Source organism: Melanotaenia boesemani, chromosome 16 (assembly GCF_017639745.1).
Source record: "Melanotaenia boesemani isolate fMelBoe1 chromosome 16, fMelBoe1.pri, whole genome shotgun sequence".
NCBI lineage: Eukaryota > Metazoa > Chordata > Actinopteri > Atheriniformes > Melanotaeniidae > Melanotaenia > Melanotaenia boesemani.
The window spans coordinates 10,440,146-10,583,888 of NC_055697.1; the positions used below are offsets into that span (position 1 = coordinate 10,440,146).

The following is a 143,743-nucleotide window of genomic DNA, read 5'->3' on the forward strand; positions in this document are numbered from 1 at the left end:
GAGATGTTCACTGTTGAAAATCACTGAGTACAAAACACACTTGTTCTTCTTTAGGGGATCATTTTTTCTTCTTCCTCAAGGCTGCTGCAGTTAATCATGAATGGCAGGGATATATTATTGTAACTCTGCTATGCCAAATCTAAGAGAGATCCTTCAGTTTTTTTCTCTCCCAATGTATCATTGACGCTGCATAATTAAAACATCAAATGTGGGTGAGTCATTTCCTGTGCAAAATATGAAACAAATGTGTAGTGCTTAGCATGATAGGGGATGGGGGGATGGTAAAGAGAAGTAAGAGGTAAAGGCTAGCCTGAGGGTCTAATTTGAACCATGTATGCAATGTAAGGGGATCCTAACAGAAAGTCTGGATGGAAAGGTTGGGTGTTTGGTTGGAAAAAGCAAAAGAAATCAGTAGCAGGAGTGCAAAAAATGTGACTAAAAATGGCAGAGCATTTTTAGAGAAGACTCTTATTCTCCTCATGTGTGCACTCCAGGACATTTTTTCCATGTTGGAGGTGAGCTTCCATTGCTTAACTCTCCCACTCTGACATGAGACTTCACATAGAAGCCCTCTTAAGTCAGCATGTCCTCCTCCCCACTGTCACTGATACTGTAATAACCTCGTCTGGGCACCCAGGCCTCCGCTGTCCTCTCCTCCCCCTCAGCAGGTAACAGAAAGCAGGAATAGAGGGTGTGGATGGAGAGGGAGTGGAGGGTCAATCATCCAGATTCCTCTCATGTTTCCACCTCAGTGCTCCAGAGTGTTTGAAATAGCTGGGATGCCTGCAGATTGTGCTTGCAGTAGAGCTCAACTATAAGAAGAACATATGGAGAGGAGGGTAGATGGTGTTTCCAGCTTGAAACTGGGAGTTGGGTAGTTTTATCTTCCTCCAACTGCAATGAGAAACAGCAAGCAGTAACACATGAGACAGAAACATGGTGGGTTCAGCCTGATCTAGCAGCTTTGCTTCTGATCAGATTGTATGCTTTCCCTCCCACCTGACTGGCACCATTACTTCTAATAAAAATAACACAGCTCTTTTTCCAGGGAGAAGCACGGAGTAATGGTGAGTGAAACTGACAACTTTATACCTCTATATAAAATGTGGAATGAATAAAGGTTTATCCCTGCTTTTCAGTCATTATAAGAATTGTCTTTAGTTATTCACACTGACTTTGTCTACAAGCCTCGGTTTTATTTCACCCTCCCTCTCTCACTTATATCTATGCCTCAATAGTCGCACAGCACATGAACATTAGCATTGTGCTCACACACACATAAATACAAACACATTACACAGCTCATTTACTTCACAGGACTGGTCACTTTTGTTATTCTGGGTATGACTCATGCATTGTGAGTGAGGACTTAAATCTGTGCGAACACTGTTGAAGCATAGTTTGTTGTTCACCTCAAGCTGACAGTCCTTTAAGAGTTAACAGCTGCCATTTATTTCTACAAATAGGTGATGACTCCACCATGTTGCATTGCCATGTTTCCACAGTAGCTCAGATCAGACAACCTAAACATGGACTCTAGCAATCAAGCTTAAGCTAGTTTTTCCAACATGCTTGTACGAGAAGAGGGGAGTAGTATTTATCGGAATTTTTAACCCGTTATTGGAAACTCATTAAAATACTTGAATTTTCATTTTCAACCATAGAAAAGAATGTTAATATAATATTGGAGGATATTACAAGACTATGCTTTTTATACTGAAAACTGATTTCAGTGAAGTTGCTGGGATGTAGCCTGATCTTTGATTACTGGTGTGGAAAACTTACGAAGGTTCTATGATTTCATGAACTAGCATGCAGAGGCATTTTTTTTTTATGTCCAATGAAGTGTGCCAAAGTGTCATTTGCCCAATGAAGGGTTAAATTAGTGTTTTAAAGCAATTCATTTTTTGCAGCATTAATTTAAATATAATTCAACCCCTGATAAATTGGCAAATTGTTATTGTTGCACCGTGTGTAAACTTTGAATGAGCATTAGGGTTTCCAGTAGGCACATTTTGTAACAACTGGACAGACACGCAGATGAGCTGTTTGCCTACAGCCTTTCTGTTAACTGAGGGATTTCTGGATGTCTGGTATTAGTGCTGACTGCAGTGATCGCTGCAGTTCTGCTGCCCAGCGCAGCAGGAAGTCAGGTTAAACATTACAAAGTTGACAGGGCCAAACTATTTCCCCGAACCAGGAGCAGCTCCGAGTGACAACTCACAGGATGTGCGCTTTGTAGTGCTTATAATCTGTTCTTACCAGCTGCTCCATCCGTGTCTATGCACGGGGCTGATGCTATCTTTGAAGATGTCCTAAAAGACTCTCTTCTGAGGCAGCACAGCTTCTGAAAGACTTTCACTGCATGTTGGAAGCAGGTGTTTTCTATTGTGAGTCTTCACACCATTCACAGATGAGCACAGCCCCTATAACTGATTTTTAGTAAACTTCATTGACACACACAGTGATAAGATAAGCACTAAAGTGGGCTGAAGAAACAAACTAAAACAATTTAGGGTCTCTCTGGTCTGCCTACCTCGGAGAGAGTTGTGCATTCCCAGCATAGACATAGCTTTCATTGTGTTTATAGATTGAGGGAGGCCCAGGGAATAAATCACGGGGTCATTGAATGGGTTGTCTGACCTTTAACCCTAAGGCTGAGAAAAGACTCTGCATTATGTCCTGATGTCATCAGCAAGTCATTACCGCCAAGGCTCTCAACACCTCTACCATCCCACCCTTATGCACTCTGCTGAGTTGCTATTGGCCTCTCCTCCTGGCCGTGGCACCTAAATCACTCTGTAGGGTGGCAGTTATAGACTTGACCTTGGCTTAGTGCTGTTTTCCATCCCCTGCTCCCACATTCATCCATGTTTATTGTTTCTCCGTGTTGCCTCTAGCTGCTCTGTTCGATGACAGGGACATGAGATATTCTCAGTTAAGAGAACAGTAAACCATATTGCTCCTGTGTGTTTTATGTGGACTGGCTGTTCAGTTATTGCAGTGTTAGAGGAGTTCCTGATGACTCTGAATATATGTTTACTGGTAGTTTTGGCTCTGATCTGTGAGATAACATGAGCATTTAAAAGTAACAGATTATGCAGTAGATGTTTGGACATGTGTCAGTGGTCTTTCATGATGAAGCATGTTCACTTTTGTGTGGGTAACTGAGCTTTTTAGAGCAATACCAAGGCACTGACGCTAAGTTTATGTTTTCTTAAGGGATGATGAGGTGAGCTAAGGTTAACTATTTTGTCCATGAACGCCAATCCAAGACCTAATTTGAGCTTGAGAGGTCTCCTGAGAAATAACCTTCTCACCAGGACCCTGACCCTTAACCCTTTCAACTTGCCTCTGCTCTGCATCCAGAAAATCAGATAGAGGAAGAGTGGGAGAATGACAAAGATTTATTTATTATTAAATATTTCTGCACCCTGTAACCTCACAAATAACCCAAGTGCATATGACAATTCTACAATTCTCAAGATAGAAGTATTACATACTGCTTTAAGTACCTTCCACTTTCCATAGGCTCCTGTCCTTAGTAAAAGAAAAGTAACTGTGAGCAAGCTGAATTGTCTCGAGGCTTCAGGTTGCAGCATGCCCACCTCCAGAGCACAGACTGACAGATTTATGTTGTTGTCTACCACATCGTTCCACACTTCCAAGTCCTAATCATACTGTTGAGCAATAGCATTCCCTGAAAAACCCATCTCTCAGCATCTACAAGATTCGTTTTCATACACCCTCTTGCCCACAGCGATGGCAACAAACCTGAGCTGTGCAAAGCCGGGCAGATTAAAAACTCCTACTACGCCTGTAAAATAACCAAGTATTCATGAGGGCACCTGGATAGACTCCTCAACAGAAGTGAATGCACCTCAGCACAAAAGAGCTTTTACCTAATTTATTTACGTTAAAGATTATGCCTACACCCACCTCGGAGGCTTGCCAGGAAAAGCCTTTACAATTACTGCTTCATGTAAACAGTCGTGTGTGCCCGAACATGTGGCAGCTAATGTGCATTTCATTCAATCTCATCCCTTTCAAAGTGGTTTTCGGTGCCCAGTTGTGCATATTCCATCAATCATGATCAACCTATGGTGGAAAAATGGGACAAGGCCAACGGGGGGGACTTTTCCAACAGAGCAGCATTTTAGCAAAGAATGGTGAAAATGTGGTTTGTGTTGGAAAGTAAGTATAGTTACAGAGAGCAAAGAAATGCTCAAATTCAGCAGCTTTAGCTATTTTAGCTAATTTAAGCTTAGTTCAATTTAGCTTAGTTTAGTTTATTTTTGGTTTAGTTTAAGCTTGTTTAGCTTAGATTAGCTTTGCATAACTTCATCTTAGCTTAGTTTAGTTTAGCTTAATTTAGTGTAGTTTAGCCTTCTTTAACTTAGCTTAGTTCTGCATAGTTTAGTTTAACTTTGTTACGTTCATTAAGCTGCTTACAGAAGGATTTTTTTTTTTTAGCCTACAAAGAAAACATAGTAATTTTATGCCCTCTTTTACCGCTGTTTATCTTCTTTATTTAGATATTTTATTCATCAGTCATCCTATCACCCTTTAATAACACAATTAAACATGTTTGTGTGCAGAATTTGAGTTTTCATCACAATGCATTGCATGCTTGGGAAAGAAGCACCATGTTGTAAAGGATGTTCTCGTATTACTTCAGTTTAAAATGATTGTTACCCGGTTAGATTTGGTTTTATTTGGTTTGTTTGGCTAACCTAATCAAATCTAGCGGAAACAGGAAGAGAGAAAGAAAGAAAAGGCGAGAAAGAATATGCTTTACTGCTGAAATTCAACTATAAATGCAAGATCGACTAATTAACAAGCAAGTACTGAAAACTGATCCTGTTTAACCTGTTTTTTTTCATTGTTTTTTAAAGAAAACAAATTATGATACTCCCAAATACTTTGAGCAGTGTGTTTATTTTCTTGAGTCACACAACTCACTAAATTCCTAATAAAATAAACTTATTACAAATTTCTTTTTTTAATATACAGTGGAGAGATGTGTTTAATCTTTTATTATGAGGATAAAAAAATTACTAAAATATCATTTTACAAGCTGAACCTATACTTCGAGCAATGAAACAGGATCCCAGAGTTAGACGTCAGGTCTGTGCACACAGAAGTCTAATGAGAGATCTATATGAAGTCCAGACAAGTGACATCACTTCACATTCTTCACTGACTTAAAATTTAAGGTATGATTTATAGTTTTTTACTTCAGACTGCTGCCATACCTTGCCGGAGCAGTTTTAGTCTTCTGTATACTTTGACAATGTCTACTAATAAAAATACTTATTTGAAAATAGTATATACAAACTGCAGAAATTTTCCATTCCTAGAAGTCACAACTAAAAAATTCTTTCACTGACACAATGTGAATATATATATAAATAAAGTCATTACTATGAAGACATTTTTCTGCAAAAATAAGTTAATATTCTAGTTAATTCTGTATTATCTACTGTACAGCAGTATGCTGTGCATATGAACAGCCTGTGAAAATCTGAGTATATTTTTTGTAATAATGTAAAGCTGACAAATAAATCAATCATCATGTGGAGTGTTTGCTATAATTGAATGTGCAGTCACTGCAAAGCAGGAGTGTGGGAAAACCTGAGCTTGTAATTACTGTAACAGCGAAAGTCAAGAAGACACACCTTTGTAAACTGATCCCTGAGAACCCCAATGTTCACACTGAAGGCTCCTCCCCTGCTTCTTCCCTTGACTGCATGATTAAGCTTTGGTAAAGGACAACCCCCACCACACACACACACACACACACCCACACACACACGCACACACACACACAATATGACATGCATACACCAACGTTAACTCTAGTCTGGCCTCAGTTTTCCATGCAACTACTGCCCAGCACGAGCTGTCACTCCTTTAGCATGTCACTATAATTCACAGTGACAACAAACAACTGGCCATGCTACTCTTTACCCATGATCCCTCACAGAACAGAGGAGAGGGGAGTTAGAGGGCATGGGGTTGAGAGGCGCGGCTATTGTCATGTATATAGACCCACTATCTGTCATATCTGCTCAAAAACTACTTTAATATTTCCTTTCCTGATATGAAGTCTTGCTGGGACGCCCTGCAGAGGAAAAAATCCAATTAATATTTTTGCTGTAAGGCTGTTGCTATTTTTAAAGAACACAATGAGGCTGACAATTAATACAGTCCTGTCAGAGGGGTTGATATGTTGAGAAATGGTAGGCTGGTAACCTCTGACCTAAAGTCAAAAGGGGTGAAAAAAAGAGAGAGGTGGAGTTAGGGGGGTAGTTTAACTTTCACACCCCTTCTCAAATGCCGCCCTAAGTTTGAGGTTTTGTTCCAGCATGAGGAGTATTTTCTATCCCCTCTGAGAGTTTAACAGTGGACAAAAAGGCCAGGGAGGGACAGTGGACTGACTGGAAGATTACAAATATGCTGAGAAATAGAGATGAAATGGAAATAAGTGAGAAGAGTGAAGACTTGGGGAGAAGGCACAAGGAGAAAGAAAAAAGGAGCACGACCCAACACAGTCAAAGTTAATACATAAATCAAATGTGGCATGAAAACACAGCACCTTTTTGCATTTTGCTCTCCAACCGAGGAGCTGAATTGTTCTCTCATAGTGAGCAGTCACTTCTGGAGACTGATGTGCTAATAGTTCTGATCAATTGTTGTTTATCTAGTATTACTCAGAAGAGCTAAATCAGTCACGGTGTAAACATTAACCAGGGTTCAGAGCATTGCAGGGTGGGAAATGGTTTTCAGGGAAAATCAAGGAATTTGCTCACACACAGCTTGAAAAACGGGATAACTTCTGCACCAAACTACCTAGAAGTGTAAACAAAGTTGGGAAACGTTTCCTTCACCTTTACACCAAACAGAATATAAAGAACTAAGAAGACATTCTGTAAGTATTTAACATGTTTTAGGCCAACATCTGTCCAGTTCATCTGTACAGTAGATGATACTTTTAGACATTGTTATTTTGTTTAAACTAAATAAAGTGATGAGATTTTTAGACACTTCAATTGAATGGACAAAGGTTTATGGTTTCAGAAATTACAAAAAGTGTTGACATGTGTTTTACTGGATTCAGAGAATGAACTTATTTACTCAAATGCAACAGCACTGAGGTGAACTCTTCCATATGTAACATGTTCCTGTGGTTTGCTTCAGTTGCTCCAGCTGTAACTGAACAGAAGGGATGTTTAATTATTATTTTGTGGAACATCTGATGTTTTTTTATTTAAAAGCAGTCATTTTCAGTGTGCATCTGTGGGTTTGGACACAGAGTGGAGTGGACAGAGAGCACACTGATGACAGATGAGTTGATTTAATTTCTTCTTCCTTGTTCAAAGACCAACAGTGAGCATGCAGCCACCATCTGGGCATCAGGCTGCTTGACTGGTGGGAGAACTGTCTGCCTGTGGTGTGGGGAGCTGGGGGTGGGAGGGTAAGCCATGTGTCCCCTCTGAGGGGGGTGCAAGGGTCCTGGTGAGACTTGTAGCCTGTGACCATGATGCCTGTTTCCCTGACCCAGAGCACCACCCCTCACCCCAAACAAGAGACATGCATCTAAACACACATACCCACAATACCAGGTCAATGACCACTTGCTCAATCCATTAACACTCTGTTAGCTTTTATATGAGCTTATAATGTTATGAAAAGCACATGTCCAAAGGTTAAAATACAATGGAAAAGCTGGTGTCAGGATTACAGGATTCACAACGATGGAAAAGGAAATTCTTCTTTCTTTAGAGTTTAGATCTTTACTGGAAATCTAAGAAAAAGGGACTCTAACACTAAGAAGTGCAAATGTTAAGGAGTGCAAAACTTTCATTCTGAGCTGATAGATATAGATAGATATATAAAGCAAGTCAAATGCACATAGCAAGAAGCTAATACATGAAGTGCATACACAATTTTTTGCAATTGGACTTTGAGAGTATAAAAGCGAGCGTGGGCCCATCTGCCTTTGGTATCTGGGTTCTGTGTTTGGGAGGCCAGGGCCAGACTGCAGCTAGTGTGCTGCCTCAATAGGGTGGCGGCCAAACTCATAGAGCTGTGTGCACATGGCCTCCATGGCTAATCTGCTAATGTATTCCAGAGGTCAGAAGGGGTTCGCACCAAATCAATGGAGGGATTTACACAGCTTTCCCCTGGAATGTGCTCCATCCACACTCTGCTTCGGAGAAAACATCCACCTCTGCTTGGCCAGGCTGACCAATTTTCCACAGGATTTAACCACAAAAAAAGTCAAAAATGAAAAAGGGAAGAGTGAATTAAAGAAAAAGGGATGGAGATGCAGTAAATCACTCCAAAACCATCCAGTTATTATTTGGATGCCCAACAGAGAAAGTTAATAGTGAAAAACCCAGTTTTGCTGCAAAGATGTTGTGGTGGCTGTGAGAGCCGTAACGTATAACAGTGCTGCCCATTTCAATACAAAGTGAAAAGACATAAAAAAAAAGGGAGCAACCTTTATGTGGATCTGCAGTTTTGAAGAGTTATCTGTCTAATTCAAATGTGTTATAGAGAGCCATCATCAGCTTAAAACTCCAGACCAACCCATCACCAGTACCTACAGGCTCTTATACTTAGACTTTAATGCTCCTCCTCAATACCTTCAAGCTTAACTGAAGTTGGGCAGCAAATATCAGCAATGAGAGACATCATGTTATTCAAACTGTTCAAGTTTTACACCAGTCAGACTGCATTACAGTCTCCCTGCAGCCAGACCTGCTAAAGTATCTCGATCAAGACTTTTGCTTCAGTCAAAATATACAAGGGTGCACGACTAAAGCAGTCTGTTGAATTATTACGTGACCCAACAGCCAACGCAGCACACTCCCTCTTTTCCACTGAACTGTAAAATGTGTGTGAAAACAAATAGTAGGGAGGGAAAATGGCTCACTCTGCAGCTTAGCACTCAATTTCTAACATGAGATCATTGGAGATATTTCCATCTCCTTATCTGAAATGTGTCTGTGTCGTTTTATTCCAGTGAATGTCAGCAAGGTCTTGAATGCGCAGAAATGCACTGGAGTATGCAGACCCCACACCTCCTCCTGTCACTGTCTTTAGCTGTTGGATCAGGCCAGACTCAGGTCATAAATAAGCCTGGAGAGAGGAGGACACTGAATCCCAGACAACCAGACACAGTACAGAGGGCCTGGCCTTAAATCCAGATGGGCTTGGACCAAAGCAACAACACACACACACACACACACACACACACACACACAGAAAAACATAGAATCGGTTCACTTTCAGTGTGGAGGTCACAAGTCAAATTCATATAAGTGTTTTCAGCTTCATGTGCTGTGAAAGAGGGATAAATGCTGAGCTCCACAGGCATGTCTAATGTTATTCTTTCACATACATATCTTAGGATGAGATAGGCTTTTTTCAGTTCCCACCTGGAAGGCTGATAAAAAGGAGTTTTATATAAATTGAGGATATCTTTGAAGAGTGAAAAATAAAGGCTGGATTAAGGTCTTTGCCCAACATTACAACAATTTTCATTTGTCATGGTTGAGAGATTGCATTTGCTGTGTATAAAATCTTTATTTCTCCTACATCATACAGTAAGTATCAAGCTGTCCTCTTAAGCTTTAAAAAAACATCATTCTTAAACCTCTTCTCTTGTCAGCCTCCCCCTCCTTCTGCATAACTCTTGCCTTCCTTCTCTCATCAGTTGGATCTGACTGTGTGCTCTCTTCACTGCTGCAATGCTACATGATCTGTTTACCAATTGTATGCTTTGTTGCCAGGTAGGAGAAAAATTACTAAAGACTGTCACTAAAGACACAGCTAACTTCAAGATCATTATCTGATAGCAACAAAATGGTGATGTAGCAGTCTCAGGAAAAGGAATATTTGAGCACTGCAGTATGTTTATTGGTCTTATTTACCATATATATGAAGATTTGGTCATGTTGACTCATGTCTGCACAGCAAGCTTGATCTTTTTACTATATAGTCATCATTAAACATAAAAAATGGTATACATGCAGCATCCAGACAAAACCATCAAGTTCATCCCCTCCTCCCCTCCCACTTTGCTCCATCCCTTTCAGTGACATGATCTCTCCATTCATCTGCCACATTATTTCCTGTGCACAGGGTGATGAGGGGGTCAACTGTTTGAGAAACCAACAAAAGGCCCCCATATTTGTCCATGAAGGGCCCGAATGGACTCTGTCACCAGTTCCCATAGCCCGCTTGTCTGTCACCTCCTTTTGACTGACAAGCCCTGTCACCCCCCACCATTTTAACTGTCACACCCACTCCAACTACATCCTACATCCCCCCCAGAAAAACTGCATCTCTCAAATATGCTGGAAAAAAAAATCATCCTCGTGTCCTTGCCCCTTGTCTGTCCATCAGTGCTGGAGGAGGGGAGGGGGAGTCCTGAACAGTTTCTCTCTGTCTTCTTTTCTGGCTCTGTGGGATCTTTGAAAAGCAAGAATGCACCATGCTAAATCTGCCCACACTGGACGGTGGGTGGTGTGAAAAGGCTGACACTGATGCCACCCTTCCCTCAGCACAACGACACAGATGCTGTTGGCAGGAGGTAATGAGTCTGTGTCCTCCATCATCACAGGAGATCAAGTATTTGGTGGCAATTTGGCTTTGATAGGTTGTTACCCTTCACAGTACTTTTAGTTCACTATTAGCATGGACAGGTTGAGTGTGAGCTCTTATTTTCAGAAATGACTCAACTAAAGGATGGAGGATCAGACCAGAGAGATGACTGTTCCCAGCACAGGCTCCATCATTAACCAAACTTTCCTGGAAGTGTTTTGCTGATTTGGTAATTGGCCATTTCAGTAACTAAAGAATTTACCACCCAGATTTAGTTTTCCTCCTTCTTGTTAGATTTAGATTTTTTTTTTTCCAGTCCACAATCTGTTTATGCCTAACTTTAAAGTGGAGTGTTGTGATTTTAGGAAAATGTTATGACTTCATGAAAAACAAAGCAGCTCTGAAACATTTTTTTTAGAAGATATATAGATATTTATAACAAAATATCCACAATTTAATTTAATTTTATGAGCATACACAGTAAAATGCATTATTGGCTTTAATGGAAATTATTTTAACAGATATATCTTCATTTTAATTTTAATCCAGTTGTCATTTCACACTCATCTTAATTAAGTCAGACATATTTATAGTACAAAATGTTGAATAAATTAATGTATTTAGGTTAGATAAATGTAATAAATAAATAAATAAATAAATATGGATTTTGTTGTTTTATTAGGCTACTGAATTTTTAAGGTAATAATAGTTGAATTTAGGTATTAGGTTATTCTAAAATTCACATGACAAAATAAGTGTTAGGTTTCAGTAAGAGCTAAAGAATTTGAAGTAAAATAAAAGTAATTCACTTATTTTATTTATTTTTTTCATTGTTTTTAGTTTTTAATCATGAAAACTAAAATTTCTCTGAATGTATTTCTTCTTGGCTTTTTATTATTGTGTGACTTTAGTTTAGCAAAGACAATGTCCACATAAAAGTGGTCCACAAAAACATTGTGAAAGAACCATTTGTGTTCATCAATGGTAAATTTAAAATCATTGTGCATTAAAAATGAAAACAAATTTTAATGAAGCATTATCTCTAATTTACACAGATGTGACCAGGTTTCCTGCAATATTCAGATTTATGGATTTAATTCAAGTTCTACAAACTCAAATTATTCACGTTAACTCAAGTTTATAAAACTTGCAAAGCCCAACCAACTAATTAAATCTTACATTGTACAGGGTGATATAATGCTTGGTTGGTATAAAAATAACAACAACAACAACAACAATAATAATAATAATAATAATAATAATAATGTCAAGTCTTACAAAAATATCAGAATTTAAGGAAATATGGTTTTGGGTTAGAACTACACATTTAGAATAGAAAATTTGTATTTGATCTTTGATTATTTAAAACACCGACTACTTCTTAAATTTTAAAGTCCCAAATTTATTAGACAATAGTTGCAAAACCATAAGTCAACAAAAACAATTTTAGACTGTATTTCTGCTTCATTCAGAGGTGACTGGGAGAATAAATAACAACCTTACAATAATTCATCACCAAATTTAAAAGGTCTTGAAAGTAGCTCAGATTTGATGCATAAGAAGAAGCATGACAAATTTACATCCATTTTGGGCAAAGCCTATCCACAGCAAGTACCACAACTGGCAAACACTGAACCGGTTTTAAAACTGATATTATCCAGACATCCAAAGACATCCAGGGTGGAGAGGGATTAGAAGACTTGGGCATTTACCAGGAAAAGAGTGTCTAATGTCAAATATGGGAATCTTGGAGCTAAATCCTAATAAGGAACTAAAAGTCAGCCACACTTTAAAAGAATCCAACTCTAATACCCCTACTTGCAATAGTTCACATTTAATGCAGAAGTCAAAAATTACTGAGTTCTTATAGAAGGTCAGACTTAATTTGGTTATAGTGGAAAAACAATAAGCGCTTGTGAAATGATTAAAATGTGAATATTAAGTAGGTCACAGAATTTATTTAAACAAATTTGGAGTTAAAACATTGTTTCCAACCTTGTTTACCAGCAAATTTAACGGTGTTACATATTAATTTTATATATTATGATCATATTACCTCATTGAAATTTCCAGATGGAGATAAGAGTTACTTCTCTCTTCATTTAAGAAATGTTCAATGGTTTATACTTCTATTTTGACTCACTCCTTAAACTACTAGAAATATTCTGTCCTTATTCCATATGTCCATGCACCAACCCCAGGCCCAGATCTGACCTCTAGACTGAGGACTCAGGGTGAGTACTGCAGCCCGGTCGAGGCCAGTTCTGTCTGGCAACACGAGTCACTGTGATGGAAAGACACCTTTGTGGGCCAGGAATTAATCTCCCCCTGTTTAAAAGCCAGCTGCTTCAAAGAACTGAGGCAGAATTAAGAGGAAACTCAAGAGAGGGAGTGAGGAGGCTTTCTGTCAGATGATGAGATAATTTGAATGGACACTTCTGGAGACACATGCATGCACACTCACAGGTTAATGCAGTGGAAAAAATGTGGTAAGAAAAATGTATTTTGGAAGATCCACATAGGGTATTTTCTTGTGAATGGGAGAAAGTTTCAGTGTCTAGTTTGTGACGGTAATTTCCACAGCGACAACCTGGTTCCTGTGTCGTAACCAGGGATAAATCAGGTCACGCACAACTGCCTCTGTCTTATTTATGTTTCTGTGTATGTCTCAGTCCATCTGTCTGTCAGTATAATGACAGAAATCCTTTTTTTATGAGAAGAAAAATACAGAAAGACTAAATCTATAAGATAATTTGGCTCTATGTCATGCTAAGGGGGCACTTTCAACATCTTAGCTTTGCACCCTTTCACCTAACTTAATGTCCCTCCCCCCTTTCCTCACTTTAAACTTGTGTCATGACGCTGGCCCCAGACTTTGAGAGCCCAAATACACAGACGTTTTTGATTCAAATGCTACATTTTCTCGGGTTCTCAACATGTGTGGCAAAGACCATCTTCTTCCCTTCTTTGTTTACTGAACAGTAAAATCCAGAGGCCACAGACCAAAGTGGGCTCACTCTGAGGCTCTTCATTTCCACCACAAATGAAGAATAATACTAATAACGTGACCAAAACCCCAAAACACTTCCTTTCCTACAGCACTGCAGCTCAAGTTTTTGTTATATGATTCCTCATATTACAGTACTGGCCACCAGAGTTCCCCACGAAAACTAACCCTAAATTATCTTGTGCCTTTCGAAGTGCTTGCACTTAAAATCTATCCATGCTTTCGCCAACAGTAGAATTTATTTAAACCCCAAACAGACTAAATGTATGCGATGTTTGTAGCACATTTGGGAGCTTCAGGGATTTGCATGTGAGTTAAAGTTAACTCTTTAAACAAGGGGTGGGAAAGATGACAAAAAAAAAGATTAACAAAGTAGAGAGAGGGATAGAAAAAGAACAAAGTACAGGATGCAAAAACAGAAAGAATTTTGGGTGAAAATGAAGGGGAGAGAAAGACAAATAGGAAGGAGAGACTGGGTTTTCTTTTTCCTAATGCTGGATTCCTGGATAATGACTGGGCTGTGATGGTCTTGCAGCTTCATTTTGCCAAATGAAACAAGAGGCCCAGCCAGCCCCATGATGTTTATTTCTCCCCATTTTTCATCGTTTTTATTTTTTTCATTTAGAACATAAAAATCACATATACAAAATCTGTATTTAATTTGAATAGAACTCTTTTCTTCCCTTTTTCTCATCTGCCGCCCCCCTTTCTTTGCACATTCAGCAAAATCATCTGGCCAAAACAAGGATTTGTGGCTTGTTAACCAGTGGAGGGGATATTTTCTGAGAAATCCCCTCTGCCAATAATTCCCTTCTTTGCAGCCTTATACGCTGACCTGAGCAAGTACTTCAAAAGAAACCATAGTCCAATGTCTTTGTTTAGGGGTGACCTACAGTCAAACATAAGCTGGTAGTATCAAAATATTTTGACCTAATATTATATTTTCATTTGGATGAGAGCTGGTATAAAGCAGAAGTCTGTGATTTCCCAATCATGCAGAGGCAAAGTCAGCCATAAACCTGCTGAGAAGACTTTAAGCCTGCACTCTCACGCAAATTCAACAACTCCAGTAGCATGGAACAGTTTGTGCTGATGAGTAGCGTTGGCCGCTGATGGGCCCAGATCCAGCGGCCACAGTGGCTGGATGAGACGGGGCCAGGCTGCATGCCACTGGGGATTTCTGAGATCAGTGAATCTCTTCTTCTATCTCTTTATGGCTCACAGGCTCCAGCTTTTTCATTGAGCATGATTTCTGGCCACAGTCCTTATTTGGTTCGATTTATGGGCGCCATGTAGCAACCGCAAAGTCAAACCCAGACGTGGATTCTCTTTCTTGGTGTGCTGTCCAATCAAACTAGACAAACCAGTATTTCATACAGTTGTGGTTCATATTAATGTATTGGCTGGTACTTGAACTCACTGCATTGGACATTATAGTTTCATGACGCTGTTAAAAAAAAAAAAAGTTTAGTTTTTTTAATTGTAATTCTTTTCTTTTCCAACTCTTAACAGATCAAAACACAGGAAGCACAATACACATGCTTTATCCACACTTTTATGAAGACATTAATGCTGATAACACTGCACCAACAGACTGATGAAATTGCTAGGGTGCATTGTAGCTGTATATGTTCCACTTTTTTGATTAGGTGGGCTAAAATCAAGTCTAAAGGGGTTATCATTGTCCAAAATCTGTTGCTATGTCTTGCTAAATCCATGAATGCAAACATAAAGTGTGTAGGTCATTCTTAATACGTCTTAATAAAAAAAAAGAAAGAAAAAAAGGTTTTCCAGCCAGATACCGAAGTATTTCAATCAGTTTAGCATTGTTCTTTTTTTTTCTTGCACTGTCAACTTCAGCTACTACAAGGCATCGGGTAGGCTTCAAATCATTAAACTGAGGTGGCTATCGCACATCTTTTCATAATTTTTGTAAGTTGTGTTTACTACATTTGAGAGAATCTAAACTAATTTGTTATTAGCCTATTCTATTATAACTTGTACCCCGCAAACAAATTGAGTTAATATTTTATGTAGTTCTTTCATGCATAGTTGTCACTACAGTGAAAATGTATTTAAAAGCCATTTTCTGGTATATGCATGGGTGTGTATAGTATATTAGTAAAATAGCCTCTTCTTTGGACATTAGTGAGTCATCCAACATACTATCACTCACTGAAGAATAAATGAATATATTATATTATTTAATACAAATACATACATTATAATTACCAGATTTGCCTCAGTGATTCTTCTAAGATATATAATCTCCAAGGACAACTACGAGAAAGAAAGCCAATAGGTGGTCCAGATCCTGCAGGTACCAAATGGGCATCATTTTAAAATCTTAAATCTACTCAGACTTTCATAAATTCTCACACAGTCAAACGATGGTGGTATCAGTCTTGGCTATATACAATAACACATCATCTGGTTAAAGTGAAATTTTATGGTCCTTCTTCTTAATAAGGTTTCTGATGCCTGAAGTGGTTCTAGTGAGCTCTGCCAATGGAAATAACAGGGAACTCAAGGAGGTAAATATTTCACACTAATGGAGAAGGATCTGAGCAGCAGGAGTCTGTAATCACTGTGCTTTAGGGGAAATACTATAATATCTTCAAGCAATCAAAAATTTTTTCACATATCGCTATTTTCTTTCATGGCACAGAAAAGAGAGGGTCATTCAGTTCTGTCAGATGCTTTACATAAGCTCTGACACCTTCAGCCTCTTCATCATCGTCACTGTTGTATTTTATATTGAAGGAGTTTCAGTTTGATCTCTCCAGTTAATTTCTGAGGGCGCACTCTCAGTTGTTAAGGTGTTCTTTAGCAGAAAATTCAAATAAATCTGAAAATGCTTTGGTGTCATCTCTTCTTTGTAGTGCATGACAGCTGTGGAAATGCCACTCCTAACACTGCAGATATAAGTGGCCAGCAAATTGTTTAAGCAGCCCATGAAAACTGCTGCTTCCCTGCTCAAATCTTTTCCAGACTCAGTTTTATTAAACACACTCCCTCTTGTATGCAGTACCACCAACACCCACACCTTCTCCAGCTGCTGTCCAGCACCAGACAGTTTGATGGCCTGTGCCCACTTCTTCTTTTTTTTTCAGAAATAAAAATATTTGCTCAGTTAAGTGTTTTTGAAACGTCAACAGTCTAGTGGGCTGTCGGGCAGCTGCATTTCAGGTGGTCTGGCTTTGAGTGATGGGCTGATTTCTGCTAAGAGAGACATCATTTGTCCCCTCTACACATGATACATGCAAGGTGGAAGAAGCTGGCAGAGGGTTTCTCTGAGTCGAACTTTAGTCATATTGAATGCCTGTATAAGTCCTATGCAGGAGCTTGACTGTATCAGTTAAGCAGAGAAAAGGCCCATGAAGCATTTCTGACATTTTCTGAATGTGTAGCTAATCAGGAATGGCTGCTCATGTGTGGAGGACTCTAACTAGAGGAGTTCAGGAGGAAAATCAGGGAAGGGATGCTACAGCTGTATAATAGTTTGGCTTCACAAACTATATGAATCTGAATTTGATTTATATATTTGAGATATTTCTAGGCTATTCTTGTCCATATAGATTTATGAACACATTAGTGTGAAGGTCAACCAAGCTGAAAGTACTTAAATTCACATATTCTTTGTATTATTTCTGGACACATGAAGTAACAAAACTGTTTTTCTTTTAGCATTTCTGACAATCAAGCACATATATTGTAAAAACTAATCATAAAAGCAATTGTTTTAGGTGAAAAAATGGCTTATTAAGATGTTATAGGCCATTAGAGGGGAAGGCTGTGCTCTTTATTGGTTAGATTTGAGAGCCAAAAGCATTTAAAGCATGAAATGAAGTGTGAGTAAAATAGGTAAGTAATGGTTGGTGGGTAGGTTGTGAAGCACATCTTGTGCAGACAAAAGTTGTATTGGTTTTAAATAAAATGAAGAAACTTTTGCATGAAATCAGCTGAAAGCGGGATTTACTTTCCACTTCCATTAAAAATAACACCACTGAGAATGCAGAGAAGCAAAATACACAAAAAAAGGATTTAAATTTGCAGCTAAAACTTGTCCAGCTTCTCTGGTGTTATGTAGCCTCAATAGGTCATAAATATCTGTTTCTATAATCTTAACTACATGGACAATTTTCTGTTCTCCTCCAAGGGGCCAGCATGCCCCCAGACCCAGCATGTTGCCGTGACGATGCCAAGCGCTCCCCTCCACAACAACAGCAGCATTCAAGCAGGCAAAGATTTAGAGCTCTGCAAATATTGGCTGTGCTAGCTTTCATGAGCCAAGTAAAGAAGGACACTGAAGTTTAAAAAGAGGCCTTGTTTTGGTTGGGTCTCTCACCTCTACCTGTTATATACTTGTGGGAAATATCTTTCCTATACAGCAGAAAAAAGAAAAAAAGAATGCAAAGAATATACAGGTGGCACAGAGAGAAAGGTTTCTGCTGTGGAGTTAAACAAGACTGAAACAGAGAAAAAAGCAACAGGGAGAGAGCAAGTGACAGATGATTTAGATTTCCCAAAAGAGACAGCACACATATTGAGAGGTGGGCCGACTCCCGCCACTGCCTGACAGCTACGCTCTATTCACGCTGACACATTAGTATTCTAATGCCAGTGGGAATATGTACGACCGCCACAGAGATAAAGAGATGCACAGGTCTGTGCCAGAGGAAGAAGAGAAGAGACAATGAAGGCGAAGGAGAAAGGGGTAAACGGAAGAGAGACATTAATGTGCTGAGGAGCTGCAGGGAGAAAGAGTCTTAACTTTATATATGATGACAACATTTGTCTCCCTGCAGCCGTTATCTGTATCCTTGACTACACTACACTTTAGCGGCTGGAGCCCTCTCTTCTCAAAGCTTGTGCACCCTGGTTAACCTTTTTGTAGTCAAACAATGATTAGATAGTACCAGAATACCCTGCAACTCTTTGTTCAAAACAAATAACATGTTTTTGGAGTTTGATCTCATGTGCTCACACCATGTTGATACCAATCCACAGTCTCACAGCAAAACAAGAAATAGTCACAAAATGACTGGTGCATAAGACTGAAGAGACGACAAAATCATTTAGAGATCAGATTGGAAGGTCGATGGAAACACGACACCTGAATTCAACTCTTATCTTGGCCACTGATGTTTTAGCGGAAACTTTACTTTAAAGTCATTCCACACTGCAATGCTCTTTCATTTGCTGTTTCGGTTTCACGTTTTCCAAACTACTTGATTAAGGTTAGAGATAACATAAAAATGGGCTTAGGTTAAGCAATAAAAACACTTGATCAAGTTTAGGAAATCATTATAACGTGTTAGAATGCACTGTAGCTGTAATAGCATGTCATATGAAAACATCTTTCCTGACTGCTGAGTCTTGGCTACTTTGCTAAACTTACAAAACATGATGGACACTTGAAGGCAGAATTCTTGTTGGGTGTCACCAAAAAGCAAAAAACCGAAACACAAAATAACAAAAACAAAGCTGTTTTTATTTATTAGCATGAATAGTGAGTTTTCTGGTTTGAGAACTCCATGGGTTGTTTGTTTTGTTTTGTTTTAACCAGCTTGGTTAAAATATACCTCAACAGATAAATAATCATCCCTCGTAAACTAGAATAGAATATCTATCATTGTCATTGCAATACGTACAAGCAAAACATAGCTAGAATGAATAGTGATAAACAAATAAATAAACAACCAAAAACAATAAAGCATAAAAACAGCTAAAATAAACAGTGTCAAAATAAATTAATAAAAACAAGCACAGAGAACTAAAAGTGTGCAGTTAAACCTTTCTGGGTCATCTGCAATATATACCACTTAGTTTAAATTTGTAATATTAAAAGAAAATGTTTGCTTTGTTTTACTTTGCACATTCTCAAAGCATTGCTCTAAACTTTTGGTAAAGATGAACCAAAACTAAACAAAGTAAAAATTGACCATAATTATTGAAATTAGAATAAAAACATGCAAAGAAACATTTAACTTTTTCCCAGTAATGATTAATGTGTTAATACTTGAGATGTGATCATTTCTATACTCTGAATATGTATTTAGTTTTCTTTAGTAGTTTCTAACTCAATGGTCATTGGATAATTAATGAGTTGAATAGATGAACAGGAAAATATATATCAGTTTGAATTGTCATTAGTTTGATGATATATTGGGTGGGGGTTTCCTACTTGGATCTTAAGAAAAAGAGACAGGACACACACCCCACTGATAAAACTAAACATAGCTGCATGATTCCAAAAGATGGAAACACCTTTTGAAAAAAAAATCAATGATCAATTAAAACGTGCTGTTCTGTAAAGTGATTTCCAGTAGTAAAGACAATATTTTTTTACATTTTAAAATAAAGGAATGTATCTGTTTGAGTTTTCTGTTTAGGCACAAGGTGGAAAATAAGTGTGCAGGCCTCTGTTATTGATCCAACAATGGAAGCAACCATCTACATAAATCCAGTCTATTAAGAAGACTTCATTTATGCCTGTTTTCTTTTAAATCTGTTTAAAGGCCACATTATCTTAACAGTAGTGTCACACATGCAATAAATTTGAGCAATAGTGCACATACAAACTTAGTTATTTTTGACTACATGCCAGCTTCAACATCAGCATGCCCAAACATCAGAATGTACACAACAATGTGATGCTTGTGAATATTTTCACCATGTCCAGCAGCGAGTTGGATCAACTCGGAGCCCCATGTCAAAATGCATTTTCTATGGTCCTTTAATAACACAAGCTAATCACTTTAGCTTTGTCTCTAGGGGCACAATGTCTCCCCTCATGCTCTGTATCCTGGCGAGGGGGCCAGGGAGCAGTGCAGTGACAGTGTGTTGAATTTGGGTGACAGGACCCCAGTGGGAGTGGGCGCCCCCATGGCCTTTGGATAATCCCCAGCAGAAAGGGTCTGCATTTAGGGTGCGATACGCTTAATCCTGGAGGGGGCCTTGTTCACAAAAGAGCCCGGCACTTCCTCTAGCCTGGGAGCTTCCGCTGGTCTGGGGGGCCCAGCGTGGGTGCCAGTACAAACATGAGCCCATACTACATGTCTGCATCACAATGGAACAATCAACAGAGTTACTGTATAGACACGCACATTCACGCAATGATGGACGGATGAGTGGAAATGGGAAAAAAATATAGAAAAACCCAAACATGTAAATTCACACTGTACTTGCAGGGGGGCTCGTCTAAACAAGCAGCCAACGCATGCAGGGGCCAGCATGAGTAAACACAGTACACACACACATAAAAACAAACACGTAGTACAAGCTGTGGGTAGATGCAGTGTTTACATTCTCTGCCCCCGGGTATAATGAAACAAAGCTTGCGTGCAGCGTAGAAAGATTTACTCAGTGAATGACCAAAAAAAAAAACTCAAAAAGCTCGCCGCCTACAGATAGTTTCACATTTACAAACAGGAAGACGATGTCATGTGATGGGGAGATCCTGGTGGATGATGGATCAACTTGAACTCCAGCTCCTGACAGCTTTGTGGTTCCAAATATCTAAAAATCTGCTCTTTTCCTAAACACCTTTTTTTTTCTTTTTTTTTGCAAAGGCAGATAATACTCACTGTGTAACATTTAGAAGCATTTACGTAAACAGCTGAGGGATTTTATTCCATGTTTCCCTGACATGATTCCATATGCAAGTTTGGAAAAATGGGGGGAAAAAACTCAAGCATTGAGTCTCTTTTTTCCCACCTGCTTTTTAGACTTGATTTTCCTTCCATTTCTATTTCACGCTGAGAAGTCCTTGTCCCTCTGTGGGTCCTGCAGTATTTTCATCTGGCCACTGTTCATCAGCTACAGCAGATAAGTGAGGAGGAGAAGGACTGTTGTCTTCTAAAGCAGAGCTGAGATACAGGAAACAACTTAAACTAACACTTTAAACAATGCTTACTGTGAAAATCATCAGCAGCACTTAGTTCATTAACTAGTTCTGGCAGCTTCAAATTAAATTTTAACCGGCTACTATAAGGGTTGTGCAAATGACTCAGAGAGAGAAACTGAATGCTTTTATTTTGATTTTCATTTTGCTGTTTTCTTGGCTTTTATTTTCTTATTCATAGAACTGGTACCACTGATTAGACTATAATGAAAATCACGTGCAACTCACCAGCATATAACTAGAAGTGGGATGAAAGTATTCTGGATTTCATTGTTTGTCCAAAACAAAAAATATTTTATTGTGAAATGGTTGGAATTGTTTTAGAGAATGTATCTGTTTAGCTGATTTTAAAGAAGAAATTATTCCAATGTCAGTATTTTAATATTGTCTTATTTTTGTCCTTTTAGTTCTTACGATGTTTCTGAGTGAAAGACATTCAAAAAGGAATTTGTACAGAAAAAGGAAAAGAATAAATACTAATAAAAGACACCTCTAAACACCAGCACACTTTACCATTGCCTGGCTGGGTTTGCTACAGGTTGTGTTCTTCATCCTTAGCTTTGTAAGTTTGTATTGTATAGTGTGACAAATTCCACTCATGTGTACCAAAAGTGTTTAAAATAAACCAAAGAAGTTTCTGGAACAATCTGACAAGAAGATGAAGCACTCCTCTCTCTAAGCCTCTTGACTCTCTACATGCTGACCTTTGGCTGAACAGTATTTCAGCAGCAGTGTGGTCAGCACAGACTTCATGCTTAATAAGAATTATGAGCAGTGACACAATTACACATCTTGCAGCATGACAGACTCGTTATAAAACAGCCGACTGGTCCAGGTGGTTTGTTTTTACAGAAAGAGGTCCATCACAGCACCAGCCCATGCCCTTATGTGTGGTATCCACCAAAATTAGTGTTCACGACAGCACCATGATTGTGTGTGTGCGCACATTAAGCCCGAGGAGAAGCATGCCTAATGTGGGAGAGAAACAGTGAATCCAGCATGGCGACCAGCCAGCGTCAGTGTTCCCGTCATCTAGAATTAGCCTGTCAGTCCATTTTAATTCCTGAGGACACAGGCTTCTCTTGAACCCAGGTTGAGTTTAAACTGGAGGGACTGACTCGCCACACTGTTTTCTCTAGATTAGGTGCAGACAGGCGGGCAGGCTGGATGTGTGGCAGGTCAGGCTGAGCTGGAGAGAGTCTCTGCACAAACACAAGTCTAGTATGGGGCCGTGCTGACACTGTGGTTATACTTGGCGCACACTAGTATGTGCTCCATTTTGAATCTGAAGCTAAAATGAGTTTTGTTTTTTGGGGGGTTTTTTTAATGCTGGCACAGCTTATCCACTGTTAAAACACAAAGTATTTGGGGACTGATCTTATCTTTTATGGATGTATGATGAGCTGTTTTTCTTAATGGTTTTCAGAAGTGTTCCTGAGCCATTACTGTGATTTCCACTGCAGAATCGTCTCTAGAGGCCTTAGGATCATGACCCTCTGGGTTGCAAGATTTCTCAACATTTTCTCAATCTTTTAAGCAGCTCTTTCACTAGTTCAACGCAAAAGATCGGTTCTAATGTGTCTGTCTCTTCTGCGATGGACTGGTGACCTGTCCAGGGTGTGCCCTGCCTCTCGCCTGCTAATTGCTGGAATAGGCTCCAGATTCCCTGCGACCCTGAATTGGATTAAGCAGTATAGAAAATGAAAGAGTGAATGGTGAACTTTTCCTGGCAAATCCAAACTTCTTTTGGTCAAACTTGTTGATTTCTTGACTGTATTGTTCGTGGCCATCCTGCTGGATGCAGTGAAAATTTCTGACTGTAACTTATGGTGTTTTTAGTTTTTACCCACAAAGTTAACACAGATGCTACTATCAAGTATTTCCTTAAGATCAATATGAACACAGTACACTTCATGATGCTTATTTCAGTTTATAAAATGTTCTGCATCGTATTGATGGTTCAGCTGTTTGAAAGCATTCAAATCTCTGTAAGACAGTGTAACTTTTAAATTGTCTTTTTAAATGTTTACTGTTTTCTCAACAGATTAAGATCTGAAGTTGTCATGCCTAATGTGGTTTGTGTGGTTAAAAGTATTTACTGTATTTGTGTGTTTTAAGACAGACGTCTGCCTACAAACACTCAGCCGACTTCTGGCCTGGCTGTGAGTGGAGCTGCTGCTGACTCTGTTTGGTACGGAAGCAAGAAGCCACTCACATTTGTGTTCTTCCAGATCAAATATCTAACACCTGTTGCTGGGTCCGATTCCACAAGTCTAACTCTAGCAGTTATCAATGTGCGTGAATGTGTTTTTTGGAGCTTGTTACAGTATGTGTGAAGGTGTACGCAGTTTGTGCCAGCAAGGGGACTCTGACAGTGTGTTTCCATGTTTTATAAAACTGTCAGCTAGAGGCCAGTCATCAAGGAGAGTATGCAACCCTTTTATTTGGTTTAAAGAAAACAGCAGTGTCAGAATTAAAAGAATTACACAAAAACCAAAAAAAAAGAGAAAGCAAAAACAAGGTTTTTTTTTTCTTAATATAAACTCAAGTGATAAAATCTTTACAATTTTGTGATGTAGTACACGACAGCCTGAAGTTTTTTTTTTTTTTTTTTTAATATAAGCAAATGAATTCAACCTAATTCATGACAGAACATAAAGAGGCGATGATGAAAGCTTTCACCTGAAGCAAGATGCTCTGTTACAACATCTGGATTCAAGCAGAACAGAAGTTGATGGTGCAAAAAATTCAAAGTGGCGGATTAACACACTGTATGAACATAATATTTTGGGGAGCAGTCCCTGTAGCAAGTCAATGTGAACAAACAAACAGGATGGGTGATGAAGAAGAAAAAAAAAAAACCCTAAGAAAACTGAATTATGTGTTTGGGTACACATATAAGAGCAGATAGTGACTTTCTACTACATTGTTCCTACATGTGTTGAGGTAAGCACAGTGAAGCTACAGCGAGAGGCAGCAGAGAGAGCTTTTACAGAGAGCCAAGAGACACAAAAGACAGAAAAAGACAAACATTCTGGGAAGTGTGTATTACTTCATATTAAAAAGGTGCAGTGGTAGGAACACTCCATGTTTAGGAGCGATAGAGCAAGATCCTCTCAGCACAGTCCTGGCCAACCAAGCTGGCGTACTGCTGCACCTCCGTCTCGTCGTTGGAGCCCTTCCGTTTGCGGCTGTAGGCTGCGTAGGGCATGACCGTCCGTTTGTATAGCACCAGCGCTCGGCCCACATCCTTCAATGCCCGAGTGTCTCCTACACAGAAACAGGCACATAGAACATAAGCATCAGTATAGGCACATGTAACACAATAAACATTGTCTTTATTTTCCCCTGACTCATTTAAATTAACCTCTAAATGACTTGGCAAAAATATGCCATTATTCTGAGAAGATGTTGGAGGAGCAGAAGGCAACAATTTCCCTAGACACTAAACTTGGAGTCAGGATGGTGCGTGAGCAGACCAGTTAGTTGGTCTCATTTATGGGGCCTTGTACCCTGCTGGCTTACCAAACTTATCAGCTTCAGTGTCATACACTGCCAGCTTCCATCAGACCAGTAAAAACACAGCTAATCTTAAAAGTGTGTGTACTCAGAAGTTAAAACGATCCTCTGGAGAGTCAGATGGGAGGGAAGAAAAAAAAGAGGGTGAAAAAAGCTGACCCTTGCTCTGACACTAAAACCACTGCCTCCAGGAGAGAGAGTCTGAGCCAAGCTGCTCACAGCTGGCATCAAGAGGACATGCAAGGGGGGAGAACAGCAGGGAGCGCCAACAGAGCCAACATTACCCCAAAGTACAAAGCAACAGCTATGAATGCACACGAATCTCAGAGTCAATGAAATCTCTTCTCATCTTCTCAAAGCATACTTTAATTTCCAATTATTACAAAATGCTTAAAAAAAAGTATCGTTTTAAATTCAAATCATTGTGTCTGGTAAACCAGAGAGTAGGATGAGAATAAAGATCCGTTCTGCTGGGTCAGTGGAGTGGGCTTGCATGCCAAGTTAGAGGCTACTTATCATTCAAACACATGCAAGTTGCATGTGGAATCAATAGAACTCAGAACTTCTTATTCACCCAAACTACACAAACAACATCCACTGGCTCAAGTGCTGATAAGGATCTGATAAAGCCCCCCTCTCCCAGCATCCAGCTGAGGTGTGGACTTTTAACTGGACCACTGCAACACCTTCATTTTCCTCTTTCTCAGTAGATTTGTTGAGTGTTTGAGATAAGTCTTGTTGCATGGTCCAGTTCTGGCTTTCAGATGGCCTCACATTTGACTCTACAATACAGAAGAATTCATAGTTGATTCAGTAACTGCAAGGTGCACGAGCCCAAATTATCAATCCTCCACCACCATGTTTGACAGGCTAATGTGAAGCATTTGTGCAGATATGCTGTGTTTGGTTGTCTCCAAAAAATGGTGCTGTGTATTATGACCAAATATCTTCATTTGAACTCATCTGCCGAAAGCACATTGTTCCATAAGTCTTGTTTGTTTGCCTAGATGCACCTTTGCAAACCTAAACCAAGCTGCCATGTTCTTTTTAACTTCTTCATCACAAGAGTGCCCTGATCAGAGTGCAGCATGAGATACATGCTGTATAGAAGATCTTGGAACACACCAGTAACCACAAATCCTAACATTTAGCATACCAAAATCATTTTAAAGTAGCTATACAGGAGGTAAATCTCTTAACTATATATACCACTGTGGCATCTAACTTGCAGAGACACTCCCTGAAAAACAAGCTAAAGGTAAGAGGAGAGCTGAGTATAATACCCAGAGGCTCTTTCACTCTATCGTCCCTACAAGGATATTTTCATACCTCAACTACAATTTTGAAACCACACTGTAGATTCATGTTTAATTTATTAGTCTCATTTCCCTCCTCAGTAATGCCCTAACCACTGTTTTCTCCTTCCTTCTCCAAAAACTGCTGAGTCGTGCATTTAAAAAATTGTTGAAACAGACTTTTTAAATGAAGAAAATCAGCAGTAAGTCAACTTTCTCCAAGTGGGAAAATAAGATTGTGAGATATAACCATGTTGTGCAACTTCCATATGACCAGAATTTATGTTTATGAAGAATTACTGTATCTTGATGGAACAAAAGTGAAAATATTTAAACATCTGATGCTTCCTTACTGACGTTTCCCGCAAGCCAGGAACCATGTGACTCCTTGTGTTCTTCATCAGGCTGACAGCCCACTTACAGCAGTCACCCAGAGTTAGAGTTTTCTAGGTCGTTTGCCGGATGAAGATCTTATAAAATGCAGCGGATAGCAGAATGAAGCGTCAAGATGCTCTATTAACTGCAACACTGAGCAGATGCCCCATCTCTCCCTCTTACTCTAGAAAATCCAAACATCCGCTCCTCACATAAACAACTTTCTTTTTCTTCTTTACTCATCTCGGCCTCCACCAGCGCCTCTTCTCATTTTGAGTAGCTCCAGACCCTGTTCCCCATCAGGCCCACCGGACGTTCAGTGACATGCCGCACCGGAGTTCAAGGGTCAGGGGGAAGAGGAGTGGTAAGGGTCGATCAGGGAGTAAGAGGGTCAGGGCTAAGGCTAGAGGCCTTGACACTTCGCCACACTCCTCTCACTTCTTCTCCATCTCAAACTTTCACAGCACTTGCTTAACACCGGATACTGCTCAAAGGCCGGCTATCTTCCACTTCCTAAGATCAACTGCTGCAAACCTAAAACTGGGGCTTCCGTTTGAAAAGGAAAAGGCCAAGATGGTGTTGTAGTGTGTATGATGTATGCTCTTTGACCGGGTGACAATTCATTCAAGCCCTTGTGTTAGCAGCTGAAAGCAAGACACTGAATGTCCAAGACTCACCAGGAATTTTGACCCCCATGGTAAAGGAAGCACCAAGAGAGTCTTCTTGAATTGTAAATGCTTTTGCGGTCATTGTTGTTTTTAAAATAAGAGGAAACATTCTTTCAAGGTTGCAAAAGAGCATGTAGGAAGAAGGTTCCCCTGCATAATAATACACAAAAACCAGCAAAGAAGCCCCATCCATCTCTCCTCCATTAAGAGGGTATAAGGGTAAGGAGGAGAAAGCCTAGAGATAAACAGAGGAAAGTGGCTCTGACAGTTAGACAAGATAAGAAAATATAAACTGTAAAAGATAAAAAATATAGCTATTTAGTGTTTTATGCAATATGTAATTTTGAGCATCTGTTCGGCGCCTTCCTGATGCACTTAACGTCCACTTGCTCTACAGACTACACAGGTCACACAGAATTTAGCAAATGTTTATCCTGCTGAGCGGCCAATGCCCCGACAATGTCTCTTTCTGTCAAACAAGCACTGATTATGAGTGTGTGAGAGATGCTACATACGTGCCGTACACTGTATGTGCATTTGTTAAAGGTCATATAAAGGCACTAGGGTGAGGAGAGTTGTGTAAGCTTTGGATTAGCTGTCTTTACACACTTCATTAGGAGACCACTGGAACCTGTCCACTCTTGGGGAGGCGAGGAGTGTAGGGGAAAACTGTACAACAAACCTGTTTATTGTTACCCTGTGACACGCACTGTCAATTATATATATATATATATATATATATATATATATATATATATATATATATATATATATATATATATATTTATAATGCTACATATTTTTTTGTTTTTCTTAGACTTCTTTTCTTGTAAATAATTTATATTGCACTTTCTTGTTGTGATGCATGTTCACCTTATTCTGTCTGCTTTTTGCACTTTATTCTGTAATAAGAGCTGCTGTAACGAGTGAATTTCTCCACTGTGAGATTAATCCAATCTAATCTAATCTAATCTAACATGGCCCAACTGATATTAAACCTGCATAGCATACAAAAATTTCAGTTCTTTAATAAAGAAAAGGCTAAATGTATGATGGACAGGGATAGTTGCATATTTTAGACCTGAAGAAGGCATTTGACACTGTGAATCATCAGCTTCTGTCTAAACTGACAAATTGCAATGTCTCTTCTGATGCTATTCTGTAGATACAATCATATTTGGCTCGCAGGAAACAAAGTGTGTGTGTTGATGGTGTAAAATCCTCCTTCACTGATGTCCCTACTGGTGTGCCTCAAGGGTAAACTCTTGGTCCACTGTTATTAACATTGCACATTAATGATTTGCCCAATGCATGTCCCAATGCCAATTTCCAAATGTATGCTGATGATGATGCCATTTTAAAAAAATCGCAATAAGCTCTGAAGAGGTGTCCAATATTCTCATCTATGATATGGTTCACATTGATGAATGGCTTTTTAAATCCTACAAGCTACTGAACACCAAAAAGACCATCTGTATGATGTTCACAAAACAGCATAACAGTGGACATATAACACTCAAGAGTTTTTTGAGAGGCAAGGAAGTAGAAATTATAGACAAATTTATGCATCTTGGTGTGACATTGGACCCAACATTAGGTTTCAGGGGTCATGTCAAAAAAGTGTCAAGCACAGTAAAATTGAACCTACAAAAAATATATAAATATAATCTGCTTAGCTTTGGGAATTTTAACAATATCAAATATGTATATTTGATTTATAAGGTGTTACACGGACTGGCTCAACCTCCCATGTCTGACTTTTTTAGACAGAGAACTCAGTGGACTCAGGACCAGGGCTTTCTCTAGGAAGGTCTGTGAAATTTCCCACCAAAAAACTGCCCTTTGGACAAAATATACATAAGAGGTATAAACATATAAATAAGAGGTCGTTTATTGAGCAAACAGCTATTTCTAGTACAAACAGTAACAACCATTTACTTATGGTACCAAACAATAGATTCCCACATCGTTACATGCAGTTGGGAAAAACAAACAGTGACATGACTGAAAATGGCACAGGGTAGGCTGACCTGGTGACTGACCGCTGCTTCTAGAGAAGACAGAAACCTCCACCCTATCACTTTTCTGGCAGAGCCCCTCTTTCTCTGCAGCTCAACAGTACAGCTTGGCAGCCATACTGAGAGTTAACCAGCTAACACTGACATGTAATGACACTGCGTTTGGATAGCAAGGACTGAAATAATGCTCAGACCTGTCCAATACCAACAGTCCAAGCAGAAATGGAGGCACTATAAGAACCACAAACATACAAATGTACACTGGCCACAGTAAGAATCACTGAGAGTCATTTTCGCTTGCTCACGGATTTGGGGAGAGATTGACAAGAAAAGGTTAGACCTACCACTGGCTAATAATAATAAAAATAATAAGAAGAAGAATTATGATTCTTCAACTTTGCCCAACTCCTGGTAGTTTTGTGGTTAGATGGAGGCCTGGAGAGGCCTACAAGCCAGTGTCTCACACTAACTGTTAAATATAGACGTTAGTGTATCAGTGATGATCAGGCGGTACATCAGCAAGGCTAGAATCAGGCAGATGTATCTTTGTAAAGGATGCATTAATAAAGCCAAATACAAGATGATCAAGGCCACACAGTGTCTCATATATATATATATATATATATATATATATATATATATATATATATATATATATATACACCACACACACATATATATGATTATCCATCTTCCTTTTGATGTCATTCCAAAGGTTTTCAACAGATTTTGAGATCTGGAGACTGAGCTGGCCATGACAGGATCTTGACAGGCTCTTGATGTGGTCACTCCCAATCTCACTCCATGTTATTTCCTTTAATACAGAAATATTTTGACCACATCCTCCAATTTATTATTCCATTACTCACTCCCTTACTCACATCTATCAGTCCCAGCCTATTCAATAATCAAATTCTTGTCCCCTCAAATCTCCTATTACTGTTGATCAGTGTCTTTCCTGTCTTGTGTCTGTTTGGTGAGGCAGATCAATGAGAAAGAGTAACCAGGAGCTGGTTGGCTTCTGCCCTCTGTACTGTGAGACTGATCTGTGCACATGTCCAATAACGTTTATTTATGTTGTACAAGAATCTGTGTTACAATGCACAGCAAACCTTAGCCTTTATTGGAGTGGTTACTTAATAATTTTGAATCTGTACAAACTTTTACTAGCTGGATAATTGGGAAGTTAAAAAACAAGTACAACCCCAATTCCAAAAAAGATGGGATGCATCAAATTCAAAATGAGCTAATGTTTTCCATGAAATGTCTCAGTTTTAACATCTGATTGGTTGTTTATATTTTATTTTGAATAAAATATGAGTTAATGAGATTTGAATCTATAATTTAAAAAATTAAATTAAATTAAATTAAAAAATGTATTAATCCTGAAAGAAAGATAACATTGTAGTAATTTTTAGAAATGAATCATAAATAATTATAACTAATTATAAGTCATTGAAGTTAGGTTTTGTTCAACAGGGTTGGGGTTAGCCCCCTAACCCTACAATTCACTGTTGGAGAATAGATGAAGAAGCCTCTCTCTGAACACACCTTGTTGTTTAGTTTTTACTAATTTATCTTTATGGTGATTATGATAATAATATTGACACTGATAATGTTATTATTTAGTTTGTTTCTTTATGATTTCATTGTAACTTAAATATTATTGATGGAACTGTAGCATTGTGTAGTCATACCAGCATCAGGGTCTTGGTTCAAACGAGCATAGCGGGAGTTGTCAAGCTGGGGTACACATCGCTCTATCAGTACCCAGACATACGTTTCTGGGCACAGGAGGTCTGAAGGCCGGTACTGCCCCTAGAAGAAGAAAGAGACAGGTGGAAACTTTAATAATATATATATTTTTTTAAATCATTAACTTTTTAAAATATTGACACAGGAAAAAACAAACAAACAAAAAAAAAAAAAAACACAAGTAGTCTTAAAGCATCGTCTTAACTCTCTGCAGATACGTGGTATTTTCTAAACTTGCTGGATTAATTTAAAAACATTAAATATCTTGTTGAAACCATTTCCACACACATTACTGACCCTTTAGAGTAAAGGTCTGACACAGTGTAAACTGACCCCAGGGTCAGGGTGAGGGTTAAAGCGTGGATCAAACTCCACTCTGCTCAGGCTCTTTGTTAGATCTACGCTTCTCCATGTCAGGATTGTTGTCTGCAGTGTTGAGCAGGAAATGTAAACAAACTAGTATAATGTAAAGGGTGCTTGCGAAATGGGTGCAAGTCTGCATTTGACCTAACATTTTGTATGGAAAGTAAACCAAGCTGAACAAAAACAGCTGCAAGGCACAGGGGGGAAAAAAACGGGGAAGGGGTTGAATGAACAAGGAGCAGGAGGAGGAGACGAAGGGGAAAGAGAATCCATTATCAGGGACCTGTGTTCTATCACATGGCTCTAAACAAATACAAACTGCTGAGAAAGCTCTGTAAACAAGCAGGCGCCTGAAACGGGCCTGCTGCGCAACATCAACACATACCAATATTTATAGTTTATGTGACATTAAACTGCAGGACAAAGACTCCAACATTTCGCCAGCACACTTTTTATACACAAATAAATTCAACAGAGAGCACAGTTGTCATATGAACTATAAATAAGCAAGACAAAGAAAATACCATCTGCAGAAAATATTGTTATACAAGCACTCTGACTATGACCCATCTGTCTGAGGGGCTGTATGGAAAAAATACAGCCTGTTTTTAAATGCAGGCTGGGATGCCATGTGAATGAAATAAACTGTTTTATAACTTGAGAAAATAAAAAAAAAACAAATATCTGGACTACACTTTTGTCTGCTAGGTGAAGCTCTGACACACATGCAATGTCCACTCACTTATAAGCCAATGACGTGTTACAGGAGAGGAAAAACAGAAATCAGAATTAAACGGAAAAGACTAAAATGTTTTAAGTGCTTCTGCTAACAGATGGATGGTGGTGGAATGTTATGTATCCATGGCCGCGATGGACGCTCTCATCAAATGCTCACCATGTCCCAACAACCTTCCACAACTGTCAGCACAATTAGCTTCACACTCTCACACTCTGCCTCATCTCTATAGACTCCTTCTGCAACAAAACACACCTTTATGCACTGAACACACACCTGCCTAGCTGCAGAAACACAGTGATACGTGCTTTTCTGTCACATGCACATTAAGAAGTGAAGAGAGACAGAGAAAGGATGTGAAAACAGAAAACCTTTAGGTTGGAAAAAAAAAACATTTAAGGACGGACCAACTAATAAGCCTCAATTTAATAAATACATTTACTTAAGGTATTTTTGTCTGTAATTGTTTCCATCTGTATTTGACAAAAAAAGAAAAGAAAGAAAAGAAAGCGGATTCCTGATTTCTCCAAGCCTATATTTTGTGTTTACAGACCAAAATGATACATCTAACCTTGCTTTAAAGTTTCAGAAAGAGAGGTCTGTCTAACCAAAATGATACACATGGTCTGGTCATGGCACACTCACAATTCCTCAATTCTCCCCTGAAGAGCAGACAAGATGAAGAGGATAAGAGGACACAGCTTTTAGTGGTCTAGAGAGAAGAGGGGCGGAAAAAAAAGAGAAACAAAAATTTGGTTGTCACCACCTATCTGTCAGCTCATTTTCTTTACTGGACTGAATGTGATGGCTGAGATCACTGCTGACTTTCTCTATCATCCCTCTTAGTTTTTCCATCCCCAGGTTGGCTAGAAGACCCTGTAATTCACAGGTAAGCTACAGCTTCAGCCTTGTATTTTCTTCCTTTTTGTGATAAATTGCTCACAGTACCCATCCCTTCTTCAAACAATAACTTAGACCGACATAAAACGCAGTAATCGTACCCTAAAATGGGAATTCTTCAGATGCAGAGTTTGCTGTTACAGATGTGCAAGAGAAATGGTTTATTATTACAAATACATGTTCCTGATAGTCTTTAAGATCAGCAAATTGTGTAAAGAGGCCACAGGTTGTCATCTTTTTGCTTATGATAAAAGGTTTCCAGATTAATAAAATCTTTTTGGTTTGGTTCTCACTCCTCAGAAGCTCCTAACCACTGAAATTGTCCCACTCAGACCAATCTGTCACCATCCCTCTGTCAATCGTTACTTTCCACACCGACATGTCCAAGCGGATATGAAAGTGACTGACAATCTATGAAAGGCCCATTTAGTTTGAAAGAGAGATGGAGGATAAAAGGGGAAAAAGGGGGGGGGAGGGGAAAGAGGGACTCATGCACAAACTTCACCGGTTAGTCTTGGCTGCCATTAGAGGTGTGAGGAATGAGAGGGAGATAGGATGGAGGACGGGGAGGGGTAACAGAAAATTAGGTGCAGATGAGCGAAGGGATGGTATTTAACGTCGCTGAGACATGAACTGAGGCGAGCTGATGGAAGTGATAGGAGCAGTTTGAGTGCCAGGATGGAGGGGCCCAGCACTGTGAGAGGATGGTGGAAGCCAGGGATGATGGAGCAATGCTTGGAAAGAGACAGAAATGGAGAGGGAGAGAGAGAGGAGAGGGGTTTAAGACAGGGGAACAAAACAGATTGAGAATATAAGATATGGAAAATACATTTACCAGAGAGAGTGCTGTTATTTATCTGGTGTTTTCCAGTGTTTTTAATAGATGAGCAGGGGTTAGTGTTTATTTGAAAGCAATCTACTACAGTGCATGTTCCCAATGACCTCCAGTTTAACAAGAGAAGAAAATTATGCAGACTCATTTGAATAACAAGCTGCCCTAGTGTAAACAATTAAGTCTGCAGTAAATAAACATATCTCCAGGCCCTGATATGCAGTTACACAATATTTTGCAGATGCACACTCACTCCTCATTGACACAGCATCACTCATTCTTTTTAGCCCACACAGACCTTCCACACATAAAGAAAGCAGGGGCCCTGCTGTCAGAGTGAACTTTATTACCAACTCACCGACTCAAACACTAACTGTCACCTTGCTCCTCCCCTTCATTTTGTACCCTTTGTCCCATTTCTGCCACGGTTTCTCTCACACCTCAATATACTGAACAAAGCTCCAGGCCCATACCTATGATTTATATGAAAAGCTATTAATCAGACCCATAAATGGAGTGCTCTGTTGCAGCCAAGGAATCCTCATGAAAATTGACACCTTTTTTTTTTCCTTCTGCTTCTTTTCTCAAGGAAGCAGAAAAATGAGTTTGGTATGTGCAGATGCATCTTTTAAACAAATAAAAGACCATCAACCAGAAGTGTCCTCTACTTCCACAGCCTGTTAAAAACTTGTTAATGGCTGATTTAATTCATTAAAGACAAATTCACACAATGCTAACTGTGACTCGTAAAACACCAGTCCAGTCAGAACACATAATTTGAATCAGAAAAAAGGGATGTTTTATGTTTCTGGCAACCATTAAGTGGATTTGTGTAGAATATTATTCCCAATATCATACAATACAGCATATGCTAAGGTGCTGCATACTGCATCACAAACTTCTTCAGGATGAGATCACTTGGTGCACTGCAGTCTAACAGCAGTGATGAGTCACAGCAGCCTTACTAAACCAAAAAACAGTAGATACACTTAGTGCCCTAGCAAGAAGGGTTCCCTGCCTCCATCTGCATCATTTTACACCCACATCTGCAGCTGATTTCCTTCTCATATCTCCAGTTGAGTTTTCATGCACAGTCCTCCAGCTGAGGTATCAGTGGATGTTTGTTTGTACAAGTCGGGCACTGTGCACAACGTCTGAATGCAGTCTCAATAAATCTTTTCTAGCAGAGATAAAATCTGTACAGGACGGAGCATTAAGTTATACAGTGATCTGTTAGATATGTGAACACATAACTTAGAGTGGCTCCAAGATGATGCAAAGCTAGTCACTAATCTTGTTCAGTTCTAGCAAAATAACAAGAAAAACAAAAAGGAGCCTCTTTTCTATAATACACTGAATAGAAAAGATAATAGTGAAAGGGATATTACTTCATGATAACATATTGATCAAGTTCTCAGGAAGAAATGGGCATTTGATCCAAGTAGAAATAGGGTCAGCATGTCACATTTATAATCTTGTTGCAGTATGTTATAGAGCTGGCTATCAGCCAGGACAAGCCTGAATTTAGAGAGCATACAAAGAGGACTATAGTGTGACCCAAAGCCAGGCAGACCTAACCCATTCTGGCCCAGGCCAGCACTCTGACCCAGGGTCACACTCAGCTAATCTTAGTGAAAAACCAATAAACAGACCCTGATCTCTACATCCATGCTAAACATAAAGCTCTCACAATGCGCTCCCTCTATCATCCTTAGTCTGTTGAGACACACACATTCTGCCCGACAAGGGGGCATGGCCGTGGGGGCCTCTGGCTGCTGACAGACACACGTAAACACTGCAGCTCACAGAAACACGCCAGCTAGACAAATAACCCAAACGGCCAAGCGGGCAGGACAAACAGCACCACTGAAAGACACGTTCAAACAAACCGGGCTTCAGAGTAGCGTCTCGTACAGACGTACTTTCACCACTTCTGTGACAATATGTACATAACATTAATGTGTGTGTGAGGGTCCTGAAAATGTCTGGGGTCTACATTTGGCTAAATTTACGCTAACTGCGGCTGTTTAAACACTCAGGGCCCACAGAGGCCTTTTTCACCCTTCTCAACACATTACCACTGGATGACCTTCAAAAAAAAAGCATCTAGGCTGGTAAGTCTCCCCCTTGGGCCCCTCGACAACCTCCACAATTCCTTCCACCCACCCTGCTCTGTCCCAGCACTCCCTCGCCTGGCTATGCGTCACGGCTCCGCGGCTGACAGGTTAATGAGGAGAAAATATTTTTACAGGATCATATTTCGACGAAGCCCTGAGAACCAATGGCAGCACTTTTATGGGCATCAGCTCACAGACTGGGCACTTTTATCTCTTTATCTCCTTTGGTCTTTATGGGCAAGGCAAGCTGTTATGCCTGTCTGACACAGACCACAGCTTACTGACTCGCAGCCAGAGCTGCAGCCCCCTAATCTCGGTCTTGAAACTCCACCTCAGGCTTCTAACTGCAAGACCAAACCCAGGACCTCTACCCACACTAAGTCTCACAGCATTTATGAGAGCAACTCACTCTCTCCAGCAGTGCTTATCAAAGATGTGAAAGATGCCAAAAAGAAACCAGGCCTTTCAGACAAAGTGGCACAGCTGCAGAAGGTTTGAAAATAAATAGTGAAGAAGTTAATGGCAAGGCAAACACCTCAAGCTGGCAACTAGAGAGCTCTGGATCTGCTCAGTGTGACACCAACTCCAAACTCTCACTTTTGCCCTGGTGACCCTCAGACCTCCTCCTACCACAAGCATTAAGACTGAATTGCCTGACCTGACCCCTTGAACTCGGCACCCTCATACCCTTACCCTGTCAGCACTCCTCCTAGGAGGTGCCAAGCAGCAGCTGCCCCCCGACCATGCTGTAACCTGTTAATGATTTGTTAAAAACACAACCGTGGCAAGACAGAAAGGAGAAAAAAAATAGATGACAAGGCATAAAAGAGAAGAGAAATAAAAAAAAAAAAAAAAAAAGTTTAAACAAATGTTTCTGCTGAGTGGGGCACTGTTGGTGGTCTCCTGTCGAGCTAAATCAAACAACACTGTTTCTGTCAGAAAGTCTCCAATTTAAGACAAGGAGAGGGGGGAGCTGGAAGGCAGCAAAAGAGCTGAGCTTATAAATTTTATAGAGAGGTTGAAATGGGCCTGGTTGGGTTTGAGCTTATTGTGATGGGTATCTTAATAGCATTGCCAGAGGATTGCACGGTGGTGGCATAACACAATAACACCTTCTCAAAACCAACTGAATTACAGCTTCAACTAAAGACAAGAAAGATTTAGCTGCATGTCACACTGCACTGCCCACACTTACTTCTTAGTCATCAAGACTTACTGCATCTTAGCGTGCATATGGGACCCACAATACTGCAAAATGTAAAATCGGTTCTGTCTGTAAGCCTTGTAAAAACATTAGATTAAATAAATGAAGACAGACTGTTTGCTGTGTGTTTTATCTCTGAATGGAATCGGCTGAAAGTTTCTTCAGACACTATCAATCTTTCATCCCAACCAGCATGATGGTGGCTGCTTTTAGGAACAGTTGCTGACAGAAGAAAAGAAGCACAAAAGAAAACAGGGAAAATGAAGGAAAAGGGGTGACTGTACTGTGCCTGGACCTGTAGGATCTCATGATCGGGCAGTTCCACCAAAACGCTACTGTTCACAGTAAACCTTTTCAATTTGACTCATCAAACTATCTCAAAGCAGCGTGATGTGTATGTCTGAAGCACAACAGTAATAAACAAAAGTAAACAAGAAAGCGCTGCCCTTATGACAAAAATCCAAGGCTTCCTACAAAATAAGCTGTATAGTGTAGCACTGTTTACAGGGATGTGGGCCTCTCTGGGAAACACCCACTGATGGGTGCCTCAGGTTCACTCTCCTTCACTCTCAATCCGCCCAGATGTTAAACAAGTGACACACAGAATGTGAGGTCACACACGTACACATAACACACTGTCTGACTGGGGCCCCTTGAGTGAAAATAACATGCATGCAGAGTCCTGATCGCTGTGCCTTGGAGGTTTTAATCATGTCATAACCTGCCTCTGCGCACCTGAACAAGAAGGCAGACTGCTTGAAAGCTGATTCATTACATTAATATGCATTCCTGCCTATGGATGACACAATAATTTATTTTCAGACAAACAATTTCATAATTAAGGGTAAAAAAAATTTTAAAAATCGATCACAGTGTTAAGGTTTGAGTGTGGTACACATGCCTTTATTAGGAGGCACAAGGTCATTTCTAATTGATGTCATGAACACTAAACTCATAAAGCAGGTGACAAAAACGCCTGAAGCTGCAGAATGATTAATGCAAACAGTCTAGCTGCAACGACCTGCAAATTCTTTCCTCAGTTGTACACTAATGCACTTTTCCACACAGTGGTGGACACCTGGATGGATTCATTTCATGTCCTCTACATTCAAAGGCTTTTGCTGTTTGGAAAAGTGCTGGCTGTTGGTAGAAAAGTGACCAGCTCTCTGGCTCTGTTTATTTGTGGGCGAGGAGGAGCTGGTCTGAAAGGGAACGGAGGTGCAGCTGCCGCGAAAGGGCTCTTTAAAAGTCAGCAAAGTACCGCCAGGGAACGACTAATCCTTTTCATCTTGCCTCCTTTTTCTCATTTGGCACACATTTTGTCACTCTTTTTCTCCCTCCATCTGTCCTCTTCCTCTTCTTTTCACTCATTTTACTAACTCCTTCTTTCTTCTTCTCCTCTGTGGAAAATTTAGTGGTTTCCTGAGCTCAGAGTGAGACATTCTTTTACTGAACAATAATAACAAGAGTAAGAGCCACTTCATGTAACTCTGTCAGTCCCTCACCAACAGGGTATAACCGGGAATTTGGGAATTCTGTAACTGTGTCTGTGTGATGTGCATGTATGCCTCACTTGAAAAGTCCTCAAAATCTTAAGACCAGGTACTAGATTGGTAAAGCCAAGTGGGGGAATGCCTCATTTGTTATCATCAAAGACTGCTTATTCAATACTTACAAAAGCAACTACCACAGACAAGTGTACAGATGCATACTCACCTCTGTAAAGAAAAGGGTATGGAGAGAAATGTACCTAAATTACCTAAATTTTAGGTACATTTTGCAAGCTGCTGATGTTAAATGATGGTGGTGTTATTTCATAAATTTATTTTTTATTAGCATAAAATATTTTGCGAAAAAAGCTACGTTGTTGTGCATATCTAGAAATTTGGTACATCAAGCTCCACACAACATCGCTGAATGCACACTTTTAGTTTGTTTGCATCTAACCACAACTGACCAACATAGCCTAAAATATTCTCTATAAAATGTAGTGTGAATATTGTCAAGCCAGAGAATTTAGCAGCTGAATCTACAAAGTCCCTACTTGATTGTCTAAAGTCATAAAAGCCATACAATTCAGATGACTATTAGCTTTACCACATGAGAGGCGTCATGAAACAAGAAGAGTGGCAGAAGGGCCAAGACCTCTGGTCTCATTTAACCTCCAACAGCTTCACCTTATGCTCTCCACAGCTCAGCATCAGAGGGCCAGGGATGGCTGCAGAACCAGGGACAGAAGCCAAGGGCAGGATGTCACGTCAAATCCTGAACCCACCAGCCAAAGTAACAAGACTCTGTAGGACGCAGAGTCCCAGCTTTGAGAACAAAGAAGAGGGTCTGACACTGGCAAGGCGGGCCTCCCTATTCTTGGCTGGACTTCAAGTCTTCTAAGGACCCTTTAGGGCTGCTCTACAGGACCATGTCCTGCCTCTGGCAGTGCTAAGAAGTGTTCAGTTCATCTCACAGGAGGGTGTTCCTTCCTAGGCAATGTGACCTAACAGAAAGGATTCTCCTCCCACCCAGACCTCAAGACTAAAACTGAAATACAGACGTTTGTGTTACATAGCAAATATACACTTGTACCATTGGGATATGGTGAGACATAACAGAAGAGGTAGTTTGGTAAAGGCTAAAGGTGCTAAACATTTTTAGTTTTAAAACTTTTAAGTCAGTGAACATCATGTAGGGTTAGCATAGAAGGTTTTTCACACTGTGACACGAATTTGTTCCATAAATATCACTGTTTTGTTGGTTTCTGGTGAACGTTTGAACAGTTGAGCAAAGTAGTGCTTTGAGGTTCTCTAACTTTTTCTCTAATTAAGTTACTTTAAGTGAAATGTCCATTAAACTTCCAGTGACATTCAGGTTTTATCCTCATTGACATAAGTAAACTGAAATTGCAATGTTTGAGGGGGAAGTTTACTTAACACCTTTTCTGTCTAAATCATGTCTTTTAGAGAAGATGTGATCTTAAAAAAAACATATCATTTGGAACAATTCCTAAAATCAGAGCTTCCTAAAATACTTAAACAAAACTGTAAGAACTGAAACTTTTATTTCTCCGTTTCGGCAGCAGATATAAATATGGGAAAAAAATATTTAAGAGCTTAGATGATTGGCTTTTAACATAAATGATTGCCTTTGCACTACTTTTCACTACCCTTACAAAAAATCCACCTCATACATCTTGAAAATTATTTCATTGTATAAATGTGTTCACATCACATCAGACCCTAAATGTTGTTTCTTCTTCTTACTGTGTTGATAACAATTTACAACTTCACTACAACCACAAAATACATATAATCCATCACAACCAATTTGATGTCATCTTAATATTATTAATTACTTTTAGATTTATTCAGATTTTGCTGTAACATAGAGAGAAATGATTTTTAAAGTTGACCTAGAAAGTGCTTCCTGTAAGTGACTCCCTATAAGAAGTGTGAAGGGGACCAGAGGGGTAAGGTGGGCAACAGGCAGAGAGGTTGGGATGTTTGAGTGGTGTCCAACAGGGTTCAAGTGCTGGTGTTTTGGTCCTCAAAGAGGCAAGAAGCGGGCCTGGGATCTAGTAACCAGTGAAACTCCTACACAATAACAGTGCAGTCTTGGTGATTTGAACAATGCCCCAGTATGTCTGGGCATTAATGAATTACTGGGGCTCATATGCAAATCACACACAAGATCGAGACTGCATGTGCTGAGAGTATGTTTGAGCATGGCTGAATTTGTTTGGGATTTTGAGAGTCCAAAGGTGGGAACTGGGCAACCTTCTCACCCTTGTTCTATGTTCCTCCTCAGGGGTAAAAAAAGACAGAAGTGGGGAGACTGTGAACAAGACGCTGCAATGACAAACAAACCAGAAAAGATATGGGGGGTGGGGTATGCCAGCACAATGAGGGGTAAGGTGCTGTGGTAACAGAGTGAGCTCTCAGACAAACATTATGATCAAGATTCAACACACAAGCGCATAAACAGGCCTAACACACTTGAGCATTCCACACACACACCCAAAATGAGAACTTGGGCAAAGCAATTTGCAAACCCCAAAGCAAGATGTAAATGGATAAAAAGGTTTGGCACTTTGCCATAATCCTCAACAAGACATCAGTCTCTCATGGACAAGAACAAGCTCTGGGAACATCTGAATGAAATGACAAAGTAGAAGGAATTAGTAGATGAATGAGAGAAAGAGAAATGAATGGTAAATCCAAGCCAGTCTAATAGACTTGGAAAGACTGTTTTCTTCCACTCTCCTCCTCAAGCTATAGATCTTTAAGTGGTGTTTAGCCCAAATGTGAGCATGTTTGTGAGTAGTGGCTGCTGTGGCATGTGTGTACATGAATTATGTATTAGTGTATAAGTTTCTACAGTACATCAGCATAAAATTGCTGTGCATATGTTGGCAGACAAGAACAGCTTTAGCAGCAGGGCTAGATGTGGTGACTTCCCAGGTGTCCCTTGTTTTCTCTCACAGCCTGAATCTCTATATTGGTTTTCATCCCAAACTATATACATACCAATGCTTTCTTAGAAGCATCCTGGATACGAAAGTGGTTTAACTTATGGACAGCGAATTCCAAACTATCATATCTGATAGAAATGACATATGAAATTAAAGCTTATTCTGGGATTTATGAAGAAAGGAGAAATGAGAACATAAGTGAGACATGATTTAATATGTTGTTTATGCACCTTTCCCTTATCAGCTATCTTACAGTATGTATTTGCACATGTTCGATGTGTACCCTGAAAATATACATTAGCAGCTGCCGTGTTTTTAATCAAGAAACAGCAGCTGTCCAACTGGAAGCAATGAAGCTAAAAAGATAAATGCAAAAGTATGTTTATGAGGGTCTTAAAACTACGTTAAACTACTTTGGACCCATTTATTCTGGCTGGAGAGTTTATTTAGAGAATTTTTATTAAGTTTGGGTTTCTAAATCAGTTTAGACCAAAACATAAGCTCCATATAAATGTAGCAAGTTTGACATTTGGAGGATTAGGACAAAATCTGCAACTTTGGTAGATCTGATTTGAGACATTTATATGAAGGGAAAAAAAGTGGAAAATGCAGTCTGATCATGTACATGCGGAAATGCATACCTTATACCGCATCTTGGGGCAGGAGTGAATGTAGAAGCCCAGGTAGTAGTAGCACAGCTTGGGGGACTGTTTCTGCAGCTGCCTGGTGAAAGCGATCTCCCTGTGGCAGGGAATGGACAAACATAGTTTTTCAGAGTGGTTCTGTCAGAAAAAGCTCAAGCTTGAAGCAAGATTGGTGTTACTGAACCTGATCACATAAATCCCTACCGCATTTCTCCCTTTGAATAAAATGAAAGCTGACAAAACATCGGGGTTAGGTGTGTTTTGGTCGACAATTTATGTAGAAGCAGTTGAGACTGAAGGAGGTTCATTAAAAGAGGACAACCAGATCCACATCAGAACTCTTAAGCATGTTGGTGGTTTTAAAATTACAGATGATGATAAGCATGACTAAATAAAAAAGGTTTTGGCTCTCAAGTTAGTATACTAAACATCATATAAACAAGGATTCTTGCAGTTTTGACGAGAGAACTGCCCACGCTGAGGAAGTAAACACCCTCCCTAAAAAAAAGGCAGCTTTTCTTGGTCTCATGTCACTACACAAAGAAACAACTGCCACCTCTCAACCAGCATCAAGCCCTGAGGCAAAAAAAGGTAGTGAAAAGTAGGGGAGAGCGTGTAAAATAAAGATTTAGAACTTGGAGGATTTATATACCGTCTTCAAATACAGTAAATGTCTTCCCTGCTTTATTTTTCCCTCAATAGTTTCTTCCTTAATTGCATCCTTTTACTGAAAGCCTATTTTCCCCTTTCCTTCTGTCGTTTCCTTTGCTCTTCCATAACTAAATTCCAGCTTCGCTTTTTTCCTCCCTTTTTGTTTCACTCTTCCTTCTACTGCTCTGTGCTTCGCCTGCTTAAAGGAAGAGGGAGAATTCCCTTTCTTCCAATACTTAAGAGAAAAGAAAGAGGCCTTAAAATAAAATAGATGCACTGAAAAATAAGACATGGGACAAAGCAAGCTGAGCGAGGGAGGGGGAGACGCAGGGAGGGAGAGAGAGCAGGAAAAGAATATAAAAGAGGAGGGTCAAGAAAGAGAAAGAGACGGAGAAGAGAGGCAGCTAGAGCGAGGTGCTAGAAGGTCACCCGCTTTCTGCCAGGTTCCTGGGTTCCCATCCTCTCATCACAAAAGGGCCCGGCAGGCCTGAATTGGGGGAGGGGGGGTCAAGAGAGGCAAGGGGCCCATTCACAAAAAGCCATGTTCCCCCCTTCACTTGAGGCCTTCGCGCCCCGTCCTCTACCCCCATGGCAGCAGCTTGAGTCCACCATTATCCCCTCTTCAGCCATCTGACACTCCAGCACAAGCCAATTATCGAGCCCTCTGCTCCGGCACAGCTTCCCTCATACTGATGTGCATGCACACACACCCGGACACAAAGGGCCCATAACGGCGCATACCACGAGGTGCTTGCTGCGCTTTAGTGGAAACATTTTTAAGAGCTAAAACTATATAAAATACTTTTTATAAATATTTTACAGAAATAATCAGAAACATTTTTATTTCAAAAGCTGATATTTGCAGAAGTTTATCTAATATGGTTTTTCTCTTGTGCTTTAATCACCTTATTATGTCCAGAAAAATATATATCAACGTTAATAAAATATTGTAGTGGATGCCTTGTCAGCAAATACTGAATATTTTGGTTCAGGATCGGCACAGCACAACATAATCAGGACATCCTTAGGTGAAAATGATCCACTGGGACACCAGCTGAGTTTGCTACACACAGGGCCTCGGGCACTTCGTTGCTTCTCCTCCTCCTCTTGTCCTCAAGGCCTGTAGCTGAGGGAGCTAAAAAAAAGTTTCCTCAACATCCCCCTCTTCTGTTTTAAGGCTGAATTGCATATATGTACATATACTTGTTTTTGTTTTTTGGTAACTCCTGCTTATTTTACATGAAAGTTTTGTGATTTATAAATACTATATTGCACTAGATTGAACTTGGCTGAATTAAATCCAAATGGCCAAGCTGTAGAGAGCAAACAGCATCTAATTAAATAAATATTTGCATAAGATGCATAAAGAGGAAATGGGGAAGCACATGCATTCTGTACAGTAGGTTTTGGACAGAATCAGCGAGGCCAAGTCGACTCAGGATTGTCCAGACCTGATCAAAGATCTGGGCTCTGGTGTCTGTAAATAAGTGGGAGGATTTCAATCATGTTTAGCCCCCCCCCCCTTTTAAGGCCTCCTCCACACACTTTCTGTTACTTTTGGATTCAGAACCTTAAAATAATAAGAGATGGGGGACTGTGTACTTAGGATGACCAGGGACTTCCTTCTATATGAGTAGGAGCAAATATTCTGACCTCTGCTGTGCTGTTTTAGTGCATGATTACATCCACAAACATCCCTCTAAGCTTAAAACTCTCAGCATTAAAACTATACACACCGACTGTGTAGCAGAAATCCCCCTGTCTACCTCATCTGTGCAGAATTATTTCAAAAAGCCTTTCTCGCATTATAGTGTTACGTTGTACAGGAAACGCCAGATATGTGTGCCTGTGGAGTACGTCTGCATTCTTTTATTTCATCTTGGAAGAGAGAACTGTTGTCAGCTGAACCACAAACAGAGCGCTGCCGCGACCAATCAGCTGTGAAGAAAGAGGTATTTTTCCTGACCTAAAGTATTATGGTGCTTATTGCATGGTATAGAATTTTAAAGAAAAAAAAAAAACTTGGGAAGAGGTGAAAAGATCGAGAAGAGAGAAAGAGGTTGAGGGGAGGGGAATCATGAAAGAACAGGAAGCAAGGCACGATCAAAGAACAAAGACATTAAGCAAGACAACAAAAGAAGTGAATGGTCAACAGCGCTGCAATTTCTCCTTTAATAAGGAATCACGTGTTGCATTTCACAAAAAAATTTAATTTATAAGTCATTTTAGACATAAAATAGTATGAAGTTATTAACAGAAGTATGAGTTTTGCCAAACTGTTTTGGATCATTATCATGCTGGAATAAAAGTCATCTGCCAAGCTTCTGGAGACAGAGTCATTTATCAGCCAGTATTCTGGTTTATTTGCAGGCAGCCATGGTGCCATCTATGAATGCCATCTGCTCAATATCATTTACACTTGAAGGGCAAACAATAGTCTCTTTTGCCTTGTAAATTGTGACATTATGTAGTGTTATTCCTGCTACCTGAGCTGTCACAGATCCTCAGATTTCTGCTGATATGCCAAATCTGAAGCACTTGCCTATTTGTTTTGCTGAGCTAGCAAGAAAAAGTACTGCAGTTATATATTAATTTGAAAGTACGACTTGTTCTATACTTAGTTACTACAGCTGCAATTTCAAATTTTTATTTTGCAGATGTAGACTGACCATTCACTATAACTATTGTTGCAGAGAAGCATATAGGGACAATTTTGTTGCACAAAGTTCTCAGTTTATTACTAATAGGGCTTCTTATGACATTTTTTGACTGGTGACACAATTTTAAATCTGGTAGGTAATTTTGCACCCAAAAAAATGGAGGGCTGTTGTATAAATAACTGTGGAATACCCTTTGTATCACAAAACAAGTAAAATGTGTTTATTATCACCATGAGATTTTAATGTTTCAATTATTTGACTTGTTTGAGTCCTTGAAACTAACCTGAGAGCAGAATAGGAGCCTAAAGAGAGTGAGGCAAAGTCAGGGTGGTAGTACAGGTAGACGGAGGACACGCAGTTAGGTAAGATGTCAATCACTCCCACTGCCACAATGCGTCCATCCAGCCAGTATTGCTGATGGAAGGAGCCATACCCCACCTCAGGCCCATCTGGAGAATATTCTGCCTGGGGAAAGACAAGGGTGAAAATCACAAAGAGAATCAAAACAATATGAATTACTGTTGTGTAAAATATAGTTTTGTGCAAATCATAGAGATCACATTAAAACAAAAATGTCATGTATTTGAAAAAATAATGTCTACTCTCTACACACACACACCTGTAAGATGGTGTATTATATGCCTTGCATCTCCCTGCCAGGCCTCACGCATTATGTGTGGGGGTGTACAGTAGCCTCACATTCAGCCTGCTAATGGCTCCCAAATGTGGAGTGAAAGCTGGAGCAGGGAGGAGGAGCTGGGGCTGGGCGGTGTGAGGAATTGGCCACAGAAACACTGCAGGAGAGGACTTTTTAATAAAAGCCCCTGCATGAGCAAAGTCCATTTCATCGTGCGGTGGAGTGTTGCCAAGCCTTCTCCTATATGTCTGCGTCTGTGCTCTCCATGTCACATAAAAGAATGTGGGTGTAGGTGTGTACATGTGTGCTCCAGTCTATCCTTTTAACAGAACACATTTTTTGACACACAGCATTTCTCATGTTGATTCACACACTGAGTTTTCAGTCAGCTTATAGGACTGCTTTTATCATACCAGCTTAACTCTAGAGGCTTGGGGTTGAGGTTAAAAGTCACATTAAGTTAGGGTATTGGTTTATGTTTGTATGTGTCTTTCTTCAGTGAACTAGTAACAGGATCCTGCTTCTTCACCAACATTCATCTGGACACAGTTAAGTAGCGCAGACGCTGTTAGTTATCATAGCACAGAGCTCGTCGAGTAATCCGGTGCACCACTGAGCCCGCACTCCAACCAAATTAAAACTGACCAAAAAGAAACAAGGCGCATACTCATACACACACAAACTCCCTGCAGCTCTGTGACTTCAGAAGGCCAACGGTTTTCTTAAGCAGAGTTGCTATTAAAACAAAGTTCTGCCACAGTGGGTCAGACACTTGGACACCCATGTCTGATGACCCATCTGACACCTTGTTTACCAGAATCCATTTATTTTTGTGTGCATAGATGGGTGGGTAGGTTTGATAAAAATCATCTAACTGCAGCAGGATAACAGAGGACAGCAGTAACTGTGATTGTGTGGCAGACAGCACAAAAAAAGGAAAGAGTGAATAATTTCTCTGGAGGGGAGCTGGGGATGTTCGGGAGTGACAGGCACCAAATCTGGACTATTTGCAGCAGTGTGCGCCCGCGGTGGAGTGAACTGTCCGTCTGTGTAAGCAGCAGCCTGTCATTTCTTGGCACCAGTTCTCCCAGAAACACTGAGGCCTTTGTCAGAGATCCCACTCTGTCATTTAGAAGCTGTAAGTAAAAGGAAAAAGCATGCGGGGATTTTTCTTACCCCACCTCAAGTATATACATGCTTGAGCAAAATTACATGAATGTGAATGCTGGGGTAAGAGAGGTAATGGCCCTCTTGTCTGAGTCTATGTGTTTGTTTATAGGCTCATGTCGTGCTCAAGGCTGATCTTGTCTGGCTGACCTGTGCGCCACCTCAAGCAACACCTTAATAGTTGTGTCCTTGCCACTGTGACAACAATCTTAACATTCCCTGGAACACTTCAAACGACCCCAGAGATTCCCAAGAAGCCTGAAATCACTTTCATATGGCCTAAACACAAGGCCATGTGAAGAGCATGGAGTCAGAACGTGGTGTGAAGCATGTCGGTTTCAACCTGTTAGGAGTAATATTTGGGTCAACTTTTAATGATAAGGACAATAACATTATGTGAACTTGTCAAAGTTAAGAAACTAATACAACTTGAAATGATTTTTGACATGAACTTATGGTAAACAGAAAACAAAACTGAGATAAAACTGAATATTTAACTGATTTTTACACACATTTTATTTATTTAAGTAGTTTTTTCTGCTATTAATATACTGTTTATTCTCTAAGGTCTGACCTATAACATCTTAATCTGTCTAACTTGAAAAGTAAATAAAGGAAGAAACTTAACTTGAAAGGTATGACAGAGAAAAAGAAAATCTCATATATAGAGTATTTAAGTATCTCAATGAAATCTCAACAATACAGAAAATCTATGACGTTAAATTAATCATGCTGCAATTTTGACATTTAATTATAGTAAATATAAAGCCTGATGCACTCATTCTGACTTTCATTTTTACATTTCCCATTTGCTATATGTTGCCAATAATGACGGAATATTTTCACATTTACAATAAAATATTTAATAGGATATATTGTATAGAGCTGTAAAAATAACTGGACCAATATATAACCCCTCAGAGTGTGATATATAAAAGGCAGATGTGCAGATACACACTACAACTGGTTGTGCTCTGATGTGTTTTCACGCATTTTTTTGGTGGGTAGAAGGATTGAATTAATGAAAGCTAAATACGATCGATGCTGTTATTTGGGATGAAAACATATTTCTTTTTAAAATAAAAACATTTGACCATGTCAGACTCAAATAATGTTAAGTTTTTTGTACCTTTTCATTTGTAGATGGACTACACACTGAATTAATATTAATTGAATAATTCATATTAATTCATCAAAATTAAATTGGAGCGAAAATGGTTCTTAATATGTGCTCTTCCATCTTGTAGACAAAACAAAAAGAAGCAGGAACTAATTTTCTTCCGGTAGATGTAAAGACGTCTTGTCCGCCCCGTCCAATCAGAACCCTTCCCAGCCCCCAGATCTAAAGCGATAAATAAAGGCGATTTCCTTTATTCTATTCCGTTTTCCACGTAAACCTCAATTCGAAATTACTATTTCCATGTAAAACGTGAAAGAGAACACTTTAATTCTGAATTATTTAATTCTAAATAATTAATTCCAAATTGAAAAACACCATGTAACCGTGGCCAGTATATACATTAAACACACAATGTGTAGTGACCTCTAGTGGTACAAGTCACAAACTGCAACCAATCCTGACCTAGCCACAAACTGGTGTAAGCCTGATACATACTCTGCAAGAGGCAAGAACTGTGTTCTTGTTCTCAAGGCCACGAGAATAAAACAAAATAAATAAATAAATCAATAAATCAATAATGCAGTTATGATTCTGGCACTGAGCAACAACAGATGTCTAACTAACACATTTTATTCTTTCTCTATCTTTCATTCCAGATGTGCATCCACACACAACAGTACATCCTGGAAAACAGGCTGCGTGTGAAGTGTAGCTCAGATCATGATTCTCTCCTATTACTGGTATGCAAATAAAGTATAATTCAGTTTCTCCCATGTTTTAAACAAAATATTTGCTTTACTGAATGTCCATATATCAGGGCTGTTATGTTGTCCACTTTTGGTCTACATTTCTGAAATTCCAGCTCATGTGTATAAATATATTATTCTAAATAATATAAATCCTCTCTCTCTTCCTCAGAGTACAAGTTAGGAAGTCAAAGACTCATAGTTTCCGAGGAAAGTCAAATAACTTAAAGTTCATTAAAAAAAATGACCCTGTGACTAATTGACCACCAATCATGTTAATAAGTGTTTACCCCCTTGCTTTGTCACATTAGAAAGCTGGTTAAGAACCAAAGCAGTGGATTTGCCTCCAAAATGTGGTACTTTGACCTCAGCAAAGTCAAGCAAAAGTACAGACACTTGCATGACTGTTGCTCATCATGTCTGCAGGCACCGTTATGCCACTGTTGCTCTAAAAGCACAAATGTGCTCACATTTCTGTTTCTGTGTGCAAATGTACTGGGGAAAAAAAACAATCAGAGACAGGTGATGTTAATTACCCGAGTTTCAGCATGAATCCTCTGCAATTTAGGTGAAATGGAACACAGCAAACAACAAACAAGTCAGACATCTGCAGTTGGATTTGTAAGTATGCAGTATGCATACATTTATATAAATGCAGGCTTACATGTGAGCTGAACCACACAATTTGCAGGTCCATGTGCAGTGTCTGTGTGGGTATGTGCTCCAAATGCACTCTGATTGGAGACAGATGGAGAACAACATGTAGAAGAGTGCAGATTTTCATGCATAATAATTCAGAAACAGAGAGCACTTGGAGAGAGAAAGGAGAAGACAGAGAAGGTGATCATAGACAGAAATAAAAAGTTGCTCAAGAGGAGGAAACATGAAAGGAGACTGCACCCTAAACCATTCTAAGAGGAGGAAAAGGCAAGAAAAAAAGTGAGGATGTGCGCCACAGTGTGAACATGTATGTGTATGTGCACTGAACTGTGTAATTCAGTGTGCCTGGTCGCCAGCCTTGACGAGGTGATAAAAGCTTGTTTCCTATAAACACTAATGATGTTCATTAGTGAAGACTTGAGGGGGCCCAAGGGGCAAAACAGAGTGACTGACAGAGTGTGCTTCTGGACCTCAATCCTATTAAAGTGGCTGTAATAAGTACCCATCTTGGGTCTAATTGCAGGTGTAATTGTCCTGACCCAACAGGTTCACTGGTGTTTCTGAAGGATGTAGCTAACCAGAACTGCTAAGCATCCAGTAATGCCTGGCTTCATTTCATTTAGAGACCACAAAGACGCCATATTAGCCATGAATCCTCAACCATTAATACCTTCCATGCTAAATAATATAAAACATCTATAAATTGCTGCAGCAGATGCTGACATCAAATTTTCCTTAGTGCCTAAACAACAAACTCTTTTTGTCCCAAATGATGCCAACAAAACCACCTCATCAGCCTGTAATTTGTGCCACACCACACAAAGTGAAGAGCAGTGGTACATCCTATGAAGTCAAAGCCAGGGAAACACTGCTCTGAAGGTTTCATGAAGATCTGGACACCACATTTCACTGTTTTCCTTTCACAATACCCCTTTTTGCTTAGACAGGGCTGAATTAATAACCTCTCCAATATGAAACAGAGTCCCCTCCTTGAATCCCTTAACCCCTCTCAATCCAGCTGGAGGGCCCTTCAGGAGACCAGGAGAACTGCTGTATATTTATTCTCCTCTGAGTGTGTGTGATGAAGAATTAAACACTGCAGCCCTGAAGATATTTTTTTTCAAATCACTAAAATAATTTCCACAATGGTGAAATCAGATGGAAGACCTCCTAGCTGGGGCCAATTATTCCAGGTAACACACACTGCATGGATGAACACCGACATATAAAAGAGGTTTTATTTAACTGACAACAGGCCAAAGAAAGCACATACCTCCAGTGGTGAATCACAGAGAAATCTCCGGAACTGTGGAGGGAAGAAGAAAAAAAATATATATATTAGTTCTGTGAGTCACTAACTCCTTTTAAGAGGCATAAATGAAAACCATACACATCTTTGCTGTTCTACATTTCTCCTGGCTCAGGTGTCACAAAACCTTCCCTTCACAGAGGGCATAAAAAGGAAGACTTTATTTATACAAATGAAAACATTTACCCTATCAACTCAGGCTCGCAGTCCAGGCGGGACACAGTGACAGCTATAAAAAGCAATAAGCCAATACCAAAAGTCTATCACTCAACACACTGTAAAACCAAACAGTAGATATCAATTACCAAAGGGACTTTATGTGTGTGTGGAAAAATAAAACTTTCTTCCATTATCTATACCATTTCCTGTGCTCACTATTTAGCTGCAGAGTTGAAAGAGGTGTGTTTACAGATGTGTCAACCTGCAGGGCAGGACGACAAAAGCAGCTTGCTTCTTTGTTTAAAGTCAAAAACCATTTTATAATGGGAACCAAAATGACCGCAGCACAGTGGTTTTCCTTTATAAGTTCGTACTGTATTTTACAAATCTAACCGTGTCCACTGTCAGATCACACAGATCCAAAACACTAACAAAGGATCATAAACAAAAGTACTAAGTAAGGTGGTGCAAATTATGCAAAATAGTTCATACAATAGGAGATTACATAGTTGTGCTCCTAGTTTACTGATGGCTGTGCTGTTAACATTTTTATTTTTTTCACTCACAACCTCTTCCAAGCTAGGGTTTAGCATGAGTCTTATAAATATATTAATCACAAAGCCAATAATGGTTTATAATTAAAAATCATTCTGCAAGCAAATATATTAATATTACAAATAAAAATTTGACATTCTGGGCTAATTTCTATCATGACTGATGTTATATGTATCATTTGAATTGTGTTGACTGACATTTGAACAGCTGTATACCACTTATAGTAAGACATCTATCTATAACTCCTTTTAAAGTATATATTTTTTAAAAAATCAACCCTATCAACATCCTCTGTTTGTGAGCATGTCTGTGCACAGCAGTTAAGTTGTTAATAGTGACGGCTGCTGCTATGGTTCAGTAGGTGGGGCCGTCCTGGCTTGGGTGCACAAGAAAATCCCGCCAAAAGCCTTAGCTCATCCAAAAGAGAGTGTGTTTCTCCATCTGTCCACCACAGCTCATGTGAGTGTTAATGACACTAATGGAGTTTTCTTTAACACGGGGTAACTTTCTGGAATAAAAAATGGCCAAAGTGACGTTCTCATTTGTATTTTCAATTTTACCTTTTCCTATAGTAAACGACAATTCCAAGAAACATCAAACACACCCAACTTGAAGTGGAATCTCATCAGAAAAATGACTAAACCCTAAAACTATTTCAAGGACCAGGTTGCAGGATGTTGTGGCATCTAGTGGGGTTAACAGTGAACTGAATACTTCTCCACCTAACCCTGAAAAAGACTAACAATAAAAAGGTGAAAGACCAGTGTTTGCCCCATCCCTTATGGAACAAGAAGTTGCAAGAAAATTAGAATGATTTGGGAGACATTTTAACAAGAATTACTTGCTCTAAGGTAAAGAAAACCATTTCTATTTTTTTAAACAAAGTTGAAAACATACCTGTGCAACTCCGCTATATTTTAAATAGATCCCCTTAAATATAAACAGACTAGTACTTTGAGTTGAGTTAAAAAAAAAGAACAAATGTGAAAAACACAAAGTCTGTGTGCAGCACACTCAGAAATAACAGAACAATTCAACAGTGCTTAGTTTTTGCCGAGAGGTGTTGTTGGGAACTATAAAAGTCTCACAAACTTCACTCCCTGTGGTGCTGAATACGATAACAACATGCAACACACTGCCTTCACACACAACTCAAACTGGCAACACAACGAAGAGCAAGGAGAATCAACAAGCTCACTGAAACACATCAAAAATGCTAAAATCTTTACATTCTCATTCTAAAAGCCACAGCAGAGCAAGCCTGTGAGTCTGTGCTTATACTGTACCTGAAGGACAGATTTAGCTTTACAGCAGTCATAAACTCTCACGGCAATTCATTACATATAATTCTAACAATGATTTTCTTTTATAAGTTATTTTGTACAATTTCTACACTTTCCATAACCAAAGTGGAAACAGTAATGATTCTGTTAGTAATTCTGTTTAGTCAGGAATGTGCAAGAGCGCTTGTCAAGTTCCCCACCTGTGTAACCACGCCAGTAAAAAGTAATTTCCACTCCTGCCTCTGTAGTGACTACTGCCAGTCAATTTACCAACAGCAAAGCCTCCCAATGAGCAGTATAGCTGAAGGGCATAAATGAAACTTTTGTTTGAAACTCACAAAAAGTTATTAAAAATAAGTAAATGGTTTACCAACAGAACAACAGCTGCAGTTATAAGATGACATCACTTACTGAGGTCTGGCAACAACCCTGGCTGCTGTGTGAGTGGAATTAAGGATGCCAAACTGACCTCCTTGTAAAATGCTGTACTACTTGATTAGTGAAATGTACGTAGAAATGTGTATGAACTTAAGCTCTTGAAAGCATTGCATTCAATGCAGCAGCTTCCCTTCTCCCTTTACTATTTACAACATGGTCCTGCAAGGCCTACACTGACTCAGTCCAGGTCACTGGGGAAGATAATGTGAAGGCAAGTCAACCCGGGATGAAGACTACAAGAAGTATCTGAGCATGACTTCAATAGCAGCTTCTTTTTTCCTCCCATCACTGATAAAATCAACCGTGATAGATCCAGAGTAGTTTCTGGAACGTCCTCATCTGCTTCAACACATGGAGTCCATCTCTTCCTCTCCAACTCTCCCTTTCTTACTGTAAACACCCATCTGTAAACAATTAAGCATGCAAGCAGCCTCAAACACACACACACACACACAGAGGCATGTCTTCACTTACACACACACAATACATTTAGACTCATAGCTTAACCTTAAACTACCTCATAGTGATCTAATCATCAAGATTTTTTTCTGTACTTGTTTAAGTGACAAGAGGCCAGTACTTTATGATTATCTAAAATACTAAATCTAAGCAAAATACTAGAATACTAGAAATGGTAGGCAGGGACATAGCAGCAATACAAAGCTCACAAGATAAATATAAATAAAATACTTTGAACTATAATAAAAAGGGAAACTGGGACATCAATGCTAATGCAACTCATATAGTTTCATTGCAAGGCTTTATTGTGTGGAAACATATTACCAATGGTTACGTTTTTTGTTTGTTTACACATATATTTGATCTTGTTTTAGAGGTGGCTGTTTCTCGCATTTTTCCATATAGTTTTTAAGTTTGTTTATTTAGAGTGAAATACAAACGGGAACTAAATTTACATTCCCAAACAGGCTTGCTGTATGTTTATGTACTGAGAGTCATGGCTCAGCACAACAGTTAAGAGCAGTGTGTGACTTTGTGTGTGTGTGTGTGCATATGCGTCTATATAATTGCTAGTGCATGCTCCCACTCTGTCAGGAAACCAATATTAGATGGGGAAAGAAATATTTCTGGCTCCTTTCCAGTCATGGTATGACAGGAAATGCATACATCCTTTGACAAACACAGCCTTTCCTCCTCTAGGACGTTATTCTGTCGAATGATTGTACAATTTTGGCAGGGTAATTCAACACACACACACACACACACACACACACAGTTTCTCCTTTTGAATGGCTCCCATCCAGGCTGACAGTAATCCAGATTTTGTCCCTGGGTAATACTTTTAATGGATTAATAAATACCTCCACAAATACTAAATGACTCAACTTCCTAGGTAGCAGCAGCAGGCACCAAATGTAATGGTATTAAAATGCAGCATAACAGCATTAACAATGCAGTGCTTCTTTTTTAATGAGTGCCACACAACAATAAAGGTGTGGGCTCCACATGTCAAGGGATAGAGCAAGTAAGTTAACCAGGGGCTTGACAGGTAAGTAAATAAAATCAGTAGTGTTTAGTATAATGGCCTCAGAGGTGCGTGTCAGGATAGTTCAACAACAGTGATTGTAATAAAGTTAATTTTGCTTGAGTGGAAATAATTAGGATTCTTGTCTTGTATAAATTAGCCACCGAGGGAAGGAACTGAGAAACTTTCTTTCAGGTTAGAGAAAAAGTTCAGCAGTTCTGAATCTTAACCACATGGTTTTTTCCCTCAGGGATGATATTAAATAGATCAATGAGAAAAAGGTGCTTTGAGCTTCACTTGTGTCTTATTTCTACAACCTCTCCATAATGTACAAGTGGCTGCATGCATGAACTGAAGAGAATGTTTAAACACAGTCCCAAAGAATAGTGTGCTGTTACAATCCCTGTCATTTCCTCATACTATGCCTAAGCTAGACTTTTCCAGGTGAATTACAATTTATAGGCTGAACTTTAAGGGTAGTTAACCCAACTTTGAGTCACCCTGTGCTTTTAGATAACATATTCAGTAACTAGCCAACACAAAAACAAAACCTTCTGGAAATTTAAGAAACAACTGAGTTGTTAGTGCAGCTACACACCTTTACTTTTTTATGTATTTATTTTTAAGATGTTACTCATCAACTATCCAATTACCTTATTACCCTGAATTAAACCTATTCACTCAAGCAGACTCTACCTTTTAATACAACCAGTGTTATGGCACCAGGAAAGAATCTGCCACAGTCTGCCCAATCTGACAGCTTTCATTATTTATTAATTACCTTACTTTTACAAGCTGGAGAATTTAGTAAATTTACTGCAGCCTGCTGGCAGATAGATGGAGGAGGAGGCTGTTTTTCCAGCCCAGAGGGACAAAAGGCCCTCTCAGGTTGTTCAGGATTCCTGCAGCCTGACTAGACTTTATTTTTAAAAAGTGGAGAAACAAAGAAACAATTAAGAATATAATTTACTGTGTTCTGTATTTATGTTTTAAATTTATGGATCTGTTGCTTTAAGAGTCACATTTCCATTAATTACTAAACAGTGCTTTTCAGTCACGGCGCATAAACAGGCCGACTAACCCCGCTTTAACACGGATGAATGTTACCGTTACACAAAGGCAACAGTGACCTATTTATCATTTGCATTGCTATTTGATTAATCAGTTATTTTAATGATAACCTGGTTATTCGTGAAGCCCATAAAATCCCTAAAATAGAGTGAAATAATAGATGGAAATGTCCCTAATGTCTTTAAATAGCTAATATATTATAACAGTTTAAAAACCACAAAGACGGCAAAGTGAAGCTGGATTAAACATTTACAGTAGTTACCCAGCAGGGGTGAAATAATAATCATGCAGTACCTCACTCTCACTACATTCGCTGGGGTCATCACCATGAATGGCCATCTGGTAACGGGTGTACAGTGCCACCGACTGCTGATAGGATGCTGCGAACTGAGGGTCCTCAAAGTTGACCGGCACTAGCCTCACCTTCAAGCACAAGGTGTGGAGGAGAGGAGGTGGATGGGGGGGAGGGAGGGTTTATAAAGGTTTGCAATGAATACAAGGTCAGAGAAAAGTTAGAAAATAAATGTTGAAAAAAAAAGAAGAAGATAATGGAGGATGGAGGGATGCACAATGCACCAATCAACAGTTAGTCATAGAAGTGCTTTGACATCTTGGGGTGGATACCAGTCTCCTAGTCCTTGAGGCAAGCTGGTAACACAGCACGTCTGTTTTGCATTTTAAACTTCGTTTAATCGCACGGCTGTATACAGAGGAAACATCCATGCAACTAAACAGCTGGATTCTAGGAGACTGATGAAAATCTTGAGGATGAGGCTAGTGCACTGCCCAGTTTTAACCACAGACCGCTCAGACAGAATTGGCAACACAGCGTTGGTGCATTTAAGGTCAAGAACAGCAGGTATCCGCAACTTTAAATGGCTCATTTAAGCTAGAATAGGCTTTCACCGAGAGAGACTTCAAATCTCTCATCAAAAAAAGGTAAACAACATCGAGCTGAGGGCACACGCAAAGAAAATTAACATCTCATTACCTCACTGCTTATTCTACATTAAAATGAGCTTTTAGTGCAGACATGTGGAACGATTGTGAGGGTTGGGGGTGATGATGGACACAAGACGAGGTAAATGTGTGAAGGTCAGGAGGGTTCAGCTGACAGGCTGCCCCCTCAAACTGAAACAGTTCAAGACTAATGACTTCGCTGGAAGACCAAGAGTCAACCCAGACACCTGGAGAAACACCACTCTCAATCCTGCCGTATGGAAACATTTTCCCCTCAATTTCCTCTCCCTTTGACTCTCGCATTTCTAAACAGACTCTCACTTTAATACTTACATGTTCATTCACTCCTTCCCCTTCAGACATTTTGGACTTCCCCCATGACTCTAATGTCAAAACCATTGCAAAATGATCTATTAATTCTTATCTTATTTGGATGCTTTGATATTTATGTTGCAGTCCTGGATTTTTCTTTATTATTTAAAAAAAATTAAATAAAAAAAACTATATTAATTTTTATTAAATACGCTCAAAATACAGTTTTATTAATGATAGCCTGTTAGTCAGTATTAAATCACACACAAAAAAAGTCAAATGATGCATCAATTTCTAAAAGATCAGAGTAAGATAAAATACTTCTGATGCTACTGAAGGTATATGGAATTGTGGAGTCCCTCCCTCCCTCCCCGGGTATCCCTAGAGAGGGTTGACCTACGCCTCCCACCCTCTGACCTGGCTCTCGGAGGGTTTGCCAGGAGGATCCTTGTGAATGCCCATCTGGTAGAGTTTGTACACCTGGTAGGAGGCGTCGAAAGAGGCTTTGAACTGCGGGCTAGGGGGACTGGAGCGCACTAGCCTCACCTTCAAAAAGAATACGGGCAGACAAGGGTTAATATCAAAATGAAAAGAGTGCTAAAAAAAAAAGCATAAGTGGTGATTAAAACACTAAAAGATAAAACACATTAGAAATCATAGAGAGAATAAAGTGTGAGAGACCAATGAAATGAGAAAGAAAGACTGACATAATCCAACCTTTTGTGGTCAAAAGAACACAGACCAAGACAAGAGGGCTTTTTATGTTTCTGTTATTCCATCTCAGTGAGGTGTTTTGTTTTTACCAGTGACAGCAGCTTCTGTTCAGTTTAGATGTCAATTAATGGAAAAACAAGACTGGATTATGCTACGTCAATCTCCCTTGTGAATGAAAAACAAAAAACACAAATAAAAAACTGTTTTCTTTTCAAATATTTGCTGAAGTTTTATTAATAAACCATCTATGAAGTACAGATGTTCATTTCAGTGACTTCACCATGTGGTCTGGCCAAAATGTAACTTTTGTATAAAGGATGTCTTTTTGTTTTAATGGACATTAATATCAGATAAATGTAACCTATTTTTTTCTGTAGAAATTAAAATATTTTTTCAAGGCTTGCATTAGTTCCAATTTAGAGCTTTAATAAACTCTGTGTTACCCTTTATCATCTTGATTTAAACTTTCTGATACCCTGTTGTTTACGTCCATGCACGTGTGACATTATCAAACAAGAACATTCAGAGTGAGAAGTTTTGATTGTGCACAACCATTCACTCCCCCCACCCAAAAGTCAAAAAAGGGCCACCTTTAACAGCAATAACTGCTGTAGGTCAGCTGTATGTCGCTCTGAGTTCGGCATATGAAACTGCTGGGATTTATGTCCATTTTTTAAAGCAAACGCTCCAGTTCCTTCGTGTTGGATTGGTTCAGCTTGTGTACAGCAATCTTTATATCATGCCACAGACTCTCATTTGGATTGAGGCCTGGGCTTAAAAAAGGCCAGTCCAACAAATTTAAGTAAGTGCTGCGTTAGCAGAACATTTAGTGTCACTGTTCTGGTGGAAGGTGAACCTTGGTTCCTCTCACATCTGCTGAAGACTCAAACAGGTTTTCCTCAACAGTTTTCCTCTATTTAGCACTATCCATCATTCCCTCCATTCCGTTCAGTTTCCTGTTCCCTACCAATGAAAAACATCTCCACTCCTGCCAGCACCGTGGTGCTCTTTGGGGATAGTGTTCTTGGGACGATGAATTTTAATTCTTGTTTTCTGCTTTTGCCTATACCAGGTTTGCTTCATCTCTACATGCTTTCACTTGTTCAAATAAGTATGATCCTTCATTTCTCAAATATGTACTATCAAACATTTTACAATACATCATTTCTAACCACTGAATCCTCCATTATCCTCCTGTGGCCTTTGGAATATAACTCTTCTTCTCTCTAAATTTCATGGCAGTAACATGAAGAAGAAGAAACGACTGCTTTTATAGATAACATTTTTCTAAGATAATACAAACATAACCCATTTAACTTTAAACGTTATGATGAAGACAAATAAAGGTAGCAGCAGCATTTGTGAAGCAACTTCAGAAATGAGGCACATTACTGATACTTAATGAGCAATGTGTTAATTACCTTACAGTGGAGGCAAAGAACCCCCCCAAAAAATGCTAAAGTCTAAGTGTAAGCTTTAAGGTAAAGCTGCAGCATGACTGACAAACCACTTCCCAGTGGGAGTGCACAGCTCCACCGGCTTTCAGACTGAAACTTTGCTCATTCATATCACGCTCAATTACAAAGAGCAACAAGAAGACAGCCAAAAAGCTGAGCTCAAAACTTCAAAACAACAGTCTACAAGCTAAAGGCTAAATCCAACTTTTCATGCCCCATGTACAACCTTACACACTCAGTTTCTTAATTGAGCAGTGTTATGAATCAGACTTAACAGATTAGAAAAAGATGTTGATCGAAAGCTGTAAGGAAAGAATAATTGGCTGGGTGTTGTTAATGTAACACAAACTAAAGAATCTAACTTTCTCATCCTGCAGTCCCACTTTAATTAGGCAGCTCTTCGTTTGGAAGCTTTTCTTGGCCACAGAGGCCGTGCCATATGAATCCCCTGGAAGAACAGGCTAGAGAACTGAACTCGAGATTTGTTTGACTTGGAGTGAAGACTGTGTCTCTCATATGAACACTTGGCATCCAGATCCAGTAGCCAAACAGAGACATTTGGTCTTTTTAATAAAAGAAAAATGTTTAAATATTAATTTAGAGAAACATTTTTGATATGCTTAAACCATTTTTTGTAAAGCTACATTGTTAGTATACAGCAGACAATTTGGAAATGTAATATTAAAAAAATGTATGGCATATTTTTCCAACCTGTCTAATAATGATGGATAAGTTGCTTTGAATCTTCTAAACTTTGTGCACAATCATTTATTTAGAACAAAAAACAATGAAAATATCAGGTAAGTGTAAAAGAAATTCAACCACTTTTTTGTGTCGAGCAGCCGAGGAGCGGTCCGCACTGTCCTGGGATGTCTGAAGAAGCTGTGACATGCTGTCATACTGACCCCTGGTGGTGGAAAAACTGAACCCAGCTTGGACAGAGACAACCACTCAAATAAATACATCTAAACTTCCCATCTTGCCACTGTGACACCTTGTTTTTTTGTTGTTGTTTTTTAAGGGGTAATTGGCCCCTTTAAGGTCACTTTCTCAGATTTTATGATAAATGTAAACAAGGAAGTTTCACAGGAGCACTGGGAATGTTTTTATCACTAATTTTCCAAGTGTTGTGTGCATCCTGCAGAGCATCCATCGCGTAAAGGAACATTTTAAACAAATGTGTTTATGATAAAAGTACACTACACAGCTTTAATTGCACTAATGTAAACAACTTTATCCTTTGGCACTGGTGTCAAAACCAGAAGCTGGAAATTCTTAATCCAAATTGTTTTTTAACATCACATGCTTATTTAATAAACAGCTTAAAGAGTCATCTACACACCTTTTCACTTATTGGAGTTCTATAATATATAATTAACCTTCATTTGCAAAGGATAACCTTGCATGCCCACTTACTGAATAACAGACGCAGGCAAACAAATAAATCCATATGAGAAGATCTGACTGGGAAATGATCTTGACAGACTTGTCTCAAGGGGTACAGAAACAGGAGACAGTGTCTCAGCTCCACATGAAGCTGAGTCTGATCAAGACCAAGAAAGACATTACGCTACCAACCTCAGCTCAAAGCATTTGCCAGGGATCTTTCTGCATCATTCTGCTCCCAGCTAAAAGTGCATTTCCATGTCCTCTCATACAGGCTAAGCTGGGTGCTGTGGTTTTAGTGTCATCATAAAGGTAATGGAAGCCAGTCTGTGTGGTGTGCCCGTCATTTGGGTGAATTTAAACTAGGAAGAGGTGGTTTTTCCACTCTGTTTTGGCCAGCTATTCTCTCCGCACACATAAACACAAGGTGAAGTCACTGAGGCTGAGGAAGAGGGCTCTCAGCTAACTCTGTGCTTATTATACTGACTAAAAGTTCAACCAAAAGCCCGCTCCTTAATGAAACACAGAAACATTACCATAAATTAATTTCAAGTCCATCCAGAAAAGTATCTACTCCACATTTTGGCTCACCTCAAGGTGATGAGAGGGACTGTCTGGCAATGAGTCACAGATGAACTCCTCCAGGGTTTTAGGCTGGTTGTTTTGGGTGGGTGTGGGATTTGTAGGGGAGACCCCATCGCCCTGTTGTCTCGTATGCTCTTTTTGAAGACGCCGCTCCTTCCTCAAGTCTTTAGCCTTCCTGCATGGCGGCCTGCTAGGATCAGCGCCCATGCCTACATGCAGAGGGGGAGACACGAGTAGCGGTTAGAAGGTAGAGGATAATTTAATGGCGGTAATCAGTTTTGCAATTATTGAGCCTTCTAACCAAAATTTTAAATCATATTGAGAAGCTGGCAACTTTTCCATGATGCTCACTGTGACGTCAAACCGAGTTTCTAGTAGATAGGACCCTGCCCCACTAGAAACACGAGCAATGTGTTGCTAAAGTTTTCTCAGTGAATTCTTAGGAAATCACTGTTTTGTTTTCCACTTCAGTTGTATTTATTTCAAGTCATTACTTAGGCTACAAAGCAAATGCTACGCCTAAGAAAAGTCAAAATGATTAGCAGCTAGCTAGTGTATATTTATAAAGAAGATGATGTACCAGTCTGGTTTGCTTTTGTGAAGATGAGTAGCCCATCACACCTCAGCTTGCTATTAATAGAATATACACACTTGTTCTTGTTCAAAAAGACCAATGTTAATCATCAAAGCAACCAAATCTCTCTGCTTCCTTCTCTCTTCCTCAGCCTTCTGCTACTGCGCCCCCCTCCACCTCCACAATCTCTTGGGCTCTTGCCAGGCCCTGCGGCTCCCTGGGCACACCGTGTCAACAGTTTACACGCCCACATCCTGTTTGGAGCAATAAGGAAACGAGAGCCGTTTCCTGCTTGTACTACTGCCAGCTGCCACAATCAGCTTACTCACAAACTTTCCTCTCTGATGATGTCACAAGGAAGATGCCTCCTCTTGACACACGGAGAGGGAAACTGTGATTCCAGCCAAGGATTACTGGCAGCCTTCAGCTGTAACATACCTTAACATCTTATATGTTCTACTGTTAAGCAAACAGCATCCTGCAAATAGCGCACTTGGACCTCAGGAGGAACAGTGAACAGCTGCAGGCTTATTTCAATAAATGCTTCAACTTAAAATCATGAATCGTCATTTTCAATGTAAGGTTAATAAAAAAAAACACAGACAGGGAGGAGAGGGTTTATATACTCCCATGATTACTCTCTCCTCTCTCTAATTACACTCACTGCTAACACACACTTTCCCTCTTAGTCTCACAAACACATACAGGTACTCTGGAGGACGGTGTACACAGCTGTGCTGAAGATAAAGTCTGACAGATCAGTTCCTGTTGAAGACAGATGCTCGTGCTCCAGCAGTTAGCACTTCATAAAAATCTGTGACTCTTACCCTCCCTTTTTGGGAGAACTTCCCCACGATATACTCAGTGTAAACTATCTGGAAACCTTTTATCTATCTTACATACAATTACAGTTTATTTATTGCTTAAAGAGGATATTGTGAGCAAACATTAAAACACACACGTGTTGAACATAATTTAGCAAACAATAAACACTGAGAAACTGTATAGTGTATGATTTTCTGCCTACCTAGACATATTTCTGTATCAGTTTGTTCCTTGGAGGCAATATAAAAAGGATGGAAAATCACTTTTTCTCAAGTTAGAACTGAAACCAGTTATAAAGCCTGCAGTCATAAAAGCTGAGGAAGTATACATCCAGGTGTTTTCTGTTGGAGGTGAATGGGGGGGGATAAACATAGTAAATCCTCTTGCTTCCACTTTGCTGAAAAGGCTTGTTATTTCTAACACTAACTAAGAGAAGTGTGTTGCTGACACATGCAGAACTGTAGAAGGACACCAGCTCTGATGTAACTTGTCTGCATCTGGATCAGTTTGTGCCATTGCAGAGGTTTCCAGCTACAACGGATGCCCTTATCTTTTACTTAATGAATGTAGGTGCTGTTCTCATTAGACGTCTGCAAGAAAAACAAAGTAGATGAATCCTAAAATACAGACATGTCTGATTCTGGTGTCTAGTGGGAGTTTATTGTCTCTTTAATATGAGCGTTATTAATTCACTGCAGTGAGGTAGCAGCAAAGATATCCTCTACTAGATGGTAAGGAGGAGAGCATGGAAGATAAGTCCAAGCCGGAGACACTGCATCAAACACTGTGAGCCTGTTACAAGGTGAACAGTGACACCATCTGGTAAAATACTGTTAGGCACTGAGCACAAAGTGCAACACAAACTCAGGGTTGGAACGCTGAATGGACAGACCAAAGTTAGGATGATTAATTGTATCTTTTCACCCTGAAGATACCAATCGTTACCAAGGGGAAATGTGTATAATCTTGGCTGACTTGAATAACTAATGATTCAGTTCAAGGACTGACCTGTTAGGCAACAGGGGTTTTGCTTTGAGGAAATGTGCTCTTGCCCTATAAAACAAGACACACTAAATAATTTATCTTTCCAAAAATTAAAAGAAAATGAGCATTATGTTCTCCCAAACCATTCTGATTCATTCAGCAATTAAAGAAGCAAAAACAAATAAATAAACCAACTAATGTAAGGACTGCGCAGTAGTGGTGTTGACTGGTTTTCTAATCCCTAATCATTCCCTAGGAGTGAGTGTGAATGTGAGTGGTTGTCAGTCTCTCTTGTGTTGGCTCTATGATAGACCGGCCACCTGTCCAGGGTGTTCCTGAAAACAGCTGGGTTGGCTCCAGTCCATCTTAATGATCTCAAAGAATGTGTAGAATAAAAAAAGAACAAAAAAGTGGTCAACAACTTAAATTGAGAAGCCAAAAACCATAATACCAAGTAATAATCAAAGTAATTGAAAATCTAGTCTGTCTTACTGACTGGTTAACTGCTGCAGCTTGCCTGATGTTTCACATCCTTTATGGTTAAAGAAAAAAAAAAGAAGCTGGCAGTTGAGCAAAACATATTTGAAGAGCTGCTCTGACAAAAAGAAAAGAAATTAAGTTTCATATTTTACAGAATGATAATTTATTTTAACTGTATTACTACTAAATAAGCAGAAATGTAGTCTTTTATTATCAGAGAGAACTAGAACAGAAACTCATTGTTTATGACTGCCAACCACTTGCAGGGGAATCAGACTGCCTACCTGGTTTAGGAGCCGTAGCTGCCGTTCTCCCATCTGGGACAGAAACTGGATCCTTTGGTGAGGTTTGTGAGCCTGTAGGTTTTGCATCCGCTACTTCTTTGTGAACTTCTGTGATAGTGGGACACTCTGCTACTTCGTGCTGAATGTCTGTGATAGCAGCACCCGTCACTTCTGATTGACAGACTTTACTGGGTTCCTGTGGAGCAGCCTCTTCACACACAGAGTCCATTGGCTCTCCTACACAGCACAAAGTCAGTAGCATGAGATACCACAGAGCCAGAGTCAGCGGCCAACTATGGATGTACTTTAAAGCACAACACAAGAGCATCGATTCTTTTTCATCCATGAATACAATTTCTTTACTCCAATATAAACATACTCTCACCATCTTCCTGTCCTTTAGGCAACTCCCCTTTGGAAATGAATTTGTTAATTTTCTTCAGGATTTTCTTGTGGGATTTGGAAGGCTGGAATTTCAGTGCATGACATCTTCAAAGAAAATATAAGGAAAAAAGGGGACCAGTTATTTAAAATGTATTTTTATCCAAAGCTGCTGTTTAACATTTAATGAGTTATTATGTTGATTCTATTTAAATGTCAGGATGTGGAGCATAAATAACAGCAGAAGCTTCCAATTGGTAAGTAAAAACTATTACCTGATGGTATATTGTGGACAGCAAGTCTTCTTCATTATGGGCTTATAAACATATTTCCCACTTCTGAAAAAGAAATCAGGAACTTTCTTTATTATAAATTACCATAATCGATGAAATATAAACCTTAAGCATGGATAGGATGAAACCAAGTACAGATTACTGATGTAGTCTACCAGGCAGAAAGCATTAGATAAAGAGGTTTAAATTAACCACAAAGTGACAAAAATGTCAACACTAACTAAAAGAGTAAATGTCCACAATGGGACAAAAGTGTCCTAAAATGACCAACTAAAAAAAAAGACAATTAGATGCAACTGATGATGAATAAAGTCACAAAACAAGCAGCCATGCAAAGCAAACTAAATTTGGGCAAAGGGGAACTATAAAAGATCTGAAACAATAGAAATTAAACACCCTGTGACCAACCAGGGACATAAAATACAAAAGAAAAAGAATTTCAAGATGACTAGAAAGTGAAGCAAAATTAAAAAATAAATAAAATGAAATAATTTGGCACTATTTTTTCCCCTCTCCTAAATCTATCAGTCCAAGTCTACTGCAGGGATCAAGGCTTTATGCTGTGGGACTGCTTCACTATCAGTCCACACAGACAACTCACCGTCTCCATCCTCGGTCTATTAGGTCTTGGTAGTCTTGCACTGTCATGGTGTGAGACCACATCCCTGTGAAAAACAAAACAAAAAAAAAAAAACAATTTCCTTAATATGTTGAAATTATTGCATATGACTTTTATATACTGATATTTACTCAAAATCAGGACACTGATTTTATGTGAAGTTTATGAAAAGTCTCTGAGCTGCACTGAGATCTAGATTTAAGTAGCAAAGCATGAAATAATTTTCATTTCATTAAGTTCTGATCTGTTGTTCATTTTCGGACAACCAAGACCGAAAGATGCTTTTGTAAGATTTTGCTTGAGACTGAACACTTTGTGGACATAAACTGTGATTTCAGTAACACCATTTAATGTCAAAATGAAGAAGAGCATTATGAACGGGCAGAAAGGCTCTTTGAATTAGTCAGGCTCTTTTGTATGAGGAAGTTGCAGCTTGTTGAGAAGCTGCTTGAGACTCTGGTGATGGGGCCAAAGATACGTACCAACTTAAATCACAGCATCCCTAAAGGGTCATTCCCACAGTGCTTTAAGGCCCCAACGGACACATAGAAATCTATTATTTGTAGCCAAAGCGGATCTGCCTTCCCAGACCTTAAGATTTGAGCTCCTCCTAAATTTCCATTCAACAAACACACGCCAAACTTTGAGTCTCTATAGTAAGAAAGACGACTATCAGTTTCCATCTGAAACAACAAAGAGAAGTGACAGAATAACAGTTCACACAACACACACCGAGTTTGCCAGCGAGTATAGTGTTCCATGTCACAGGAAATGGTGATTAGCTGGAGTCCAAAGAGTCAGAGACCACTTAGTGAGACCCAAAAGAGCAACGCGACACTTATGTAGTAAATGTCAGATGACTGGCCAAAAAAAAAAAACGACAGCTTGGCTGCTTCTTTCTTTATTGAAACTGTTGGGTGAGGAACAAATATTCTTATTATTGAACCACCAGTCAGGGGGCTGATAAGAATTATGGTTGTTTATTGTTTGTAATTTAAAACACAGGAATAAATCATAAAAGAATATTAAGTTTATATATCACCAATATCTAAGATAAAAAAAAACTAGTCTGAAAGCCACTCATGTCCTACAATAAACAGAATTTAGCATTTTTTTGCATAAGAACCTGAAATTAAAATGGATTTTTATGGCCAGGATCATATAATCTGCACAACCTCCCTAACCCTTTGGAGGAGTAAATTTTTTTAAAACTAAATAAACATTAGCATGCATACCCATTAACCCTCTCAGGTAACAGCTCATTTGAGCTGAACGGGTTGTTGTGGTAAACACAAATCCTTGAATCATACCACACACTGAATCCATCTTTAGATTAGATGATACTAAACAAAACAATTTTCCTAAACATTTTGTTATAAATTATTATGTTGGTCTGCCCTTACTTGACAGGTTTGTTGGGGAGCTTTTTTGTTTATCTTTTTAAGATTATTAGTGCTCAAAGACATTTTTAGATATTTTATTTACTTAAGGAAATATCTTATTTGGACTAGATCCAATTTGTGATCCATCACTTACAATAACAAAACAAAACAGTTCTAGTATTCAAAGTCAAACCAAGTCAAACATATAGAAGTGCCATTGAATAGATTATTGATGTGTTTTTTATTCCTGCAAATTAAACACAAACAGGTCTGCCCTTGAAGGATAATTTTTGGAAAAAGCCCGAAAACTAGCCAGGTGGGGCATAAGAGGTCTAAAATGCTAATGTTAGTACACTGCACAAAGAATCAGGCTGTGGTCATAATGACCCAACAGGATTACCTGATCCATTTTTCAGCTTCCACTGAGGCATAATGGACACAATGACACAGGGGACAGCAGATGTTGTGCTCTGTATTGTGGAGACAAAGTCCCTTTGTATACACACCATTGATAGCATCACAGGGCCAATCACACCAAAGAAAACAAACAATCTAATAATGCACCTGCTTCAGAAACTGTACAATAGAATAGACAGATCGCTCAGATACAATAGTATAGTAACATACAGTACAAACTGATTAGCGTCTTCCAAAGACAGTAACGTTATTGCCAGAAAAAGACAAAAAAAAAAAAACAGTTTGTTGTTACAACTTAAAAGCAAAGACACTGAATCTGTGTCCTAAATCTAACATGCCTTCATCTCACCTGTGAAACACTGTCTTACACAAACTACAAGTGTAGTAATGTCTTGTGACTTTTTTCAGACCCTGCCATGCCTACATGACGTAAAATACCCAGATTATCACTGAGATTAGACGACAGCTCTCAACTGCAGGATCCAGGTCCAATTCCTCATTGACTGCTTTAGGTACTGTCTAAATCCTTATTATAGTCAGCCTGATTCACCTCAGCTCATGGCAGTGGAATCATTCTGTTCAATACAGAAAATCCCTTCCTACCTATGCCTTCTTTTTTTAAATTGCAGCTTCGTAACACTGTTTATTTGTGTTCATAGAACCTCTATAAACCCTGTCACCAGTATGGCTTGTGCCACCCACATAACAGAAATTTTTCATGAGCTAATAATACTTCTATAAACAAATTATATATTTATTTTTAACAAATAAACATATTTGCACCCCATAACAATAGCATCACCTAATTTTTGTAAATTTCCCACCTCTTTTTTTTTTATCAAGCATTTTAAATGTTTGTGTTATTCCCCAAATTCACTCAACAGTTTAAACTAGACAGTTAAAAGAAGGTGGGCTTTGCCAATCTAATTAAACACCATTCTTTGTACCCAATAACTGAAGCTGTCATTTAAAAACCTTTTTAGTATTTATAGGTAAAATTACTTTTAAGTAACAACAAAATTTGCTTCTGCCAGACAGGTTCTTTGTCAAGCAATTTGCTGGAATTATTTGTAATACATGTCAAAAACAATTTGTGAAACTGTTTATATTTAACTTTACCGAATAACATCAAGTTGAAGCTGCAATCCACATGTCCTACTATACTAGGAGAAATTCCTACCAAAAAAAAAACAATAGTTAAAAGTACTGCTGCTTCTAACTCAAGCCTCAAGTGTCACTCTTCCCCCAATCCCTGAAACATACAAAACACAGCCTGTTTCTTTGGCTCATCAGGACACATCAGAAGAACTCCCACTGACCAAATGAGGCAGCTGCTCTTTTCCTTCTGATGGCAACAGCATTCCTTCCTTGTTCCGAATCTAATGTTACTGGTCATTAGCTAGCTAAATGCTAGCAAAGATGTTAAGTATACTGCCAACTTCTTAAGTTAAAAATAAAGAAAAAATCCTGTATAAAATATTAGTGTGTATATATACATAGAATAGAAAGTAAACACCAAGCCTTAAACTTATTGAAACAAATAAGTTTCTTTGTTTTTGTAGTATTTCTACCCAGATGAAACACAAGGATTGCAAAATGCTAACAGCTAATAAACTTAGCTAGGTTGTCCTCTTGAACACATTAAGGAAAAAGCTCACTAATGTGAACACTCTGAGGTTAATGCCTCGATGCGTTAGTAGATTTTTTTATGACATTTAATGACGGCAGAACAGACATCAGATAGTTACCATTTTTAATCATACTCGGTTGCTATTCCTGCAGGTATACGGAGCTAGTTTGTTAGCACAAGCTACTTCTGTCATACAACCTCATCCGAAACTTACCCTGAGAGAAGTTGCCCTTTTCATTTTTACAGTAGCCACAACGGTAACCATCATCGCCGCCGAAATATTCTACTATAGTGTAATTCTGATTCCCTGCCATCTTTACTATCCACAGATGACAGCCGTGTTTGTCAGGTCACCTGGGAAGTACTGCTGATAACAAGCCCCGCCTACAGTTAGTACGTATGTTCTGTTGCGTTGAGGACATGTAGGAGTGTGAAAACTCCTACAAAAAGGTTAATTTTAATTCTGTATCGTTACATCTGAGGTGAATTTTTGAATATGTTATAAATAACCTTATTCATTGGTAAAGACAAGCTTTGCACTCCCTTTGCAAAAAGGCTGTGCAATAATAAACTTTAGAGCAGAGCTAAGGCAAGTGATGGTCAGCATTATCATTTAACAGTGGAATACCTTTACTAAATAGAGCAAAGACTAAAATCAGACCTTGCTGTAGATGCAGTTGGAAAACAGGTAAGAAATTATGAAGCACAAACTCATGCTTTAAGAACTGTACATCATATTTATTAAATTATCTGTGCAAAGAAGGAGGACAGCAAAAGAAATCTGAACCAAGATCCTGCACAAATACTTGCAGCAAAATACAAGAACAAGGGAGAGTTTGCATGTAGAAAAATAAATTAGAAAATCACAGCTGGGGCACTGATTACTTTTTCTGCTTTTTATAAAAAAAAGTCTGCAGGGAAAAGAGCTTTGTCGACGCAACATTATCGCATTTTTCAGTTTTAGCACAATTCATTTCCATTCATCAGTTGTTCTTACAACCACTCAATTTCTTAAGGGAGATTTGAATGGATCTGAAAAACCGATTCACAGGTTTAAACACAGGTTCACAAAATAAGGAATTAAGTTGTCAAATGAAAGTAGCTGTTATTCTGCATCTAAGTTTTCTGCACCTACATCGTGGACTTACACAGGTGAAGAAGCAGCAGCTAGTAAGTTTAAATGCTAGACATCTGTTGCGTTGACTCCTGATAGTACTCCATCTTGGGTACCCTAATTAAAATGTCCCTGGGGCACAGGGATGTTTTCATGAAGGTATTTCATACTGCCTTGCTCAGAGAAGTCAGCAACAGTGTGACCCTCCCCTCGGAGGACCCATTTGGTAGTAAGAAGTCCGTCCAAACCCACTGGACCTCTGGCATGTATCCTTGCTGTGCTGATGCCAACCTCAGCTCCTTGAAAAGAAATTGTGCAAGTCAGTTTACTGTTAGATTTGTAAAAGAAGGTAGCCAGATATTGTATACCTACCAAGGCCAAAGCGGTAGCCGTCAGCAAAGCGAGAGCTGGCGTTCCAGAAAACACAGGCACTGTCCACCAGCTGTAAAAACTGCTCAGCTGTGTCTTCATTCTCTGTAATTATGACGTCTGTGTGGGAGCTGCCATATTTGTGGATGTGGTCCACAGCATCATGCATGCTGTCAACCACCTCAATGCAGCACTCTAGGTCCCCATATTCTGTGCGGAGAGACTTCACCTCAGAGGGGCTGAAAGTTAAATAGGATGCAAACCGGGGACCTGCATGAATCTTTACCTAAATAAAACAAAAAAGTACAAATAAGAATTTAGTGCCAAATACTCTTTAAGTTAAGTTCTAACCTGTATAAAAAAAAAGGCAAAAAATACTAGACATTTTTTTTGTGCAACTTACTTGCTCTGTTCTCAGCATATCAATGATCTGATCAAACAGAGGAGTACGCAGCATGTCTCTGTGAATGAGGAGGGTCTCCATGGCATTGCATGCTGCAGGGTAGTCACACTTCGAATCCCTGACTAGAAACAGAGTTTGTATAATCATTCAGCAGTTCTAGGTAACCCAAAGACATCAATTACCACAACTTTTTGGGCATCATATAGACAAAAACATATTGAAACAATATTTTTATCCAATTCTATAGCTTACAGATCGGTTTCACAGAAAAAAATATATAAAAAACAACTGCTGTATGCAGTTTACACATACCAACTTCAATAGCTTTGTCTATGCTTGCTTCGCTGTCTATAAAGACGTGGCAGACGCCTTCACTGTGGCCCAACACAGGAATCCCCTTAGCTGCCCTTTGGATGTTTCGGACCAGCTGAGATGAGCCTCTTGGAATGATCAAGTCAATCATCTTGTCCAGTCTGCACAGATCCTCAACTTCCTCACGTGTGCTCACCTGCATAACAAGGTCAATTTTAAACATATCACAAAAAATGGAAATACTACAATAATGTGGAATTTGGATCAATGCTCAAGGCGTTCAGTCTCACCAGCTGAATGGCATCCGTCACCCCGTGAATTGCAAGTGCTTCCTGAGTGAGCTGATGCAGAATTTTATTGGTGTTGGATGCTTCTTTACCACCCTTCAGCAGCAAAGCATTTCCACTGGCGATTGCTAGTGCTGAGACCTGCAATCCAATATAAACACAAGAGTTTAATTTTCTACTAATCTAAAGTAGAAGGAAAAACAAAGTTTAACCAGGGCTTGAAATACAATGTGCATGTGCAAGTTTGTGCACATAAAAACTGGAGCAGTGCACCTAATTTCTGACACTATGTGCAAGTGTGCAAGTAAAAGCTTGTAACTTGCAAGTCCGCAAACTTAAGTGACTCCATCATTATACTTTATTCAGACCCCTCTAGTGATGCTTCCTTTTAAGTTACTAATGACAAATTTAGCAACTTTTCCTGGCAGTCCCTCCCAGCTGCAGCAGATATTCACCTCTGGACCCAGACTGAAAATGGGCCTGGCCATGATACGCAATTGTCACTTTAATGCAATAATTAATTAACACAGACATTAAGTTTACAACACATTAACACAGTTTTTTCTTCGTCTTCTTCCAAGTCTGTTCCTTATTGGCTCTGACAACACAGCCAGAGCAAAGGTCACATGAGGGGGGGTACTGGCCGGGGATGGCATTCCTTCTACATCAAGCCATTGAGAAGATAAGCATGCACTCTAAAATATACTCATTCCCGATGTTTCATGGAATTGGTATGGTTAAATTTTTTTATTTTAAAATGTCAAGTATTAAAAATTGTTAAATATCTTTTGTGCAGGCTAAACGATATGTAAATGTATTTCAAGCCCTGTGAACTACAGGTCTGACCTGTGGGAGGCAATCAGGACGCGACTCAAAAATGACCAGCAGGACACCGATGGGGACTGTGATTTGTTCCAGCTCTAGATTGTTAGCCACTCTGGTCCTCCTCAGCACTCGACCCACGCTATCCCTGGAGGAAACGGCAAGCTGACGCAGGCCGATGGCGAGGCTGTTCAGCTTAGCAGTTGATAGACTCAAGCGATTGGTCATGGGCTGGGACAAACGGCCTGTGATGAAACAAAAGAACTACCATTGCAAAAACTCTATTGATTCATAGAAAAAAAAATGAATGAGAAATAAATCAGTTAAAAAGGAGTACATCCTCACTGTGCTATGCTGCCCTACAACAAAGTTTACCAAATAATTCCTGCCAACTCCACAAGAATCAAAGATAGATTACAACTTCTGCCGACTACCACTGAAACCAAGCCTCTTTTCTTTATCAGTCTCTCTAAATGGAATACAAAGGTATTTGCATGCAGCTGTGGATTAAGTTAAGCTGTATCCCATCTCTAGCTCCCTCTCTCTGTACCTGCTGCAAACTCCATGTCTTTCCTGTTGGCACTGAGTATCTCATCTTTCTTCTCCGTAAGCAGCTCAGCCAAGCAGCAGATGATCTCTCCTCTCTGGAAAAAACACATGCTATGATACAATTAAAACACACTATAATCAAGAGTAATTAAAGCTGACAGTAAATGACAAAAGCATTTGTAACAGGTTCTCCTTTGCAACCTGCAGATTTTTTTTGTCCTCACCTGCTCAGGGAGCAGAGAAGCCAGAGTCCTGCCTGCATGCCGGGCCATCTCGGTCTGCTGCTCCACCGTTGGACCTGATGAAGTGAATAAAATGCACATGAAAGATAAAGGAATGGATCCAGAAATGTGTGACAAATTTTTATCTGTGTGATTGCCCATCATACCTGCAGGTTTCACTTCAGAGAAAAAGGTGCCAATTTTCTTCCCTTCCACAATGTCGGTGATGACGTGGCCTGTCACTTTAGGATCTGTGCCGTTAGCAATGATGACAGAGGTCCCACCCTGCAGTGCCCAAAGGGCTGCTTTCACCTGCTTAAAACAGCCTGATTGAGTTTCATGTAACATTGTCATTACTGACCAACACTGCCCTGCTTACATATTGAAGAATAAAAAAAAACTACTGTGCCGACCTTGGCTTCCATGCCACCAATGCCAACTCTGGACTTGGTGCCATATGTGATCGACTGCTGGTCTCCAGGATAAAATATATCAATGAGCTTGGCATCATCTGTTCCTGGAGGACTGTCATATAAGCCTGTGGGATACATTTTTAATCATTTATTAAACAAAAGATTATCCAACTAATTAACTTTGGATAAGTAAAGGAGATACAGGTTTACATATATAAAACATTTAAATGTTTAAACTCTAATTAAAAGAGGCATCAAATTAGTTGTTATAGCTGTACCTTGAACATCAGACAGGGCAATAAGAAGGTCAGCCTTCATTTCAACAGCCAACCGTGCAGCTAAGCTGTCATTATCTTTGATGCTTATCACCTAAAATAAAAACATATATTACAGTAAACTAAAATGCCATCATACTGCACACTGCCATACAACGAAAGTCTCTAAAACATATTTCACTTCCATCCAACCCAAGAAAGGCATAAAAGAGACCATCACACTTTGAACAGGATGAGAACAGGAAGTACATGAGGTATTAATGTGTTTTAAAGTTAAATGATATTAGTGATAATGGAAATGGAAATGAAAAGAAACATCCGTGTTTCACTTATGTAATGGATTAATCAATCCACACCCACAATTTTGCACCTCTTTTAGCATTCCCAGCATGCCCATCACACAGTACCCACATTTACCCCCTGTAGGTCACTGTTGGGAACAGGGGGCGGAACAACTGCATCATTGGTGTTGATGATAGGAACAATGTTCATCCGCAGCAGTTCATGCAGCGTGCTGTTTAGGTTGCGTCGTTTCTGCTCATCATGAAAATCCAGGTTGGTGACAAGAATCTAAAGAGGGAACAAAATAAAAAAGTAAAAATTAAGCAACTTTTTTTTTTTTTAAATAATTTCCTATAATTTTATTTGCAAGAAAGTCCAATACATACTTGTGCGGTGCAGATGCTGTATTGGGTGAACATAGCTTCATACAGTGCCATCAGACCACTCTGTCCAGCAGCTGCACAAGCTCGTGCCTCCAAAACTGGAACTGACTGAATAGTAGATTTCACCTTAACATCACCAGCAATAAAGCAATTGCTTAAATATCAACATTTACAAAAAGTGGACTTGAGCTGAAACTTATTATTTACCATGTCTTTGAGTTGGTTTTGTCCAGAGTGTAAGGCCTGCCTGACACTCTGAGACAACAATATCTCATGTCTCAGTCGCTGCTTCCCAAACGCCACAGCACCACTTGTAACGATCATCATCTCCCTGCCTTGATTCTGCAACATGGCCACCTGACAATACACGAAGACCATAGCGTTTGACTTTTTAAGTTGAAGCCAAGGGAATGCCTATGCAAGTCTTGGTCAACTTTATTACCTGCTCTACTATTGAGGCCAGCCGTCCCAGCGCCAAGCCGCACTCATCTCCACGTGTAACCACGGCGCTCCCCAATTTTACCACAATACGTTTGGCCTGCTTCAACTCACTGCGGTGGGCAAAAGACTTCCCATGTGGTCTTGGGAGGGAAACTGCAGGGAATAAAAGAGTCACATCAATGTTTAACAAAAAGTAATACCGAGTATTCATTACTACTAGTCAAGTTTGGGAACTTGAGCTCTCTTCTGGTACAATGGAGGTGTTAGGTGGTAACCTACATTTCGCCTGGGAAAATGCTCTGATAGAGACTGGACACACATTAGACTGCCGGATTTTGGATGGCAGGCGAGAGCACATGGCCAGCCTGGCAAACATGGCAGTGAAACCTAAGAACAGTAGGAACAGACACACAAATCAGTACCAGGTTCCTGTAACAGTGGAATAACCTCATCTGAGATAAACCCCTTTTGTATATGATAGCTATGCTGTATGGGTGTTCACCTGTTACACACAATGCCAATAGAAGAGTAAACTTCTAATTGATTTTACTGAGTACGAAATCACTTTTGCTCTCGGTGAAACGTTTTCGTTATACGCCTCAACGTTATCGGTCGTGATAACTGAAAATGACACACTGACCCAGTAAAGATGTTGTTAGCACAGAATTAGCTTACATGGATTGCAAACTAAAGGCAAATAGACTGTTTTCCACATAAATAAACAGAAATGCATACGCTAAAGCTGGCTTGTTAGTAGGTAAGCCAGACAACAATTACTTCTTATTAATTGCTATTGTCAAAATATGCTGTAGCTAGCTAATGTTAGCTAGTTCCAGCTAGTATGAGTTGCCTTTGTGAACAATTGTTTACGATACAAACGATGAAAAAAAGTTTTTTATGACAGCAGTCTTTACCTGACAATGTGAAGATCTAGAAGACCTATCTCCGAGACACTTGTGTTTGCACTGCAAAGAGGAGACACGTAAACAGTCGGTGCCTCACTGCCACATCCACAGCCCACGTTGTTTGAGGAAAGAGGAAAAGCTTGCTATTCACAAATGATAACTACGTAGAATACTTGGATTCGTGCACGTGGTAAGTGGTAACGTAAGGACTTTTACGTTCGCAGAAATAAAACTTCTTAACGGAGGAACAACCAGTTTAGTTACCCATCGGATTCTTTAACAATACTGTAGGAATTTCATTTGCCTTTGCTTAGAAGTTGGAACATGTTTTGTTTCTTATACTTTATTATAATACATGCTATCAAAACTAATGCTTAAAAGTAAACGTTTTTCTACTAATTTTATAAACACACCAAGCAAAATAAGTTTGCAGTAGTTTAAAAACCTAATGAGGTCTCATATTCTTATTAGTCATGGGATTTTGAAATTAAAATATTTTTTGAGGAAATTTGTTGACAAAAGATGTGGTTAAAAATTGAATATTAGGTTAGTGTTTGACCAAAAATCTCCACTTTCATGTCACACAGCTTTCTAAACAAATTATTTGCAAACATAGATCTTGAGGCAAGACACGCACAATCTTTTTTTTTTTATTTTATTTATTTATTTTTTTTAAGCCACCAGGTGGTCCCAGAGATTATTTCTGCTCTGTTTCCAAAGTCAAGCTTCAACTGTCACAACATTTTTAATGGTTCTGCATTTTGGATTTAGATATTGTAATTTGTTGGAAAAGACATTCAGCTGTATGTGGTCTCCTGAGACTGCGGCTGCTGATTACAACTCATTGTTAGTAATCTGACTCTAGAGCTTAGACTGGGCATGTGCTTGCCAAGAGAGGTCTGTGAAACATTAATGAGCAAGAAGTCCAGGAGCACAGTGCACAGTGGCCTGCTAACAGGAGAAAGCAGAGCAATGGGAACTATTGAGCAAACTTTAAAGTGTCCTGTCTGCCAGGATTTCTTTACTGAACCTGTGACGCTCCAATGTGGACACAACTTCTGCCTCACATGCATCCAAGCTGTCTGGGAAACAGATGTGTCTACGGAGGGTCCTTTCTTCTGTCCAGAGTGTCAGATATTTCTTCCCTCTGACCTCACTCTGGAGATAAATACTGACCTGCAGACTAAAGTGAAAGACTTTACTGGAGACAGGCATTTAGGAGAAGCAGAGACACAGAAAACAACTCCAAATGGTGCAACGAAACCATTTTTAACTGTCTACTGTGACCACTGCATAGAGAAGCCATCTGTGGCTATAAAGACTTGCTTGACCTGTGATGCGTCACTGTGCCAGGCTCATGCACAGCTGCACCAGCAAAGGTCTGTTCTGAGGGAGCACACACTGGTGGAGGTGACCAGGGATCCGTTGTCACTGAAGTGCAGGGAACACCGTGATGAGCTTAAGCTCTTCTGTATGGAGGAAAGGGTCCCTGTGTGCTGCTTGTGTGTGCTGGTTGGCATGCACAAGCACCATAAGGCATCTCAACTCCATGAAGCTACTGCAGACTTCAAGGTGATATTATTAATTTGTTTTTGTTTCTTGTTTTTTTTTTTGTTTGTTTGTTTGTTTTCTGCCAATGTGTTTGGTTTACGTGCATGATTTTCTTCTTTCTTCTTTACTCTGGTGTTAATTTTCTACAGGCATGTTTTATTTCTGTCGTTAGAGTATGTTGGAGACAAGCATCAACCAACTGCTAAAGAGGAGATGTGAAGCAGAGCATGCCATCAAGGACTTGGAGTCTCTGTATATGCAAACTGTGGTATAGTCACTGTGATGCCGTTTTCAGAATCATGTTTGTTTGTTTTTTTTATCCTCAGAAAAACCTGTAATAGTTTATTTCTTTCCTAGAAATCTGCTGCAGATTTCAGAGAGAGAATCTCAGACAAGTACAGCAGGATTCGTGTGGTGCTGGATGCCGACGAACGTCTGATGATGCAAATCATAGATGCAGAGGAGACATACATGACCGACTGGCTGGAGACCCAGAGGGGCATTGTGGAAACTCAAATCAAAGAGATAGACAGATTCAGAGCTTCTAGCAAATTACTTCTCCAGGAAACAAATGACCTTCAGTTTCTACAGGTAAGTTAAAGAGCCCTTGATGTGTTCATTCACTTCTAGTATAATTAGTTTTAAAACAAATTTAGGGTCAACTAGACAGGTTTATCTGCTTTAATGTTCTTTAAACACTTATTTTTTGTCTCATACTGTACAATTTTGAAATTCTTCTCACTTCATTTTAGTTAGTTTCTTTAAGACCACCTCCTAAATAGCCCAGGCTGCTCTGATTGGTCAGTTGATTTGCTCAAAAGACAGCACAGTGTTAGAAAATAATAGGAAGCATCAAAGACTATAATGTCTTGTCTAATTTCATATGAGCTTGAAACAGATCAAAGCCTCGTTAAAATTTTTTGTGCAGTTGCAATGCTGATATTAACCTACAACTTGTCCATTTTCAACAGCAAATCACAGCGCAGAATCTTTGGTGAGTGTAATGTCGAGTAAACTTAAATCGTTCCTCTGTAACATTAAAGCTTTACTTCATATAATCACTCAGTTGACCTTCATTCAGTATATTTTTATATTGTAGTGATCCTTTGGATTTGCCACCAGTCCAGACAGTAAATGGGGATCTATGTGACCCTGAGAAGCTGAGAACAGTTGAGAGGCTGGTAGATGACCTCTCTCTAGCTCTGTCTCAACATTTTCCACGAATGTGGTCATGTTAGTAAAGAATCCAACATTTTACAAACAAAATTCAATGCCTGCCGTGTCTATAATTGTGTATTTAATGTAAATATTTATTTGCAGATCTAACTTTGCCTGCTTTAGACGTAAAAACAGCCCATCCGAAACTGGAAATATCTCAAGACAATAAACAAGTGTACTGGAGACGCCAGCCTGCCAGTGAAAGACTAAGCCCGCAACCATATGATTCCCAGTATAGTGTCCTGGCTCAGGAAAGTTTTATGAGTGGCCAGTATTACTGGGAAGTCATTGTGCAGGACAAACCATTCTGGATGATAGGTGTGACCACTGGCTCATTTGATAAGAAAGACAGCCCAGCTCAGAGTTCTTCCAGTCTGGGTGTGAACAGCACATCCTGGTGCATCTACCATGGAGATGGACAGTATCTGGCATGTCATGACACACAGGAAAAGCAACTGTCAGTTGCAAAGAGAGTGAGAAAGCTGGGCATACTGGCAAATATCCAGAAGGGGGAGCTGTCATTTTACAATGCGGATACCATGACGCTGCTTCATTCATTTTGTGTACAATGCACAGAGCCTCTGTACCCCATGTTTAACCCATGTATTGATATGAACGGAGTGAATAAGCAACCTCTTACTTTGTTTTGGATTAAAGATCCCTGGAACTGGCATGCAGATGAGAGTGAAAAGCAAACTTAAAGGGTATCTTTAAATCACTGTTGTGAACAAAGAATCATTAATTTGTTTTATTGTGTTTATTCCAGTTTTTTTCTGATGAATTTACATGTTGGAGATGTCTATTAAACTTTTAGAGAGCTGGTTTCTCCACGTCACTCAAATCTATAATCGAGGAATGCACCTACTTCCAAATTATATAGAAGCTATTACAACCCCAAATCCAAAAAAAGTTGGGATGAAATGTCAAATGGTAATAAAAACAATGCAATTATTTGTAGTGTTCATAAACCTATATTCTGTTCCTAATAGGACATAAACAACATATTGGATGTTGAAACTGAGACATTTGATCATTTTATGGACAATATTTGTTCCTTTTGAAATTGACAGCAGCAATGCATTTAAAAAAATGTTGGCTAAAGGGCAGCAAAAGCTTGAAAAGTAAGTGGCAGAAATCAAAAACAACTGGAAGGTATAAAGGGAGCACTTTAGAGAGGCAGAGCCTCTCAGATGTAAAGAGGGGCAGAGGTTTACCAGTCTGCAACAAACTGAGTCTGTTTAATCTGTTCCTTACATTACAGTGTGTAATATCATGAAAACATTCAGAGTCAAGAGGAATCTCTGTGCCCAAAGGTCACAACTGGATGCTCAGTTCTTCAGGTTTCATTGCATTAACAGACATGATTCTCTACTAGAAATCACTGCATGGGTTTAGGAACACTTCCAGACATCACTGTATGTGACCACAGTTCACCATGAAATCCACAAATACGGGTTAAAGCTCAGTCATGTAAACTCTGTAAGGATATTTCAACATGATCCAGAAAAACTACCATCTTCTCTGAACCACAGCTCATTTAAATGGTCTGAGATAAAATGGAAAACTGTTATGTGGTCAGATGAATCAAAAATTTCTTTTTTTTTTTGGAAATCATAGACACCATGTACTGCGTACTTAAGAGGAGAGGGATCATCCATCTTATCAGGGGACAGTTAAAAAGCCTGCATCTCTGATGGTATTGGGTTATATTGGTGCCTATGGGCAGCTTACACACCTATGAAGTCATTGTGTCCTTGGGCAAAACACTTCCCCCTTCTTGCCTCGAGTGTCGGCATCGCTGGTGTATGGATGTTTGATGATAATTGGTGATAGCAGCATATTAGCTGCAATGTTTCTGATCTTCAGTCCCATTTTAGCTTTGGCTACACGTGTAGTCCACCATCATCAAGTGGAAATAAATTAATAATTGATTCACTGTAAAAAGCTTTGGGCCTTGAAAAGCACTATATAAATCTAATTTATTATGATGATGATATTATTATTATTATTATTATTATTATTATTATTATTATTTGGGCAAATCCAGACAGTGTTTCTTTCAGACAATGTTACTTTCAACAAGACAATCATAAACCACACTCTGCATCTTTCACAGTAACATGGCTTAACAGGAGAAAAGTTTGGGTGCTGAACTGGCTTACCTGCAGTCCAGACCTTTTATCAATATAAAACACTTGCAGCCTTCGGGAAATAAAATCCAGTAATGATGGCCTTGGACTGTTTAGAAGCTAGAATCCTTCATTAGACCAGAATTTGACAGCATTCCTGTCCTAAAACTTAAGTGACTTGTCTCCTCACTTCCCAGATGTTTACAGAAGTTGTTAAAAGAAAAGGATACACAATGGTAAACATCACCCTGTTGTTGATGTGTCATTGTCATCAAACATGAAATGAGCTACAGTATATGTTGTATAGTTATATGTGGTTTGTGTTCTATTGGGAATAAAACTAGATGTATGTTTTTGTTTTTTATTTACATTTTCTACAGTATATCAACTTCATTATAGTTGTTATAGTTACATATTTATTGTATATTTTTCAGCAGTAAGAAGAAGGGAGGGTAGCAAGGCTGATGGAGCTCTGATGATGTCACTGTTTTGATATTATTGTTATGCCCCAATCCTGACATTTTGTAGAAAGCTATATAGTAACCTCTATTTCTAAAGTGCTTTTTCAAAGTGTGGAATAAATATTTCATTAAGTCGTATCAGGTCCACCTTCAATCTGCACTTTTGTTATGTGGCTAAGTCCATCTCTGTGCGCTGCGGCTTTGCAGCTCTCATGTTTGATGTGATATAGCTCAGGAAGTAAATGACCCGTGTTTAAACCACAGGATTGTCCTTTGTGCAACTGTCCTTTCAGCTCACCAGTGCATAGAGGACATGCGTGTCTTCAGTCTCGCATGTCAGTGGCCCTTGCTGCCCAGCAGCAAACAAAGCAGGTCAAGTAACATGAGCAGTAAGACTATATTTCCACAGATGGGCTATAGACTGTAACTCACTGGTTTATACAATTATTTGCACAGTGCAGTTTTCTTTTTCTTTCTTTTTTTTTTTTTTTTTTTGTACAAAATCATTTTTAAAATGGGACTTCGGACTGAAAATATCACTTCACTATATGAGGACATTTCATTGAGAGACAATGCAGATGCATCTAGAAATATATGATTTCCTTATTTGCAAAATGTCTTTTACTATTTTCCCCTAAATTATCAATCAATGAAAAAGATGTCTTGGTTAATAAGAAACTGACACTTTCTCTCCCAACAAGCACAGCAGAGTGCTAACTTTACTTTACTTTTTCCATATTTGCATCATTTCTATCATAAACGAATATGATAGAAGGATTGACAGATTTTCTGTAAGCCATGGAAAACAGATAAAACATAAGCAGAGCATCTATTAAATATCATTACAATCCAACTGATTATACTGTAATTTTAATTTGCAATTTTTGTGTAAATTAAAACTAGAAATTAGAAGTAACTTATAAGGTAGAACTGTAGATAAGTCACAAGTAAAATCATGATGCAGTTGCATTTATAATCATGTTTTTTGCTGCGTGCACATATGTCGGTTAGTAACTTCAGGCTGCTTGTGGAGATGCTTGAGTCTTTGATTTGATCCAGCTCAGGAATTGAGTAACTCGCGTGTAGACTCCAGGCTTGTTCTTCTTTCCACACTGGTCTCCCCAGCTCACCACACCATAAACAACATGGGTGACATTCTGTTTACAAGTCAGTGGTCCTCCAGAGTCCCCCTGAAACAAGAGATGGATAGAAAATGCCCAACTACTCACAACTTTTTTTTTTAACCCATAAGAACCCGACGTGACATATTTGTCATACAGTTTCTGAGACACTTTGCTTAAATTTATGATATGAACTTTGCTTAAAATCTTGTTGAACACAGTCTGATACTTGTCTTCTGTCCTCTAATAGATACCCAGAAGCAGAAAACTACATTATAATATTTTTAAACTACCACATGGTAATAAATGGTAGGTATCCCCCCCGAAACCCGAATGCTGTTGTGTTTTCCCGAATGCAGTTAGTAAATAATCTGTCTGACTAACCTGGCAGGAGTCCACCCCTCCCTCCAAATGACCAGCACAGAACATGGTATTATCCAGAACATTGCCATAAATCATGGGTTCAGAGCACTTTTCTTGGTTGATCAGCAGTACGTTTGCATCCAGCAGGTGGTTGGAACCAAAGTCAGCTGTAGAGATAATGTGGGGAAACATTGCTCAAAACAGCAACAAATGTATGACAAAATGAGCTTCCTTTAACATGAAATTTGGACATTTGTATTTTGCAGCCAAATATGGAAAATCAGTCTTACATTCCTCAGTAGCACCCCATCCAGAAATGGTACACTCCATCCCATCAGGGAGTTGCGCATCAGGCAGGCAGGCTGTCTTCACAAACTGTGTCTCATTGGCACAGAATCCGTCTTTCCCCTTCAGCCTCAGCAAGGCTTTAAAAATGCAGTTCAGATAAATGTCACAAGATTAAAAAAATTAATGTTTTTTTTTTGTTTTGTTTTTTTTTTTACATTCAAATGTTCTTTTTTTTCCAATCATATAATTACAGGTGCAACTGTTTTACTGTTCTCCGAATTGGTGACACTCACATCCCAGTCAAGTTGCAGAAGTAAGGTGATTTCAAAAAGATCTTTTACTCTAGGGATTAAATTCAGATCATTTTCAGTTAAACGTTGTGGTGGAGTATTACCTATGTCATTGTAAACAGCTGATAAAGTGGATCTGTAGTTCTCATGCACAATAGCTTTTTCAACTTCAACGGTTTGAGCTGTGGGTTCCACATTATCCAGTGACAGGCTTCCCATGACCACCTGCATGTCCTTCTTTGCTTCGCTGTGGATGTGCAAACAATTCAATGGAGTTTATGTCTGCATGTTGAGTCAGAATAGTGTGCAGTGTTCTTACATGCAGTGTCCAGCTGTGAGAACCCAGCAGCTGGCGATGAGAACTCCTCCACAAACATGTTTGTATGGCCGGGGGGAGTTCTTTGGCTTCTCTTGCACAGACACCTGCCACGGTATTGCTCCTGGTGCGACTTTCAGACCTCCATAAATTCGCGTAACTGCCTTTTTTGGCTGAGGGTTACCACAGGTGAGAAACTGTTGTGGTATAGTGGTAATATTAGGGGGTACAGTAGAAAGTTGTGGAACTGAAGTGGACGTCACAGGCGGTGGAAGGGATGTAGAAGGCAGTTGAGAAGAAGTAGGTTCAGGATCAGGAGTATCAGTTGGCACCACATCTGTAAACACAAACACAAGAAGATCACACAGCTGCTTTGTTTACAAGTCAAACTTAGGAAGATATAACTGAAAGCTGACCTGTTGGATCAGGACATGGTCTCACATCACAGTGGTCCCAAAGCAACCTGTAGCCACTTCTGTAAAAACACCATGGCCTCGGCTCTCCGTCTGGGTTTCTGCATGATAAAAAATATACAGTTGAGCTTCCTTTGTTTAAATCTTGTCCACAGCTTGAATACACATGCAAGGTATTTGTTTGTTTTCTTCTGACCTGCAGAAATTGTGAGGGCCAAGCCCATCACTGTCCTCAAAAGAATTGAAGGGATCAGCACCTTTTTCAAGGATAAAATGAGAGTTCCACTGGAGGCATTCATAGCCATCATCAGTCTCGCTTACAACACCACGATATGTCTCTCCGTCATCCACATAGCAGTCATGTGGACCTGAGAAACATATCACATATCCCAATAAATTAAAATAATATGAGCTGGGAGTATAAGAACAATCATGCAGGATGCACTATTTACCAACATGACAGAAACGTCCCCTGTACCCTTCAGGACACACGCAGTCAAAGTCATTGCCATCCTTGATGCATTGGCCACCATTTTTGCATGGATTTGGCTTACACACTGAATCTATGGAAGAAAACAGTTAAATGTGCTGGCTTCCGCTCAGGAACTTTAAAATGTATTACAAAGCAGCCTTCTGTCTCATGTAGATAAAGATCTATATTTCTTACATTGTCTGCAGTCTGGGGGCTGGAAAGGCGCCTTGCATTTGCATTCATAGTATGGGCGGGTTGAAGTCAGCACACACTCACCACGTCCACATGTGCCTCTCCTACAAACTTTTGGTTCTGACGCAGCACGAAAAGACAGCTTATGCATATCATACTGGTGTGAAATTTAACAATAGTACAAAGAAGAATAGATTAATTCCAACCTCTCTCACATTTTCTTCCCATAAAAGGCTTGGGACAGTCACATTTGAAACTTTTGCCTTTTTCTTTACACACACCATTGTTGAGGCAAGGGTTTGGATTGCATTTGCCTGATTATTAAAAAATAAGAAAATACTGTAATAGATACATTGGATATTTGCAATGTAAACTAAGATATGACGCCCCACATCCCAGTATTGGCAGTTTTACCTTCTGGAAACAGAAGTTCAAAAAGCCAGTCTGAATTACTTTGATCTTCCTCATCATCGTCATCAGATGTGTCACGGAAGAAGATGTCTAAAATAAAAAAATTTCCTTTAGATTTAGGGTATTTAGCCTTTTTCTGTTGACCACAAAAACATTTTTATATGTAATCTTTAAAAATAAGAATAAGATGTACTTGCCTTCAATTATGTCTTCAAACCTCAGTCTCTTTTTGTCATGCATACCATGTTTGCCATGTTTTTCATGTCTTCCCTCATGTGATCTCTCATGTCCTTTTCTGTGTTTGGGTTTTGACTTTAAAAAAATACGCCCACACATGTCAAAATAAGCAATTTACACTTTTTGGTTAACACTTCAAACTACGGCATGAAATTGGTCTATTGCATTTTATTCACAACAGATGCATGAACATTCCACATCTGAAATAAGATCTAATGCATGTGCTTATTGCTAAAAGACTGCTGTTCAATCAACACAATGAATACATACTTCAGCAGGTATGAGGAGCACCAATAAGAAGAGGCAACAGAAGAGCAGCTTCAAGTTCATGCTAGCAGCAGATCAGGCGACTTCCAGGACAGTGAAATGGGACTGCACTGTTTTGCAGAGTACAAACATTTGTAGAAGGACACTAACCTTTGAGACACTAGCTTTCTCTGGCATTCATCCCTGTTGCTGTCTCAATTTTATTGATTTAAACTTAGGTACAGTATAATAATTCCAAAAATAGGAAGAGAAAAAACACTTAATTTGAACAAATTATTGGTGTCAACTGTTAATCTTTTGTGCTACATTTGAAATCTTTTTTTTTTTTTTTTTTTGTAGAAAGCGTTTAAATGAAGTTTAGCATCATAGCCTGCACACACCCACATGCAACACCAAGGCTCAGAGAGCATGTTTGCAAAGAGCTCATTATTTGTTGGTAATGTAGACTTTGGATCAACACACACCATGTTCACCTGAGGACAAATTACTTTGTGTGATTTAAATCTCTTTATATACTACAAAGCAAAGTAAAGTACTTTTATTTTCTGGCAGTATGTTCAGTATTATGTACTGTGTAAGTACATGTATGAAATTTTAAGCATGACTTCAAATTAAATTTACCTATAATGCAAGTTTGCATGAGCAGCTGAAAGAAACACGCAATGATTCTTGTGTTTTATTATTTTACTGACTTGCATTGTGCTTTTATGTCATCTGACTTCCATTATTTTTTGTATTATTTCATGGTTGGCGAGGCTAACCTTGTTTAAACAGGCCCTCTGTAAAGAGTTAGAAAGTTTGGAGGTTGTAACTGAATTTCACTTTTATACAACCCAGACTGAATGGAAAACTTCTCATCCTGGAAGGATGTGAAGTTCTGGTCTTGAAGAGTGACACATAGCTTGTTTAAAAGACACATTAGCTTAAAAATAATTACCCAGTATTTTCTTTTCCAAATGGAAAAGATAAATACCTGCATGACGTAACTCTAGCATACCAAAGCTTGTTCCCATTCGTCCTTTTTATTTGCAAATTATCATTGTAACATAAATAAAACCAATTGATTAGAGACCTAATGGCTCCTAATTAGGACTGTTGCAATATACTTTTGATCTGTTCTGGCTAAAAATAAAGAAAAACAAAGAATGAATTCATATTTTTAAAAAGTCATAATAATGTCATGATTTTAAGCTGGTTTATGATACTAAAATTATATTAATTAGAGATTGTTGTTGTTATTTTTAAAGTTAATAGAGATAATAATAGTAAACAAAGATGGATTTGACAGCAACACAAGTTTTCTGTTGAAATTGTTGACTTCTTTCATTCTTACCACTCACAGCTGCATTTAGCAAAAGCTATTATAACTAATGTTAAATAGCATTATCAGGGAAGTGGATCTAGGTCCTCATCATCCTGTATCATTTTATGTTTACACACATTAACTGTCTTATAGTTCAGGTCAAGTTTGACCCATTTTAAATATAAAGACTTCATAAACAATGCCATTTTTTTCTAAACTAGGGCAGACCCTCATAATTCATCTATGTAGGAAACACTAAACCCATCTGAGATGTGCCCATGGGTTCAAGACCCCATTATATGCTAAAATAAAGAACACAGGAATAACCATTCAACTCCAACCATCACTGTAGTGGGTCATCACAGAGGTGCTAGCATGGATTCAAGCACTACTGATGAAAAAATGCATTGAATATCTTTTAAATAAAAACACTTAGAAACCTTTGTTATTGGTTCAATAATAAAAAGCAAAGATTTAGCATGTAATTACTAAAATTTCTAACTGGAAGCAATCAGAGATCACTGGTAGGAGAAGAAGCATTACGTATAACAATGGGTTTAGCATTGTTTCCATTGTGGTTGTGACCAGGACACAGCGCCAAGTGGAGGCACTCTGAAAAGATTCCAGCACAGAAAGAGAAGAGGGGTGTCATTTTGTCTGCTTCGAGAAACGTCACTAACCCCGCCGGGAAGCTACACAAAACACCAATCCGATAGAAACATTTTGTAATGGGAAGCTGGTGAGGGACCCCTCTGTGCCACGCTGTATATTCCCCATCAAAGAACTCCACACACCAGGACTCAGCTCCCCGGCCCAGCCAGCAGTCCTCAGATGTGCCTTTGCGGGGAATAGTGGAGTAGGTAACACCAAGCTCCCAGTAAGTCTTCCCAGTCACATCAATCTCCCAGTAATGGCGACCGAAGCTGAAGCCTTGCAAACTGATGACATTGAGGGTGGTGTCAAAGCGTCCAGGTACATCAGGGAGTTCCTGCCAGGTGTCCGTGTAGGCAACACTGTCACCTTGGGGAGAGATGATCAGCTTTGGGTGGGCCGTCTCTGGATCCAGTTGTACCTCGCTGGAATCTGAGGTCACATTTTTAAACATTTTTAGCTGGAGTTAATGTTGAATAGGTAAAATTTTGATGATTAATAGTAGAAATAAAGTTGAACTGACAACTCTTCAGAAGCTTCTTGATTAAAGGGGTCTGCGAGCTGATAAGCAGAAGCATACTGTTGGTGAGGTTGATGATCTGCTCAGCTTTAGCTTCATCTAGGCTCACACTGCTTGGGTCTGATTGGTTTAGTAGATCCATAACTCTGGGGGAGGCAGATCATGAAAAAAACTCACTTGTTGCTACATTGCACAATACTAAAGCTTGTAATTATTGTTCTCCATACCTGTCCACTGTATCCATGTCTTCCTGCTCGGGGTATGAAAAGAAAGACTGGGGAACAGCACATAATCAAGGTTAATTGTACTTTGAAGGCAACAGGGTTTTATATCACTTTATATTTTGATTACCATTGCCAGTGTTTTTTACCATTGTATCAGGTTCTGTGTCTATCTGGTCCAGTGCTAAAGAAAGCCTGGCCAAGTCCTGCTCTATTTCCTGGATTAGAGAGCAGTTCCTCTCCATGAGCCCATCCAAAGCAGAGATAGCAGCCCGCTCCTCCATGTCCAGGTGAGATAAAGTGAGCCTCAGGTCCTCCTCTAGGACAGTCTGGATCTCCTGGTATTTCCTTATGATACTTTCCTTTATCACAGAGGATTTTCTCTGAGACAAAGACATTGATGTGTTAAATATACTTTCTGATCATATTATTTCAAGATAATTATTAAGATTTTTATGTTGTTGCAACTTATTCTTATTCTTATTCAATCTATGTTCAAAAATCTCAACACTGACATCTCTGTGCATCACTCACTGAGATTTCTGACTGCCGTGCAGCCAGTTTCTTCAGCCTGTATTTCACTGCCTCACTTTGTTTCTTTAGACACTCCTGTTGCTTTTCTAATGTATCCTGCAGAAAAAAAAAGTTGCACACGTATTTAATTCGGTTTGTTTCAACCCGAGTTGGCCTGGTGTCCAACAAAATGTTTGTAGCAATGAGCAGCTGCAAACGCAGAAGCAGCTTGTTATGAAACTAAATGTAAACAGCAAAAATGTGGAGACTGAATGACATACAGTGTGTGCAGAATAATTAGGCAAATTAGTATTTTGACCACATCATCCTCTTTATGCATGTTGTTCTACTCCAACTGGTACAGGCTTGAACACCTACTACCAATTAAGCATATCAGGTGATGTGCATCTCTGTAATGAGAAGGGGTGTGGTCTAATGACATCAACACCCTATATCAGGTGTGCATAATTATTAGGCAACTTCCATTCCTTTGGCAAAATGGGTCAGAAGAGAGATTTGACGGACTCTGAAAAGTCAAAAATAGTGAGATGTCTTGCAGAGGGATGCAGCACTCTTAAAATTGCCAAGCTTTTGAGGCGTGATCATCGAACAATCAAGCGTTTCATTTAAAATAGTCAACAGGGTCGAAAGAAGCGTGTTGAAAAAACAAGGTGCAAAATAACTGCCCATGAACTGAGGAAAATCAAGCATGAAGCTGCCAAGATGTCATTGGCTACCAGTTTTGCCATATTTCAGAGCTGCAACATCACTGGAGTGCCAAGAAGCACAAGGTGTGCAATACTCAGGGACATGGCCAAGGTAAGGAAGGCTGAAAAACGACCACCACTGAACAAGACACACAAGATAAAACATCAAGACTGGGCCAAGAAATATCATATCACTGATTTTTCTAAGGTTTTATGGACTGATGAAATGAGAGTGAGTCTTGATGGGCCAGATGGATGGGCCCGTGGCTGGATCAGTACAGGGCAGAGAGCTCCACTCGCTAGCAAGGTGGAGGTGGGGTACTGGTATGGGCTGGTATCATCAAAGATGAGCTTGTGGGACCTTTTCGGGTTGAGGATGGAGTCAAGCTCAACTCCCAGTCCTACTGCCAGTTTCTGGAAGACACCTTCTTCAAGCAGTGGTACAGGAAGAAGTCAGCATCGTTCAAGAAAAACATGATTTTCATGCAGGACAATGCTCCATCACACGCATCCAAGTACTCCACTGCGTGGCTGGCCAGAAAAGGTCTAAAAGAAGAAAAAATAATGACATGGCCACCTTGTTAACCTGATCTTAACCCCTTAGAGAATCTGTGGTCCCTCATCAAATGTGAGGTCTACAGGGAGGGAAAACAGTACACCTCTCTGAACAGTGTCTGGGAGGCTGTGGTTGCTGCTGCACGCAATGTTGATCGTGAACAGATAAAGACACTGACAGAATCTATGGATGGCAGGCTTTTGAGTGTCCTCGCAAAGAAAGGTGGTTACATTGGTCACTGATTTGTTTTTTTGTTTTTGAATGTCAGAAATGTATATTTGTAAATTTGGAGTTGTTATATTGGTTTCCCTGGTAAAAATAAATAAACGAAATGGGTATATATTTGGTTTTTATTAAGTTGCCTAATAATTATGCACAGTAATAGTCACCTGCACACACAGAAATATCCTCCTAAGATACTAAAACTAAAAAAACCCCACTCCAACTTCCAAAAATATTCAGCTTTGATATTTATGAGTCTTTTGTGTTCATTGCAAACATAGTAGTTGTTCTATAATAAAATTAATCCTCAAAAATACAACTTGCCTAATAATTTTGCACACCCTGTAAAGACGAGAACAATGAGTGTCTCTATATGCAGATGATTAACTTATATTTTTTATTACCTACCTTGGCAAGCCTGTTCACCCACAAATATTTCTTTTCTTTTAAAAAAGAGATGAACCCTCTTGTTTTATTAATGTTAATGTCAAAACTGAGCTGCAATGAAAGCTGTAAAAACTTGGGGTCCTTGTACAAGAGAACATAAAAACCAGTAAACCCTTTTACACTCCAGTCCCCTCCACTGTTGGCTAGACAACAGCAGGGTTCATAACTTCATTTACCAATTCTTTCTATACAATTAGATGTGTAAACCTAGTTTTTCATTGCTGTTTTGTTTTTCTTAGCTTTGTTTAATGCTTTCTTTATTAACCCATCATTTTAGACTGCAAATTTACCATTGCTCTGTAATAGAAAAAAAAGAGACAAGGACCTCCTAATTGCTATGACATAAGGGTCAGATTGTAGAGTTGAGACCTCCAAAACAAACATTTCTCCCCTTTAGTGACAGTGTTTTTCAGTGCTGCCTTCTTTAGGATAAAAATTAAACAAAATAAAACTGTGCAATTAAATATGCCCATCCTGGAGCTCTCATTAGCATGCTTAAAAAATTAAATGCAATGCATTATGCTTGAGAGTGACATTACTGAGGCAGTACGGTGAACATTTTTTAAAATCATTGTAATGCCACATTTATGCATTTTATTAATGTTAATCCAAATCTAATTACCCAGAGCACATGAAGGTTTTTTACACTATAAAATGTTCCTTTTCCACTTAAGAATGTGTTTATCATGTCATGTAGATGTCCTCTCTTCTTCACAGGAAGACATTTTGAACATGTGTACATCTAAATAAAAACATACAACATCAACAAGTGTGACCAAAAGACAAGATGCTGTATTTTTTTAGATGAGTAAAGATAAGTTTTAAGTCTATTCTGTCAGTTAAACTCGATTATTCAATAATAATGCAGTATCATTATACAAGGGATTTGATAATCCTCCAGCCTTCAGGTGACAAGTTCTGAAACGTTTTGGTTTTTCACAAACTTTTGGAATTTGCTCTTGGACTTTGTCTTTTACATAGTTTTTTTCCCCCTGCTTTGTATAAATCTTTTCCACCCACCAGAGGTCCTCAGCATCTTTTTCCTCTCTTTGGCTGGTCATTAAGCTCATCTGTAATCACTTACCGTATGGAAACACAAATGCCTTATTGTCCACCACTCGCCACCAAATTTTCTGTTCAGCCTGGTTGTTTGGATTTTTATTATTATTATTATAATTATTGTAAATTTACAAAGAAAGCTCTTTTTTTCTCCTGCCAACCTTCCTGTATGTTTGCACAAGGGGTCTAACTCTTGAATAGTTCACAAATTATCCAGCATGTTACAAATCACAAAAAAACTAAGAAAAAAAAAAAAATAAACAAACAAAAAGAAAACCTGCCAATAGGGGTGAGAAAACTGGAAGTAAAATAGAAGTAAAATGCAACTTAAGTAATATATTATGTGAATGAGTTGTGAGCTGAGGACAAATAAGGGACCTCTGGATGGTTGAAAAGGTTTATGCAAATAAAATAACTCACCAAATCAATAAGAGCAGATAACAAGATTCCGCCACTGATTTCATACATCAAAATCTCCTTTTATGTCTCATCTGTTAGTTTAAGTTATGCCAGTACCTTGCTGGTGGAAAGCAAACCAACAGATTTTTTTTTTTCCAAGGGAAAAAGAAAGAAAACATTGTGGAATCTTTATGTTGAATTGAAATGATACTGTATTAAAAAAAAAATAAAAATAAAAATAAAACTTGATAATAGCTGCCTTTTCTTCACCACAGTGTGATACATTTTGGACCTTTGGATCTTTCAGAGCTCATTCTGCAGACACATCTACTACAAACCCTGGGAAAAAAATCAGGGATAATCATAATACTGTTGATGATGGTGGAAATTAGTTTCTTGTCATTTTGAAACTTTTTTGTTTCATATCTCTGATTATTTTTTCCTCAAAAGAAAACTAATTGCCATCTTCCAAATGCGTTGAATCCCTATTTCTAACACAAGACTAGAAATATAACTATATTCATAAACTACAAATATTTCCAATCCAGTTCTTCTGACGTCGAGCCCTGTTAGTACTTGCATTAATCCTCAAGTTACTTCTCATCATGTGCCATGTCCTTGAACTGGCAGTTGTAGTGCTGGCATGCAATGAAAAAAAAAATGAGCAGGAAAGAGGCAGTGCTTGACTTTGGAATAGCAGAGGGTCATCATGGTTCATGGTGATTTAAAGCTTTATTGGCTTAGATTTCATTACAACAAATGGCAGTGTGGGTTTTCATTTATAAAACAATATTTTCAAATACAGTTGTTTCTTACATAATGGGTTTTGATGTATTTATCAGTTACTTTACATCGGCTACGGCATTAAAATATATTAGGATTTGTACTTCCAATAAATGTAAAGGGAGAAGTGTCTAATCGTGTTTATGAGAGCCTGAGAAGAGAGACCGTTTTCGTCTGCTCAGATGAAAGTTTTGTGTGCACAAAAGCCAGGGGAAGAAGACTGATGAAAAGTTGGTGCTTGGATGATTCATTTCCTTGTAGATCCAGTAAAACAGTTGGTGGGTTAGCTGACTGTTTTCCCAGAGACGTTTCGTTTTTATTTAAAGACTCACTGAGCCGATTCTTGCAAACTTTGGGCTGAAAACAGTTTCAGCCCAAGCGAAGGAAAGCTGACACACATTGAAGCTACAAGCATGGGCATTTTGTAATGATGCCATGAGGTTCTAATGTAAATACAAAGTTCCACAGGAATCAACAGCAACAAATAGTAGGAGGAAACAAGCAAGAAAATAAGGAAAGCAGTTCCACTCAAAGCAAAGCAGGAGGTAAAACAAGCGCAGTCAAACTGTATAGCTTCATACTCATCATTCATTCTCATTCTTTGTCATGTTTGAGCATGGAAGATATTCCCAATCACTGATTGCTCTGTAAGTCTAACTGGACAAATATTTCAGTTCATCGTCTCAGGAAGCATCAGAGCACAGTCCATTTCATGGCTTTCTCAGTTATGTCAGGATAAAACAAAAAGATTAAAAAAAAAAAAAAACAGAAGAAAAGCAAATAAAATCAGAACCTACATTTAGATTACAGTTGTTGTGTGCTATCTAAATGAATGTACAGAGTAATGCATGCTGCTCTGAGAGCTAGAAGAGCTTGGCCTTCTTTTTCATGTCGTTGCGTTTCCACAGGGGAAGCCTGTCAAACTCCTGGATCTCCATTCCAAAGATGTCAAAGAACGTTTCAGGTGCTAAGTGGCGCTGGAATGGAGAACAAAGGTGGAGAAAAAACAAAGGAGGGCAGGGGAGGAGGGGGCAGGAGGGAGGGGTGTTCTCGGTTAGCACCAAAGCTGTAAAAAAAGGATCACTGCAAAAATGACAGGAAGCAAATGCATACTGCACATTCCCTGCCCCAGTTGTAATTGTGTAACATGCTGTTGACACATAGTTGAGAAATGCAGTATCAATTGTGGAAGATCAGGTGGATTACTGATACCTCCAGTCTGGTTCTGTCCACATCCCTGGGTAGTTTAGCTCTCCCTCTACTGGTTATCATGAGCATTTCATAGGGATACACCTTCACAAGGAGACATTTGTCAGTGAACAGGTCACACCTAAAAGCTTGAGTTAAGCCTCAAAAACTTGCAGACCATTACAGTTACCAAACAAAACCATCAAATGTTTTGGTCATTTGGTCTGTGAGAAAAGGAACACTAGGGTGGGAGTACAGGTATGTGACAAGAGGCTGACTGGGTTTTTGGGGGGGGTTGTCGGGAAATGCGGGCGCCATGGTGTGCACTCCATTTAATTTTCTTGGTGTTGAAACGTGCAAAAGATTAAGTAAGGGGAAAAACATGACAAGAGAATTATGTAACAGGCTGTATTTGTAGTTATTTAATGCAAACTAGAAAAAAAGGACCATCAGTAATGTAGGCCAAACAAATCTGCATGGGAATGATTGTCCTGGAAATCTCAGATATTCATAATTTTCTAAATAACTGATGCTGTCTGTGCAAAAAGAAACTGGCTGATATTAATCATAACTGGAATGCTCAATAACATGTTGCTTGGCCAACTCATATCCATACAATAATGTGTTTACCTTTTTATAGACTACACAATATATAGTGATATGAGTTGTTTGGATGGTAGTTGGGGCGTTGGATTTTCCACTGTATGCTGCATACAGTATCCAGCCTCTTTAAGTCAAAGCTATGTGCAGATGAGCATGGAGAAGCCAGCATGCTAAGCACTAGGGTGACTTGGCAGCTCCTTAAGCAGCATGCTGAATCAGAAAAACCAGCTTAGGTGAGTCTTTCATTTTTAGAAAAAGTTCTGATTGTTCCTCTGATTTCACCCCCTTGTTTTGGCTTATTTATTTTTCAATTTGTGCTACAAATGGAAAAAAAAAGAAGGGGAAAAGGTATTCATTTTCTAACATATCTCGGTGTAGATTGCAGGGTTGTTATTGGTACAAAAAGAAGAAGATACTTGCTTTCGGTTCCAACATATTAGGCATAGATACTCCCCTGTCCATCCTTGCAAGTGCTGCACGGCCATCCTTAATGTGCTAAAGAATAAAACATACACAAATACAATATAGTGGAAGGGGACTGCAGGGTTAATGACATGAAAATGTCCTGTTTTCACTGGATGGAGCAAGTAGCTTGGATATAGTTTAGTATCTGAGTAAGCTGGGCAATTGTTTACATGTTTTTTTATAAATATGGCTGCAGTTTTTTTTTTTTTTCTTGCTATGGTTAATTTCAATAAAGTAATGTTTAATATAAAATATAATATAAAGCTTAAGTCATCACATTGATAACAACACAGAGAACAAGACATGAGGCAATGATTATACACTGCATTTATAGTACTATGTTTCAACTACTGGGCATTGCGTGTTTGCCTCTTGGATCAAATTGAAATCACAGCACTACATGCCCTGTAGTTGACATTAATCCAACAGTGATGCAAGCACATAGCAGGAGTGGGAGGGTGTGCATTCAGGGCAAGGTGTCTCTTGCAACCCATGAGCAAGCAAATATATGAGGCCAAATGAGGAGGCATGCCATGTAAGAAAGCAGACGATAGACATACCTGAAACTCTGCAGGACAAAATGGGACAGAAAATGAGACTCACAGTTAATGATTTTGCTGTTGAGTCCCCTGCCAGGCTATTAACTACAACACTGCTGATCCTGATGAAAATCAGATATTTCAAAGTGCACGTCTTTTTATGTACAAACAGCAAGCCACTTCTGAGTACGGATGCTGAATAGCTCTGGTGAAACTGACAGATTTGTTTTGTAGCTATGTTTGCTTGCAGCTCTCACCTCTGCCTCCCCCACACATGTCACCGTAGCTGTTGTACTGGGTGAAATCTGTTGACTGAGGCTGCAGAGAAAACAAGACGGCATCACATCAACATGTGGACATTCTGTAGTTGATTTAAACCAAGAATGTTTAGAAGAAGAGGTTTATCTGCAATTTTTAGATTCTAATTGTTAAAATGTGTAGTTTTTTTTTGTACTGTGCGCAACATATACTGCATTTCATCTTCTCATGGATTAAAACTTTGCTAAAAACCTTTTCCTTTTTTACATGTTTGTCTGTGAGTGCGTACCCGATGTAGCCCATTCCTTCCATAACCAGGCAGAGAGTTAGTCTTGGTTGGAGAAGTAGGATCTGAAACATAAAAACCTTTAAAGTTGTACTTACTACTTGTAAGTGCATTTCTGACATTTCAGGATCACCTGAAGCAGCTCTGTACCTGCATCACAGTTGCTTTGTTTGGGATCATAGCGCTGAGCAGAGAGGCTCCGTGCATGCCGCTCCCTGATCTGCTCTTTTTCCATCTCCTCCTTCAGAATGAGCTTCCCCAAACCAGACTGAATCTGCACACATTCACATCATTTACAAAGTTCAAAATGAACCCTCAAACATCACAGTAACTTATTATTATGGCTTTTGATTGATTGATTTATCCCATTATCAGAGACCGTATTGGGTTTGTTAACTGTGTAACTAGATGGTAAATCTGACTAACCTTACTGAGATGCTCTTCCTGGAGTTGCTTTCTTTTCAAAGCCTCTTCCTCCTCCTCTTCTCTAGATCGCCTCCTCCCCTCTGAACCTGTAGTTGCCATGTATAAACCAAGGGCATTACGCATAGCATCACATCACTTAAAAACATACACATCCCCAGACGATACCATGCTTCATATATGCTGCATTATACAATCAGATGTAAAGAAAAACACAACAAATAGACAGCAGATAGAAATACATCCTCAATTAGAAATAGGTAGACAGTTGAACACAAATGTGAGACAGAGTTGACGAGACAGACAAACAGAGGGGCTTATTGGAATTTAATGACATGAAGAAGCTTACATATCATGTCATCCATGTCAAGATTTTAGTGGATGTCTGATACACACAATGGCACAACGTAAGACAGACAGACAAAAGTTTGAAGTCAGTCTCAGTTATCTCTGTCCAAGTCATTTGTGATACTTTTGCACTTTGCTAGAGTGCCCATCGTGTGCAATAACAGAACGTAAAATGGTGAAACTGATGCCACCTCAAGCAGAAAGTAACATGGCAGCAACAGAAACCAAACTACACTTTTTAGCCCTGTGCAAGCAAAACTTAAAAGGCAAATACTGAATGAGAGCGTGAGCCCAGAGTAAAGCAGGGATGTAGTTAAGCTCATGTGGGGGCTCATGTGGGGAACAAGGGGAGAAGAAATAAGAGGAGTTAGGTTCTGCTAAGGTGTATATTGGACATCTGGGAGGCAGCAGTGCAGACATGCCCATCAGGAGCCTACTGTACCTAAAACAGTGAGAGAGTGGGGCCAACAGTTCCCCTCACATCGCGAGCTGTCATCTGGAGAGGGAGCATGGGCAGCGGGAAAGGTGGCGGACCTGATGATGTCATCAGCAGACTTGCTTTGATGCGCTATGGCAGTTGTATCTAGGTTGGCAACCATGGGAGCTGAACTATCAGTGTGTGGGTCACAGTCTCAGCCACAGGTAAACATCTTAGCATCATCAGATAATCAGGCTCATTCAATCCTGGGTCATCAGTCCACAGTGCAAGGATGTCTTTCCTAACAAGTCACTGAATAATCATTCAAATTATTCTTTTAAGATAAAACCTGCCATTGAGAAGGATAACATAACACAGCCATTTTTAATTTAAAAGTCAGACTATGTGACTTTTGGCTAAAAAATACTTTGGATTTTCCTTCTCTTCCAGCTGAGTTCATACTGAAGGAAATACAGTCGACCTCTTAAGCACAAATGACTCATGAAAAACAAAGCACCAGTGACTCGTAGCTCAGAAAATTTTACATATGACTGCTGTGACTTGTTAAGATAGACAAAGTGCAGCATAAGGACAAACTACAGGTCAGACAGAAAAGGATTGGAGACAGACTTCAAACAGTACACTGACGCAGGGGGTGACTATGGTTAGATGAACACACACAGTCAGCTAAGTTCAGTAACATAATAACCAGGAGACGAAGTTTCTAACCATTTTTTAAAACCCACAGTGATGTCAAATGGACACAGATGTCACCTCATCAGTCCCCTAACTACCATTTTCCAAATGTATAAAACCACTGATTACATAATTACAGATCCTGATATGCAGCTGATTAGGTTTTGTTGTGCAGCTGTACTTGCGATACTGACATTTCAAACATTTATTCACTATTTGTAGATTTTCTTTGAGCTCTGTATATATTCAGACAGACGATATGAAAAGAGAAAAAGTACCGTATTGTTTGTAGATGGGTGGTTTTCTGTAGATGTTGCTCCCCTGATCTGAAACCAGACACAAAAAGACATTAAGAGAGTAAATGGTGCCTGACTTAAATTAAATGTGACAAAATTAATTTACATTACGTTTTGGCCTCTTTCCTGTTATATATCTGTATACTTGTTAAAGGTGAGGGGAAAACAAAAAAAATCTATTCCTAAATGGAATAGAAAGAAAGAAAGAAAGAGACAAAGTAGGAAGAGACAGAGACAGAGAAACAAAAAGAAATACAGAAAGAAAGCAGTGACAGGGTGCGCTCCAGCTCCTACCTGGGAGGTGAAAATGTTTTGGGGTCTGAGAGAGAGGCGGTGTGACCGGCCGGCTGTCGGGCCTGAGCGGGAGGGGGGAGCTCCGGCCACTTGGTGGGTCAGTGCCTCCAGTGAGAAGAACCAAGAACAGAACATAAGAGGGGACACTAAAGGGGTACCATAGACGTAAATGCAACACACGGGGACCAGCTGGACCAGGCGAGGCCATTTTGAGCAAATGGGGCACATTCTGGTTGGTTCTGAATAATGCAGTTAGTAGGGCTGAACAGAGAAGATCAAATTCACAGAGCTTCAAGTGGAGAGATTAAATAGGAGATGTATGTAGATGTATGTTAATCTACTGAGTTTATCATTACAAAGTCAGTACTTCTCAGCATGCAACAGCAAATTTCTATTCAAAAATTAAAATTATTGTCTTAGTCCTACAGTTTGTAATGCAACACTTTGAAAAAATATTCTGGATGTTAGATTTTGATCACCAATATCTCTAAATTCATGCAAAGCTGCAAAGACAAACCAAAAGCCTGATGGCAACTTTGTGCAAGGATGTGCAAGTCAAAGTAGAAGAAATGCATGTTAGTAAGGAGGTGGTGGCTTGGCTGCATGATTTTGACCAAGACATACGTATTTTTGGCATTTACACTAAAATGACAAATGGTGATGGGGCCAGACTGCGAGATGAGGCATTGATGACAGATGGCATCCCGATGGAAGGGGTGCGCTTCTTCAAGGTTGGACAGGAGGACAGATAAGAGTGGAAAGGGGCCCTTACCTTGGCTATGGGGGAGAAAGTGGTGTCTGAAAGGGGATGTGGGGCGGGAATCACTATTTCTGGAGCCCACACTGTTACTGCACAGAGAGGAGCAGAGCTTCTGCATGCCTGTGAGAGCCTCTGCAAGGAGGGAAGGCGTGGGACAGGGGACAAAACACCGACACCAGGCAGAAGAAGTGGACAATATGGGGAGGATATAGAGGGTGTGACGCCGAGGGGCAAAAGAAAAGGTAGATATACAGGAGTCAAACGTTGAAAAGAAGAGATAAAGTGTGCAGTAAGGAATATACGAGATAAACTCCAAGAAACACATTAAAAGCTAGCTTTTAATGGAAAGAAACTAACAGAAACTAACCAAAACAAAATATGTATTTAAAGATGCAAAATTGACTGTAAGTTGTTACTCTGCCAGATGTGGGATTAAACAAGAAAATATATAATAACCATAAGTCAGTTTTGGTTCTCTTCCCTTCTACAGTGGTTAACTGATTAATTGACACACCTGCACCAACACACACACACAAAACAGTTTCTTTAAATACCAACCTGGCCTGTGGAAATGCTGCGGTGAGCGAGACAGTGTGGGGGTATAACCATGGCGATTATAAACTGGTGATCCTATGGATCCCTGACTAGTGGACCTTTGAAGGATCCGCTCCCTCCTGTCATAATAAACCTGACACACACATACACACAGGTTGCTTCACGAACTGTTGGGATGAACAGTACATTGCATATTAGACAATGAATGAATAATGAATCTGAACATCTTCTCACCTCTCCAGGTGGTGTTGGGGACATGTTTCTTGAGGACTAGAAAGAATCAAATAAGTGTGAGTTATAATATTTCCAGACTTTCTTTGAATTTTTTTTTGTTCAGCACACACTGTGATGAATCTTACCTTGTCATCAGGCAAGGAAGAACGTTCTCTCCTGGCATTATGGAGCTGTGAGGGATACAAAAAATCAGTAGTGCAAAAGATCCATCCAGAGGAAATAGTTACTGCAGAGGAAAACAGGATTACATGAATGCTGTTTGTCTTCATGCAATTTCCCTATATGCCCAAATACAACCAGCATACAGAAAAAGAAGCATGCAGCTTATGTGTTTACCTCTCCCACACTCTCTTGTCTCTCCTCTCTCTCATCCAGGGAGGTTGTGTACATAGGTTCATAGGTAATAAGATCAGGGCGTTCAATGTCATAAATGGCTTTGACTTTTGGAATGGCAGCTAGGTCTCTGTAATCAAGGATCTCATTGTCTACTTTTGCCTAGGGAGACAAATAAAAACAATCGTGCAAACACACACAAGAGTAAAGGGAGATTACTACAACCATATCTTACTAAAAGAATCAGAACAATCTAAAAGCTCTATTTCCAGAAAAGTTGGGAAATTTTCTAAAATGCAACAAGAACTCAGTTTTGTAATTGTTTCTGTTTGAAACATATGAGATTTTAGCCCAGAGATGACAGGCAGTGTGGTCGCTGACCGGTTTCAACTTTAAAGTTTGTTGTCAGACTCACGTTGGGGGGAAACTCCGGAATAGAGGCATGTCTCCCTCTGTGCTGCATCTTACTTTCCAGAAGTTGCATACTTCAATTGTTTTGGAACTTAGGGTTCTAAGTGTTGCACTTTTGCAAAAGGAAACTTTCCTTTCTTGCAGAACACAAGATTTCAGTTTCACAACAGCTTGTGGTTGTTGTGTGATTCTCTGCTTTACACATGGCTACATATATGAACAGTTGCATTAACCTTGCAGCCCCCTCCCACTATATTTTATTTGTATGTGTTGTATTCAAATGACTGAAGAAGCTAGCAAATACATACATTCTTTTAGATGAAACAACTGTGGTTTAAGTCAAGAAGAATGAAGTCTGGAATTTCTTGCTGAAATAACCACAGACCTTGATTAGATGTCACCTTGATAAGATTTAATGTCTCCAATAAATGCCTCTTGGTCAATGGTACCTCACATTTATGCCAGTCATCCAAGCCATAGACAGCAATGTCCATCCATATCATCACAAACACTGGCTTTTGCAACTTTCTCTGAGCCTGGATGGACTTTTTTCATCTTTAGCATGTAGAACCAGGTGAGAACTGAAACTTGGACTCATCTGACCCAAGAATCCATGTCTATTGAAAATACTGAAAGGTTCAAACAAATGAACAAATGGCAAACCAAAGTTTTCTGTGCATTTAAAAAAATGTTCCAGCTTCTCTAAGAACAACATTTATATTTATCTCAGTGAAATTTCTTACATAGATCGTGTGACCCGGTGAGCCAGGTATGCTTGAACCAGGTCTGGAACAAATACTTTCAGATGACGACCTCGTAGGCTATGAAAAGCAAACACATTTGTTGCTATTAGACAAGTAAATGAACACATGAATAAATAGATAAACAAATATTAACTACGATCCCCAGCCCACTGCCATCTGCATATAGATTATTCCCCAAAATTTTCCCACAGTACAGCATTTGACCTTTATAAACTACATGAGCGATGACAGGGAACCCCTCTCTTTACAGTTTATGAAATACATGAAGCACTTTGAAATACTAACATGTCATCTCATGTTTTCTCATTCATTTGCAAATTTGCAAAGTGAATGAGTGCTTCAGTGCTATGATCTGATGCTCCTAAGAACCTCATGCCTGCTTATGGGAGATGAAAATTCTGAATGGCAACAGCAATTTGCGCAATTAGATGAGCTTTTTACCTAATAGAGAAATGATGATTTTGATTTAAAAAATTAATAAAAATTAGTCATCTGTCACATTTAGTCTGCACCTCCAAATGTGTATGCATCTTTGACTCATGCACCTTGTTAATGAGTGCAGTTCGTCAGCAAAGTGTTTAAAGACAGGACTGAATGGCTCTGTATGACACACAAGGAGGGCACTGCAGGCTGTCCCCAGCAGGTGGCAGCACACAGTGCATTGTGTCTTATCTACATGGTGGAACACAGGGTGATGCCATCTCATAGCCAATAGCGAATACAGTACCTGCCTTTCTGTTTTTTGGAGGAATAAGAGGGACGGAGGCAAAAGCTGTGGAGGAAGGGAGAGGGGGGTTCACAGGACATCACACAGGGGTTGTGTTCTCTGCTCCCCGACTCACAGTTCACACACACATACAACATATCAAGGTGAATGTGTCCACATGTAAATATTCACACATATGCACACAGAGGGGTACACACACACACACACACACACACACATAGCCAGCATTGCCTGAGCAGGGAAATTGTTTAAACCACAACACGTTAAGTTTTAAAAGTCCGCCAAGGAGGCGATAACAGATTATGTAGATTTCTTTGTTAAATATTCTAAATTTCTAACCATTCTTGGGAAGTTTTGTCATGAGCTAGCTGACACTAACTGAACAACAAATGAGTCAATGGTGCCCAAATTCCTACCCGCTCCCTGTGCCTCTCCTCTGTTCTAGTAGTGTTCTTGCAGCCAGGATGCCACACTGTTGACCCTGCAGAGGAAGACACAGAAAACATACCAATAATGTTTTTATTCATGATTCACTCTCTGGATGTTCATATATACAGGTGACTTAGCTGTAGTTTGCATCATATCTAATATAAATGAGTGAAAATGAGATAAGAGCTATGCTGAATGGTTCGGAAAGCAGATGGATGTGAAGTATTTGAATTTGTCTTTCATTGCCATCATATCTCAAACAATTTGTTTTAGCATCTACATAGATTATGAAGTGAGTTAGTAAAAACTTAAAGAAGAAGAAAGTAAAACTGTTTTTGTTTTTTGGCTTTATTTTACTTTATTAAGATATCTAACATTTTGTTTACATCACAAGCAAATTGGCATGCAAAAACACTAACTTATCACCTAACTATAAAAATCGTATCTCCATTCATGTCCGACCTCAAATGCAGTGGAATTTCAGGCCCTTAAATTTGACTCAGCCTAAAGTGGAGCATGCACTACTTCTGTTTTCCTTCAAAGAAAAAAACACCCAAAAGACCATAAGGGTAAATGTGGATCCACTCACCTTGCAAATACATCTCTTCTCCTTCTGTGAACATCTGATTGCACCTGCTGCATCGCGCACAGCTGGGGTGGTAGTGCTTATCTCCTGCCTGCAAAACGCAGAGCACAAAGCAAACTTGGCATCACAGGAAAATGAAGATCAATGAAGCCTGAAGCAAAGCGAGTGAAGCTGAGCTGGGACTTCCAGGCAATAAACCTGGTGCTCTACCTTTCTCTCAGCTACATTTATTTCCTCTTCCTAACACCCTGTTAGTGCAAGAGAGAGTTTCATCACATCTAACTGCTTTTACTTCCTTTGAAGAGTTACTGGAGATAGTAATGGCCAGCAGTGGGAGGACATGTTCCACTAAAATACACACAAAAAAACATTTCCTCCATAGTTCTCTGGGGATTAGTGAGGATATGTGGGAACATACTGCACTGTGACTTCAATTTATGTGTTCCAGTTTTTACAGCACCAAAGTGGTAAATTTATTCAGAATGTGACCACCCTGACATCTATCTATTTGACACAGGCAACCTGCCTTCAAATGTCTGAGTGCTCTGCTTTGTGATAACCTGGATAATGTAACCCATTAAAATGATCTGATGGCTGGAGGGCCTAAACTTCCTGCTACACTGATGTGGTACTTTGCATGCAGAGTGATCCATTAAAAAGCTTGTGCCACGTTGACCAAGGGTGATGCATTCCCAAATTAAATGTAGCCTGCCATATAACAACCCTCACTAGTATTTCAGCATACATGTGGCCACTCAAAGATACACAACTACTACTTAATAATTGCCATTTTACATTTTTCTGCTTTAAAAAAAAAGCCAGAGAATGATGATTTCAGATCATTAAATCCACCTCCAACCATTACTCTCTTAAACTGAATTTCCCTTTCAGAAACTCTTCCTGTTCTTTTTTCTACATCTCCACTGGCTGTAATAATGACCTCTATGTTAATATACCATTTATGTGGTTCTACCAGAGAAGCAGACAGTATTTAAACTGGGACTTAGGTCAGTGATTGCTATCAGACAGACTGGTATGTCTTTGGCCCCACTGATCCACTGGCAGTGGCTCAGGGGGGAGATGCAGCAGCCTTTTTCCTATTGTCATAAAGACCTGCATCAGCCCTGGATTACTATAAGCCTGACTGGCTGGCTGGCAGTGACATTTTCATACCATTAAATGACACATAACTCAGTGTCTGATTGGATCACTGTCGTACAGAAAGGCTTGCACTTGTTAGTGAGACTGAAGGGGGAAGGTGTCAAAGACAAAATTCTGGTAATGTTTTACATAAAAGAGGCTCACATGAAGTTAAAAAAGCTTAAACACAAAGTTTCGTAACAGTTGCATGACACACCAGATTAATGATTAATGATCACATCCTAAATGTCACATCGCATTGGTGGTTTTATGTAATGTTTACATAATTTAAAGCAATGAGAGCCTGTGTGAGTCCATATTTAGGCAGGGTTGAAATTACCAAAAAATTCTACTAAAATCTAATCTTTTAGTTGGACGCAGTCATGTCAAAAGTCTACTTGGTTCGGTGCTAAGGAGATTACACCAGAGATTACCAAACTAAATTTCACAAACATGTTACAACATCCCGTGTCTGTGTGCAAAGCTCAGCGTTGTAGTGAAGTATCAAAATTTGCTAATTCTGAAGCAATTTATGTTTAAAAATTTATTTAAATCAGCTATATTCACTATTAGTTTGAGACCTCAGGTAGTGTTTTAAATTTAATTTACCTGTTGTTATAATCTTAGTAAAATGATGCCTTGTTTTAGACTTATCTTCAGTAGGTTCACATGAAACTTATAAGCCTGCTTAACTAATAATTTTTTAACAGAGGCCAGTTAGACGGGATCTTTCTGTGCAGTCCAGCCAAATAACAGCAGGTGTTTGCAGGATGTGCTTCTGTATGTGTGCTTGTCTTACCTCTAACACCTTCCCTGTGATGAACTGATGGCACGCCTCGCACTGAACTCCAAAATGGATCTGATAGTCCTTCTCACAGTAGGGGGCGCCATCCCTGTGAGGAGAAGGAGAAAGAGACTGTAAGTGTGAACATTATTCAGGTCTGAATTTGACCTGAATTTGTCAGGCTGTAATAACAGCAGATATGAGTTTCTTACTTGCTGATGTACTCCCCAGTCAGAACTTTGTTGCAAGCTTTACACTTAAAGCAGCCCAGATGCCACTGTCTGTCCAGCGCAAGAAGAGCTTGTCCATTCTTAATGTCCCGGCCACATCCTGCACAATCTGTGAACATGCACAAAAATACTTGAAAACAATAAAACAGGATAAGTTACTGCATACAAAAAGGGAGACGTGGTGTCAGTTCTGACCTCACACACTAGATGGTGTTAGAGCGTAGCCAGCAATACTGACAGCTATCCCTTCCTATCATCTCTTAGCTCTAAAGCTAGATCAATTTTCGAGTCGGATCCCGAGGCTCTATAAGTGCAAGACGTTGGTTTCTAAACGAACAATCTTCCTGTCATCTCTTCTTTAATAAATAGAGGGTGAGCACAACACAGCCCACTGCAACCACAGGAGATGATAACTTTGTGAGGCATAACAAGGTTGGGATGATGACGTGAGTAGAATCAGCATGCCTTATTTATAGGTGACCTTGTCTAAAAGCTCTTCAAATGCCAACATAGAGACCAGTGGGGATGAGAGAGGAGGGGGAGAGAAAGAGCAGGAGGGAGGATGTGAAACTGGGAGAGGAGGGCTACGCATTCCCTGATCCAGAGGAAAGGAAATGTACGGCCATGCATTATTTAGCTACGCCTGTTCAGAAAGGAAGGTTATGCTTATGAAGAGGAGAGGCTTAGGATCTCCCAGAAAAGTTACCTCCATCACTTTTCAAGCATGACTGGGTTGTAGGGAGTTCCTAAGATGTTATGAAGTGAGCTTTACATCTACACGCTTAAAGTTTTTCTTTACTGGTTAATTTCTCTATAAATGAGCCATTTTACATTTTGAGAACACTTTGTGGCCAAACGTTTGATAAGAAGATCAATAAAAGGTTTATTTCTTTATGTAATGCTCTGTTTAGCTCATGTATCTGTATCTGATTGATCAGCTTATTGGTCCAAAATGACAGTGTGCACCACAACTTCTCCTTTGTCTCGTTTGAGGCATGTCAACCTAACCACTTAGCAGGCATTAAGCAAATGCATTTCATGGTCATGAACTGTAGATAAGTTAAGGATGAAAGCTTTTACAGTTTAGGATCAGTCGAAACAAACTTCTAACTTTTTTTCTGTTCACAAAAAAGTTACTGACACACTGAAATTGAAGAAACCCCTCCAAACTGTAACATGACCTCCTCAATAAACATAGTTTCACTAAATTTATAGTTTGGAGAAGTAAGAGATGCTATGAAGCTGCAGCACGGCAGCAGCTTTATTTATTTGTTTTTTTTACCTCTTGAGCTGGTTATATTTCAGCTAATTGTATTCTAATATGCAAGCAAGACGACTGAGGTGGCCATGAAATTATTCCTCACAGCCCAAACATCACAGCTAAAACGACTGGCAAACACCTACTTTAAATGCCACGCATGAATCACACCTGGAAGCTGCATTTCACAGACTTTTTGTATTTCAGAAACTTTTCAAAACCTGGGAATAGTTAACTTGTAACTCTACAAGAGGCTCTCCAGCCCAAATGGCATCTTGTGAAGGTGAATTCCTCCCTGTGATTTGTGTTCATTAGACAATAACTACTTACTGCTGGACCCCAGGATGTCCTTCGGTCCTGGAGACATGGGCTCGACACAGTACTGACATAGACAGTCTTTCCCATTAAAGGTCACCCTGTCCCCGGCAGGGAAGGGTCGTCTGGAAGACAAACAGTCAACAAAATATGAGGTATTACCCTACGGCAAGCGTAACGGTTTATTTGTTGTGGACTGTAGGATGTCTGACAGGGCTGAAGATGACAGGGACCCATGATGGGGATGTGTGTCAACACTGTGTGCCTGAGGAACCTATTTAGTCAGACAATGTATAGAAATGACACACAGCATCCTACTGTACAGTGTCACCCTCAACATTGTTTATCATAACACTGGATGAGAAGGTTATACACTATACAGGCTGTAGAAAATTAGCATTTGTGGCAATTTTGGTCAGAACCAGAAAATAAACCCATGCAAAAACTAGCTTCCATTTTTTTATATAGAGATATTTTCATCATAAATTCAGTTAAGAGGAACTAAATGCTCAAAAGCCATCTTTTCATTTAAATTCTAACATATTTACGATCTTGGTTATTTAGTCTCATCCCTGTTTTTATCTCAGCTGTATCTTACTTGCAGATGGTGCAGACGAAGCAGGCAGGGTGATAGGTCTTGCCCAGGGCAGTGACCACTTCTCCCTCAACAAAATCCCCACAGCCATTGCAGCGGGTGCCGTGCATGCGTTGGTAGTCCAGCGTGCACAGATACTCTCCATTCTTCATGAAGAAGCCCCCCTGTGCAAGGTCGCAGCCACACACTATATGGGACACACACACACACATTTGCTCTCATTTAGTGCTCTGCACATAGAGCCAGCCGACTCCTCCATGCATCAGTGGTTATGTTAAGGCTGTGTAATCCTAAGAGGCAAACTGAGTGCGTGAAATGGATGTTGACTTAAATGTCACTGAAAAATACATTTTAACAGCTCAGTGTATTACAGTGGGAAGTGTAACAGAAAACCCCTCAATCAACAGTGTTAACAGCAACACAAACAGAAAAAAAGAAAGAAAAAAAATCAAACCACCGCCCTTTGATGTGACTGCATGTTGAGCTCATGTCTATTAATCAACAATGCTACTGCAGGTTTTTGTCATTTTAGAGGCTAAACACTTGATGCAGGAACAATTCTGTAATTGTTTAACACGGGAAATGGCCATGATCTGTTTATAAAGATAGCTGGCTCAGAGTGCTGTTTAATATAGCTTCATTTTCCAACAAGCTTCCGTCTATTCAATTATAACCTCGTCATTTACACCAAAACAATTGGCAAAAGCAGAAATGCTGAGAAACAAATTGAGCTTTATTACGGAGCATCTCACTCCAAAGACTTGCTGTTTTAAACATGGCATCCAAATCTGACTTTACTGACTTAATGATGTCAAATAGAGACAATAAAATGTTATAATTTTTACATGGTTCATCATTAAATGTACCTATCTTCTAACTTGATATATTTTAAACAGCATTTCAATGTTTTGGCTGCATACCATCAATTTGGCAATGAGCACAAATGACCTGTGTATAATAAATCAAGAAAAAGAGAGAATAAATTCAACTAAAGCTACAACAAATAGGGTTGAAGGAGGCAAAGAGCCACAATGTGCTACCTGAAAAGCTCCAGAGCACCTTGACTTTACATTAAAGCTGACATGACTTTAGAGATACAATGGAGAGATAAAATACAATTTCTCCACAAAATATTTCCAAATTTGGAGTTGAGGTGACAACTGTAAGGAGTGAAATAAAAAATATTAGTCCAAAAGTTGTTGAATTCTCATCCTCATCAAGACGAGCAGTGACTCGCACCAACTTCAAAATGAATGTTGCATTGTTACCACATGCACTAGAAATATTCTCTTATAAAACACAATTACATTCAACAGCAGCTGCCATTATTAAAGGCATGCTAGTTACAGGGCTACAAAAAAAAAGCACATTTCCTGCAAACGCAATACCTGGTTTTATCATATTATAGGTATGTGGTCGCACACGTCATATTTAAACCACATAATTATTGCCTACCAGATGCAATTCCCATTCCCAGCAGCACAGAGTGAGCCTAGGAATAGCCATTTAGAAAGGCCACAGCTAAGAGGGAAAATATACCGATGAATGAGATAACTGCACCTTATAATTGTTATACAAAGATCCGCGATAAATCCAGGGAATGAATGGAGCAGGTGAGGGAGAGAATGGGAATTAATTGCATTAGGGCTCAGAAATAATGAGATTAGCTTGTGAGCTAATTGTGTTCCAAGAAACCCCACAGTGGGAGATTTGGTGGCCTCTGTCTGCCTGTCTGTTTGTGATGTCCAGCCGCCTGCACTTTGCATGCGATGCATGCCATTACACAGAATGCCTTTATAGAAACTTCTATCCATCCAATTTCTATGTCACTTCGTCCAGTGAAGGGTCGCAGGGCAGCTGGAGCTTAACCTGTCCAGGTACACTCTGGACAGGTCACCAATCCTTTTATAAACTTAATAAAGTCAATTTATGAAATTGAAATTAAAAAGATGAGAGGTTGTGCATTTGCCTATTTAACACCATGCTAAGATGGTGGCTGTTATAACTGTCCTCATGTCCTCTTTGACCACTGTTAACTAGTAGTAACAGACAGAATTAGGTACTAATCTGTGTTATTCTAAGCTTTAGGTGAACTAAAATAACTTTGGTCTTTGGGTTGACTGTGGACAACACTGCAACTGTGCCAAAATGCCAGAGATGAGCACTAATAGCGTTAAATACAGCTGGATTATCAAGGTGACATGTTGTAGGAGTCTTTGTGGTACTTTAACTGAATGAAATTTTATAAATGTTTAGACGAATTAAGCCACCATGCTGACCATATGTAGGATAGGAAACACATGGGAAACAAACTTCTTAGCTTCACTAACATCAGCTTCTTTCCACACAAAGAAGAAATGAGGAAAATCTTATTTACAAATTAGACTGTCATTTATTTATTATACAGCCCACTGAATGAAATGTTAAAACTGCCCTACTATCTAGCCAGTATCAGATTAGCAATGAATTTTCAAACTTCACACTTCAGCTGCACTTTTTCACACAACTGCCACATTGTTTTTCCTCCGATCAGAAAAAAATGTCTGTCAAAGCTCCCTGAGAGCTCTTTTTACATAGTAAACACCTCAAATAGTTAAATAAAAATTTAATTAAATTAAATTAAATATTCAACACCAGTTATTTAAGCAGATAAAAGCAAGCCCATGTATTATTCTGTGATTGTTTTCATTTACCTTTACAGGTGAAGCACTTGAGGTGAAAGTGCTTGTTCTGCACTCGGAGAACCTCACCCTTACATGGTTCACCACACTTGTAGCACTGGATCAGGGGCTTCTCTGAGGACTGGTGGTGGTGCGTGTCTTGTGCATGAGCCACTGCAAGAGTTGAGACAGTAGCATTACCATTAAGGTTCAAAGTTAATGAGTCAGTTTTTGTGACATTGCTGCAAGCCTCTTCATCTGAAGAGAACCTTATTCTGCAGTACCACACGAACATCACAGATAAAGATCCACTGCTCAGAGCATGTCAGGGGTAAAAATAGGACCAGCACTGAGCAGGACAGCACAATTTAGGATTCACAGCCAGACAGGCTCTCTGGAGAACAACAACCTAAATATAGTCCGTCTTGATCAGTGGAGGACAGACAGTTAAAATGTAAAGAGAAGCAGGGAAATGGTACTTTGAAAGGGTGTTGATAAAATCAGCTCTGCTACTTTCATTCTCCAAGGAACTTGTTATTTAAAGTTATGTCCCATTTTGTGGCACTATTCCTACACAGGTTACTTTTTAAGTAATTATCTGACTAATTTCCATGTTTTAAAAAGAGTAGCTGTTCTAACAAGATACTGAAAATAACAACATGAAAATTATTAACATTATTTTTTGGCTTGTAAGGAGTCCATTCTTTGCTGTGGATGTTAAATACTGAAATGGTACTTAGCTCAATTAAGACCTGCTGTGGTTCAGTATCTTATTTGGTAGAAACTGTGGAAAAAAAGAAATAATGGAAGGTAGCAAATAACCTGTTCTGAAGCCAAGTTTTATCTGTATTTTCACCCAAACTTACTGCATGTAGGAGCCAGAAATAAAAAGAAAGAAAAAAGGCCTCGTGATTAAGTAAGATATTGAACCACAGCAATTTTGAGATAAAAGGTGGAGATGGCACTTATGAAACAAGTGTTGAGCTAAGCTAACAGTTCTATTTCTGTACATTGGTGCTTTCACCTAAAGCTTATATTAGCATGCCATGCTAACAAGCTACTAATGACATAACATGTTCATCATTTGTAAAGTTTATCACATCATGTTTTACAACAGTAACTTAGCATTAAACATTACATGCAGCAAGTCAGACAGAAAGGTAAAAATTATCTGCAATGTTAAACTATTAGATGATACAGGTGAAGCCCCATCTTTACAAACCACTAAACTAGCTTGTTTGTGATCATATAATTTAAATAATGCCAGTTTTTATTACCCTTTAGAGATTTAAACAGCACTTTTTTCTGATGTATTGAGACATCCTTTGTAATTTTTTATCAGATTGCTTTATCTCTACTAGCAGCATCAGCATAATCTCAATATATATGATGCCAGTCTACAGCCTCCTCTGTTAAAAATTTGGTGGTCCCCAACATGCACAGGCATTAATCCCCTGCTACTGTATGGGATGTAACTGCTGCTGCAGTGCCGCACTGCACACAGCTTATCAGCTGTATACGACCAGCAGATTATTTCAGTCAGAAGCTTTAACTGGCAAGACAGCTTCTTTCTTTTATTCTTCCTTTCCCTATTTTTAAAGACACATAAACACACACACTAAAGATGAGGATACACATGAAAGGATCTTTGCTCTTTCTGCTCTGCAATGAATCATTAGTCTGTGAGGCTAAAATAAGACACCAGCAAAGGAACAGAAATAGCATCCTAAACGATCAATGGTCTACCAAAGAGAGACGTTACTCTGGATTATTGAGTGGGATGTAAGCTTGGCCTCGTTTACATCCCACTTTTACAGTTACAGTAACTTTCAAAATGTCATCAGATGGTCTTATTGTGGCGAAACCAACTTAGGAAGAGAGACTCGCCTTTGGATATGTTTTAATGAGACACTTGAGTGGTCTCTTATTCCCTTTCTAGGGGCTTAAATGTTGTATGACAATTCTTGTAGACCCAATTATAGCAGCAATGCAGCATCTATTCATAATGTAGAATGGAAAGGTGCTGAGAAGCAGTCGTGAGAAAATGAAAAACAGAGCACAAGGAAGAAGACAAAATATCAGGAGGGAGGCAGGAGTGAAGGTGGGTTATGAAGGGAGGATCTGTCTCCCTGGTGTCTCTGATGTGATTACAGTCAGCAGGACAATGAATCATCTCTGGTGAACCAGACTGCTGTGACAGTGAACTGAGTCTCAGCAGCTTTGTGTGTGACTTTGCACCTTCACGGACAAGCACAGACCATCTGGGTAACTGCACGCTGCAAAATATCCAATCTAAATAGTGATTTTAAGCCTCATGTACATGCTGGAAACATGACTTATATTTCCTTAGTTTTGGCTGTGATTTCTATTAGTAATGACGGTACAGTAATGATTACTGAAACCTGAATTAAATAATTTTGGATTATTTATTGTCTAAACCAGTGTCAAAAAGCATATATTGTAAAGTAAAATGAAAGTTTAAGAAATTCTACACAAGACTTGAACCCCAGCCTCCTGAGTTAAAGTCCAGCAAACAGTTTAAGACATTGTAGGTGCCAGATGAGCTCAAGAGTCTGACTTTACAGGTATAATAGCACATTATTATTGGTTGTAAACCCACACATAGTGAAGTTTCTCTAATACAAATATAATCTAAATGGGCAAATTCTGATTGTGCTATTGACATTTAATATGATTACTTGAACAGTTGAGTTTGATCTTCCTGTTTAAATGCACTGCTATTCTCCCAAAATACATGCAATGGACAAAATTTGTTATTGACCAAGGTATGTCATGAGAAAACGTTCAAGTAATTCTACTGCATATGACTTCATCTGGTGTACATCATCATACGTGTGAGTACAACTGAATTCAATTATGTCTCAAAGTTACTCGAATGGGGATTTTGACAGGTCGAAGATGTTTTTTTTGTTTGTTTTTTTAAAAAATAAAAACCAGGATTTTATCATGAGCTGACAAGAAGTCTTAATGTTCTTCTTATAAGCTGTAACCTCTGATGTGTTTGAACATCTGACAAAAGCAACAGAAAAATTGATAAATATACATTTAGGTTTTACTGTTTTTATAAAAGCATGCAAAAAAATTTTAAAAGATGGGACTTTGGAGCATATGCAGAAAAGCAAAGCCCATTTAAGTAAAGTTAATAAGTGCAGGAGAAATGTGACCTCTAACTGGATTATCTGGGTTGGAAAGCTTTGATTTTGTATGATTTTCATCAAACTAACATGTTTACATACAATGAAAAAGCCAAGTTTTGATCTAATATAACAATTAGTTTTTATTAGTGTCATAGAAAAAATATGTAGAATTGTTGTGTAGAGGAAACAACCAACTATCTATCAGTAGGTACTGTAGCTAGACTGCCTAATGTAATGTGAATGACAGTTATTTATATTCTAGGAGTATGTAGATGGCTCTCTTACGGCCTTTGGCTCGGTGGTAACAAACAAGACAGACTGTAAGACAGTAGTTTACTTTCATTGCAGGATCCCAAGCACATGTGATGCTTCCTTTGCCACCTATGCACATTTTCCTTTTGCTATTTTTGCTGCATATATGTTGTTTATACATTCATACATGTAATTTTCTAGCACAAAAGACACAAAGTCTGATGCAGGAACATTATTCTCTGATGACTGATATCAGGTTAGGGTCAAATTGAACCAGATTTTTAGAATGGAAATTGTGATGGTTGTTTATGTGTTAGGTCATTTCTAGTGTAATTTAATTTAACTTATAAATACGTTTGTTTTTTAAATGTAAAATTGTTGTGCAGATGTTGTCTCATTACTGTATCACTCATAAATAATTTGAGATGGATTTTATTCAATTATTATGACTGCAAAAACTTAATAAAAACATTAATAATAATTAGATGGTTTAGGGGCCCATGAATAGAAAATTGTTTTTGCAAAGAAAAACAGCATAACAAGATGCTTTAAACACAGAATTGTGATATGATTATTCTGTAAAGTTAAATGTAGAAAATATGCAGTAATTCCTTGGTAAGATTTACATTAAGTTACATGAAAACTGTAGTTAAATAACTAGCTAACATTCTTCTTTTTAGCTGTGCTTTATTATTTTATCCGTTTTATGCACTTCTGGAAGGCTCTTAATACACTGCAGTACTTTGTAATTATGTTTTATGCGTTTTTTAAATTATTTTATGTTTTTTATGACTCTGTTGTAAGTCATTTCGAGTACCTTTTTATTGTAAAGGGCTAAACAAATAAAATTTGATTGATTTGATCGAATAAAAAATGCTTGGATGGAACGTCTTACACTTGAGACGCTTGTCTTCCCTTTCAAAGTTCTTCATAACACTGACCTGTTCTACCAACTCGTTAATTAACTGTCTTAATCCAGTGTCTAAATTAAATATAATGGAACTAAGATTATAAAGTGAACTCTATAATCATATGTTACATTTTAGTTTGGAGAATATATGAACACATTTAATTAGCAATAGATGCACTGAATGAAGTGTTTTGTGCATAATAATTAGAAGAAATATAGCACAAGTAAAGCAGTTATTAACCACAATGAAAAAAATTGTAATACCCCATCTACATGCCCCATTTCTGAACAAAAATAAGATTATTTCCGAATTTAACTGGCAACTGGCAAAAAACACACAACACAATAGGAGTCACGCGTCACCTCTTGTGTTGGAGTTTTTTTCAGCTTGATATCAAGCTTCGGTAGCGAACTAACATTCCTCATCCTGCACTGATCCAGCCTCTTAGTAAGACAGTAAAAAGTGAATAAAATAAATACAGACTTAAGGACAACTGAGTACTAAACATTCAAACAGGTATGTTTGGGGGTGTTAAATGTAATCAGTGTTCATTTCAAATAGAAATCCCTCATGTTTCCTTACTCTGAAAGCATGTTTCTGACGTCATTGCCCATTAAAGTAGTAAAGTAGTAAATTTGAACTCACATCTAATAGTTTCCTGGCTGGTCATTTTCATTTTCCTCTTAGTTTTCATTTCATCGCCACTGACTCATTACTGAAATATGAAGCTCTTTTCCTATTAAATGACTGGCTAAATATCTGAGAGTTTACTTTTTTTACCCCATAGCCACTAAAATGGTTAAAATTCTCTGTGTGGGTTTGCCACTACAAGATAAAGCTTTTACTCTACTTTGTTTAATGTGTTTATTTTAAAATATTAATCAGTGATGTTTTGAATGTACATATTTCTTAAGATGCCAAGAATTTTCCTTTTGACCCTGTTTGGGTGTCTGATTCACTATTTTTAACGTATGAGAGTGTCAGCAGGGGACAGCCCAGCATGGAAAAGTCAACACTGCTAACGTCATAACAGGTCGAAAAAAAATCCAAGACAGATGTTTGGATCCCACACGCAGAGGATCTAAAATCTGAGGTTTGGATGGGAAGCTATGGGTGAAGTGTTTTTCCAGTGGCTGCGCAGAGGTGGAGAGAAGCAGAGATGGAGAATTTACAAGTATATCGTAACATAAAATAAGCCATAAATGCTCCCGGAAAATTACAGATGTTGCATTTTCCAGTTGTCTGTGTATGAAAATGTAACTTCAAGAACTTCACTGACATTGATTTAAAGTAAATCCATTCGTGAGTCTTCAGTAGCTCATGTGATGGCAGCAAAATAGAGCTTGATTTGCTGGAATGTACATTATATAACAGTATAAATAAGTTAGTGAGGGGTACGTGTAGCAAGCTCAGCACAGTGCAACTTACTGTGAAATATACAGTCGTACAAATTTTTCCAAGTGCTCACATTCCTGGTTCTGGGCTGCACGTGTTGGCTGTGCTGACAGAATCATCTGTCCTGCCTCATCACCAGAGGATAAAGTGACTGATATGATCCTAAACACAATGAACACACGCACACACTCAAACACACTGATGGGGGAACAATAACCAGCAGAGCATCCCGAAGCCAGGCCCAGAGAAAAGGGGGCTGTTCTTTCTACCCTCTATAGTCAACCCACCCCCCACCCATTTAAGCAGAGTCTAGCTGTGTTGGCAATAATAAAGGCTGCAGATGATACTCAGGAGGGAAGTGAGAAAGCCCACGTTGAATCCCCTGAGGACAGATCTTTCTGGAACACATGCCCCCCCCCTGTCCCCAACCTCTCCCTGTCCTCTGGTAAATAACAGTGGATTGTGGCTATTGACACACAGTGCAGGATTTGCTGAGGACGCTTCAGACTTTTTTGCCTTCATTTCCTGCCATGAACCCCGAGGAATGCAAAACCAGAGTAGAAGTTTGGGAATGCAGCAGGAGAGGGGGAATTCAATGAAACAAAAGATAGGAGGTGAAAAGATCTAATGAAATATTAAAAAGCTTTTCCCCTTTTATTTTAGACAAAACAGTTTCCAGCCAAAAACCTCCATGAGCATACACTTAAGTATGTCTGGGTTTGTGTCTGACAAAAACAATAAAAAACAATCTTCATTCCGGGTGTACATGCCAATGATTTTTGCCCAAGATGTTTTGACTTCTTAGACAATACGACACACACAAACACACATTTCTTGCCCCTTTATTTTTACACTTTTGGGGTGGAATATTCCAGGGGGGGAGTTTGAACTCAGAGTAAGATCAAAGAGAGTAAAATATGCTCACCATGAAACCCCAATTAGTAATAAGGCATGTGTGTGTGTGTGCTTGGGGGAAGGGTGGTGAAGCTCTTTATCACCCAGACATAACAAGAAGCTCTTAACCCCTCCCCACCATGAATATGTATGGATGAATTCAGTCCAACAACCAGCACCCCAGACAAAGCACTTCAAACATGGGCCATAAAGAGTGTGTGTGTGTGTGTGTGTGTGTGTGTGTGTGTGTGTGTGTGTGTGTGTGTGTGTGTGTGTGTGTGTGTGTGTGTGTGTGTGTGTGTGTGTGTGTGTGACCATATCAGCCTCTACCAGCCCACTCCCCAAACCTTTAATAACTAATCCTCAGAGACCTGAGCTTTGAATAAGGATCTGCTCTCAATGGTTGACCATCACAGTGCAGAGCATTTGTTCTTGGCAGGTAGACAATAATAATAACACCCTGATAAACGGTAAGAGTCTTCCAGCGCAGCTACTTATCTGAGAGGAGACAATGGTGGCTTTATGAACTGCAGAAGCATTTATGTTTGTAAAAGTGGAGCTGATGATGGCATTGGCTTGTTGCCCCTGAGTCTCGGTCTGTAGAGGCCCCACGCTCCTGTGTCGTATTTCCTGCGATAATGAAACTGACTGACAGCGGGACAGAGAGAATGTTTGTTGACCGTCACACTGTACAGCTATGGTCTGTGTTTCTTTCATGTGACTCCCATGTCACTAGTGTTGTTTTAGCCTGTCAGTGACATGACAGCACACCCATCTCATCTGTATATTCTGGTTCTGTGTGCCAGCTGTATAAACAGTGTGTGTGTTGCATTGATGTCTGTGAAAGGGTTTAGCTTCTTTTTAAGGGATTGAAACAGGCAAGCTTCAAAGATGAGGCACCACTGCAGTTGTCTGCAGCACTCTGCAAAAAAAAAAAAAAAAAGCACAGGAGGCAGCTACAAAGGCACTTGACATCAGGCTTTCTTGTGAAAAAGAAAATGTTCAGATTGTGAAAGCAGAGTTCTGGGAGGTTAAAATACATGTGATGATGATTAACTGGAGTGCAGGATAGAGGGGTGTCCATTTTTTTTTTACAAAGAAAATGACAATAAATGTTTCACTTTGTCCTGCTGTGCAAATGTGCATTCAACTCAGATGCACATGCACATCAACATGAGACTTCTCAAGGTGCAAACAGCCCAAATAAATTACAAACTATTTTAAGGGTATTCTTGGCGTTAAAAATAGGGCAGCAGCCTGCAAGTAGACAAATGCTAACACTGCAATCTCCTGATTATGATTCATCTTTCAGAGCAAAAAGAACAACTCAGTATTGGGGCAGCTGTGCATCCTAATGGTACAGAGCCCACCTGGCTTAAGACAGGTTGCATTATAAGTTCCCTGGAGGATACATTATGGCAATAGGGAACAAAATATTAGGGAACAAAAGTATACACATTTTTTTCTGTGTACAGGAATGAACAGCCTTTTTAATTGTGGACAAACCTTCTTCCATCAACAACTCCCTTGGAGTAACCAGGCGAGGTAGCTGGCTAAGCCTATGGAAAACTTTCAGAGGAGTTTGTGTGGGATGAACATGTGGCAGCCAGAGGTTGCAGGACTTCTGCCAGCACTGGGACGCAATGGCAACGACCTTTTTCTTTGTGGCCAGTCGGATCCACATCAAGGCAAAAGCTCCAGAGCTGGACGCCGCCTCCAGCTACCAGAGCGCTGTCAGATGCATAAACAGACCTACATACTAAAATCTGTCAAAATATCTGAACACATTTTATTTAGGGATGTGTGTTGTCGTAAGATATTTATAAAAACATCTTCAGACAGCACACACTGAAATATCACATGCCTCCATGTAGAACACAAACTGTTGGTTTTCACAGGATGGGAGATAAAGGATTCACGGAAACAGCAAAACACTTGTGAAACTGTTCAGGGACTTTGACTATAACAAAGACGCAGAGTATAAATTCTTTTTAGTATGATTAACAAGCTTTGCATTCACTTCCAGTCTTGTAAACAAACTTTAACTTTTTTTTTTGCAGCCACCATGCCTCTGGAATACTTCAGTATTAATTACAGTTCGATTTTTATCTTTCATTTCAAACATTTGTTGCCACATCCTCTCTTTTGAACCCTTTTGAGCAGCAGTTTATTTTAAAATGGAAAATTACATCTAAATTACTGCTTTCTGTGAGTCATACTCGCAAACAATGGTCAACCTCACGACTACATGCCTCAGTAAATTGCGGGCAGCGTTAACATCTAGAACAATGCCCCCCTAACTTCGCCTAATTCATCACACACAGCTGGGCGACCTCAGTAATAGGTGAAAACAATCATCTTCTTTTCTTTTTTCAAATTCTTTTAGCAGGACACCATGAATGGGGCCACGGTTGACAACAATGGAGTGTACCTTTTAGATGGTCGCCATGACAACGGTTGCAGACAGAGTGAGAGAGAAAGAGAGAAAGACGGAGAGAGTGCAGGTCTGTAGCTCTGCGCAGTGTGCCTCCCCACACTGGTGCTCCACTTTTCCACTCCACACATCAACATTTATTCAGCTTCCATCCAAAGACGAGTTGTTTAAACTGACAACTATCATGTTATAGCTCCAAAGGGTTCGACGTTTTGTTTCAGGCTCTTATTCAGCAAAGACAGATGCTTTGTTCTAGTAACATTTACATAAAGCCTGACGCTGCCAAATTAAGCGGACTCCAAGCAGCAGCTAAAGGGCGTAGCATGTTCAAGTCAGCTACTCTGTGGATGTGTTGAAGATGCACATTTAGATTCTTTCATGCAACACAAACCCACATGAGCGATAATGTAACCATGTTATTTTGACTGCATCATGCATCTGCATCTTTAAAAAAAATAATCAAATCAGGTAATAAGACTTCAGTCCAGTTAAATCTAATTCAAGTCAGATGCAGGAGTCCACATCCAAGTGAGCGTACTGCACATCCTCAGCAACTGCAGACAGGCAACAGCATGACAAGCAAAACAAATCCTACAAAAAACACCTTTGTGAAAAACACTGACACACACAGCTGCTGGACTACCTTTTTCTTTGACCATGACCATTGGAATCCAGATGTAGCTGAACCAGAAAACGCTCCAAGTTATCAGTTGTCAGGAGCACAGAAGCTGCTAGATCCTTTTTTCTAGTCAAGACAGAAGAGCTAAAAAAGAGAGCCGAGACACCAGAGCGATGAGGAGGGAGAGGTGTGGGCACTGCTAAGCTCTCCTCCCGAAAACACAGCTACAGCGTGGGGTTTGCCTCCCGACTGCTTGCTTTCCTCCCATCCCTCTCTTCCTCCTCCTCCTCCTACTCCTCCCTCCTCTTCCCCTTCTGCTCCCTCTGTTGTGTCAGCCGCCTCCTCATTGCAGCAACCAGGTGGCTGCTGCTGCTGTGTGACCAAAATCCGAAGTATACAAAAACAGAGACATTTAAAATTACCATAATGCAGCAAAAAATATATAATCACACCTACTTGTCATGACAAAATGATAAATTAACTTTATACTTCTTTATCTTTTACATATTTATATCTTCTTGTCCTGACAATGAATCAGTCTGACTCAAATTCCATTGTAAACTGTGTGGTAAGATGTGAATGTGTCACCAGTCAAACATCTAAAAAAAAAACCACAGTTCAGTGTTGCTTTTTACTGGTAAGAATCTTTCACCACTTTGAGGTATTTAAGACTTAAAGACAAAGACTTTGAATTCTGTTTGACTTCCTCTGAATTGATCTAACACCTGTGATTGAGTTGCATCATGATCTCTACAAGAAAATCAATTAAATATGGTCCATGAGTCACACAAGTTCTTGGTAACTGATTGTTTTAGGGGACAATTTAATGTTTACTCACAGATGCAAATGTCCCATATGAGGAGATATAAATACAGTCAAAGTTAGGAGATACCTCTGCATACTGCTTCTCACAGCTCCCACAGATGCATGTCTCTATGTTTGAGTATTTTGCTGCCCTGTTGGCGGTATCTGAAAATATGTGGAACAATCTGAGCTGTGGGCTGCTTTTACTTGTGTTTGTGATGCTGTTGGTGCTTTAGCTTTACTCTGCTATGGAAAGCACAGATCTCCTTTGTGGTAAATTGAAAGTAAATTATTTTTAATGGAGATTGTCTGGTGCAAATGCTATCTGCGCTTTTCACTTGTGTTTCTTTGCTGCTTATCACTTTTGGTTCTCTCTCCTTTTTGCTATGAAATTGGTTGTTGATGGTCCAAGTTGCCCCTAAGCACCAATACACACCATCAGCTCTGAGGGCTATGCATTGTTAGGTTTTTGGAGGACTGCACATCTGCCCATCAGTGTAGAAAAATGGTCATTAGAAAATGCTGAGAGCAATGCAGACAGATATTTCCAAGAGGGTATGAACTGCATCTCAGGAGCAAGAAATGGGACGGGCCGTTGCTCCCTGTTGTGCCGCCCTGCCAGCCATATTTTGGTTGCTCACACCCATTTTCTTTTTGACTTTTTTTTACTTTTCTTTTTTTTATATACACATCTAGAAAATCCCCCATATCCACAAAGACATCTGCTGGTCCACAGATTTATCTGACATAACCAGGAAAACATCCTGCTATGGGGATCACACCAGCAATTATACCAATGAGTTCTTGAACACCACTCTTTACTGATAATAATGCCCATTATACACTAGATAGAGATAACTAGATAAAGACTGAAAAGGCTGTAGGATGGTTTTCTATTTCTGACCCAACACATGCTTGATAAAAATGTTCATTTTGATTTGTAAATCTGTAAAGTTTTGTGATTGTTTCTTGCACAGCTGTAACATAACTCACAAAATTCTGTCCCCAGGCAGGCAAATTAACTCCCAGCAAAGGAGACAAAACAGTCCGAGCTGTGGTTCCTGCTCAGAAAATGTCAGCAGGTCTTTTATCCTGATTACCATTACTGCCTTGAAACACACCCACAGACTTACATGTTAAGAAATATATCAGTATTCACAGCGAAAGTATTAAAAACTCCTTAAATGCTTGATATGATTGTAGTATTAACGCAGTGATGATGACATTATCTAAAAGTTAACTGTTCAGATTAAGTGAATTCTGTTTGTGTGATTGTCACAAAGCCAGCTTCACCTAAACTGACACCCTTGCTCTTTTATATCCTGCCACAACCATAAAATCAAACAGTGACAGAGGTACTCCTGAGGTAGCAGACCAGACTTAAGGTGATGTCTTACCTGAGCTTTGTATTAATATCTTGAGTAGATCCTTTGGAATCCAATTACACTGAGCACCAGAGAGCACCTTTGTGACAGACTCTAATGACCAGCTCTTATCTCATCTGCAGCTTCAATGTTCACATGAAAACTGGTCTTTCTTATCAGTTCTTTGCATTCATTTAAACTTCTGTGGGACAAAATGATAGAAAATAAACATCATGCCATCTTCTAGGCGAGAAGAACAATGTTTGCAACATGAAAAAATTGTGTAAATCTCTAATGGATCTGTGGGGTCATATGTTTTAGCATGCTATGACATGATGAGGACCTGTGCTCCATAGCATCATGTTTTAAGAAAATTTTTCATGTGCTCTGTGGGGATGAAATTATTTTGATGCCCTGGCAAATAGGGAACAAGCCAGTGTTTGTGAATACTTAGGAAAATATAACTTCACTGGTAGCCAAGTCAGCCGTGTTACACACAGCAGCAGCAGGCAGAGACCAAAGATTTGCAGATTAATCTGTGCCTTTTATAGCTGAAGAGGAGGAAGAGTTTTTGAGCAGCACCACCTATGTAACTGCTCATGCAGGCACCTTAATATGCACGAAGAATGCATTCATCCACTTTAGGAAAAACTATGCCACCTTCTGGATACCCACCGATATGCATTGGTTTCCAGAGGGCGTTTTCTCCCCATCTGGAAATGGAGACATGCCAGTGAGGCAAATACTTAGCGGAAATTTCTCTGGCACTCCACCCTTTTTTTTTTACTATTATAAAAATTCCTGTAAATGGCTTAAATACCTTGATAAACTTCTGGCTGGTAAAGAAATGCCTCTGCATGATTTCATGAGTTTCATTGTGCAGCCACTAACTACAACACAAAGATATTCTGTTACTCTGTCTACTAGAATCAGCCTACCAACATCCCACTGCTTTTAATAATCTTCATCTGAGCTGAAGGACATTCATGCCACATAGAGTTTGCCAAGAGTAGCAAAGCCTGTTATGCATGGTTCAAAGCTTTCCATTTGGCTCACCTATGGATGATCCATGTCTAAGAGGCCATTATTAACCTGTCTAGGGAAGTACTGCTTGATCCTCACATCAGTGCTGATCGGCTGTCATATAGCATGATCAGTTCAGCATCAGTAATCAGTGCAGTTTATTGTTTTATGGCTTTAGACTAATGGCTTGTGTATAAGCTAAGGAGACATTACAGTGCATGAAGTCACATGTGTAGTAAACAACACTGCTTTGTGTGGACACTGTGCAGTCATCCCTGAGCTTGAAGACTGTGGAATGCAAAAGACACACAACATGGCATGGGTAATGGTTTGCAGAATCTTTGCAGAGAAGGCAAATACCTTGGATGAACTCCTACCTCTTTGCAAGCACAGACCTAACTCTCTGTCCTGGGATAATGACAAGCACCTGAACAACTTCTATTTTAAAATGGATTAGAAAATAGTGGCAATCTATAAACAGCAACCTTCTGCAGCCAGGTGAGATACTCCTGTTCTACAGCTACCCCGAACACACAGAAATATGATGTTGGAACAACTAAATAACACAAATTTCTTTTTTAGTCTTTTATCTTTGTCTGCTCATGTTAATGTTTTTTTCAAGTATCATCAAACCTCTGTGTTTGACCTCTGGGTTGTAGTATTTTGAACCAATCGGCTAGTGAATTACAGCAAAACACACTGTGGCTGCATGAAAGCATAACTTTTGTTTTCATTAACAGCAGTAAAATGATTATAGACTGCAGCAAATAAAGATAGCAGCTAAAAGTTACAGATCCTGATTGATTTCAACTGTGACCTTTGATCTAAGGTCAGTTTGCAGACTTTTCTTTAAGCTGAGCTATAAGTCAAAATCAGAGAGAAATAATTACTTATGTTTGTGGTATTTAAACATAACAAAGTCAAAGTAATGATGGTTTTTACTGCTGTGTCTGGCAAGCAGTCAGAGAATGAGTAAAATCTGGACATCTCAACTTGTCTTCGTGCCCACGTTGTAATCCTGATGTAAGCTTGCCTGTCGTTTACTATTGCTTGGCAAAATGTAGCAGGCCTCGCTGTTGCATATTTGCTTGCATTATGCAACTACAGAGAGGGCAGTAATTAATTTCCTGATTTTTCTGACATTTCCAGTGAGGGTGAGGATTTTAAAGGCTTTTTTGGGGTCGGAAAGTTGTGTAACTGGGCAGAAGCTTTTAGACTAACACACAGGTCAGACATGAAAAGGCTGCAGAAGTCTTACCATTCACTGTCTGATAGAAAAGAAGTGAACTCTGATCAATTCACTTTCAGTCACCCACGGACAAACATGACTCAGAGCAGAGCAGGCAAAGTGAACCAATTGTTGGTTTAACAAACACTAGAACCACATCAAGTAGCAAAGACGATGAAAGAAGAAAGAGGAAAAAACAGAAATGTCTGGAAAATGAAAACAGAAAAGTACTTGCAATTAATTCAGGTTTTTATATTGTGATGAATATTTTTTTTGCTATTTTCTGACTATGCAATGATGATTAAAGTTGACCCATTCTACAGATTAAATTAGAAGCTTTCTCTTATCCTACCTGTAGCGACATCATTCACCTTCTCACTTAAGTAGTAGTCATTCGGGTTGAGGAACGGGAACTGTTCAATGTACTGTTTTGGAATGAGGTACAGGATTTCAGCCACATGCCCATCCTCAATGATGGACATACGTTTAACAGAGCTCTTCCGTTTAACTCGGACACGGTGAACGCGATTGACGCTGTGACTACGGCTGGAGCTGCACAGCTTCCCCAGGCTGTTGAGATTGGGGAGAGTAGGCATGGTGCTCTGTTCCCCTTCAAGTGTCCCACAGCACTGCAGGTAGAAGTCAGCCAGAGTCAGGCTCAGTCTTGCTCCAACATCTGTCCACCCTCGATCATCATCGGGAATGAGAAGCTTTCTTAACGGTTCATAGAAGAAACAAAGGAGCTTGATGGGTAAATTCACATAATTAGACCAAAGAAATATCCAGTGAGGCCTTCAGCTGCAAGTTTTCTTGTTAGGATTCCTCTGAATGCCACTTCACATCTGCAGCACCTCTGCTGCAGGTAGAGCAGAGTGAGACACGGAGAAAGAAGCTTACAATATGAGTGTCTTCAACCCAACCAGCCTAGTGCCTTAAGCAGCTTAGGGCTGACGTTGAGCCTGATAATCTTCTGGGTGGGGTTAGGTTGGTCTGTGTCAGGTTTACCAACTGTATGGTGGGAGTCTCGCTACCTGACACATGTACATCCCTTCATTGTTCTTACATGTACAGTAAAAAGCTGAGATTTGGTGAGAACTTTCAAAAAGCAAATGAAAAACAATGTGTTTTCTGTTTTTTGCATGATTAAATAAAACAAAATGTTTTTGTAGGTGAATTTATCTAAGATCAAATGAATTAAGGTGCAATGTTCAAGTCATCCAAAGCTTGCAGTCGGTGCAGAGTGCCTTGGTAGCATGCCAGTCCTTGAAGAGGTCAACAACTAGCAAGGTTATTCCAGCATCCAGCAATGCACAAAGCCATTTCTAACCAATCTTAGAGCCATATAAAGAGCCAGAGTCATATTAAGACACTCCAAGTACATCAGCCTCAGAGTCCAAATGCCAGCCAGAGCTCTCCATTATCCAATAAAATTACATTGATTAGAAATAGGATTTTAGTGGATGGAACTTAATAAGAAGACATGTTCTGAGTTTTAAATCCTCCTTGAGGCTAAAGTTTGTTACTGTGAAGACTTCCAGCATGTTTTGCAACCGAGAATGTGCTTCTGCTTGAGGTAAATTTTCGACTCAATGATACAGTATGTCCTAGTGGGAGTTAAAAAAGATAGAGGATGCAGAGGGAGGAGCTTGACAAACTCCACAAAAGCATGATAATCCTCTGGGATGCTCAAACCCTTATGGAAGTAAAAAAAAAAATATGGTGTTGTGGAAAGAAATGATAAAAGTCTTTGCTCCGACAGTTCTGCTTCTTCCTTAAACTGACAAAACAACGGCTGAAATAAAACAGAAAACCCCTCGTGACACTGAATATTCATCAAACAGATAAAGCTAATCACACTTATCTTTTCTTCCACGAGAAAACAGACGAGATAGAAAGCATGTAGCATCAACAGTGCAACAGTGACAAAGCACAAAACATCCTTTCAGTCTGGAGACGCTGGGCTCACTCTGCACTTTAAATTTAATGAATTTTTGACAGGGAGCAGGGACAGAGCAACTGGAGTTAGGCTGGCTGAGTTTACTACTATTTACATTAGATTAGAACTTCTCTGATTTGATTTCATTTAGCTTCTGAATACAACCACACTTTCATTCAGAAAACTCGAGTTTCACTCCAGAGAATAGATGAAGTGTGATGGTGATGTGAGGGCAAGAAGACATACAATTTCACACCCACGCATGCAGACACATGTACCTGAGAGTAGCTGAGGACATGACTCTCTGCTGCAGTGAGGCAGTATACCCTCCAACTGTCATCCACTCTGTTGTAGCTTTGCCACAAATCAACACAAACATGCTCAGAAAACAACCCCGCTGTTCCTGCGCACTTCAAATCAGCATTTCACACAAAATATACATAGCATTTAAACAAAGCCTGTGCCCTTGGTCCATCTTTATCTGCACTTGACAACCCCCCCTCCTCTCCCGTCCCCTTCCCCACTGTCTCCTTCATCTTTTCCCACCATCTTACCATCCAGTCCAAAGCAGGAGGTGATTTTTTGGGCGTAGTTGCAGAGCCCATCGTAGCCAGGCTGCTGCCTCACTGTATTCCTCTCCCCCATCTCTACACACTCCCAAACACACCGTCCTGTCCGGCAGCGCTTTCACTCCTTCTACTGCTCGTCAATTATTCAGGCTTTTGCCAGGACACATGCATGCGCATGCACACCACTCTCGTCTTCACACATATAAACACACAGACAGACAGAGAGAAAAGTGCTGAGGCAGGGGGTTGTGCTGTGTTGCAGCATGAGCAAGCCCTCTCCAGTCAGTAGGAAAAAAAGAGGAGGCATCAGATTGGGTTACTGCAGAGTGGAGCCATGCCTCCCTTTTTTTATCTACCATTGATCATCCAGATTACACCGCAGTGTAACAGGTACGGTGTCCAGGATGTGCTACCTCTGTTCAGGGAATGGGTGGGGCAGGCAAGGAGTGGGGCAAAAACATATATATGCTAAGTATGGATAGTAGATTTTTTTGTTGTTGCTAGTTAGTTAAAACCATCCACATTTTACATCTGATAACCAATAACACACAAAGTTATGTCTCTTAAAGATGGGTATAAAATAACAAAGCAGGACCTTCTTCACTGTTAACTTGCCATGCAACAAAATGTTCGTGGCTTTCTTTCGTGTTATAACTAATAATAGATAGTAGCACTGATGAGCAAAGATAGATAAAAAAAAAGAGAAAATATTTCAACATTCAAACTTTGTGGCAAATTATTTCTTGTTTCTAAACTTTTATATGAAATTACATCAGAATGAGAGCAAAACCCATATTCTAAATGCAATTTACTTTACTTCAAAGAGGTCCATGAAATCACATATAATTAATAAGCCAACTCACACCAGGAGTAGCAGAAAGCTTAGTGAACAACTCATAGTAACAACTAATATGATGCTTAAGGGCTCTGTAGTGGAGCAAAGAGTGTAATGAGTGGTTTAATAGACCAAGATGAATAATTCACCCACACATGACTGGCCAGCTAAAATGGTAAAGGACAAATCGTAGCAAAGCAGCCAGCTTATAAAAGAAATGAAAGGGTTGTGCTAAGCAGCCTAACTGAGGTAGAAAGAATTCCATTCTCTGGAAGGCAATGCAGACAGAGAAATCTGATCACTGCTGCCAAAGGTGACCTTCAATAAGGCACTTAAGCCCCATTAATATGGCCTGACTCCTTAAAAGCCATCAATAGCTCTCATACAGAGCAGCTTGCAGGTAGGAATGATCACAATCAATTTTTATGTATTTATTTTTCAATGGTTTTAGGAAAAAATAACTAAATAAAAATCCATCTTTTGTGTGAGATCCAACACAAAAGAAAACAGAATGGGAGATGGAATGAGACTGAAAAGTCCAGAGGGAAGGCCTGCAGGGGAGTGTTACAAGATGGGTTAACTAATGGAAAACCATCACTACCAAGGTAAAAGCTCATGTTCCTGTGCTGATAAAACAAGACTGAAAGCATGGTAATGGTCCTGATGGTCTCTGGACAAATGTAGGGGGGCATATCAGGGGGGAAAGTGGAGTAATCTGTGGCTTAGAGTTACAGGGGATAGCCTTAAAAAATGACCACAAAGTACTCTGGAATGTGACAGTAAAATCAGAGGATTTATATATAAGATGGAAATATGAAATCCAGGTATTTTGTCTATCATGATGGAATATTCCCATCATCCTCTGCAGTGCAGAGCTGCAACTTAAAGACAGCATGGACAGAACATCTATGGGTGCTCGGGTGAAATACAATAGGTAGCATAATTATTCCATTCCCTACTGCATGAGATTTAAAACAATACCACCATAGAGGGGTTGACACCTTGAATATAAATTCTAAGGGATGATATTTATAGTAATGTGGAAAAATAAAGTTCAACCCCTTTCAATTCCAAGGCTCTACAGATCAGGACATCATTTTAAAAACATTATATGGTCTTCACCGTATAATTAGGCGAAGACAATCTCGGCTAAAAAACAACCCAACATATGACAACATGTCATCGTTTATCTAAAGATAGTTAAGCCAAAGTGCAGAAACAATGTGTGGAAACCTAAGTCTCCCAGGTGGTTCAGAGGCAACATGAAGTTTTCTGTGTGACATTATCTGTCTCTCACTGTTATGAACCATGGACATTCTGTTTTAGTCATAAATTTCTGTTTTTAGGTGTTTATGTTGCTTTTATGCCTGCGTTTTAAGAATTGATTCATATTCTGGTTTAGCTACTTGTTCTGTTTTATTGAAAGTGTTGCTTCGGTTAAATTTAATTCCTGTTCACCTGGTTTCTGCTGATTACACCACCTGCTCCTCATCTTGTTGTTAGTTCCCTTTGTATACCCCTTGGTCTCTATGGTTTCCTTGGTGTTGTTGGTTCTTATTGTTAGCATGTGTCTTAATTTTGGTTTCTTGCGTTTTCCTTTGTTTTAAGACTTTTTAAGCTATTTTGTTATTAACTCCTACAGCTGCCTGCCTTTCTCGTCTTTCATACACCTTGATTGATACTCACACCATTGTTAAATTTCCTTTAATCAAAGCTGACGTGTATTAAATTCAAGCACAGTTTTCTTAAAGTCTTGTCACTGCAGTCAGTCGAGGTTTGGACTCTAAACTTTAGCTGTCAGACAGATGGTATTATATTTGACTCAAGAATATTTAGGTATAAAGAGGAGTTTGTAGTCGACTCACCTGTAAAGGTCCTGCAAGTCCTGTGACTATAAAACAAGTCCAAATCATCGGCCCTCCACCACTACGCTTGAAAGTTGGTATGAGGTGTTTTACTGTATTCTGTTCTACTGTATTCACTCAATTCTGCAAACCTAAGCTGTGCTGGCATGTTATTTATAGAGAGAAGAAGTTTCTATTGACAACTCTTCCAAACTAACTGTGATCAGCTTTAACATTAACATGCTGTGTCTAACTGTGTATTCTTATTTATTTATTTTTTTGGTGTTTCTCTGAGAATTGCATGGTCTGACCTTGGGCTGAACGTGTTGGAGTTTCCACATCTGGGAAGCTTGGCAAGTGTCTTAAATGTTTTCCATTTATGGATAATCTCTCTAAGTGAAGAATGATGGACTCCAGATTGTTTGAAATGGCCTTGTACCTTCTCTCAGACTGACAGATAGCAACAACTAGCCTCTCTATGATGGTAGCCTATATCTTCCCTACTTGGCATTGTGCTAAAAACACCTAAATATTCCTGCAAAGTGATCAAAAATGATCTGCTTTGCAGAAGTGCTCCCGTTTACTGAGCATTAGTTAATCAAGTGCATTTGATTTGCATCACCTGACCACTACTTACACTTTTATGTGGAAACAGTGAGAGTTTAGTTAATTTTTCCACACATTGTTACAGCATTTTTATTTAGTTTTTATTGAGCAGAAGGCATTTCATGTTATGATACAGACATACAACTGCATAAGGATGGCTGTGTACCAGCTCCTGTTCCAATTATTAATTGGTATGCTGTTACGTTATCAATTTGGGTCTATAATATTCAAGAAAAGATAATAAATATTCATAATATTCAAGAAAAAAAAATTTTCAGCCAATATTCCTCAATTTAAACATATGCTATATGAAAAATAGGTGTATGAATTATATTTTATAGTAAATAGAATAGAATAGAATAGAATAGAATAGAATAGAATAGAAATACTTTATTCATCCCTTTGGAGAGTCCTCAGGGAAATTTGGGTACCAGCAGCAATACAACACCAACAGTAAAGCAGGACAAGCCAGGACACAATATATACAGGTACAAAGCAAAATAGAGGCAACAAGGTGCAAGAAAAGCACAAATAGAATGCAATAAATAACAATAAGATAAGTTAAATAAAACAATATAAACAAGCATTGCACATAGTAGAGGTGGTATAGATTCCCAGTTCACTATTGCACGTATAAGTTATTGCAACTGTTATAATAACGTGACATTTGTCTAAAAAACACAGTGAGTACTTCAATACCCTGCACTCATCTATATAGAGTATAGGGCAGCAACTTCCTATGAATAGTGACTGGCAGTTTACAAGGACTTGAGCATGCTAATCAGATTTACAGTATGTACCATAGGGGCTCTGGAGCAGTGGGCTTTGAGATCTATCAATCTCATCCAGCAGCCAAGGAGAGCATATACAGTAGACATCATTAATGGAGGAAGTTCAAAGCCATCTCTGTGCTCAGGCTCAGTCATAGAAAGCCTGAGGGGGAGTAATTTACCACTGCACACTGAGTTTCTTTATGCAAAGGGTGCTGTTTTACCTAATAACAGACATCATGATGGATGTCATCATGCCAAATCCAATAGCAGAGTTAATAAATGGATTATATCAGGACTTAAACTTCTTTTGCTTTTTATCCAACTTCCAATCAGTCAGGCAGACCATCTGATTGCATCCTACAGCGGGACCAGCTGGAGGCTCTGCCAGAGAGCAGAGTCACCACATCAGCACAAACCGAGCACACATAATCCACCTGCATGCTTTGCAGGTATGCCATCTTATTTAGAATCAGCAAGTAATTTCAGCCTAAAAAGTGTAATTAGACAGTTGCATCAAATCACAGCTTGCATTTTTTTAATGCATTTTCTCCCACTAAAAGTGATCATTTTAGCCTCACCGGTTAAAGCAGATAAAGTGATTATCAAAGCTGACTGACACCGATAGATTGCAGCTTTTAACTAATGACACTCCAGATCTGACTGGAGATTATGGATCAAAAAGTGGAGGTTCATAACAACCAAAACTGCAATTAAAAGAGAAAAATAAATGAATATTTTATATGTTTCTCTTCACATCATGAAAATAAGTTGGAGACTGAGAACAAGGCTGCAGCAGTAGAAGCTGTAGTTGCAGCTTCACACCGGTGTAACCTACTTACAACATCAGAGTTATTATCACAGCCCAATTCAACTGTCAGACGACGCAAAAGGACTCTCTTCTCCATCTACCATCTTTGAATCAAGGCCACCCTCCTACCCTACATTTAATAGACTTTTTCCACTCTATGTGTTATTATGAAGGCTTCTGCGGCAAAAGATACTCACCTCTAGCAGACATGCCCGGTAGGTAGAGCCTCTTTTTCTCTGCCGACAGGACAGGAAGACCCGGTGCAGCTTTGAGACAGTGGGGGGCAAAAGACCGACTGACAGCCTGATGGATGAAAATATTTATGCGTTAAGTTTTTTTGCTTGCTATTTGATGGGATTAAACGCATGGAAACATGCTGCGATCTGGCAGACTCCAGTAAAATGCGCGATGTAGAAAGCACTTTCCAGCGACAGGGCGTGTCCTGGATCAGACAGCATCCTTTTTTATTTTCCAACAAGTTTCTCTCCATGTTTGTACATAATAGCACAGCATTATTGAGATATAAATTAAATCATTGTTAAAATGCCTTCCCTGCAGCTGCTGTCGGCTAACCTAATCGTTTAACCGAATAGGCTGCTCTCTGTCTGGGATGACTGCGCTGTTTGGAAGTGGTAGTTGTTTAAATCACAAAGTTCACAGCCACGATGGAGCAATTGGTGTCCTTTAATTTTTCTCCCTATATTAGTCCGAATTCCTTTCTGGGATTATCTGGCAAACTCTTCCTCTTTAATTCTGAGAGCGACTACAGCATAACAAAAACATGACCTCAGTCATGTTATGGGGAAATCAACCCCATTTCAGATGAATCAGTGCATTTTTCCAGCTGTTGTAATAGTTTGATTTTACAGGTCGCTGTGGTTTTACTGTAGCTACATTTGTAGTAATATTTAGTTATCAAATTGTGGTGTTTGATGTTTCCAAAGTAAATATTGAGACTATTTCCCCTGAGAATACATATTGGTTGCGTTCTTCATTTATATGCACTGATCGTTGTCAGTAATTACAAACCTATACTTAGTGTAACTGCGCCCCCTGGTGGTGTTTGGTGGCAGCGTTTGGCGAGGGAAGTGCCACCGTGTCCAAAGTGAGCATACGTTGAATCTGAAGACGTCTTGTTTACTGTGGTTGTGCCAGGCCTGTAAAGTCCTGAGGCCAATAACGTGTAGCGGATTTATTACTAACATCTATTCTTTCGTTACAAGGGTCAGTGTATGAAACCTCCAATCTGGAGCGAGGCGGCAACAGCAGGAAGAAGAAGATAGAGGAATTCTCTAGGTCTTCTCGGGAGAAATTAGTCCAATCGAAGAACAAAATGTTCTCCAAATTTACTTCCATTCTCCAGCATGCAGTGGAAGCGGTGAGTTTGTATTAAACAGTGTTTCAGTCAGTTGGTTTATTTTGTGGAAAATTAAATTTTGGTTAATAGATGGGCTCTTTTGTTCCAGACACTGCATATCAAAACGTCAGCGTCAAGTTGCTAAACATCTAGCTAACAAATTAGCATGATACCATGTTAGCTTGTTGTGTTTGTGTTGTCAGATTTTTCGTGTTATTTATAGTAACATATGTCTATATAGATTTTAAAAAAACGTTTTAGAAGTTGTAACCCTAACAAACAATTTCTTTTCTTGCAACTAATCATATTTGTTAGGGTATAACTGACGCCAAGTTAGCTGACAGTAGCCTCAAGAAGCTAAGCTAAAATCTTAGCTGGCTATCCCATTTCAGCTTGGAGGGTCTTATGGCGAGGAATGATGTCGAAATTGTTGGGCAGCTTATTTGATGTTGCGCAAACATATTGTCAATAATAACATCGAAGGGGTAGTGTGTGTGGATTACCTCGCTTAGCATTGCTCGGAAGCTAAATGATAAACGCTACAAGGTTGCAAGCCAGCTAACTAGGTACAAAGCCGGGTTACCTCTCTGAAACCTGCTGTCATGGTGCTCCATTCCCAGGGATTCTAACATCAAGGTTACCTAACATGGCAGGTTACCCTAAGTTAATTTGATTCCAAATATGGCCTGAAGAAAACTTTTAATAAACTTTTAACAGCAACCCAGCCTGAAGTAATGTATAAGACTGGACCTGTCACAGGTGTAAACATCCTACCTTTTAATTACAAGGCGTTGACTTTTGTCACTACTAGCAAGAAATTATTTCATAGTATGATATTTGATCATTTTAAACCTGAAAGGAAATCAGTGGAGAAGACAGACCAAAATCCATGACTAGTTTAGGGCATGTTAGAAATCAGCTGGTACATGTCACTAGTAAATATGCTAATCTTCACAAATGTTCTTCTTCAGCTTGCCCCATCGCTGCCTTTGCAGGAGGATTTCGTCTATCACTGGAAGGCCATTACACATTATTACATCGAGACATCTGGTAAGAAATGTCTGAAATAAGGTCATACCTATTCTGGCACTGGTTTCTATAGAGAGTGATTCATCATGCAGATTTTCTTCTAAAATGTTGATGGTGTCTGGCACACTAGTAACAGCAGCTGTGACTAGTGTGCAAGACATCCGTCTTGTTTATAACATGGTCCTACTATGCATGGCAGTGATGTACTTTGTAAGCAACAGGAGATATAGAGATAGATTAGCTGTATGTTGGGAGATTAACTCAAAAAGTTGTGGATAGATTTTTGTCATATTTTTGTGATTTATTTATTTCTTTGTTATTGTTAGAGATGAGCCAAACTAGAGGCAGTTAACTGTGATGTTGATCTGGATTGAGGAATATATTTTTTAAGCGTTAGAGATGTGCTCTTGTTGCGTGTTCCGTAATAATTTGTTGTTGTCTAGCCAGTGAGTGTTCAGTGTTTTAATTAATGCAGTTTGCAAGTTGCAAGTGTTGTTTTAAAATGCTTACTTGCAAAGCATTAAAAAAAAAAAATTCTATTTCCCTGAACTTCAACTAGTTTCAACTTACGGCCTCTAACTCATGCAGCAGCATTGTGTATCAGCAGCACAGGGGGAATGAATCTGAGACTTGGAAAGTCATATCTGCTAAATATTCAGAGAATGCTGTGCTGGCTGAGTTCAGCAGCTTTATGTGAAGCAAGCTGTCCTTCACTTTGACAGGGTCAGCTTATGCTTGTAGGCTCAGTGTTTGTCTCATTTTGAATTCAGGATGTGCTTGGTGGAAAAACCAACTTGTTTAAAATGTAGACATTTTTTTCTCAAAGTATATATTTTGCTTTAAGAAAATCTGTTTTTTTTTTTTTTTTTTTATTTAAAAAAAAATAAAAAAATCTGTTTCTTTCTGTCTTTATTGAGCAGATATGCATACTTATTTTCTATCTTTAATAATTTCTGTGATGCAGACAAGGACGATTCTGGATCGATGCAGCAATAAAACATAATCTATTATAATATTGCTTATTTTCTGCTTCCGCTTACGTGTGAGACGCGATCTAACCTCTGCAACTGCTCGGCAGATCCAAGGCTATATCAGTTTTGAAACACGTCACTTAGGAAAGCTGTAAAAGTAAGCAAACATACAGAAAATACCTCAGTATCTCACTAGAAATACGTTAATTGTCTCAGCAAAATCAGTTTAAAAATGTTTAGGAACCAACAAGTTAGCATAAGGCTATCAAGTATGGAAAATACCATTGGGAATGCAGCGGTTAGCACGAATAGACTAAACTATGTACCTACTCTCTGGGTGCTTATTATATCTGATTCCATCTGATTTCCTTTATACTTTGTACGCAACAGGAGATTATTCTCTGTCACCATTTTTAAGACTGTATATGCATCTATGTATTGAAATGCCAATAGACCGCCATTAAGTCCACTTCTTTTGTTACATCAAGTTTGTCCATGTGCTTGTATCTTTTCCACCTACAGTTCATGTTTTTGTGCACTCTCCTGTTAGATGATAAAGCCCCAGTCACAGACACCAACATCCCATCCCACCTGGAACAGATGCTGGACATTCTGACACAGGAGGAAGCAGAAAGGGAGTCTGGGGAGACGGGACCCTGCATGGAGTACCTGCTACACCATAAGATCCTGGAGACTCTTTACACTTTGGGGAAAGCAGATGTAAGGCAGTCCTGCTTTGGAATTAACCTAAACTACAAGTCCAGAAAAATGTACATATCATGTGTTTGTATGATTTCAGTGTCCCCCAGGGATGAAACAGCAAGTTCTCACCTTTTATACGAAGCTGCTAGCGCATATTCGTCAGCCACTTCTGCCTCACATCAACGTCCACAGACCTGTACAGGTGAGAGGAGTTTCAGTCAGGATCTCTGTGTATTTATGACATCTCTTTGTCACGTAGCAGTCTGCTAGCTGACAGGTTATTTAACTGATGTGTAACTTTTCACTCCCTTGACTGTGACATACCTCTCAGAAATTGATCCGTCTGTGTGGGGAAGTGTTGGCCGCGCCGACAGAAAATGAGGAGATCCAGTTCCTCTGCATAGTCTGTTCCAAACTAAAGCAGGACCCGTACCTTGTCAATTTCTTCCTTGAGGTGGGTAGCTTTCATTCCGAAGAGGATTTTTTTTTTTAAATTTGAGTCTTAAAAGATTTTAAGCACGAGTCAGAGACATTTGTGTATTGACTTTTTTTTATATTTTAGAACAAGTCGAAGAGACCAGAGATTAAGAGTCCTGTGGTGACAGAAGGGGTGAAGGAGAGTGTTTTGGCTCCAGACACTGGTCAGTCTCTGGCAGAGGAGCCTCAGGCTGCAGCTGCTGCCGCTACCTCCAGTCCAACCAGTAACAATAACACCAACAACTACAACCTGGTCACCTCTCTGCTCAACCTCACAAAGAGTCCTGTAAGTTATTCCTAAACGTAAAAATGATGTGCTTGAGGTATTTTTTTTTTTACTGAAAGCTGGCTATTTTAATCATGAGCTGCACAAATGTTTCCTGTGGTCAGGATGGTCGGATAGTGGTGAAGGCGTGTGAGGGCCTGATGCTGCTGGTCAGTTTACCAGAGCTTGCTGCTGCCAAGTGTTTAACGGAGAACACTGAGCTCTGTGAGCTTCTGACAGACAGGCTGGTCTCCTTTTATAAAGCCCTCCCACAGTCCATGGACCCTTTGGACATTGAAACAGTAGAATCGGTCAACTGGGGGTAAATTTCTCTTCAGTTTTACTTTCTAAAATACCTTTAAAGCCACTCATATTGTTACTTGTGTTGTCATCTTAATTCATCTTAGCAAGTAATCTTTAAATATACTCTATGAAATCACATTTTGATCCATTTTTTCTCTCCCTCTTTTAGTCTAGATGTATACAACCTAAAGGAGGACGCAGCTGTCTTCACAGGGAAGAGGGCTCTCATCTCTTTCCTGTCATGGCTAGATTACTGCGACCAGCTCATCAAGGAGGCTCACAAGGTTTCCAACTAGTGCTGACTCACCTTGTTTTGATGCCATATTGTAGTCTGAATAACAGAAATTCTCTCCAAGAAAGTTTTTTTTTTTTTCAGTATTTAAAAGCAGCAAAAAACTGAACTCCCATGTTTTGTTTTTCCTCGCTGTCTTCCAGTCAGCAGCGGCGGTGATGGCAAAAGCTGTGAGAGAAAGATTCTTTGTGTCTGTGATGGAGCCACAACTCATGCAGACGTAAGTCCCGTCCACAATCAATCAATCAGATATTTTGTACAGGCTTGTCAGTGTGTGTTACCACATGAGTCATGTCTGATCAGTAAAGCTGTGTGTGTGGGGGGGATTCATACAGGTCCGAGGTGGGGATCTTGACCTCCACAGCCCTGTTGAACAGGATCATAAGGCAGGTTACATCGGACGCTCTGCTGCAGGAGATGGTTTACTTTCTGCTGGGAGAGGAGAAGGAATCAGAAACTTCAGCTACAATCGCTCAGAATCCGCTGAGGCACAGACTCATAGAGCACTGCGACCACCTGTCGGATGAGGTTGTTATCATGCAAAATCTCATCTGTCTTGCACATGCATGTACCACCCAGAGAAATCAGACATTAAAGACAAATTTTTTCATTGTTTTTTGTTCAATACTCTGAGATGATAATGGCCATCTGTCTTGTAAGGTTTTGAAGTTCCAGTGAATCATATTATTAACAAAAAGCAAAGGAATCTAATTAGTACATGGCAGAGGCTCTGCATGCGCTTTCATCACATAAAAGACAAATGAATCATCTCTTTTGATGTTCAAGCAGCCACCGCCTACTTTTCCATCTGTGTGCAAATACTTGCCGTCCTTCTCTGGGGCTGCAGTTGAAGCTGAGCTTTATTTCTTTCCCTTTGTCCACAGATCAGCATCATGACACTGCGGTTGTTTGAGCAGCTCATCCAGAAGCCCAACCAGCACATCCTCCACAGCTTGGTGTTGCGCAACCTGGAGGAAAGGAATTACCTGGAGAACAAACCGCAGGAGGAGCGGGAGCCTCTGGAGAATGGCCAGCCCCATGATGCTGTGTAAGGAGCTGCCTGAGACCTTTGACTCCCCCTAAGCTGCTGGATTTCTAAATGGCTGTTTTTTGTTTTTTCTTTTAGTTTGTTTTCCCCCCTCATGCACAAATATAAACAACTGCAAAAAAAAAACAATAAAAAATGCTTCAAATAGCTGTGTTGTTTAGATATGCTGCCACATCTGCTCACTTTGCAATTTAGTGCTTTAATTGTCAAGATTCTCTCGAGTCGTGATTAAGCAGGAGCGGGATAAACAGCTCAGCTATTTATTGTCTGCATCAAAGTTGTGTGAGTGAAACTTAATGAGTATTAATTTGCATGTTTCCTCTTGTATTTGCATAATGTGATTTAATGAATATCTCAATTAAGTCCTAAATTCTTGAGAGATTTCTTATATATTTTCATAATTACTTTATCAAACAAAGGGCTTTAGTTGCTACATTCATGACTGTGGGAATAACACATTTTTACTAAAAATGTTCAATGTAAGGGCTTCTCTCTGCCTGCCAAATTACACAAAAGACCTTAAAGTCACCACACTCAGACCCAAAGAGCCATTAAATGCTGAAAGCTCGCACAGTTTGGCACTGACTTCTGTAATATTAGAACCAGAGGGGAGCATTGTTAAGTCATGATTATGTTGAAAGGAAATGAATGGAATTTAATCTTAAAACAGTTGGTAACTGAAGTATGTTCTCCATTGCACTGGTAATTAAAAAGAAATATTATTTTTTCTGCAGAGATCTCGAGGAGGATCCCCTGTTTGTTGACGACCTCTCACCAGATAGCAGGCTGTCTGCCTCTGATTGGCTCAGCTCTTCTCCAACACAGAGTCCCGATCACTCAAAGTCCGATGGGAAGACAGAGGTCCACAAGATCGTAAATAGGTGACCAGTCTGTTAGGTCAACAACACTGTTAAGTCACATTTCTTAGTGGAGCTGAATAATTCATTTCTATTAAGTCAAAATCCAAATTTAAAATATTACATTCAGCAACTCACAAGAAGCGCCGTTAATTTTCATGTTACACATCGCCTGGTCCAGGTTTCAAACCTGCAGCATCCACGGTTTTACAAATCCACTTCTTCAGTCGCACTTCCTGTCGTCTGTCTCGTGCCTCACTCATTTAAACGTCCAGCTGCACTCAGCTGTGAAGTCACGTCACTAATTTACCAAAAAACTGAAATGTTGATACAAAAAAATACAGAAAACATCTAACAGTCCAACTTCTGAAATGTTTTAAAGTGGAGTCGCTCTAAATCTGCCATGTAGAAACAGATGCATGTAGAGAGAGAAATGACATCCTGTGTTGTAAATGAGATAAACACATCAGACTGACAGATCAGTTGTAGAGGAAATGTGACCCTAAACGAGGAGGCTTCTGTGTTGCATTAGAATATAGAGCAGTTCATATGATGTCATGTGTTAATCTCATGTTAAATAAAAAAAAAATCCATTTCTTCATAAACACTGAACAGAAGCTGGAATTTATAAGATTAAATCGCAAACCAAAACACAATATTTGTCAGTAAAATCCCAAATAGCTTTTTCAGAAACTGTTCAACCCTATTTCTTGGCTCAAATTTAAGTATAAATCTGTGTTTTTCTGTAGTTTCCTGTGTTTGGTGCCTGATGAGGCCAAGTCATCGTATCACGTTGAAGGCACAGGCTATGACACCTACCTCAGAGATGCACACAGACAGGTAAGCTTTGGTAGTGCTGTAAGACAATTCAGTGAAAGGCTTGTGACTCCAGCAGCTTCCTCTGGATTATTGTTTATTTGACTTCGCTGTTCTCAGTTCAGGGACTATTGTGGAGTCTGCCAGCGGTGGGACTGGAGGGGAAATCCTAAACCTTTTGAGAAGTGTAACTTGGACATGCCATTCTTCGAGGGTCACTTCCTCAAGGTTCTCTTTGACAGGATGGGTCGTGTTCTTGATCAGGTAAATAATAGTGATTGATTGTAGTAAGGTGGGCGTCATTTAGATCAGATTCTCACTTTAGATTTAAAGTGATGAGACAGTAGAAAAAGAAACCACAAATGCAACTTTAAATCAGATTAAGTCAGCAGAGTAAATACAAAAGCTAGCTTGCTGTTAATTGAGCTTAAATCTAGTCAAAACTGCTTTCACATGACTAAATAAACTTCAAAAGACCATTTAATGATAGGTTTCATGGGAAAGGCTGAACTTTCTGCATTAAAAGCAGCAGTAATCTTTTTTTTGGCTTCTGAAATTTGTTTTAAATTATTTTTAAGCAGATAGGAGCACATCTGAAAGTTATTTCTCGCTACAAGTGAACATGAAATACTGCTACTATGCCTCCTTGTGACAGATATGGCTTTAAAAGAAAATAGGCCTTCCACTGATAGCAAGTGGAGTGGAAAAAATAAAAATAAAAAGCTTTGGTTAAAGAAATTCTCCATGAAGATTAATGAAGCATTTCTTTCTGTTTTCTTTGGCAAAAAACAATAATAAAGAGAGCTGAAGCACCGAATCCCATTTGGCAAATGATGCAATTGTGTAGAAGACTAACAGATATTCAGAGGTTAAATTGACTTTTTTGTGCTGTGCTGGAGTTTCTCATAGTTATCAACCAACATCAGTTGATGAGGCTGCCATTAAATTACATTTGTTTTCATGTTTTGGTGCTATTTACTTCACACAGTTTTTCTATTTCCTGTATCTTTCTTTTATCCTTCAATCTTCCAGCCCTACGATGTCAACCTGCAGGTAACTGCTGTGCTGTCCAAGCTGTCTTTGTTACCACACCCCCACTTGCATGAATATTTGCTGGACCCTTACATCAACCTGGCCCCTGGCTGCAGGTCTCTGTTCTCTGTCATCGTCAGGGTAAGCCCCCCGTCTTGTTAAATAATGGTTAGGACAGGGTAAGGGGAGGAGGGTCACGTTTACTGTTGGTAACTGTTGTCATGATCATGTGTGTTAGGTGGTTGGAGATCTCATGCTGAGGATTCACCGCATCCCAGACTTCACACCCAAACTGCTGCTTGTCAGGAAGAGATTATTAGGCCTGGAGCCAGAGGGTATCACGTATGTATATCTACACGTCTCTTGGCTGTTATCCTCTGACTTGATTTTTTGGAAGATGCTCACCTTTTCTTCTGCCGTAGTATTGACCACATGACCCTGCTGGAGGGGGTGATCGTGCTGGAGGAGTTCTGCAAAGAGCTGGCAGCCATCGCCTTCGTCAAATATCACGCAGCTGCCTCATCCTCACCGTAATCTTCCGCTGTTCTTCCATCTGCCCTGGCCAGACAAGACAGGTCAGGACGAACTGAGCCTTGGGAGGGGGGTTGGTTTGCAGCACCGGTGGCACAGGGTCAGCAAAATGTTACCACTTAACCGGTCTCCCCTGCAAGACTGTTAAACCTCACAAGGACGGACTTCATCATTCCCCGCCTCCTCTGACCTCTTGGGCTCTACCATGAACAGTCTTTGGTTATGTTTTTTTAGAGGGTCAGAGCACAGACACACTGCCCAGCCAGCAGAGGAGCGAGAGGACGAGGATTGAGGTCGAGGTGCAGAGAGATACTCACTGGACTCTTTTCAGCCTCTGTAATGTCTCTCACTGCCCATCCTTTTCCATGTTTTCTTCTCTCATCAGCCAAAAGATGAAAACCTTGTAATTATGGTATCAAGGAAAAAAAAAAAACACGTTTGTGTAATTATTTTCTGTCCCATAACCACCTGTTTGTAAATGTCATTGCCTTAGTGTGGAATCACACCTTTCAGTTACAGCAAATTGTTTCCTTTTGAAACATTTTTATCTGAACCCCTCATATGTTGTCTGTTTGAAGACAAATGCAGTAGAGAAAAATAGAAAAAACCCACTCCCCCAACTCCTACATGTACCTGTAGTTATATACATAAAGAAGTGTAGTGTTTCTCATACTGCACTCAGTTTTAAAGCCAAGTCATCTTATTTATTTGTTCATTTTCAGGTTGCCTTTTTAATTGTTGTAATAAGATAAGAAGAATCTAATCAGTCGATTTCATGACTGATTTAATTGATGCTATTTTACTGCTTTTGCTTTTTTCATCTTTCCTTGGTTTGTCTTTAAGTGTTCCTCTTGAATCACCCAAAGATTTCACCATCCATTGCATTCTGTTCAATGAAATAGTGAATTTGCAAATTCTGCTAATTTGCACGTGAACCTCGTCTAGTTGCACTTGTTTCAGTACACATTCATTCATGGTGTTGAAGTGTGACGTCGTTTGTGGAAAGAGACTCTGAATTCATGATTCCACGTCAGTGTTTGCTCTGGATCGTCACTGCAGAGTTGTTGCTTTTCCCCTCACACACATCAGTGTTGTCAATAATTTATTCGCTCCATTCAAGGGGATGTGATTTTATTACACAGTGTCTTATATGTTTTAGTAATTGAGGACAATACTATGGCTGGTTTCCATCCTGTGCTAACTTGTGGCTTTAAACGGATGCTAAATTGTTGGTTTTTATATATTTACAATGTTTAGAGGGAAGTTTGAAAAAGAAATTTGTCCAAATATTTTTATCATTTCAAACCCCTCTGGCTTAGCTCCAGATTCTCAGTTTGAAAGCCACTGGATTCCAGTTTGTCCAGAGCTCTGAGCTCCTTCATAGGTTATCATTACTCCCTATGTTGCATTTACTTGCAGTATTACTTTTTCATCCTAATCTTAAATGACAAGGAAATGTTCGGTGCTGTGCTTTGTTGGGACGAGTGTG

At 39.4% G+C, this 143,743-nt stretch overlaps 7 protein-coding genes across 24 annotated transcripts in view; 2 read left to right on the forward strand and 5 right to left on the reverse strand.

The window, feature by feature from the left end:
• Positions 1–24,066: 24,066 nt before the first annotated feature.
• Positions 24,067–70,007, reverse strand: LOC121655718 (arginyl-tRNA--protein transferase 1). 3 transcript variants are annotated; one of them, XM_042010525.1, is made up of 12 exons: positions 69,855–70,007; positions 66,194–66,257; positions 65,575–65,637; positions 65,304–65,407; positions 64,919–65,155; positions 61,778–61,980; positions 56,652–56,780; positions 51,333–51,365; positions 46,013–46,194; positions 42,416–42,515; positions 31,100–31,220; positions 24,067–24,797 (listed from the first exon to the last, which is right to left on the reverse strand). In XM_042010525.1, the coding sequence occupies exons 1-12, from the start codon at positions 69,952–69,954 to the stop codon at positions 24,619–24,621; spliced, it is 1,515 nt and encodes a 504-aa protein (XP_041866459.1). In that variant the 5' UTR covers positions 69,955–70,007; the 3' UTR covers positions 24,067–24,618. The 3 variants fall into 3 exon arrangements, with proteins under 3 accessions (XP_041866459.1, XP_041866458.1, XP_041866460.1); XM_042010524.1 differs by lacking the exon at positions 56,652–56,780 and adding an exon at positions 58,047–58,175; XM_042010526.1 differs by lacking the exon at positions 56,652–56,780.
• A 356-nt stretch (positions 70,008–70,363) lies between these two features.
• LOC121655871 (delta-1-pyrroline-5-carboxylate synthase-like) lies at positions 70,364–76,575 on the reverse strand. 4 transcript variants are annotated; one of them, XM_042010760.1, is made up of 17 exons: positions 76,426–76,575; positions 75,791–75,898; positions 75,513–75,664; positions 75,278–75,427; positions 75,074–75,178; positions 74,823–74,975; positions 74,409–74,499; positions 74,131–74,255; positions 73,885–74,029; positions 73,721–73,794; positions 73,498–73,591; positions 72,972–73,192; positions 72,129–72,266; positions 71,839–72,034; positions 71,527–71,648; positions 71,127–71,409; positions 70,364–71,053 (listed from the first exon to the last, which is right to left on the reverse strand). In XM_042010760.1, exons 2-17 carry the CDS (start codon positions 75,885–75,887, stop codon positions 70,872–70,874), a joined length of 2,328 nt encoding a protein of 775 aa, XP_041866694.1. In that variant the 5' UTR covers positions 75,888–75,898; positions 76,426–76,575; the 3' UTR covers positions 70,364–70,871. The 4 variants fall into 4 exon arrangements, with proteins under 4 accessions (XP_041866694.1, XP_041866693.1, XP_041866692.1 ...); XM_042010759.1 differs by having other exon boundaries at positions 74,817–74,975; XM_042010758.1 differs by having other exon boundaries at positions 75,074–75,196.
• Positions 76,576–77,379: 804 nt separating this feature from the next.
• LOC121655480 (E3 ubiquitin-protein ligase TRIM41-like) lies at positions 77,380–80,416 on the forward strand. The gene is made up of 6 exons (XM_042010164.1): positions 77,380–77,988; positions 78,140–78,235; positions 78,325–78,558; positions 78,939–78,961; positions 79,067–79,200; positions 79,288–80,416. Exons 1-6 carry the CDS (start codon positions 77,389–77,391, stop codon positions 79,884–79,886), a joined length of 1,686 nt encoding a protein of 561 aa, XP_041866098.1. The 5' UTR covers positions 77,380–77,388; the 3' UTR covers positions 79,887–80,416.
• Positions 80,417–82,464: 2,048 nt separating this feature from the next.
• On the reverse strand, positions 82,465–86,265 carry habp2 (hyaluronan binding protein 2). The gene is made up of 13 exons (XM_042010163.1): positions 86,149–86,265; positions 85,839–85,953; positions 85,645–85,731; positions 85,437–85,544; positions 85,234–85,350; positions 85,019–85,129; positions 84,763–84,934; positions 84,570–84,667; positions 84,157–84,490; positions 83,942–84,084; positions 83,550–83,684; positions 83,281–83,426; positions 82,465–82,965 (listed from the first exon to the last, which is right to left on the reverse strand). Exons 1-13 carry the CDS (start codon positions 86,206–86,208, stop codon positions 82,792–82,794), a joined length of 1,800 nt encoding a protein of 599 aa, XP_041866097.1. The 5' UTR covers positions 86,209–86,265; the 3' UTR covers positions 82,465–82,791.
• A 1,342-nt stretch (positions 86,266–87,607) lies between these two features.
• On the reverse strand, positions 87,608–89,627 carry LOC121655481 (zinc-binding protein A33-like). The gene is made up of 5 exons (XM_042010165.1): positions 89,375–89,627; positions 88,990–89,223; positions 88,847–88,893; positions 88,623–88,765; positions 87,608–88,531 (listed from the first exon to the last, which is right to left on the reverse strand). Exons 2-5 carry the CDS (start codon positions 89,122–89,124, stop codon positions 87,960–87,962), a joined length of 897 nt encoding a protein of 298 aa, XP_041866099.1. The 5' UTR covers positions 89,125–89,223; positions 89,375–89,627; the 3' UTR covers positions 87,608–87,959.
• A 3,829-nt stretch (positions 89,628–93,456) lies between these two features.
• ablim1a (actin binding LIM protein 1a) lies at positions 93,457–132,853 on the reverse strand. 12 transcript variants are annotated; one of them, XM_042010596.1, is made up of 25 exons: positions 132,772–132,853; positions 111,155–111,295; positions 108,465–108,648; positions 107,882–107,991; positions 106,276–106,402; positions 106,079–106,172; positions 104,143–104,230; positions 103,541–103,605; positions 103,125–103,169; positions 102,377–102,454; positions 101,226–101,384; positions 101,015–101,059; positions 100,890–100,925; positions 100,659–100,788; positions 100,113–100,232; positions 99,341–99,445; positions 99,029–99,076; positions 97,292–97,377; positions 97,016–97,139; positions 96,869–96,930; positions 96,579–96,639; positions 96,343–96,350; positions 95,738–95,812; positions 94,739–94,819; positions 93,457–94,503 (listed from the first exon to the last, which is right to left on the reverse strand). In XM_042010596.1, exons 1-25 carry the CDS (start codon positions 132,782–132,784, stop codon positions 94,390–94,392), a joined length of 2,199 nt encoding a protein of 732 aa, XP_041866530.1. In that variant the 5' UTR covers positions 132,785–132,853; the 3' UTR covers positions 93,457–94,389. The 12 variants fall into 12 exon arrangements, with proteins under 12 accessions (XP_041866530.1, XP_041866526.1, XP_041866529.1 ...); XM_042010592.1 differs by lacking the exon at positions 132,772–132,853 and adding an exon at positions 127,694–127,899; XM_042010595.1 differs by lacking the exon at positions 132,772–132,853 and adding an exon at positions 120,809–121,032.
• Positions 132,726–143,743, forward strand: part of fhip2a (FHF complex subunit HOOK interacting protein 2) — a 12,188-nt gene continuing 1,170 nt past the window's right edge. The window contains exons 1-18 of one of the 2 annotated variants that reach the window (XM_042010590.1): positions 132,726–132,789; positions 133,798–133,952; positions 134,903–134,981; positions 136,482–136,651; positions 136,731–136,835; positions 136,965–137,087; positions 137,196–137,396; positions 137,501–137,697; positions 137,848–137,962; positions 138,114–138,190; positions 138,306–138,498; positions 138,855–139,018; positions 139,753–139,899; positions 140,625–140,715; positions 140,812–140,955; positions 141,724–141,864; positions 141,962–142,065; positions 142,146–143,743. The exon at positions 142,146–143,743 is cut by the window's right edge and continues 1,170 nt beyond it. In XM_042010590.1, the coding sequence (XP_041866524.1) occupies positions 132,732–132,789; positions 133,798–133,952; positions 134,903–134,981; positions 136,482–136,651; positions 136,731–136,835; positions 136,965–137,087; positions 137,196–137,396; positions 137,501–137,697; positions 137,848–137,962; positions 138,114–138,190; positions 138,306–138,498; positions 138,855–139,018; positions 139,753–139,899; positions 140,625–140,715; positions 140,812–140,955; positions 141,724–141,864; positions 141,962–142,065; positions 142,146–142,257 (2,376 nt within the window). In that variant the 5' untranslated portion in view covers positions 132,726–132,731 and the 3' untranslated portion in view covers positions 142,258–143,743. Of the gene's footprint in view, positions 132,790–133,615; positions 133,680–133,797; positions 133,953–134,902; positions 134,982–136,481; positions 136,652–136,730; positions 136,836–136,964; positions 137,088–137,195; positions 137,397–137,500; positions 137,698–137,847; positions 137,963–138,113; positions 138,191–138,305; positions 138,499–138,854; positions 139,019–139,752; positions 139,900–140,624; positions 140,716–140,811; positions 140,956–141,723; positions 141,865–141,961; positions 142,066–142,145 lie in introns of those variants that run through there. The other variant, XM_042010591.1, reaches the window with a different exon arrangement.

Bases quoted from the DNA above. Each gene is read 5' to 3' on its own strand.
- LOC121655871 (XM_042010757.1), bottom strand. From the start codon at position 75,887: ATGTTTGCCAGGCTGGCCATGTGCTCTCGCCTGCCATCCAAAATCCGG. The intron at 75,665-75,790 runs GTAGGTTACCAC...TATTCCCTGCAG, and splicing joins AGCATTTTCCCAGGCGAAAT to TTTCCCTCCCAAGACCACAT. The intron at 73,193-73,497 runs GTACAGAGAGAG...GTTTCATCACAG, and splicing joins AGACATGGAGTTTGCAGCAG to GCCGTTTGTCCCAGCCCATG.
- LOC121655718 (XM_042010525.1), bottom strand. From the start codon at position 69,954: ATGGCAGGGAATCAGAATTACACTATAGTAGAATATTTCGGCGGCGAT. The intron at 65,156-65,303 runs GTGAGAGTATGT...TGTGCTGTGTAG, and splicing joins GCCTAAAGGACAGGAAGATG to GAGAGCCAATGGACTCTGTG. The intron at 24,798-31,099 runs GTATGACTACAC...GTTTCTGTGTAG, and splicing joins GAACCAAGACCCTGATGCTG to GAGACACTCGGGCATTGAAG.
- habp2 (XM_042010163.1), bottom strand. From the start codon at position 86,208: ATGAACTTGAAGCTGCTCTTCTGTTGCCTCTTCTTATTGGTGCTCCTC. The intron at 84,491-84,569 runs GTCAGCTTTCAG...TTGTGTTTACAG, and splicing joins ACCATGTCCTGATCCAACAG to ATGTGGTGCCAACTGATACT. The intron at 83,427-83,549 runs GTAAGACTGATT...TTATCTCTACAG, and splicing joins ATGGGGTGCTACTGAGGAAT to CTGACTTTGGTTCCAACCAC.
- LOC121655480 (XM_042010164.1), top strand. From the start codon at position 77,389: ATGGGAACTATTGAGCAAACTTTAAAGTGTCCTGTCTGCCAGGATTTC. The intron at 78,236-78,324 runs GTATAGTCACTG...TTTCTTTCCTAG, and splicing joins CTCTGTATATGCAAACTGTG to AAATCTGCTGCAGATTTCAG. The intron at 78,559-78,938 runs GTAAGTTAAAGA...CATTTTCAACAG, and splicing joins ATGACCTTCAGTTTCTACAG to CAAATCACAGCGCAGAATCT.
- LOC121655481 (XM_042010165.1), bottom strand. From the start codon at position 89,124: ATGGAGGAGCGGGCTGCTATCTCTGCTTTGGATGGGCTCATGGAGAGG. The intron at 88,894-88,989 runs GTAAAAAACACT...GCTGTTCCCCAG, and splicing joins ACACAGAACCTGATACAATG to TCTTTCTTTTCATACCCCGA. The intron at 88,766-88,846 runs GTATGGAGAACA...TGCCTCCCCCAG, and splicing joins GACATGGATACAGTGGACAG to AGTTATGGATCTACTAAACC.
- ablim1a (XM_042010592.1), bottom strand. From the start codon at position 127,784: ATGGGGGAGAGGAATACAGTGAGGCAGCAGCCTGGCTACGATGGGCTC. The intron at 103,170-103,540 runs GTAGGAATTTGG...CTTCCTCCACAG, and splicing joins AGGAGAGGCACAGGGAGCGG to CTTTTGCCTCCGTCCCTCTT. The intron at 96,931-97,015 runs GTACAGAGCTGC...TTTATGTTTCAG, and splicing joins ACAAAGCAACTGTGATGCAG to ATCCTACTTCTCCAACCAAG.